This window comes from Scomber scombrus, chromosome 16, assembly GCF_963691925.1.
Source record: "Scomber scombrus chromosome 16, fScoSco1.1, whole genome shotgun sequence".
NCBI lineage: Eukaryota > Metazoa > Chordata > Actinopteri > Scombriformes > Scombridae > Scomber > Scomber scombrus.
Genome location: NC_084985.1, coordinates 21,165,195 through 21,303,875, shown reverse-complemented (window position 1 = coordinate 21,303,875; position 138,681 = coordinate 21,165,195). Strand labels below are relative to the sequence as shown.

At 41.0% G+C, this 138,681-nt stretch overlaps 8 protein-coding genes across 8 annotated transcripts; 5 read left to right on the top strand and 3 right to left on the bottom strand.

Annotated features, from left to right (window-relative positions):
- Nucleotides 1-6,777: 6,777 nt before the first annotated feature.
- Nucleotides 6,778-14,963, bottom strand: LOC133996164 (trafficking kinesin-binding protein 1-like). The gene is made up of 16 exons (XM_062435734.1): nt 14,898-14,963; nt 14,421-14,537; nt 14,056-14,156; nt 13,720-13,825; nt 13,549-13,627; nt 13,331-13,461; nt 13,163-13,237; nt 12,910-13,047; nt 12,750-12,826; nt 11,888-12,136; nt 11,480-11,754; nt 9,507-9,625; nt 8,769-8,976; nt 8,536-8,641; nt 7,681-7,806; nt 6,778-7,372 (listed from the first exon to the last, which is right to left on the bottom strand). Exons 1-16 carry the CDS (start codon nt 14,946-14,948, stop codon nt 6,778-6,780), a joined length of 2,553 nt encoding a protein of 850 aa, XP_062291718.1. The 5' UTR covers nt 14,949-14,963.
- A 12,037-nt stretch (nt 14,964-27,000) lies between these two features.
- On the top strand, nt 27,001-32,761 carry si:dkey-166k12.1 (solute carrier family 22 member 6-B). Its single transcript, XM_062435932.1, has 10 exons — nt 27,001-27,345; nt 28,535-28,638; nt 29,112-29,266; nt 30,163-30,331; nt 30,507-30,621; nt 31,210-31,316; nt 31,425-31,636; nt 31,726-31,834; nt 31,955-32,167; nt 32,530-32,761. The coding sequence occupies exons 1-10, from the start codon at nt 27,007-27,009 to the stop codon at nt 32,630-32,632; spliced, it is 1,626 nt and encodes a 541-aa protein (XP_062291916.1). The 5' UTR covers nt 27,001-27,006; the 3' UTR covers nt 32,633-32,761.
- Nucleotides 32,762-32,919: 158 nt separating this feature from the next.
- Nucleotides 32,920-42,703, bottom strand: zgc:110239 (uncharacterized protein LOC550326 homolog). The gene is made up of 11 exons (XM_062435931.1): nt 42,541-42,703; nt 41,746-41,805; nt 41,567-41,659; nt 39,807-39,979; nt 39,435-39,696; nt 39,149-39,344; nt 38,127-38,320; nt 37,949-38,040; nt 36,078-36,239; nt 34,530-34,719; nt 32,920-34,449 (listed from the first exon to the last, which is right to left on the bottom strand). The coding sequence occupies exons 1-11, from the start codon at nt 42,584-42,586 to the stop codon at nt 34,262-34,264; spliced, it is 1,656 nt and encodes a 551-aa protein (XP_062291915.1). The 5' UTR covers nt 42,587-42,703; the 3' UTR covers nt 32,920-34,261.
- A 3,633-nt stretch (nt 42,704-46,336) lies between these two features.
- Nucleotides 46,337-59,409, bottom strand: LOC133996903 (SH3 domain-binding protein 5-like). The gene is made up of 9 exons (XM_062436419.1): nt 59,121-59,409; nt 58,632-58,694; nt 55,578-55,706; nt 50,192-50,356; nt 49,896-50,026; nt 49,589-49,631; nt 48,786-49,002; nt 48,307-48,651; nt 46,337-47,649 (listed from the first exon to the last, which is right to left on the bottom strand). The coding sequence occupies exons 1-9, from the start codon at nt 59,202-59,204 to the stop codon at nt 47,474-47,476; spliced, it is 1,353 nt and encodes a 450-aa protein (XP_062292403.1). The 5' UTR covers nt 59,205-59,409; the 3' UTR covers nt 46,337-47,473.
- Nucleotides 59,410-61,719: 2,310 nt separating this feature from the next.
- On the top strand, nt 61,720-68,744 carry mturn (maturin, neural progenitor differentiation regulator homolog (Xenopus)). Its single transcript, XM_062436418.1, has 3 exons — nt 61,720-62,121; nt 65,794-65,916; nt 67,131-68,744. The coding sequence occupies exons 1-3, from the start codon at nt 61,963-61,965 to the stop codon at nt 67,236-67,238; spliced, it is 390 nt and encodes a 129-aa protein (XP_062292402.1). The 5' UTR covers nt 61,720-61,962; the 3' UTR covers nt 67,239-68,744.
- Nucleotides 68,745-69,684: 940 nt separating this feature from the next.
- LOC133996946 (E3 ubiquitin-protein ligase ZNRF2-like) lies at nt 69,685-75,017 on the top strand. The gene is made up of 4 exons (XM_062436454.1): nt 69,685-70,413; nt 72,201-72,296; nt 73,711-73,816; nt 74,126-75,017. The coding sequence occupies exons 1-4, from the start codon at nt 70,095-70,097 to the stop codon at nt 74,181-74,183; spliced, it is 579 nt and encodes a 192-aa protein (XP_062292438.1). The 5' UTR covers nt 69,685-70,094; the 3' UTR covers nt 74,184-75,017.
- A 1,229-nt stretch (nt 75,018-76,246) lies between these two features.
- Nucleotides 76,247-80,385, top strand: txnl4a (thioredoxin-like 4A). The gene is made up of 4 exons (XM_062435784.1): nt 76,247-76,387; nt 76,619-76,798; nt 79,700-79,803; nt 79,930-80,385. Exons 2-4 carry the CDS (start codon nt 76,646-76,648, stop codon nt 80,099-80,101), a joined length of 429 nt encoding a protein of 142 aa, XP_062291768.1. The 5' UTR covers nt 76,247-76,387; nt 76,619-76,645; the 3' UTR covers nt 80,102-80,385.
- Nucleotides 80,386-110,071: 29,686 nt separating this feature from the next.
- Nucleotides 110,072-127,575, top strand: fam49al (family with sequence similarity 49 member A, like). The gene is made up of 11 exons (XM_062435650.1): nt 110,072-110,301; nt 113,904-113,983; nt 117,365-117,486; nt 118,727-118,832; nt 122,030-122,166; nt 122,300-122,377; nt 122,687-122,803; nt 123,817-123,896; nt 124,258-124,384; nt 125,406-125,476; nt 125,577-127,575. The coding sequence occupies exons 2-11, from the start codon at nt 113,911-113,913 to the stop codon at nt 125,638-125,640; spliced, it is 975 nt and encodes a 324-aa protein (XP_062291634.1). The 5' UTR covers nt 110,072-110,301; nt 113,904-113,910; the 3' UTR covers nt 125,641-127,575.
- Nucleotides 127,576-138,681: the final 11,106 nt, after the last annotated feature.

Genomic DNA, 138,681 nt, shown 5'->3' with positions numbered 1-138,681 from the left:
CGATCTCATGCATATTTATTGTAGTATTATTGTAATAAGAATACATCGCAAAACAGAATTAGGATGACAACAAGTGCTGAAACTCATCATACATGGATAAGCAAACACAGTTGCGCTAAGAGTAATTTTGGTAATAGAAGGCAAAGATCTCCTGAAAAAAAGAAGATATAAAATAATCCGTTAACACTTGACTAAATATTTGATTATGTTCCACCTTTGTTCCATATTTGATCGGGGATAATGTAACACATCCCAAAATTAGTGTCATCTTCTTTTTCTGTTTGGATTCATGTTTTCTTTTTACTTTATTTACTCCACAAAATCCACCAGAATTCTAAATGCAAATGAGGGAGAAGGATTTGACAAACTGGCTGCTGACATTGTGAGCACAGTCTTTACATGCAAGAGACCGAGTGAAACTCAGTACAAAATTCTTCATAGATTACATCTATCCCCCTCGATTTGGAATGAGACGGATCACTTCCTCTTTGTGCAATAGGTCTCACGGAACAAAGGACATATTTTATATTTCAAAATGTTGGAAGTGTGCAGCCAAAACTCAAATTAACAAAGCTCCTGGGGTCTCTTTGATAAGTCTTCCCTTAAAAAATTGTCACTTCCATCTCTGAAATTTAAATTGCTGTATAGATTTTTGTTTTAAGCAGTTTTGTTTGAAATGTGTTCCACTGTTGCCTTGTGGTACATATAAATCTTTAAGATGTTATATAAAAGGATTGGGCTACACATAAAGGCACATTATGGACTTTTCCCCTCCAGATAACCTAAATATATACTTAAAGGTAGTATCTGTATTAAAAGATAAACCTAAATACTGATCTAACTCATTTTGTCAATTGCAGCATAGCTGAAGATGGATGAGCTTAAAGACTCATTGAAGTGAAAGACGTGGTTTATTTCTGTTGTATTTTTTGCTTTTAAACTAACATGTCTGAAAAAATAGGGAAATATATGTCAATGTCAAATATGTGCATTTTATGTCTCACCATGAAAGATGAAACCACAGTCTGCAGAGTGTCCCAGTGGACCTGTCACTCATGTGTTATTACTATCAAATTGATTTTCTGCATTTCTCTATTAAATGTTTAATGTTAAGAATTAAGTACGGAAATAAAAAGAAATCACTGTCACTGCTGGTGTGTCACATACAGTTGCATTGCATAATCCAGACAAACTCATGACAACATCACAGTCACACAAACACATTGAATCAACAATTTTTCTGCAGTGTCAAAGGTCAGTGTCTAACGTAAAAGGATGAAAGCAAAAATCTTACAGCAAAGAAAAAAGTGGCTGACCATGCATTATGGGTAATAATGCTGGTTTTACAGCATGATGAATGTAAAGGGGAAAAAACGTCTCATGCTGTGAGAAAGGGACAGCGAGCAGACGCAAAGGGGAGATGAAAGCCAGTGAATGCATCATTTAGGGTTTGGGCCAGAGAATGTTCAAGAATATCTTCAAAAGAACAGCAGGATGATTATGAGCTATAACTTCTGTGCTAAATATCGAAAGAGCTTGAAGCGTTTGGAGAAAAGGGATATTGATTAAATTATTAAAGCGGGCTGAAAATAAATCCTAATAATTGCTTTTGACTCTAGAGAGACAATAACAGCTTTTCGAGAGTACATGTTGGAGTTATGAAGACGTTTTTATGAGAAATTTTTGATTAAACTTCAATTGGCAAATTTTGAGCTCAGTGGATTCCTTTTATAATGATTATCTGAGAGAGTGAGCAGCAACTCCGACCACAACCGACAGTAACAAAAGGCTGGTACCTTCAACCTGCTGAAGGTATTAGCAAGGGAAAGAGGCTAAATCCACCACGGTGGTGAATTGTGATGAAGCAGCCAATTATGCTGCTCCTGGCCCCATGTGTTAAGTGAAAGATGTGTCTGTGAGAATGAGGGCTGGAGAGAGAGAGAGATCGATGAACAAAGCAGGCTCGGTGAATTATTCAGAGAAGTGGTTTTGGATGCCTTAGGGGGAAAAGAGAGGCTTTGCCGTTTGTTTATATGTGTTTGTGTGTGTGTGTGTGCCACTGGCTTGGACTGAGGTCGCACTTGAATCAGGAATATATTGATACTTGAGATGTGAGAGGGTTGTAGGAATGGACTCAAACTTTCTGCTTAAAGAGTCGAGGCCAAAAGACTTCAGAGTTAAAGGCTCTGGAAAGGTTTAATGGTTTCAGTGGGACTTTCTGTACTGTGTGTATGCACCATCAGGTGTGTGTGTGTGTGTGTGTATGTGTGTGTGTGTGTTTGGACCTCTGCTCGAAGTGGAGGCAAAGAGGGCAAAGAAGGCCAAAAGGCAAAGACATATATACAGCTACTTGCGTGGTGAGATTCTAGCTCTCATACATGCATAAGTGCTCTGGTTTTGTGTGCTAATGGGTGAAGCCACACACTTATGAAAGGAACATGAGTGTGCTCCAAGTGTGTGTCTGTAAGGAAGATCCAACAACCATTTCAAGCAGATGGTCCTGATCCATCTATGAAACTGGCCGCACATACTGCCTTTCATTCTCTGTCCTGTCCGTCTCCAAAATTGCCTTTCTTTCACTTCAAATGAGCTTTAGAGAACTCAAAGATGTGAACCATCATATCTTTAATGCTACGGACTGTACTCCATCCAAATAGAAACCTTGATCAAAAGCTCAAATGCAACACATTTTAAACCCCAACCAACCTGGCTCAGTTGTAACATAATGTATCTAAAATGTGAAATACATAACTACATGTAACAGATAAATGGTTGAAATGTCACTCCAAGTGGTAGACAAATTTAACTAAACCTACAGAAAGAAGACTATAAGAGTCTACAGTCATGTTAATGGTTCACTGAAGCTGCTAACTTCACATCATTATGCTCACAATGACAAGGCTAAGGGAACATTTACATTTACTAACATTTACTCAAGTACAGCTGAGGTTGATGGGTATAATTTTGCGATTGGTCATTAATGAAAGTATTGGACATATCAAAATTATGACCAGATGGTTGGAGCTAGATGAAAAAAAGTAGGGATCTGTAAAGTTAGACTTTATTGTCATTATACAATGTATAACGAAATTTTCGAAGGCATCTCTGCAATACATTTGGTTAAATAAGAAAGAATAAAAGAATAAATATTATATAAAAGAATGAAGAATAAATAAATAGTCACGGAGCGTCGATACAGGCGCATAGCAGCAGAATAGCAGCATAAAAATTGAAAGTGCAATTTGTAGCATATAATAAAACATACACAAAATAATTTGTGCATATAATACATGAGTCTGAGTTACTGTGATGGGTGGGAGGGGTAGGGGTTGTAAGGCCACAGCTCAGGAAAAGAAGCTGTTCCTCAGTGTAATTGTGTGGGATTTTATTGCTCTGAACCTTTTACCAGACGGCAACGGCTCAAACTGTTTGTGTCCAGGGTGAGTGGAGTCTGTGGCAGATGGACCTCCTGCACCTGGACCTCAGCTATTCATTAACAGTATAGCTATACCAAACTTCATTGAGGGTTCATCCAATTGCTGTAGAGACATTTTACTCAAGACTACAAATGTGAACCTCAAGGGATCAAGAACGTAATTGAGATTCAGCATCTGTGAACCATGAATGCCTGTACAAAATGTTGTGTACACACGGCTCAGCAGCCAGTCCTTAGCTCTGCCCGGCTCCAACTTGGATACACTGATGTCCATAAGCAGCCCAGACTACCCATGTAGCTCTGGGGACTTATTGGGCATGTCCAACCATGGCTGGATAACTCTAGTTCCTCTTTATTTCATCTTGTAGCAGATGTCAAACTATTTCACTGAATCAGTGAAAATGTTGACATGCTGGTGGTGCTAAAGTTAAAGTTAGTGGATTACCAAAGTCATGAGGAGTCATCCAAAATTACAAGGCAATTAGTTTGATAACTTTCATGATATTTTATCCATTCCAGGATCACTATATCTTATAAAAATAAACAATATCCCATTTTATTTAATATATTTGTAGATTATTAAAACTATTAAATAATATCCAGTTCAATATCAAATTTAACACATTTAGAACATTATGGGCAGTGTTGATGAACGGAAATAATTGTGTTTACCTTGTGATAAACAATATTATCCAAATGCAATTGTAATGCAACCAATATCTAGAATGAAAGTTGTCAGTGACATTTGAAACACAGTTAGATTTCATTTCTTCTAATTAGACTCATTGGTTGCCATTGTGACATTTTTTGGTTATTGCTCACCTCTCGTTCACCCCATGGCTAAGATAAGTTTAATAAGCTGCTTTCATTACATCCCTCATAGCACAAGAGATAATGGATAATGGATAGTAATGGATTATTACTGTGCCAATGTGGAATGTACCTCACATACTGACTATTGTCTGATTCGTGAGCACCATCTGCTGGAGGAGGATAAATTATGATTTGTTTGGAGCTCTTTTCATCATTGCCCCAGTCTTGAGTGAGTCATGTTTTCCTGTAGAGGGAGAAAAATAAATTTTTTATGATACCACACAGATGGTACAATTACCAATTGATTATTTGATGGCTGATTTTTTATTTGGAAAAAACCCTGATTACATGCTCACTCCAATACTTACAGTGATCTGTGGTTCTTGGTTATGAACTACACATGGTTAATCCTTTATAAGCATGTCATTACTGGCATTTCTGTGACAATGAACAGTATATACAGTGAGCACATGAGATGACATACTTTTTCATGAAAAATACTTTAAATCCAGATAAGATATCTTCAAAATAAATAAGTGCAACAATCGACAGCTCCATCACACCCTAAATCCAACACATGAAAGACATAAATCAATGGTTGAGGCACTATATTGCTTCATTTCACAGAAGAAACCAGAAGGAAAGTGTCCAAAAGCTTCCGAGCACAACGGCTGATTAGCCACAATCACTCCCCTCATACCTCTCTCCATCCTCTTTGTGAGCTGTGGCTTCAGTGTATTGATCTATCCCTCTCAGTGGGATCATCATCAACATCCCTGTATAATGGCCAATTAGGAAATGAAACCAAACCATCTTTAATACGGACATGAAATCTATTCAATGATTTGTTGAAAGGGACTTGTCAGATGTCATCACTTTAGGAGGGATTTATGATGGGGTAAGAGGGGAGAGAGTGAAAGTAGGGAGGACATATAGTTATATCACATATTTGGTGTACAATAAATGTTTAATCGTTTATAAAAAAGTGGATCTTAATCCAATAACAGAGATGAAAAGAAGGCATGGTTTAGCGCTACAGTGATACAAATAGCCAACTTGTGTGATGGCAGATTTGAGAGAGTGCACCTGTCTGGATGTGTGTGGGATTCAAGTGGATGTGTTTCAAAAAGGCAAGAGTGGGAGTACTACATCTAGCCAGCAGAGTCAGTCTCCAAAGCAGGGATCTGAGCGGACAGCAGTGTGAGATATTTGCAGCTTTCATTACATCGTTTTTGGATTTTTACCAGACAGAGATCTCAATAGTTCCCTTTTAAGATACTGTAGCCTACTTTTCAAAATGTCAGTTCACCCAAATTACATAAAATAGTTTCTTTGTGCACAGATTTTGAGATTTCTGTCTGTGATCCCAATACATTGAAGATAATTTAGTTCCAATGCTGCAATTGAACTATATTTTAAAAGTCAACAGCAATGTGTTTTCTTAGAACCAATATTCATCCACAGAACAAAGTTTTTATTTCATTTAAAGAAATAGTCTGAAAATATGGAAAATACACTTTTCTTTTTGTTCTATTTTAGAGATAGATGAGAAGATTGATACCACTCTCATATCAATGCATTACACATGGAGCTAGAGCCAAAAGGGGATTAGCCTAGTTTAGCATAAGGCTAGATTCAGAGGTAAACAGCGAGCCTGCCTCTATAAGTTAAAAATCCACCTACCAGCACATCTAAAGCTCACCCATTATCATGCTGTATCACATTGAATCTTTACACAAACAGAAATTTAAAAAATAACTACTGTATTTCTGGTTTTAGGGGGAGTTATGGGCTGTGGCTATTTCTTGGAGAACAAGGACCTGCCCAGTGACTCCCTAGAGTCTAGTTGTCACCGTGAGGTTAACAGATGCCAAATTGCACTTTTTACATTTCTGTTTGAATATAGATTAAACCAAAGGGATACAATATGTTCATGTGAGTGTAAGAGTTGATTGTGTGTGAACTGTAGACAGAGCCAGCTTGCTGATTCCAGTGAAGCTAACTGCCTCCCAGCAAAAGCTCTGTACTACAGACATGAGATTAATATCCATCTTCTCAATTTGGAAATAAAGTGCATTAGCATATTTCCCAAAATGTCAAACTTTAATTGGTAGAAAGAATTGAAAACAGTTTATGGCATGGTCTGTAGAGTATCCAAAGTAAATGGGACTTTATATCTTTAAAGGCAAGTTAACCCTAACCGTTTAAAGACAACTATCTCTCAGCATGGCTACATAGCATTAATGGTCAGTTGCAAAATGTGTTTATGTGTATTTTGGGTGAACTGATCCCTTTAAGTTATTTTGCTTATAATTCAAGCATGAGTCGCCACTTAAAAGCACTGGAGAGTGGATTGTGTCAGTGTGGACCCACAGTAGTAATTAGAAACTGTTCAGTAGTGCCGTATTGGTGTTGTACAGTATGAACAGTGTCAGTCAGTGTTTGGGCTCCAGGTGACTGTTCAACAGCCAGTCCTTGGCCCTGCCTGGCTCCTACGTGGATACCCTGATGGAGAGAAGCAGTCCAGACTACTCTGGGGGCCCTGGGGCCTTCATAGCCATGCTGGCTCCAACCATGGCTGGATAACTGCGGTTCCTTCTTATTCCATCAGGCGCAAAAGGAGAGCCGGATCTGCGCAGCCCCCCAAGAGGCCCTAGAATGGGGCCTGGACTCATTGCTCTTCCACCCTGTGCTCCAGCCACACCCAGCCGCTTCACCTTGTCCAGCAGGTTGAGGTTGTGAACGGTCACGCTAACGTCCGTCTGGCTTTCGCAGTCCCTCCCTCTCTGCCTGCCCCTCATTCCCCCCGTCACCTCTTTCAGAATGGAACGGGCCGGTTTGGAAGCCAAGAAGTTGTCATAGGAGGGGCTCTTGAAGTCGAAGCCGAGGGAGGTTGGCACTGCTGAAGCTCCCCGTCCAGTGGGGGAGTTCGGAGGAGTAGAGGGGCGCAGGGGGTCAGGGTTGGAAACTCTGTGAGGAGTGATGGACGTGCTGAATAAAACTCCTTCGCTGCTCTTTCCATGCTCCAGGCCCTGACTCTGGTGATACATTGCTGCTGAGATGCCTCTCTCCTGGAGAAGGCGCACTAAGCCCAGGGATGTGCTGGTGGTGCGTGTTGCATCTCTGCAGAAACATAGGGAACAAATGAGAGTCAAAAACATACAGACTGATCTCTGTAAAATAATATTCCTCTAATGAATCTTGAGTCTAAAAACCTTGATCCTAGTTGTGCAATCTGCTTTCTTTTGACATGTTTTAAATTATCAGCACCTTTCTGTAAACCACCTCTGAAAAATGTCAGACTTTATAGAAGACAGTCAACGTATTTGTCTCAACTGCTGCAAAGGTTTTTTCCACAGCAGCAAGAAGAAGACATATATTTAGATATTAGCAGAAGATTAAGTTGTTTTCTGGTGTGTTTGGAGTCTTGCCTGAGGTTAGTTGAGGATTCGGAGGGCCTGAGACTGAGCCTGCGGGGCGTGCAGGGTGTAGCAGCAGGAGTACCCAGCAGAGTGCTGGTCATCACACAGGAAGACGACGCCGGCATTGGGTTTAGACTTGAAAGAAAGCGAACAAAAAGCAAGAATAAAAAGTCTTTGAAACATTGAAAAAATGATACTTCTTGCTTAGTTCAACAGCTTTAATTGCTTTTTCACAATATTTCATTGTAATATTGCAAAACTGGGATGTGTTGTGCACAGGGGACACTGTTTCTTCGAACCATAAGCACATGCATGTATTATTTAGCACCCTCTCAGTGTCTGGCAGACAATATTGACTAAATGTTGTTTCTTGGACACCATCCCACCTCAACAACTGCTGTTTTGGTCTTAATCGTCCTCTGAGATTTAGTCAAATGAGCATTCAGCACACTGCAGGCTTCTCAAAGCGAAACAAATCTGAACAACATAAACATTTTAAGCTGCAGCATATGTTTAGATTGTATTTATGCTTATATGTTAATTTTAAGTGTCATTATAATCTATTGAAATGTAATAAAAGATGTTTTTTTTAAAAGCGTGGACCATTCAAAAGTGAAGAAAATGTTAATTCTTAGGGAAAACAGAGGACAGGTCTCATAAAACATCATTGTGTCATCAGTAGTTTCATAATAAGTCACATTTAAATGGCTGTTCTTAGCAGAGGAGGAATAACTTTGGAATAGTTTATTAAGATATAATTGAGGAAGATAAAAGAGAAAACTACAAGGAACTCAAGGGGACGGGCCACAAGTTGACTGTGATCATACATTTTTTAAGCAGCACCAGAAGCAGTATGTTGCTTACCTTGGTGTGACCCGCGTCAGCTCATCAGTTGGGTGGAGGATCCGACAGGTAGTGAAGGTGTAAGTAGAGCTGGTGTGAGCCATGCATTTACCTGGGTAGTATGCAGCTGCAAACACACAAAAAAAGATTAATTTATTAAAGAAGCCATGATACGCTGTAGGTGTTTCATACATGTTCAACAGTGTGGAGGTTTAAATATACTATGTGTGTAGGCATGTACAGTACGTCCTCACCCAAAGCATCAGTGTTACTAAGATGTGGCGATGGAGATGGAGAGGGAGGAGAAGGTGGAGCGAGGCTGGGCACCGGCTGCCCGGGGTTGGCGCTGCCCATGCTGGAGGTGGAGGGCACAGCTGGGGAGGCAGAGGCCGAGGAAGTGGGCAGGTTCTGGAAGTACTGCTCCCCTGGTTCATCTTCTTCAAAGCCACCCCATGGATACACCTGCAGACAACGCAGCAGAGAGATGATTCCACAGAATTATACATGCACACTATACATGTACAGCAAGTGTTACTAGTGTCACACTGAAATTACTGTAAGTAATATACACATTTATAAACAGTAGGTTAAGGGTTATATTGCAAGAAATAAGTCAAATCATACAAATGCCTCTAAATATCAATTGTACAGATTTCCTGAATCTTCTATTCAGTATGTAATTTATTCATTATTGTCTTCTACAACTGAACTAGATGAAATGTGAAATAGGAGACAAGTTTATGGAAGATGGACTGTTAATTTGATATTGATGAAAAAGGGCATCCTGAAGCACTGTACTGTACAACACTGCAGCCTGGTTACATTAACCATACTCATACGTGGGATTTTATTCCCCCTACTATAAAAAAGGACAGTGAATTCCAAGTTTAGGAGTGCTATAAAAAGTTATATAATTACTAGATTTGTATGAGGATGACCATGTTGTGGTTATTGATAGGAAATCCGACACACAAACACATAGACACACAGACCTGCTCCAGCTCCAGTTCCAGTGGTCTGTAGCCCTTTGACACAACTCCAGGCCTGGGGTCGAGGATCACACCGAGGTGAGGCTGCGCTAACTGCTGCCAGTGGTGCAGGGTGGCAGAGCCTGGTGGGAAAAAATGAATGAAACTGCTGTATACGTGTGACTACCGTTTCATTACGTTCAAACACACAAATATGCTGAAGTCAAAATTGATATTTTCAAATGTTGCAAGTACATTTATCACCAGACACTCCAGAAATAGCTTATTAGTAGTTGTTATTGACTTTTTAAAAAACATTTTCTTTTTGTTAATGGGAATGAATTGTGTCATTCGCCAACCATGATAATGTGTATAAACTGGTCTTTGACAGCAGTATAGAGACAAACTCTCAACTGTAACTAATTGTAATAACATAACCAGCATATGAGAATATATAAGATAATAAATAAGATGGCAGATATTAAACATTAACAATGGCTCTTTTATATTAAGGGGCCACAGTAAGCCATGAGAGTTTGACAGTGAGCCAACATGAACAATACAATAACCCTGAAGGTGAAGCAGCTAATTGAAAATCGTCCATCATTACAGTCATTTTATTATTGACAGCTGTGCTTTCCAAGATAGCTTTGGTGAAAAAAGACTTAATATGGGACAAATGTATAAAGTAACAAATCATACTATGACTTTAATGCTATTAAGAGTGTGTAGCTAGTGTGTAGTGTCTATTTAAAGAGCAGAATGAGAAGAAATGGAAAGAGCAGAGATACTGGACAGCAACATAAAAAACAGTAAAAGAAGAAAATATAAAATGTAAATGAAATGAGATGGAGAAGAAATTAGAATGAGAGAAGTTTTTTTTATTGGTCAGCCACATTGAATTTAAATATATGGAAAGCAAGAAGTGATAGAATGAACACAGAAAACTACAAAAAAAACAAAAAAAAAAACAGAAGAGGAAAGCCAAATATAAACAAAGAAATAAATGAAGACAGAATAATACAGATGAGAAGGTGGAAATACAAATAAGCAAAAAGGAAATGTGTGTATGAAAACAGAAACAAAAGGAGGGTGTATATACATGTATCATGGAGCTGTTTGGTAAAATAACTTTCAGTTACAAATTACTACCAGCAGAGAGCAGCACAGGCAAACAACATCAACCCTTCAGGTGAAATCAATGCTGAATCATAAAGGAGATAATAATACTCTGCTGGGACTCTCTCTGGGTTCAAACTTGAAGCGTGTTACACTTGTTACTCTGATGTGACATCATTAAAGGTGAAGATCTGTTACATCACTTAACCCCTATGTATAGCTGTCATATGTAAATCCTAATTTTAAATCTGTTTTCCCTCATCCCAGAAGGAGGTCAGAATTATTTTAATGACACTGATGAAGTCCACCAGCTGAAACGTGTTGGTCTAGCAATAAAGTTAGACAAGTGTTGCTGGAGTTTTGACCCCTTAAGACTTTTCCCCCTCCTCTGTGCACCTTGAAAGTAAGTGAAGTTATGCCAGAAACCTCAGCTCTGCTTCTACAGGATTATTTAAATATCAAGAAAATTATTTGCAAATGATTTGGATGCATGGCACAAACAGACCGCCCCTACAACCAGCCTCTGGGCTGTGTGTCTCTGTAATACGAGTGTGGAGATGCAAAGCTGCCCGACTTGTGATGGTGCATGAGAGACCAGAAAGAGTTGAAGAGCATGAGCGACAGAGGTCTGTCATCTCTCTCTTCTGCGCCCTTCATCTTCTTGCTCCCGGCGCGATCTCTGGCCCACCTCCTTCCTCTTTCCCTCTCTATCCCTGCTCTAGTCTTCCTCGCCCAGCCGCATCCCGTATCTCTTTCCATCTCGAGTGTCCTCCCTTTCCTGCTCTCCCTCCCTTTTTTTGTCCCGACCCCTCGGTGTTGATTGCCTTCCCGCTTCCTCCCCGCCTTGCAGCTTATCCCACGCTCCCGTTCACCCTCACCTTCGAGCGGTTTGACGATCTGGAGTTTGTCAGGGAGGTAGGGCCCTCGCGAGGCCCACAGATGGAGGTTCCCGAGGGACATGATGCTTTCTGAGGGGGTCAACGCACTCTCCTGGCTCAGGGCATCGTGTATACCTCCATGTCCTCCTCGCCTCCTCTCCTCCTCAAAGAAGCGCCTCTCACTCAGGTTGTTTTGTCGACGCAGAGACAGGCGTCGCAGGGCCAGTCGCAGGTCCTCAGCCCCACTCACCTTCTTCTCTCTACCCTCTGTGCTGCTGCCAGAGCAGAAACGAAACAAAAAATATATGAATTTTGAAAATTTTTTGTCAAGCTCAACCTGAGAAATACTACTCTATTACAAAATGCACTCTAATTGACTATAACTCTGTCAAGCCCTCTCCTTCTCACCTATCTTGATTGGATACTGTCTCCATCAGGATGCTCTGCGTCCGGTTGTCAAGGGCAATACTATCTGCGCTGATGTCACCTCCATATATGCTGGAGCGAGGTGTGGAGAAGCCGCTGGACTGTGGCGATGTGCGAGCTGACAGAGATTGGTTGGAGCCCGGGATGTTGGCGCTGGTTGGAGTCAGTGAACGCTGGCGGACTGTCTGATTGACGTTCTTCACTGTTTCGAAAACACGCTTACGATGGATTCTGCACGGAATCAAACACAAGGGTTTTAATTTAGTTTCATGTCATTAAAATATCATTATACAGAAGGTCTACTGTATGTGGTGTGTAACTTATTGTTACTTCTATCTATGCAAAATCTATGCAATTTTTGGAGGTTAAAATTACACATATTTAAACCTTTTTTGCATTTTTGGTTAGTTAATTAGCCTAGCTGATTTCCACATCTAAACTAACCATAAATGCTTTATTTGGCCAATGAAGTTAGCAAACTTGCACTACTTCCAGTTCATTTCTTGATTCTTAAATGGCAAATGTTGACTAGCTTACTGCTTTTGTCTCATTCTTTCTTGCCCAATGATGTTATATATAGTTGCCAATGAACCTTCACTTTCTGTTTTGTTTTTGTCTTTATTTTAGCAGTAGACAGACAGGAAACATGGGAGAGAGAGGGGGGTGTGACATGCAGTAAAGGACCTCCGACCGGGATCCGAACTGGGGTCGGCTGCGTATGGCATGCGCTCTAATCACTCGACCACCTGCGCGCCAATGAACCTTTACTTTTTGAACTTCAAATAAGACTGTTCACTACACAGTCCTTGTTTTTTTAGTGTAATATGAAGCACTTGATCCATACTTCTGTTCCTCGCACTCTGGATCGTCCAGACTCAACTCCTTCCTCATTGTTCCCTCGATCTCAGCCGCCAGAGAATCCTGCAACACACAAACTGGTGAAGGAATGGAATATTATCATGTTATACACACATGCTCTCCCAAATACGCACACGCTCCCTCACCATCGGGTAAAGTCCGAGCGGATGGTAGCGTCGGGGGGTCCCTGCTGGGTAGTTCCTGTTCCTCAGGTTCTTCAGCTCCTCCTGGGCTTCATGCAGCATCTCGATGCACTCCAAGTACTTCTCCTCCAACTCCTGGAGCTGTTGCATTACAGACATTAAACTTAACATTTAAAATCAAAGTCTAACAGTCTGGTGTCATGGCAACACTCAGAGAAAACCAGTGCTCACAGTGAATAAATGAGTCTATACTTACCTCTGCTGTAAGCTGCCTCTGGGCATCTTTAGCTGCTATCAGGTGCTGAGAGAGCTCCTCATTTTCCACTGCATACTGAACACACATGGTTTGAGTGAGCAAAATAACAGTGCATTGCAACACTTATATATGAGGCTAAACATGATAATGTGAGTAACATGAACTCACAGATTTGGCTTTCTTTTGCAGATCGACTATCTGAGAGAGGAGGTGTGTGATTTCCTCTTGCTGCCGGGACGCATCCTCAGTTTTACGAGCCAGTTCCTCCGCTATGGTAGAGATCTGGAGACTGGACAGCCCTGAAAGCAAAAGAGAAGGATGAGTTTAGTTTAGTCGGCACTTCAGTAGAAAACAGAAGGAGAAACTGAGAGTGAAACAAAACTTACTGAGTTCCTTCACACAGTCATTAACAAGCTGTTGCTCCTTTTCTTCATACGTTTCCGTCTCTGACTTTAGATGGTTGGCCTGCACGTAAACACTCATGATTAAACACCACACTCTCAGCATTTTCAGTCTCCTAAATTCTGTGTGTGTGTCTGTAGTGTGTGTGGGAATACCTCTGATCGAAGCGACAGGTTCTCTTCCTCCAGCTCTTTGAGTTTCTTCTGGAGTGTGTCGCTCACAAAGCCTCCTGAAGCTGTTTCCATTTTACTCTTCTTGCCCCTTTAAACAGATAAACAGAACAAGCCTGAAACTCACAGCCAGACAGTTTAATGTCACTCTATTATTCTTTGCAGGGTTCTAGTTAAGATGCTAAACTGCTGTGTTATTGCTCACTTTTGCTCATGCTATAGTATTTTGCATCCCCAAAATGTATGAATGGTTAACAATTACATCAACTACTTATTGATTGGAGGAATTATATAAATAAATAAATAAAGAGAGATGCTAACGTGGGGGAGCTGCTGGACTCCTCCTCGCTCTCCTCAGCTGCATTGGTGTAAAACTGCAGAAGCTCATCCTTCAGGTTCAGCTCATGGTGCAATTGGGCCACCTGTAAGAGGAGAGCTAAAGTTAACTACTCATAGTAAATGGGTGTACTCTACAAACATTGATCTTAAATCATATCTCATTCCATGTCTTGAAATCAAATCAAAAATAGCAGTGTGTGAAGTCACCACACACTTACCCAAAAAGTGCCAAATACGGAAAAATAACTCGTTAATAATATAAACCCTAACAAGATCATCATCAACAACAGTTTTATGAGTCAGTGGTTGGTTAATCTATGTGTGTGTGTGTGTGTGTGTGTGCAGACCTCCTCTGTGATTTGTGCTACTTGTTCCTCCAGATAGTCATTCTGCTCAGTCAGGGTTTGGTTCTTCTTAAGGAGTGACTGGCCAATCCTTGCAGCCAGCTCCAGATCTCTCTCTTTCTATAGGAAGAGAAGAGAAGAGTGGTTGAGCGGTGAAGTACAGCTGTGATTGAACATCGATGAGCTTAATCTATTATTGTTGGTGTTTTATTGAGGGTGGAGGTTCAATAATTGTTGGTTAGTTTAGAGACTGAACTCACTCGATATTTTTAGTGTTTTGCTGTAATGCTTTATTTAATTTACAGTATCAGGATACCCAAAAAGCAACTCTTCCAATAACAGTCATGCCATAATCTAAAATCTTTTTTTGTAATAACAGCAAACCTACAGCTTCACTTTGTGATTTAGCCTGATTAAAAATCCTCTCTAGTGCAGCCTTGAATTAAACTGATAGAACAGACAAAAATAGATCCTCCTCACCTCCTCCAACAGACGTGTGACAGCATCGATGTCATTGTAGGTCTTCGTCATCTGGCCCACTCTGTCTGCACATAGCACTGAGGGAAATATCAAACGCACAAACACAGTGAGGAGAAGGAGGTGCAGAGAGAGAGACTGAGAAAGTTTTCCTGGAAATGTTCCAACTAGCTTGTCATTACCACGTATAATTGCACACAAGCACGCACACAATGGAACATGTACAATTGCGCACACACACACACACACACACACTATCATATTATGTAACAGAAGGTTCAGAAAGTCATCCAATCAAAGGTTGTGCAAGGTTTATGTATAGGATGCAACACTTCCATCACCAATGATACGATGTTAGTGCATGACAGAGCAGAGCTAAGTTAAAGGGGGGGGGGGTTGTTTTCCACAGTGCACACAGCAGTTGCCTGTGTTACCCTGGAGCGATTGCTCTCATTGACTTCAGTGCTCAAATCAATGATGTACTGTACAAGGTTATTGAATACATTATGTTAAACCTTTGTAATCCAGTTAGTATTACAACCAGCGTTTCAAGTTTGATGATTCAATTGTTTCATTCCGGCACCTTCCTGAAAACAAAGATTAGCAACAATGCTAAAAGTATTATTCAGTCTGTCTCACACAGGCGCAACAATGAACCATGGCAGAGTTTGTATGTGAGAGGGATGAAATGTGATAACAGAGCTTATTCAAAGTCAGAAAGCTTCAGGACATTCCTCTTAATGAGGATTTAGCTTGTTAGCATTAAGCTCTACTGTAAAACCTTTAATAAGAATAGAGTTCTAGTGTTCATCATAATATCCTGAGCCACAAGGTCACATCTTTGAATGTCTTGTTTTGTCTGACTAACACTCTAAATGAAATGCTATTTTGGTGTTGCTTGAAATCCTGCAGAAACAAATATCACTTTGTAATCTAATGCACTTATTAAACAAAGTGTAAAAGAAATATATCAAGCTACAGAAGTCAGCTTGCAGTTCAGTCTGCTGTGCACAAAAACTCTAATCAAAGCACTGGATAGAAACCAATACGACGATAAAACTAATCAAATATTTAATCACATTAAACATCTCCGATTTCTATATTCTAGGCAAGTGCTTTACCTTTCTTAGCATCATCCAACTTAGCATCATGAACTCACATTCATCTCCCATTAATCTCTCCATCCTGCTCTTCCTCTCCATCTCCTCTCTGAGCTCCACATTGACGGACAAGCAGAAAAGATAACCGGTCCAAACTCCGACCCATTCACTTCCTCTCTCTCTCACTCTGCTCAGCTAATGTATAACAGGCCCGGAGACTGAATTAACCTCCGCCCACATGCCCCTGTGAACGCGTGTGAGGGAGGCGGAGAGATGAGAGCTCTACATCAGCCGAGTTGAAACGGAAGTAGAAGCCGGAGAGAGAGGATGGCGAGAGCCAGTCCGAGAATGCGGGCCGCAGTGTGAACTCCAACATCTCTCTCCTATTCACCTTTCTTTCATTCTCTCACTTCCTCTCCTCTGCTCCATACCGGGCCACTGAACATGCATCTGCCTCCAGAAACAGTTGCCATGGTGATCCTCATCCACAAACAAACTGCTGACATATGTATGGGCACGCACGCACACGCATGCACACACACACACACACACACACACACACACAGACACACACACACACACACACACACACACACACACACACACACACACACACACACACACACAGGTAGAGGCTTATCTTTGTGGCTCAATAACAGAGCACAACACACTGGAAAACAATAGTCTGACATTTTTGTAACATTCTTCCGCTTGACTCTATAGATTACACACAACATAACACAATGCTTAAACTACAACTGTAAAATGATCAATACACTCAATAACAAAAATGACTTATACTACAGCAGGTAATATTTTTAAATAAAAACAAGAGTTGAAAAAATCAAATTCAATCAAATGTTTGGACACAAAAAAAAAATCTTAGTTTTCCAGTGAATTAAATGTGCTCAGAAGAAGTGTTGTAAAAAAAAATGTTTTAACACATGAAACAAGGTGAATGTAGTGCAGTAAACAAATCTATGACATTTTAAGCATATAAACTAAAGACACCGCATCTTAGCAATACTGTCTGTAAAATGATAAACCCTAAAACTAAACTAGTTCAGTACAATTTAGAGAATATACAGTGAAACCTCAACATATAGTATCAGTCAAACAACACATACAACTCTGAATCTACCTCCTATCACAGAAAAGATAAGTTGGTTGCAGAAATAACTGAAGAAAAAGTAATTTCATCATATGTTTATAGAATAAACTCACCCAAATGACACTTACATCTGAAAAAAATGCAGAAACTCCTCGACTATGAGCAGTATGTAGGTGGGCACCACCTTGAGGAGGCAGACTATGATCTCAGGCTCCAATCTCAGTTATATCAAATGTGCTACATTTACATAGTACTTTTCTAGTCTCTCTACCACTCAAAGCGCTTTACACTGTATGTCACATCCACCCATTCACACACACACACATTCATACACTGATGGCAGAGGCTGCCATGCAAGGGGCCAACCTACTCATCAGGACATTCACACACACACACACACACACACACACACACACACACACACACACACACACACACACACACACACACACACACACACACACACACACATACACACACAGTAAAGCCTTTGAGGAATTCCAGTACACCTCGACCTGCGGACTAGAAGTGCCAGGGATAAAACTGCCTTGAACTAGCTTGTAGTGAAATACAAAACAGGCACACCTATACTTGCTTAGGCGAACAGAAAAAAATCTTATTGAATTGATTCATCGATTATTCGTTTGGCCTGTAAAATCTTTGAAAATGGTGAAAAATGTTGAGTTTGATAGATTACTATTGCAGAAGACTAAATAAACCACAAAATAAATACATTTGTGCTGGAATCTGAGAGTTTTTTCTTGTAAAATGACTCAAATGATTGAATAACTGATTATAAAAATAGTTGGCTATTAATTTTCTGTTGATTAACTAATCGATTAATTCAAAAATCATTGCAGCTCTAATTGTATCAAATGTACTATTATGTGTCTAGAAAAAAACACTACTTATGTTAATGGATTTGGAGTCAGAACAGACTTTCACGTCACTTCACTTCAGTTAGGACTTAGATTAATTTAATTTAATTTTCTACATAAAACTGTCACAGAAGAATTCCCAGCACTATATAATAAACCAACAGCAAACATCAATATTAATGGCAGCGTTTCACAGTTGTTTATACTGAATATTGCTGCTGACAGGGCTGTCCTCTCATCCACTCATTGAGCCTCTGAGACAGTGTATCAGGCAGAGTGCTGATACAGTAAGAAGAGAGCAAAAATGATCTTATTTATTCATGAACTATTTACTAATTATGGATCTAGCTGCTCCAACCAGCAGAATTATTACTTGTTTTAAAGGTGCAGTGTGTAGAATGTAATGGCATATTCATAATATAATATTTGTATGTTTTAATTAGTGTATAATCACTTGAAAATAAGAATTGTTGGGTTTTTCGTTAGCTTAAAATTAGCCTTTATATCTACATAGGGAGCGGGTCCACTTCCATGGAGCCTGCCATGTTGCGCCACCATGTTTCTACAATAGCCCAGAATGGACAAATTAAATAGTGGCTCTAGAGAGGGGGTTTCACATGTTTGTACCTTCACCACTAGATACCACTAAATCTTACACACTGGTCCTTAAATGTTGACTTGGTAGAAATATGTTTTTCTCTCATCAAGCATTTCACGAGATAATTTTTTATTATGACCCACTGAAAGACTTCAAAGACAGACGTCAATTAAGGAGAGTGGAATCAATTAAATACTATCTATTTATCCAAAGATATTTCCAAACTATTACATTTGAAAGATTAAATATCTAATTTTTCAAGAAAGTCTATTAACTCTATTAAGTATTTATTGAATTTATATATAACATTTTGTAATATGCTGTGTATGCATATTAAACTTAAGTATCAAGTCAAATGTTAATCTTTTTATTCAGAAGCCAAAGATTTTAAGGTCCACAGCTGAGAACTGATATTCTTCCTCCTGGTGTTTAGGGCGTTAGATATACCAAAATATTCAGGAGGAGCATCAGATTATTTGAGCTGTTTAATTTGGGTGACTTGGAAAGTAAATACTATTTTCCTTTGTTCTGTCCAAATTATAATGATAGAAAGAGTTAATTTAGCATAAAACCGCTCAATAAAACCATGAAATATCTGATTATACATTAAATGTTGATGTGTTTAGGTTTGCTAACTTAAGCCTGGATAAGAAAGCAAGTATTTACTAAGATTTTCCAAATATCAATCAGTATTACATAGTGCATGTTTTTGCCAATGGCTTGTGAATTTTGACAATGCAGGTGTGAAAATTACAATTATGAAAGTTCTTCTTGTTTTCTATTTTTGGTCCTTTTTAGTATTACTGTTTAAAACTGTCAACACAGCACTCTGGTTCTGGCTCATATGAAGTTATAGTGTCTCATGAGCCTAATCCTGTTGTATGCATGATACAAAATACAACTAAAAAGTTTTGGTTGGGAACATATGTTGCATGTCATCTCCTTGTTTCATGTTTAACTCTACCATCAACGTTTGTATGACACATCAAGAATATCAGCAGCACAGGAAACATACTATTCTCTCTATAATCATATCCTAGCTGTCAACTGTACACCAGGCGGACTTACAGAAGTACTTGAGTGTCTCTTCAATCTGCTCAGTGGTCAGGTCGAGCCGGGCGTCCGGCGCGATGAGGGGAGTGTGCAGCCAGTCATCTTGGTCGTAGCCGTAGACGGTGTCAGCCCGCAACCGATACACCGGCAGCTGCTCCTCCAGAAGACTGATGATCTCAAACTCTGGCAGGTCAGTACTGTTACACACATCTGAACATCAGAGAGAAGAAAAGGGGAAGAAGAGAGGAAGGTGAATATATTACAGCACAGATTACCAACAACCATTTAAACTGTATCTTGTTTAGAGTATATAAAATAATGCCAGTTAGGACATTAGGTCTTTGAAGCAGCTTCACGTTGAAATATAAAAAACTAATGGAAAGAACCAAATTATAATGCCAATTTAACACTTACTTCATAATACATTTATCACACTTTTTTAAATGCTGTACTTTGACATTTTAGTGTTTTCTTCAGTTGAAGACACATTTCTACTATTCTTGAATTTATGAACACACAGTGATGACACTCAAACATACTATATCTGAAATCTAAACTGTTTCTTCTTGATTTCCACACAGCTGACTCTCACATATACCTGTGATGGTCTCGGCGTCCCTGCAGTCGGGCGGCGCCGGTTGTGTATCAAGCTGGCTGGAATCGCCCTCGCTCACATACTGCTCCTCGTGAATGTGCTGCCTGTCGGGGTCTGGGTCCGGGTCTGGGTCCGGGTCCAGGTCTGGGGCCGGGGGTAGGGAGGGGGCCGGGGAGGCCAGCTTGGCTCACCTCTCACTGGTGGAGAGAAACAGGGGCCATGGGCCTCTGGAGCTGGAGCTCCGCTTGGTTAGCAGGTCCACCTGATGGACTGAAGACAGCAGGTACAGCAACCTGGAGAGGAGAGGAACAGAAAGAGAGAAGTAAGGAAGGATGGAGAGAGAGAAGCAGACTTTCACATAGCACAAGCTCATTCTAATCAATGCACGTCTTTCCCTACAGAGTCTTTAACTTCAAGTGCTGCTGCTGATTCTGCAGTATGCTGCCTGCCAGCAAGATGCATAAATCACAATCTATCCACTGCAGACACCGTTCTCATCTGTCGGGAAATGAACAAGAAGGCAGATGGAGGATAAGAGCAACTCCTGATAATAACATGATATCATGACAGTGTACTACTTAGCTGATACAGGTACTGGAAATACTTTTTTTTTCATCATGGAAGATCAGATGGCCGGTTAAACTAGAACAATGGCTCTAGAGTTGCAAGGACTTTAGTGTTTAAAGGCCACTTGAGCAATTAAAGGACAAACTTTTTAACCACTAGCCAACACTGTAACCCACATCTCCTGGGTCCTCAGTCACAGAAGGAGGCCTCACTCAAAGTCAGAAATGACTGGAGGGGTCTGGTAGGACTTGAGTTTGATCCTGGTCCCCTGTGTGAAGTAAATACAGCAGTGCTTATTCATAACAACATTGCAGCACTCTCCAGTGTTTCTCCTGCAGGGCTTCAGTGTGTCACTGCAGATACACAGTGTGCTACAATCACAACACAGATGTGAATCATGCACATCTGTGTTGTGTAAGATCAAACAGACAACAGATTATAAATAGAAGCAGGGAAGAGGTGTGTGCATATGCATGAGTGTTTTTGTGTGTCCTCTGCAGCCGGTCGCATGAATACACGGTCGTCCCTACTTGCAAGAAACACCTGGTGACAAAGGAGCGCATCTATCAAACCTGACGTGAATTCTTTTTATAACTAAGAAGCACATACATGACCACACTAATGGAGAAAGATGCACAGATGCTTTTGGTAAATGCACCGTTCTCTATAGCAGCACTACAACCTTGAGACGTCTTTCCCATTGCGGCAGTGATAGTTTCCTACAGGAGCGTGAGAACAGACCACACCATCACAACTCACATGTAAACTCTCATTAGTGTGTTGGACCACTGATCTGTAGGAAATCATTAGCTCCTGTGTAAAGATTTTCAAAAGGCAGTTCCAAAATTATATATAATTACATAATCTGTGGGATAAGACATGATTTCAGATTCAAAGCTGGAAATTTGGGATTATAAATCATGCATCCTCACGTCTCCCCACTAGTCATTACACAACCATACTCTTCCAATTTATAAAGTTTCCTCCTTCTCAAAAACGTAGCAAATTGATGAACTGTTGGCAGTAAAAGCTGTGATTCCATGTGTAATATATCTACAGGGACATGCATTAAATTAGGCCCCAATACTGTCAATAATATCTGGTGTTTGAGGATTTAGAGAGGAATTATTGTTGGGAGAGAGAAACCTTTATCAGAGTGTTGTTCCTGCACCTTTAATAGAAATAGTACAACAATATGTGACTAACTGTATTGAGTGCTACTACAATAGATGCTGCTGCTATATAGGCCAAATATTCATTCATGCATGTGTCATATACATTGTTACTTGAACGCTGTTGAGGGTGTGGCTTCATCTTCATCAGCATGTGGCGTCACTGTAGCGGATGCTGAACATGGTTTTCATAAATCGCGTCCTCTCACTGACACAATAAACGGCCGAGCCTGATCAGCTGATCTTATGATGCATGCCAGCGCCATTGAAATGATGTGTTAGTGAAAGCAGTGAAAGCGGATACAGAGCAGTACTCACACTCAGTGATCCAAACGGTGTTTTTGGTGCCTGTCAAATATCCAAATAGAGGGATTCTGGTGGAGGTCAGTGATCCTGCTGGGAGGAGATCGGCGGATAGAGCAGGATGTCCCCTCGGATGATCTGTGTCAGACAGACAGTGTGTGTGTGAGTGAGAGAGAGAGAGTGTGTGTGTGTGTGTGTGCAGGCCGGGCGCAGCGCAGGGATGTTTGATGCGGTCTGGATCTAACAGCGCTGGATGATCAAGGTCACCTTAGGGAGATTTCCTTGGTCGCTCCTGACCCGGTCCACTCTAGAGCTCTTCCTGCCATACAGCCATCTCCCTCCGTCTCTTCTTTTCTCCCTCTCTCCCTCTCTCTTTCTCTCTGGGCAGCCTCCCTCACCACCATCAAGCGCACAGGACCACTTCTGGCTAACCACTTTCAAAATAAAATCCTTGATAGTCATAATAAGTTTGCAACCAATCAAAGACCAGGATGATTAGTTATCTGAAGCCATGTGTATAAATATGTTGTTATGTATCTTTTTCATAGCATGTAATTGTTAGTCGTACAAGCCTATATATATATATGATGTGAAAACTTGCAGTTAAAGAAAAGATATAGACGAGTCAAAACTCTAAAACATGATGTCCAGTTTCTGTACAGGATGAGACTGTAGCCAGATAATAAATATACAGCATCAGATTAGTGGCCAGGTGCACCAACGTGGTCAGAAACTGCAGATACAACATTTACAAAGCGTTTGATTTAGCTTTTATTGATCATTATTCTCATTAATAAGAATAAAAAACAGTTGAAAAGTAGTTGCTACTAATTTAGTGTTTTATAAAGGCCAGAAGGAAAATCAAGTCCTTTATAAATGTTTTATGTTCTGTTTCTAAGCAGGAAACTCTGCCTTTGTGTTTGTGGGTTTTAAAATGAAAATAAAGTCAGTATTCTGTTTTCAGTGTTTTAATTTCTGTTTCTGAAAAACAACAGAACAACAAACTTGACAAACAAAAAAATCACATAATCTCAGCTGGTTCTCTGTCATCATTAGCTGTTGAAATGGTTGGTTCTAAAAGTTGTAATTCAGCTTGATTTGGTTGGTGTATGTGTGTGATGTTTTTTTTTTTGACATAATCTGTAATGGGTTTGCATGTAGTCCTCATAAAGACATATGTATGATGGAGATAATGAAATCATTCGCACACTTTAAGATTTCTTTGCTATTTCAATATTTTACTTTATATCATTTTTGTCTATTTAAAGGGCCCTTTTGTGCTTTTATTTTTAGAGCATCATTTTCATATCCTGGAGGATTATGTCTGACTTGACAGTTTTGTCTCTGTCATCCAGACACCCAAACCCAGCACCCAGCCCATTCTAGACCAAGCATCAGTGACGTCATGAAAACCCTCAACAGGAAGAGGACAGACTACAAGCCATGTAACAGACATAATGTGGGAAACGTATCTCAAAGTCATCCAGTAATACATTTCCTCTAATCTGGATATGCACATATTTCACCATTTTTAGTAATTTATAAAGTTATGTAAGTTGAATAATTATGCATAAAAATGTCAATCAACCCACAACATTGTATAGAAAATAGACTTCTTTTAATTGAAAGCTGACTAAACAGAAGTTAAACTGATTCCCACGACTCTGCTGTGCTTCCCTCTCATTTGACCAGCTGGACTGAGGAGAGAGGAGCCATTGTTCTCCAGAGAATAACGAGACATGACTGAGTCTGCAGTTTCCTCAGCCCAACACTCTGTACTGACAGTATTGTCACTGGATACATTATTTTACAATATGCAATATAGAGTACAGACTTAAAAACTGTTACATTTAAAGAACCATTATATTTAGTCTCAATCCAAAATCAGGGGTGATCCAGTGCTCCATGTAACTCAATACACACATCATGGTGAGTGATGTCAGGTGACATGTACAAGTCCTTTCTTAAAAGAGACCTTTAGTGATATAATCTTGTCAGTATTTATTGCATATGGCCTGCTTATTAATTGTATTGGCTACTGTTGCATGCACTTGGTCATTATCTACCACATGCCAAATATTCATTGATTTATCCTTCTTAAATATGTCTTTTGAACAGTCAGATAAAGCAAGACATTTTATTTGACAATGTCATCTTGAGCCGTGGTTAATTATAATTGGCATTTTCCAAATTGTTCTCATTTTATAGACATATAATTAACAAAAAAAATGGGAGATTAATTGATAATAAACATACTATTGTTATCTACAGCCCTTATATACAGAATTTCATTAACACAACAAATATATATAAATATATATACTGTTCTTATATTAGTACATTTTCCTTTATTTTATGAATATTGTGTTAAAGTCCCTTGAACAAAGCAGCCTTATGCAGCCCTAACTGTGTGGGTACATTGAATTGATTACCATACAGTTGTATAATTCGGTCAGTATTGAAATATCTTGCAGTATGGTATAAAATGTAGTGCAGGAAAGTGATATTTTTGATGTAACACATTAGAGGTACTGGCAAGACTGGGCAGGTGCCCAAGAGCCCTTGATCAGAAAGGGGCCCTCCGTGATTGAAGAAAAAAAAAGTTATTTTTTTCCTTTTTTTGTCGAGCTCCACAGAAATAGACACAATCTCTTGATGTTGATAATTATTGTCGCTTTCATGCGTAAAAATCAAGTCTCATGATTGACTCTTTCATGTCTCAGTTTGACGGCTGGACAAATTATGATGGTCACAATGCACTGTGGTTAGATTGTATCAACTGGTGTTCAGAAAAAATGATCACTTAGTGGAAAATGGACAACCCCAGCTGTAACCAAACGCCCAGTGGAGAAGCCAAAAGGAAGAATAAAGGAAGAGAAAGAAGCGGCTGCAATATTAAAAATGTCCTGTGAATAAAGTCATATTTGCAGTAAGGAAGCTTTCTGCATTCTCTTTGATGGCTTGAGTTTGAACTTCTGAAGGAGCTGGACATTAAGCTGATCTCTGACTTTGCAAAGGAAAAGGCAAGAAAGAAGAACTTCTGATGGTAAGAACCATTATTCTGTGTGTGTATTTAGTGTGCGAAGTTGCCTCGCTCACTTTGTGACCCTTATTTTGAAACCTGCAATCAGCTGTGCTGTGTGTGCCTCAGGATGGCTGTTGTGGTGTCTGCTTGGGCGGTTTTCAGTGAATACTAATATTACTATCGTCTTTAACCATACACTGCCTTAAAATGATTTAATCCACTGTATCCTTGTCTTGTGATTTGTGAATGAAATGGCAATATAGCACTTGGTTTATTGAAGTGTACGGGCATACCTGCTCCCATCTCAGCACAACTACTTATTCAGCTTTTGACCAACAGGTGTGTGATTTGACATGTCAGCTTGACTGGAAGCTCAAAATAATGAAGGTGAATTGTAATGGCCAGGATGGGTAACATCGGGTGGACGTGATTTGTGCTGCAAGACGGTGTGGGAGGAGTCAGTGCCCAGGGGCCCCCTGGGGGTACTAATCCAGCCTTGGGTACCATCTCAAATGTGAATATTTGGAAGTTTTCCATGAAAGTAATTACAACATCTTCAGGTTTTTGACTGTCAGTCAAGCCAAACAAGTAGTATTAACTTTGGTTTCAGGGAATAATTATCTGCATTTTTCACTGTTTTCTGACACTGAACAATTATTAAGTAAAAATGTACTTATTGATAATAAAATTTAAAAAAAAAAGTAATTAAAAAGGTTAGAAATGGTCACGGTTTTACAGTACCCCTATGAGTGCGTAATACCTTTGCTTAAGTGTTTTATGTGCAGTTTGATAAAACACAACTTTACAATAACGTCAACAATCATAAACACATTGAAGCGGCTTGGGTTGGAGGAGAGGAGCCTCTGGATTAAACCTCTCTGTATTTCAATAATCACACAGCAGATGGCAGCAGAGGGCCCCTCTGAAGTGTATCTATAGGTGTTTGTGTTGTGTGTGGGTTATGGTTACAAAAACAATAGGCTATAGCATACCATACAGCATCATGAAAAACATGCAGGCTGATCGTCGTTTTCCTTAAAAATAACAATAATCCAATTGTCTTACAGCACGTGTGGTGTGGTGTGATTCTTGCATTGGAGCGGCTTTAATGGGATTTTGTAATGATGCTATGGCCCTGCCCTTTAAGTAATGGGTACATAACACCATAGGCGCCCCCAGCTGCCATTAATTAATGTGGGTTTCTTCAGATTGCGCGCCTTGTGGAAACATCTAGAGCATCAAAACAGCTTTGAAGAGTGGCTGGATGCATGACTTTTTTTCACTTTTTCCTATTTTTGGTGAAAATAAACAATGGATAAAGAAATAGCAGATGCATTTACTTGTGCAGTGTTCATATTATGTTGGAAATCCGTCAGGTAGGTAAACAAAAACACACGATTTTGGAGCATTTAAAGCCTCATTTGGAGATAAATGCAGCTGCTTGTTAGGAGAAGTGATCGTCGGGGGGAGGACATCAGTTCATGTTTTCTACGGGTCATTTCAGTGCTTCTAATAGATGGTTCATGTTTGCAGACTGGAGCTGGACTGACCGAGCGCGCACATGGGAATTTATTTACCTTGTTTACCTCCTGAGCTCTCCACTGCAACACTGAGTTATTGTCTGCTGGGGATTTACACTCAGTTCACCGCCACCTGCTTTTCATCCAGCTGGAGAAGAACCAATCTCCAAATTGGACTATATCCCCCGAAATGAATTTCGACCAGATCCTCTCTGCCATTGGAGGATTCGGCAAATACCAGAAGATTTTGTACGTATGGATTTGTTTACCCCAGGTCCTGCTCGCCTTCCACATGATGGTGAGCATCTTTACCGGAGCCACGCCGCCGCACCACTGCCGAGAGAGCTCAAGCTCAGCAACCGGGAATCATTCCTCCTTCCCGGGTACACTGAGCCTGAACTTCAGCCTTTCGGACTCCTCATGCTTCTCCTCGGGCGTCCCGCTGCAGGGAAACCGCACTGAGCGCGATGCATGTGGCGATGGATGGGTGTACAGCAAGGAGACTTTCCAGAGTACCACAGTCACCGAGGTGCGGTAAGATGCTGATGTGCACATAATATGTGTTTAATCAGGCATCAAAAGAGTGCAACTTAGTTTAAATTAACTCTCGATACAGATGTGATCAGCAGCTGTTCCACTTTCCCATATGTTTAGTAAACATACAAATCTGGGAGAATTTCTTATAATAGATCCCAAATTAGACCAATAAATTACAAAATATTATTAAGTATTACAATCTTTACTACTGATCTTCACACGTATGCAAACTACACAATATGGTGACTGTAAGTACAAAGTATGAAACATGGCCCTCATAACATGTTAAGGGGTCTCAGGGCAAAAATGAGCTACCTGGCCCCAGTAACCCCCCTTCTTCATCTGTCTGTACATTGTGTAGCCTACAGTAATTTGATTAAACACAAATTAATTTGGGAATATGCATAATGTAAGCACAGTATCAGAGGAAAAATTGATTTTAAATCTATACACAGGGCTCTTCAAGATTAGGGAATAAAGAAGGACCAGACTTAAAGTATTCCAGCAATTTAGAATGACACCTCCGTGAAATTGGGGGATTTATGAGGAGCAGCAGTAGAGGCTGAGATATCCTGGCTTTTTAGTCCCTGAGAGTCAAGATTCATAAAAATGCTGGATCATATGTTTTCAATAATGCAACTCTTCAGTTAGACCGTCCCCGCCTGTGAAATTTCCACGTTTCACACTCCATGCCCCACATTTGTAACGCAGGACCTCTGTCAAAAGTTATAAGCCCCACTGGAGATAAAATGTTTTCTTAGATGTTCGAAAGCTCTCCTTGACCCACTGAAGACATCATAAAACTGTTCTCACAGGCAGAGTGGTAACCATGACGATTACGAACAAAATTGGTGGATTATGAGCAAAATTGGTTAGCATGTGATAATGTTATCATGTGATACTGTGCTTCAGTGGTGCATATGCCCAAATGTAGTTACACTTAATCATATTACCATAAACCAATTGCAACACATTGTAACCTGGGGCTTTTGGGAGCCCCCTTAGGGTCTAGGGAAGATGGTGATCCAGCCTTGTTGGGCCAGTATAAACTCACTTTAGAATAGAACAGACACTAGTGATTCCAGCTGCATTTGTAAATGAACATTTTAGTTTCATTCAACCATATGTATTCTCCACTGACACAACCTCCCTTCTTTGCCCTCTCTCTCCATCACCACCAGTGGGACCTGGTGTGCGACAAAGCGGGACTGAACAGTGTTGGTTCATCTATCTACATGTTCGGCCTGTTGGTGGGATCTGCAGTGTTTGGAGCCATGGCTGACAGGTACACGTTGCTTCTCTCTCTTAGCCTGGAGTCCTTTAACTTGTGACTGTAGGGACACTGTACATCATACAGTCAGATCCCTCAACATCAAAGCATGGCTGCAGGGACAGACCCAGCTGGAGTCTTTGGCATATGGTAGCCATGTGTAAGTAGGGCACTTGACACATGAAATGAAAGGGCTACTTTACCATGGTATTACTATGGTGTTAAAATAATGTGTAAATGTCTCTGAAACAGCATTTAAATATTCATGATGTACTGAAACTCCTCTAAATTCCATATCAATGAAATTCTTTAAGGTGTGTTGGCAGGATGTGGCAGTTTTGATGCACTACTGGCCTGTATAGGCTGGTCTCACCCTGTCACACTGATGTATTTATTCACTCATTTATGCACGTGCATAGAGAGCATACTCATGTCTACCTCTCTTACATGAAGCTTTGAAGAAATCTGTTTTAAATTATCTGTGCAAGGTACGGCCGACGTTTCGTGCTGCTGCTGTCCATCGCTCTTCAGACTGTGTTTGGAGTCGCCGTGGCCTTTGCGCCCAACTTTCCTGTCTACGTGATTCTTCGCTTCTTAGTTGGTGCCACAATATCTGGAGTGATCATCAATGCCTTTGTGCTGGGTACTAACAGAACACAGACACACTCAAACACACACATAATCAGACATGTCATCCCTGCAGGAGGAAAGAGTAGTTGTAGTACTATTGGCAAGAGCGTTTCGTTCTACAAATGAGGACAGATAATATTTGAGATTACGTTGTGGTCAGGGTTGTAATGGCAATATGTGAACTCAATTCTATGTAGTATTTTTTTTGTGAAAAATGCAACAAATTAAAACAAGTGTGATATGTAAGAAATCATTAGTTCTTCTTCATTAATGACACTGGTGGCCATTAAGTGAACTGCAGTCGGCATCCTGTTTGTGCACATGCTCGCATTCGGTCAGCATTAGTGAGCAGCAGTGCTAACATTAGCCAGCTAAAACCATAATATCACAATATGTTTCACATGCTTGGTGGTGGGGGCTGGTTGTTTGTTGATGTTATTAGACTAAATTTTGATGCTAGCAATGCTCTTATTGGCCAATTTCTGAGCCATTTACATACAATTTAGTCCACAAGCTTCTGTGGGCAACTGAGAAAGTTGCCCAAAATTGCACCTTTAAGTTTGTCTTGTTACTGGAGAGCACATACATACTGGTATCAATGCAAACACACTATAAGTAGACTATGTTGCAAGTTTGAATTCCTCACATATGGATTATAGAAACTAGATAACAAACAGATTTTAGCAGCAGCCACAGTCGTTCAGTATGAGTCAAGGACAACAGTGGATTAATGTAGTCATATTGTTTTTTAAGTGTAACAATGTCTCATGATGTTTTGTGCTGTTTTTCTCCCGATCCCAGAACACAAACCCTTGCCACTCTTTCCTCAACCTTAAAGCTCCAAACCACCACCTCAGTTTAACTCCTATCCCCGTGATTCCTCCTTTCCTGCACTGTTTCTCTCCATAGGCACTGAGTGGACATGCACCAAAAGGCGCATGCTGGCTGGTATCACCACCGACTACGCCTTTGGCCTGGGGTACATGCTGCTAGCAGGCATAGCGTATCTGATACGAGACTGGAGGAAGTTGCAACTGGCTATATCAGCACCGGGCTTCCTGCTTATCTTCTATATATGGTATAGATTCAAGGGGCATGAGAACATTACATCCACTGTGTAGGACATGAATACATGAATGCTCTCTTTGTTATCTTATTTCCTTCTCTGCCCTTCCGCCACCTTCTCTTGCCCCTGTCCACTCATTGGTCCTTCCCTCGCTCTCCATGTCTGTGATCTCTCTAACTCCTATCAGGGTGCTTCCTCAGTCTGCCAGGTGGTTGTTGGCCAATGACAGGAGGGAGGAGGCCATCGCACTTCTCCGCAAGGCAGCGCTTGTTAACGGACGGGTCTTACCTCCCTCTGTACAGGTGTCTCTCATACCATTATGTACTGAAATGTATCTCTCTCCTATAGAAAACGACTATTTTTGTCAAGAAATAAGGCCGGCATTATTGTATATGTAATATGATATTTTGTATTGTGTTTGACTGTCTCAATACTTTCTGACAGTCCTACCATGTCTGTTTGTCTGTCAAGTCTCTTAAACAGCTGAGCACTGTTGTTTTAGCAAATGTTGCTCAAACAAGAAGAAATAGGTCATTTGTTGGGGACTATTTTCGGCTGGGGATGAATACACAAGTATTTTCGTCAGGAAAGCACTGCAAATAGGATTAATTTAAACTACAGTCTTGATGTTTATGGTAGTGAAAGAAATCAGTGCAAGTCTATGGCACTTTGGTTATAAGGCAAGGCAAGGCAGCTTTATTTATATAGCACATTTTATACACAGGAGCAACTCAATGTGCTTTACATAAAAACTAAATATCAGATGATTTAGCAGTAAGAATTGGAATCATAAAAACATACAATTAAAAAAAAAAATAGAGAGACAATACCAACACCAGCACTGTGCTTTAAAATGTTGCTTTATGTGTGTATGTCCATGTTCACATCAGGTTGAGAAGTGTGATTTCTTCAATGGAGGGAAGCAAAGACACTCAGCAGTGGATCTTGTACGAACACCTCAGATGAGAAAGAGGGCCATCATCTTGTTCTTCATCTGGTAAATTGGTGCATACATGAACTCATGCTTTTTCAATCATATCAGTTTTCCTTTTATTCCATTTTTTCTCTGCTCTGTCCATACCCCTGTTCCTCTTTCGCATCCCAGGTTCGTGAATGTGTTGGTGTATTACGGCCTCTCGCTGGGCGTGTCCAGGTTAGGGACAAACCTCTACCTGACCCAGTTTGTGTTCGGGTTGGTGGAGATTCCGGCTCGCTCTCTGGTCCTCATCGTGCTACCCTACAGTCGACGTTTTTCGCAAAGCGGCTTTCTTGCCGTTGGAGGACTCGCCTGTTTGCTCATGCTTGCTGTCCCTGCTGGTGGGGTGGACACTGTGTTTTTGTATTTACAGAGTGTTATGACAGGCATGCATAGATTCATTTTATTCTTACCTGGACTCTGTCTCTAGATTATCCCAGCGTCCTGAGTGGGCTCGCCATGGTCGGGAAGTTTGGTATAACAGCGTCTTTTGCTGTAATATATGTGTACACTGCTGAAATATTCCCTACTGTGCTACGGTAAGATGTGTCATACAATTTAAATCACTTTTCTCAAACAAACATAACCCCAAATTGATCTTTTTTAAAATATCTTAATGTCAACTACTACAACATTTTATTTTCTTGTGTCCCACTCAGGCAAACAGGAATAGGGGTATCCAGTATGTTTGCGAGGATGGGCGGTGTGTTGGCCCCCATTATCAACATGCTTCACAACCACAGCCCCACTATACCTCTGGTCATCTTTGGTACCTCCCCACTGCTGGGTGCTGTCTTGGCTCTGGGACTGCCCGAAACTGCCGGCAGACCTCTTCCTGACACAGTGGAGGACGCAGAGAACTGGGACATGAGGTACTGCAGTACAATGTGACCTCTGTTTTTTTTTACTAAGGAATGGCTGTTTGGATGTTCTTTTTATTGAAATTAGAGGTGAATTTGCAGTTTGTGGTGGAGTAAAATGCAGAGGAAAGTTGGATAATTGTAAGCAAAGTACAAGAAATTAAGAAGGGAAACTCAAATTACTTAAAAAATACTGTGTTATTTGCACCAGGTGTTGAAATGTTACTTCAGTTATACTGTATATTCTAAGATGTGCTGTTAATGTGTCCTTGCTGCTCAGCCCTCACAACCCCAAACAGGATGGTAAATCTTACCGTCCTGATAACACAACCTGCAGCTATCTCAGGGTGTACTTTGTGTTTTGTCTATTATAGGTCACCAACCAACAAGGAGAACCCTGACATGTGTGAGGGTGTTAGAGGATCAGCCAGCAGCACAGAGGAACAGGAGCTACACCGCCTAAAAAGCCAGAGCTAACCACACGTAGTCACGGGCGGACACATTCTGTTACTCACACATTATACGACCTCGACATAACAACCTCTATGCAACTATATGATTGTGAGCTCTATGCAAAAAAAAAAAAAAAAAGCCTAAAAACAACCCTAATCCCCGACCATACGAGCACACACACCCCTGACACATGCACAAAGCAGGCATTCATATATGCTGCCTGGGCAAATCAACAGCCCCGTTTTACCTCTTTTAGATGCAGGTAAACATCCGTGTCAGTCAGGAGAAAATAGTCGCCGTTTACAATCATGTGCATTTTCCAGAAGTTTAACTTTATTCCAGTTTTGATGTTGATTTGATATATTTGACGTATGTGGGGAGACTGTGTGAATAGAGCCCCTTTGCAGACAAACAGATTGCATATTTGTACATATTTATAAACCATCAACGCAGAGTTCAAATTTCTGAAGATTCAGATTGGACAAGACTTTATCAGATGACTTTAAAGCAGCATTGCCACCTACTCTCTATTTCAGTACACACAATCATGCTGAGCAGCAAGTTTTAGGACTTCATATTTTTCAGGACTTGAAGGATTTCTTACATTTTGTTCATTTCATAAAAGCACATATTTTACAATATTTTTGTATAAAAGTGGACTGTGTCTGTAGACTGTGAAATATCTTTGCTGTGTCATAATGCTGTATTGAAAAAGCAAAAAAACTTGTCTTTATATTCTCCTTCTTAAGCCAAGAGATATGAAACTAGTCAATTGAGATTGCATGCACTAGTTACCTTTAATATGCATCATGTAGCCTTTTTCATAACTGATGTAGTGAATTTGTAGTTTTGTATGAAAACTATGGGATGTGACTGATCAGCATGTAAAGGTGTGATTTCAACTTTGTAGATGTTTGTTTTCTTCTGTTTTTAACAAATTATATCATATCAGATGTAAAAATGACTTGCTATAGTGAATTGGATCTGTGAAATCTCTAGTACATTTCACAAGGGCTGTTATTATCGTGTATTTAAATGAATGGTGCATTTAAAAAAAAAAAAAACTCCAGGCATGGTTGGTTGGCAGCATAGGTCAGGTATATGTTACTCAAGCTAAAGGAATTTATTATTTAAAATCTCTTATTTTCAGGCCAGTATGCTTTGAATGTACATGCATGTGGAGGGGATATAACTAGTAATCCACTGTATGAATTTAGAAAGCATACCTTATTGCTACCCACAGCATGGTGCTATGTCAGATTAACCAGAAATGTCACTGAATGGACGAATTGACAACTTTACAATTTCAGCTTAGTGCATTTGAATGCATCATGTGATAAAGTACAAGAACAAGTGGAAGCCTCACCAAATATACTTTGTACACCCGAAGTGAAGGCACTGTGCCGATGTGCCACCAGCAATAAACTTATTGAAATCATGTTTAAAAAGCGGACTTGTGTGTTAGTTGTGTAGCATCTCAATTCTGTCACACACCATTCAACAGCAAAATTTAACACATCATTATCAAGCATTGACACAATAATCGTATCTAAAACAGCAAACATTAAGTAATTTACACACAGGCACTCACATAGTGGCATTCACAGGAATTGAACAGCATTAACATACAGCTTTATGTTACACATATTACATCTATGCCAGTGTAACATATGTAGCATCAGTGCTGACGCCGCAGTTGTTATCCTTCATAGACATGAGGATGTAGCCGTCATTGCCCCAGTAGGTGGACCATGAGTTCTTTATTAGCCAGTATGGCTCTCCCTTTAGGTTGCCATATCCCACTGCGAGCACAGCATGGTCTAATGCATCAGTGGTATTACCTGGAAAACACGAGAAACATTCAGTGTTACAGCAAGAAAAGGGTCATGGGTCACTGAGCACAAGTGTTAAGTAAACTTACCGCAAGCAGGTTCATAGTAAACGCCGTGACTGTAGAAAACGAAAGACCGATGTGAAGCGTCAATACTGACAGCCGTCGGCCCATTTTTAAAAAGCGCCAACTTAAGAGCCTCTGCATCACCGGACGTGACGTTAGTGTAGCTCTGGATATGTGCAGTAAGCTCAGAGGTGTTCAAGTGGCAAAATCCATTCTGTTCAGAGAGAGAAAGAGAAAGTCTAAACCTTAGTCTACAGTTATCAAATATCATGTTTCTCATACCTACAAACCTCATAGATTGTCTAATCTTAACATAAAATAAATATTAAAATCAGTTATTTTGGCTGGTTGAATTTTTTAAATAACTGACTGTAAAAATCAGCTTTTCTTAAAATTTGTCAAAAGTTTGTGTGTCTGTGGTAATTGATGGCGTTAAGGTCACAGTATTACATTCATTTTTCCCAGACTAGGTGAAGACAGTTGGAGCGTGTAACTCCAGTCATGTTTTTCCAGCTGAGCCCCTCAACTAAAATGTCAGATAATGTCATGATTTATTTTGGCAATTATACCCATGTTGATCTACAGGAAATACTTCCAAAAAGAATTTGATGTATAGCAGGTATAATGGCTACCGTGTTAATTATCTTAGCCAAGTGTGTTAGCATGCTAATGTTAGCATTAAGCACAAATTACACCTCATGAGTTTGGGTTGGAGATCACCGGTAGTCCAGTTATTGGGTTTTGTTTTTATTCATTTTAGTTCATATTTTTCTTTTGGTAGTTTAAGGTTGAGGATGAGCTGGTTGCGATGGGCCGATGTGTGGGTGGTTTGGTAGCCTCCCCATCTTTTGTTACTTTTGGCTAGGATCACCACCCACTTTTGTTTGTTTTCTTTGCACTTTGAGTATGGTGTATAATTTGAAAAAGAAAAGCTTGTTGTTTTCTTGGCAACTCAGAGGTCTCGGTGCCCCCATTTAAGAGTTGCTACTTAGTGGTAAGTTGGCAACACTTGTGTGTCATGGTTGACTACTTTGTGTTGTGTTGTGGTAGTGACAGTTCACTTTTGTTGGGTCTGTGTGGGTTGCTGTTGGTATATGGCAACAACTTAATACTTGGTCTGTTTATTGTGATCCTTCTGGTTTGTGGCTGCTGCACTCCACTTTTGTGTTGGACACCTGTGTTGTTGTTGTAGATACATGCAGTAACTTTGGTTTCGTGGTGTCATTCACATCACAGTGGTAGTCATTGTGTTTAGTGGGAGTTTCTTCCAATTGTACAGCCTCTTGTTGAGTCCTGCTCATTACTAAACTCAGTGGCAGTAACTTTTATTGGCCCTTCAAACACTGCAAACACACATTACATTGCTAGTTGTAATGTGTGAATAACATCCATTGCACTCCAATATTCATTGTGTAGGAATAAAGCTCCTGAAATGAATTGACCATCAGAGAAGAAGGGAGGACCGGAGGAGCAGTGTGTGAGAGACACACACGTCTGACAACCTATCAATTTTGACTTTATGGGTTATTTTACCTCAACAGGTACGTACATCACGTCTTGAAATCATCTTACCATTCCCATATAAGCTCCATAGGTTTCTGTTGTGGCGATGCCTCCATGTTTCATGATCCACTCATAAGCCCTCCATTCCTCCCCTCCATCACAGCCGTTATTGCCAAAACCCCAGGAACAGTCCACCAGCATCTGCTGAGACAGAACCTGCAGGGAGCCAGTCTGAAAGATGAAAGCAAAAACATGAGTGCACTCGTTCGTAACCTGCCCTTCTCCGCATGAGTCACTGAAGTTCTCTGAAACCCAGTACCAACAGTTTCACCTACGATGGTTTCTTATAGCAACACTTGCTGTGGGCCTCTGAGGATCTAAAATAAACAAGGGGCTTAATCAAACGCTAGGTGACAAAAAAGATATGAAAGAAACGGGTTATGAGAGGAGTGAAAAAGTGAAACAAAAAAGCAACTAGACATACATGTAAGGCTTCTGATAGGACGATAGTGACATTTATAATGAACATTTTAAGACCAGCTGTTATCTACAGGTTGCTAGGCAGATGCTGTGAGATCACGAAGAGGTAAATTTAAAATTGGCCCCTGGGGAGTGGCTCTGTTTGTGAACCTGCCGATGGGGACAGGGATGCTGCTTCACGGAGGTCACTTCCTGCTGCTGCACCGCATGCTGGCAGATGCACAAAGACAAACTGCTGGGGCTTCACAACAGAACTGATCCCCTGCCAACCCAAACTGTACATGTAAACACTGGGAAACAATTAGTTGTGATCTTAAAAGCAAAACTGCCAAACGTTGTAATAGTTCAAACATTAAATGGTGGATTATTTCCTCTATCTCATCTCATTCAAAATAGAAGGCATTGTTTTTGACATTTTATAGACTTAAAGATCAGTCCAAATACATGTCAGTACATTGAATCAATAGCTAATGATAATACACCACCTCTACAATAGAAAACTTGCTTTCATCAATTCACAGTATCCCTACTTGTCAGAAAAAGTCCAAACCATAATTTTTTTAATAACCTTCCAAATGTTTTTCCAGTTTTTCCTGCTGTGTCAATTACCTCCTTAAAAATCTCCACTTATCAGCCTACAAATTCTACAAATTCTACAAATTAGAAAACTGCTGGTACAGGCCAAGGGACAACATGAAGATTGTGTGTGTGTGTGTGTGTGAGTGAGTGAGAGAGAGAGAGAGAGGGTCAAAGAATTTGGTCACATCAATGGGGTGCCATCAAATCCCATAATAAAGCAGCCCAATGTTTGGATCGAGTTGCTCGGCAACAAGGGTAAAGGAATGTCTCTGAGCCTTTACCTTCCATGAGATGGAGGCAGGCCGATGTTGAAATTCACTCAGATTTATTTATTCACACACACACACTGTCAAGTCTGTTCAACTTGAGTGAGAGTCACACAGTGAGTCGTCTTGTGGACCCGCCCCTACTGACTGAATACAGACGGTGTACTGAGAGCAGCGCTACTCCACAATCAAAACTTTTTTTTAAAGTCAAAAACATCCTCAGTTCACCCTGCTTACATATTTATATGCATTCCTGTTTTAAACTTTTTACTGCTTTTTTTGAATTGATATTTGCTCCGTGCTTGTCATTTCAACATTTCTACTGAATGTTTGACACCTCATGACCTTTGTTCCTATTTGAATCTGCTGCATCAAACAATTTTAAACCCTGATTGACACACTTCCCTGCTGCTTCTTCTTCAAGAAAGCCTTACAATGTTGCAGTAATACATTACCAGCAAACATTACTGCAATGCAAATGAAGCAAAACATGAACAGACGAAGCACCATGCTGAACATATGTGGCTTCAAAGAGCATACAGGAGTAGCCATGTCAATTGAAAACACTGGATCGGGGCTAGTGACTGTGAAAAAAGCTGCCATTTATGCTTTCACCTTAAGGAAGAGAGCACCCTCTACTGCTCCAGTGGTGGCAAAGCTCCAGCAGGAGCCGCATATGGCCTGGTCCTTCACTGGGGTCACAGCACCTGCAAATGCAAAGTTGAAGTAAAAACTGGATCATCTGCCAGACAGATGAACCTTTGGTAAACATTTCAGATTCTGTAATATGTACCGTAAAGCCTCCAGTCAAGTGACTCGGGCGTTTCCACTCCTTCGTACATCTTGGAAGGGAAAGGAAGGCCTCTGTTTGAAGTCTTTGCCTGTCTTCTTCCCCTCATGGTGGCCAGCTCTGACATGGTGCGATCTGACAGTGAGTTTAGAGCCAGGGAGAAGGGCAGCCCTGCTCTGTTCTTGGAGTGGACGAACCTACGGTAGCAGACAGGGAAAGAGTGTCAGTCAACTGAAATCTTTCAATTTAAACTTTATCTATAATCAATTATTTCTGAATATTCTTGCATAGCTAGTATGTCCTAAAAAGAAACAAATATGATGGTCAATGTAAAATGTCACAACTCATCATCATTTAATGTTTCTGTCACCTGTGATTTTTTTTGGGGATCAAATTTGTATTTTTTTGGTACTGCAGGTTAGACTGAATATAACAACAAATCACCAGCCTCTATATACATCTGTAATACAGGATATAGATTATTTTAACATAAGCACACAAACATGATATGCTTGTTTATCCACTCACCGGACAACAATAGAGAACATATCTTGATAATGGTATGATCATTTTTATATAGTCACAGACATTATTGCACAATCTGGGTTGTAAGAGATTAACTGAACTTTCTACAGTGCAGTACTTGGACAAGGGGTTGATTATATTTTCCTTTGCACCGTTGGTTTGAGCTATAAGGAGTTCCAGACAGAAGATGTCTAATAATGAGAGAATCCACTGGGAAATCTGAAGTTTACTGAAAGGCTTCCACCTTAACACTATCAACTTTTTTTGTGGCTGGTCAGATCTAAAAGTAGACGTCTTCATTTGTTAACATTATTAATTACTGAATTATCCTTTAGTAGTAAAACAGGTAGCACTAGCACTCTTTTTACATCAGGTAGCACATATGCAACTCTAGATCAAAAATACCTTACATCTGGAAAATCCCACATTGTATAAGGAGAGGTTCTGCCTTCATTATCATTACATAGTGGGTGGGCGTGAGATTAAAATATCTCTCTCACCTGAGATTATGAACAAAAGCATGCTCCCTCTTCTCATGCTCCCTTTCGTCGCTGTACTGACGCTGGAACTTCTCCTTGAAATGGTTGAACATGCGCTCCGAGTGGCCTGAAGCTGACGTGTGGATGAGCTCTTTCATCGGATTGGCCAAGATGTGGTGCTCAACTCCTGGACCAGGAAAACCTCCACAGGTCATACCTGTTAAAAACAATTAGACCATAGAGAAAAGTGTTTTATCTCTTTTAATTCCTCTAAAACATCTTATAAGTACAACACTACACTACAAACCTTCAGGTAGTGAGAATACTTTCGGGTCCACGCTAGTGCTGAACTCCTTGTAGTCTACCAAGTATTTGTCATAGTGGGATCCCAGCAGCGTGTTGTATCCAATCATCTCATAGTGGAGGGGTGTGGCTGGATCTTTCTTGCCAAATGCATCTTTCTCAGAATGGGTCACCCACAGTGTGTATGTGTTCTTCTTGTAACCCACTGTGGTCACATTCTGCCAGACTTCACACAGGGATCCTCCATAGTACTCCATCCTTAGAAACTGCAGCAGAGATTAAGTCTTTAAGCGATGGCCTTCTTTGTTTAGGGTGATATCACTATGCTGAAAATCTATGTAATAACAGTGTTTTGATGTTAAAATAGTACACAGACCTGGAATCCCTCAACATCAGGCAGAGATGCTTGTGGTGTGACGGTTTCATCCTTTGTTCCGTTGACCTGGAAACACTTCATCACATTCAGCTCTGTCTCAGTGGTCTCTGGAGTGATTTTATAGGAAACCCCCCACTGCTGCTCCGCTCCCATCTGGTACGTCGACACTTGGCCTGTTGATGAATTTGTTAAAGAAAAAGTTAGTAATGATATAGTAATAGTAAATATAATGATATATCTTTAAGGGCTATCATAGACTTTATTTGTGTTAATTTCCTTGAACTTGACACAGGTTGTTAAAACTACAGAAATCATTGATGAGTAGAGTTAGTAATGAAGAACGGCTACATGATTTAATAAAATGTTCTTAATCGCTGATCATTTTTTGGATGAATGATTATAAAAAAGCTGTGTTTCAGGAAGGGAACCTTTTGTGTGGCTGACTTTATTTGTACAGTTTTTTACAGATAAAATTCTTTATTTCTAATAGCATTATAAGAAGTGTGTGTTTGCAATGTTACAATATTCTTGTCTGTGTTTCACACATTTTTCACCACTGCCTGCAACAGTATTGAGGTGTTGCACAAGTTCATGTTGGTTTAGCACTTGTATGTGTATGACACACTAACTAAATAACTGACTGACTGACTACTGTTATTACTAATTACTATAGACTATTAATTTCCTTCTCTTACTGAAAGTATTTTTACTACTTAGGCTTCCTATACAACTAGTCTACCCTCCTCTAGCAAGGATGTTACTATTTTGTTAATAGACATACAGTGTTTCCCTTTCTTTCGTTATGAGAAATAAAGTAGCAAGTGAGTTGCCATCAGTGTGTGAGTGTGTGTGTGTGAATCGGTGAATGTTGACATGTAGTGTAAAAGCGCTTTGAGTGGTTGGAAGACTAGAAAGAAGCTATATAAATGCAGTCTGTAGGAGCTATTTGTTATGTTTCATTTGACCACTAGGGGAAGTATTGTTTTCTTTTGTCTACATGATTTCAGATGAACACCAGTTGTAGTAATCAGAGGTAAGATCAGTCTGAGTTTGGAGGTGGTGGGGAGCACACGGTTCTTACCGTAAACTGCAAGCCAATATATGAAATGTATGTCTTTTTCATTAGTCATCATCTGACTTCATTCTTTATGTTTGATGTGTGATGATATGTGCCAAGAACACATACTGCCTGGGGAGGTAACTGAACAAAGTTTGGATAGTCATTACATGTTCCCCTCTGTTCTCTCCCTTCTATATCCTTACACACTCATACACACCACTTGCATCTAGTATTTAGCCAAAATAGTATGTATTTATTTCAACGTTTTAATTATTATGTTATTGTTTTGTTTGGGTTACTATCTGGTTCTCCTTGCTTTAACTGTGTGTACTGTCCTGTGAGTATTTTCATGTTAATCACTTATCCTGCACTCAATCTGTATATTGCACCAAATAATGGGGAAAAAGCAAAAAATACAAAAAGGAACATACACAGGGAGGTAATAAACACCAAATTTCAGTTCACAGAAAAAAAAGGTACAAAATCACGAGCATGTAACATGACTCAACAGAATAAGTTCCCTAATGGTACTTTTTCATTCTTTTTCACTTCTCTGTTTATGCACTAAGTGATTTATGTTCCACTCTTGTCATTTTGGCTTGACACAACGGCTCTCAGTTTCACATCACTAAACCCAACATGCAGGGAGAATACAGAGTCCGGTTTCAAAGGAAGTGCCACAGATCAGCATGTTTCTTACCATGGTAGTAATCTATTCGGCTGGACTTTGTGTCTAGGTCTAACCATCCCTCAAATGGCTCCTTAATCTCAGCATAGGGCAGAGAGATCACTCCTGCAATGGAAATGTGACAGATTTATTGTAATGTGGCAGAATTATGAAGACAAAGATACCTTAAAATGTTGTGTCAAACTGCTTACCCTTGACATGATAGGTCCTCCCAAAATCTGGAAGTGAAGGGACTGCTTTTCCATCTGTGGCTGGAAACGAATATATAGAAAAGAGAGAGGTGAACTATGGTATAAAGTGATGAATGAGACTTAATAAAACAAAAACTGCTTCTTTTTTTGCATCTGTTTACTTCTGGTAAGGACAAACCGGTAAAATGAAACCCTTCTCTGAAAATAGATGTAGCTGGCTAGGAATACTGGCAGCTGTCCAATTCCAAAGAGATAAAGTCAAGCCAGATAACTGCCTGAGAAACTTATAATATAGCCAGTATGTTATAACAGAGAACTAACAATAATAGGTTACTGGGGCACACTGCTCACTACAGCTCACTGTAGTACAGTAAAGAGTACTAGAAAGGAGTAATAAGAAATGAAATGTAAGTGTTAGTCCATGAAATGGCATCTGGTGTATTTCATGCATGCCGAAATAAAGAGTAGTTTCTATAGTTTCTTCCGTGTTTATTAGCCATATTGTAGGATGTATGTGGCTCTCCTGATAAGCTAGTCGACTCTAAATTGACACATTTTTGACCGAAGTTTGGAATGAAATGTATATCATAGCACATGTCTGAGATAGAGGCAGTTCTATTGTATTTGAAGACATCAATCAACAATAATAATCGTTAATAACTGTTGTATAGTCGCTTGAACGTATTAGTTAGAAAGTAAACTGTAACGTTAGTTATCAGCAGCTGTGTAATAGCTAGCTGCTTTCATAGCAGGAAGCTAATTGGAAACAATGTGGCAATTTAAATGTTGTCTTACCTCCGACAGTCCACAAAAGAACAGCTGCAATGTACCAGCACCGCATTGTTTCTACTGGGAGTTCAGAAATACAGGTAAAAGTCAGACAGTCAGACTAAACTAAAACTAAAACACATGACTATGCAACCTTTAATTTAGGGCTCTCCAAAACACATAACGAACCCCGCACACAATCACTGAGATCCCCTCTCGACCAATCACAGGGAGGTTTGGAAGCCTGTCCTCCAATAAGATACAAAAGGCGGGCTTTAATTGTGTGTATCATGTGATTTGTGTCATATGACTTAACTTTAACCTGTTTAGATTGCAGACTACAACAATCATGACTACAATGATGGTTCCCAATCTGACCTATCAAGGGGTCGCTGGGTTAATCAAGGGGTCGCGGGATACAGAAAAAGCACATGATGGATGTTCTAATTTTGCTTTATTTCTGAGTTGTACCCCCTCAAGCCTCTAAAAGTCAACAAAACAAAATAAATCCTCTCTCTTGACCTGCTAGGTAAGTCGATTTATTGGCAGAAGATGAATCAGACTCTTTTTTGATCATTAAATAATCTTTTTAGTCAGAAAAAATGAAAAGAATAGGCTGCTTTCAGTTTCTTAAATGTGTGTTATTGCATTTCTTTCTTGATCATGATGATAAACTGAATATCTTTCAGTTTAGGGTTTTGGCTATTTTAGTCGAAGCAGCACTCACTAATTTACAAAAAAAATCACATTCTCTTATTATTACTGAGTTCTAGTGTCCATGCAGACAGTATGGTTATGTGTTGAGACTTTGAGATATGTTTTTGAGATTGTTTCAATGTAACAATGCTGCTCAAAGCTTTAAACGCTTACATAAAAAACACTTGTCTGGATAATTTTGAGTAACAGCAACACAAAGTAGATTATGACACAAAGAAAAATACACTCAGCAATTTTCTGTCAAATGTAGATTTTTTTTATTTTAAATCAGTTTGGTGTACAAATGCTGCACTCCGATTGGTTAGACTGAAAACAGGACATGATGCCATCAAAAATATAAATCTGCAGTAATAAAAAACCTTCAAAATATAAAAATCTGCCCGATAAAAATATAAATCTGCAAAAAGGGGAACTAATTAACATTTTATTTACATTTATGTCCATTTAATTCACTCTTTTAGAAAACACAAATCCTGTTTTTTTTTTCATAAACTCATTAAAAACTACTCCAAATAATCATAGTTTAAAATAAGTATTATTAGTACTATAAGACTTTCTTTGTTGTTACTCTTCATGAAAAGTGCCTGAAATAACTTGGGTTACTTATAAATCTGTGGGAGAACCCTAAATCTACAGGAGAACCCTAAGTAAATGTGTAAAAAAAATCTCCTGTAAATCTGTAATCAGCTTGTAAATGTGCAGAGATTAGAAATGTGTAGACAAATCTGTAAATAAGCATTAGGTACCGATGGCTGAAAAAATGAAGAATTTTGCTCTGAGAGCTGGAAATACAGAGAAGTCATTGGTTGGTTCTTTTAGCACCTAAATCTGTAGGTTATTCCTTAATCTGTGGGGGAACCATAATTCTGCGGGGGAATGCTTGTCTGTGGTGGGACCCTAAATCTGTAGGGCACAATAAATCATTAAAATATGCTAGTATTTTTCCCTTTCTCTCTTTTTTCAAAATTCTGGTAATACTGAAATGACCCTTAACATAGTGTGGAGGTTTTGAACTCTAGTGGCACTGTGGATTTGATCTACAGTGAGATGAATTTGGATTGTTTGTACCAGCACATGCATGGGGATCACAGCATGTAGCGTGCTGTGATACACATTTCTGCTGACTGCAGGGGGCAGAAACAGCTGGTGAAATGGAGAAAGCAGCGTGCCAATGGAGAGAGGGATTGCTGATGTAAAAAAAAAAAGAAAAAAAAGAAGTACATTTCAAAACATACAAAACAAATCTTTTGTACATTTTCTGCTAAACTTTTAAGGCAAGACAGACATGACAGAAGTGTTGTGGATGGAATCATACAAGTCTTTGAGGAAACTGAAGAGAAATATCTTCAAAGACACTTCAAGAATGCTGCTACAATACACTCACATGATAACTTATACTCACTGCAACTCACTGGAACTTACCTTTCTATATTTTTCTTAATGTCAATAAAAAACACTTTGTAGAGGCATTTGTTGTGTTGTGATTGATCCAGCTCATGGTATCATAGGTTGTACACATTGTAAAGCATGACTTGGGAAATCAAGACCTTTCCATACAGGTTAGTACCAGTACTTTGGCTCAGATCCTCTAAAACAGACTTGAGCGCCACCTGAGAGCAATAAAACTAGTTAACAATCAACAGTTATTTGATAGTATAATTATTTGATCGAACAATCTTGTGAAGATGCTGGTAAAAGACTGATGAGAGGAGACAAAACCCAAACCCGCCACTAGATGTCAGTATCTCACATCATTTGGTCACAAATCCACCCTGTAAGGCCCGAATTTAAAACTACTCTGGCATCGATTTTGAAATCATAAGATGCACAATAATTGAAAGGCAGCATGCTTTTAGAAACCTGTGAAGACAAGCATAAAATAGTTAGACCAGCAGACAGATTTAGTGAGAAAAAGAAGCTGTGCGGCACTAACTGAAGTCATAAGATAACACTGCAACAGCTGAGGAGCCAGCAGGACATTAAAACTGTCTGTGTGTGTGTGCACAATAACAGCTGAAAGAGAGAAGGTAGAGAAAAACAGTCAGAGGCAGAAATGCTGGAGTGCATTTCATAATGGTCACCTCTGTGGGACTGTTTGGAAATTGGGTGGTAACAATGAACACAGTAAAATACCCTAACATACAACTCACGTGGAAAAAGTTAATTATAAAGCTGAGTGGTGTGTTTGTGGCTTCTTTGGTTGTTTGGTTCAAGCTTCCAAAACCAGTTCAGCTATATTCAGAGCTGTTGAAAATACTAATACTAATATTTACTTTCAAATGAAAAAAAGGTCAACTCTTTAGTTACCTACATACAGTTACAACCCCCTAGGTGTCAGGATATGCTGTATACTGGGTATTAAGGATGTGACAGGCTTAGGTTGAAAAAACACACATGAATGGCATCAGAATGTTTAGTTTATGCAACACAAGTTCTTTTAGCTATGGTTAACCCTTACATACTGTTCAGGGTCAAATGTGACATTTGAGAGCCATAAAAACACCCTAAATATTGTTTTTTCTTTTAGCCTTAAATTTGTCGACTTCTCCTTTAGTGTGACCCAGAACATACAAAAATGGAAATATTTCAACTTCTTATGAACATTTGTATGCAGCTGATATACATTTTTGTTGAGTGTTTAACCCATATTTAATTAAAACATCCATAAATTACTGTTGCATTCTTCACATTTAATATAATTCATTGAACTTGTCTCGTTCCCCTGTTCCACGTAACATAAAAACTGAAGAATAAAGTATTTCTGCTCTCTGAAAGCTTCTTTAAGGATTAATCACGTTTACCTGTGACTGATGAGGCATTCGTTAATCATTTGGGAGACTAATTATGAAAGGATAATGTGGATACATCTGTATATGACTAGTATGTCAGGGTTAATTCCTCTTTTAGATTTTGAACCTACCTCTTTGCATTATAATCAATAACTGAATAAAAATATATCAGCTAGAACTCTTTTTCATCCTGATCAAAATGTGTGTCAAACATGTCCAGTTTAACTAATACTGACTTACAGTTAAAGGAAAAATACAACTATGCCAATGTCAGAAGAAGTATTAACATTTACATCTTAACACATTTACTAAAATCTGTTACGTGAAACACGAGTTTATTGCTGATTTTGTGTTAAACATTAACAACAGTAACCACAAAACATTGTTCATATACAAGAATACAGGAGTATAAATATAGAGTATCTGTACTACAGGATAGTATTTTGAACATTTCTCAAAAACACATCAGACACACACTCAAAAAAATTATTCACTCATACAAACACTAAAGCTTAAGAACACATTCACTCATTCATCCACAAATCCCAATGGAAGACCGCTTGCGTCTTAAAAGTTCAGTCCTGTCTAAAGAAAGTCTTTTTTTTCTGTTTAGTGCTCGGAGTGCTGGGTGCACTCCACTTTCCTCCTTCACATCTATTTCTCCAAATCCTACATTTCAATTTGACATCTAGGATTTAAAAGTGGAGTTAAAAAATCGAGGCAAAACAAGACGTAATCCGACATCTGACAGCTTCTTTACTCCCATTTTGATCCTGTACTCGTGCGGAGAGCCAAAAAAGAGGCTCATTGCTCACGTTAATACAAAATGTTTCTTAGTGGCGCCAGCCGTAGCATTTTAACATCAATAAAAGGTAACCACGTTAGCTTTGACACATGATTATAAAGCTGTAAACAAGCTAAACCATTGCTGAGAGGACTAAGCCTCTACACTATGAACAAGACACTTCCCAAACACTAAGAGATTTTATGGCACAAAAGAAGAAGAACACAGTCTTCCCTTAGCAGATACAGAGCTATGGATATCAGGAAACATCTTTGCAACATGAGGCAAGAAGGTTTATGGGAAATGTAGTCTATTGAGTAACACTAGCACTACTAATACCCACACAAATAATACACTGGTGTGAAATACAGATCACCAATAACCCAGTTCCTGCTCTTGTTTGTTTACAATGCATCCACAAGGATTAACAAGTCATCTGACAATGATACACTGATGTTTAAATACACTACGTATGGCACCTTTAATGTGACGCCATCTGAAGAATACTGTGACAAAATGTCAGGTTGGTTGGAGCTGTGGGTGTGCAGTTTGTTCTCTCATTGCTCCGGTGAGCACTTTAGCTTGTTCTGCTCCACATCTTCAGCCATTGAGTCCATTCTGAGGCTTGAAGTTGGGCACAGTGAGTGTTTTTAAGTATGACAGACGTCGGTTAGACACTGTTGAGCAACAGAATGGTATTGGCTGCGCTCGGAGAGGAGATTTCAGGGCCCATGAAGTCAGAGTCTTGTTCATCCCCCGAATCCCCTTCTTGTTTTTGTGCTACAGTCAAGGTCAGCTTGTTCAGACCGGCTTCTAGTGTGGCCTCCGCTCCCTCTGCTCTGTCACCTAAAACACAAAGCAATGGTGAGTTTAATGAAACCAGATACAACAATTTTTATTTACTTATCTAAAAAGCAAACTGCCAGGTCATGTCATCCACCTCTAGCATGAAATTACAACAACATTGTGATTGACTGTGGAATTGATATTTTATTACTCTGGTTGACTGTGGGAGGCCCTTCATCTCTCTTGGGATTGTTCAGAAACCACACAAGTGCAGACCAACACACTTTTATTATCTTTATAGTAAAACTTTCAGCTGACATTTTCACTGTCTTGTTATTAAAAAGCTCTCTGTGGCCTTGCTATCCTCCCGAGGGATACATTTGTCTTTTTTGCAGAAACTGGAGGGATTTTGCCTGACAAAGATCACATTGTGTGCCCTTAAATAGTTATTAAAAGCTCTTGTGTGCCCTTAAAAAAAGGTTTCATTTCCCCTTGTCTGACATTTTTTTTAATGGAATAGTTAAACAGTTTTGGAAATATTCTTATTCACTTTCTTTCCCAGACTGAGACAAAAATATCCATATCTGTGTGTATAAGCCTATTTTTAAATAACTATTCTTTATTGCTACACCATAAACACAAGAAACTATTTCAACATACAGGATGAAGCCATCACAGGTCAACAAACATGTACACACTGATGGGATGGAAACACACCTCTCTCCTGGTCACAGTCTGGAGAGGAGGCACCACTGCATTGGCTGCGAGGGCCCAGGAGAGGTGAGGCATGCCCAGATCCGCATATTGAGTCTGGGTCATGAGAGCTACAGGGGCTCACCAACTCCAGATCACCGGGACATGAGGAGGAAAGGGTGGAGGAAGAGGGAGAGGAAGGGAGGTAAGAACAAGGGGAGTAGAGCGAGGAGGAGGGGTAAGAACAGGCCATGTCGAGGGGGGTGGAGGTGGAGGAAGGTGAGGAGGGCATGTCTTGGGGTAAGGAGGTGGAGTGGGTGTCGGCATCTTCCTCTGAGCTGACCTCTTCGTCGATCGATACTGACACCACTGAAAACACACATACACACACAGATATGTACATTAAGCATGCAGACGCACAGATGTACCGACAGAAAAAAACAAAACTGGATGGAGATGGATGAAGTGGATGATTTTCACCGCCCAGATTCAGTCATACTCACTTGACAGACCATCTGACTCCATCTTAAAGTTGGAGATGTCCTCGTTGCCGCCGTCTCCCTCTGCACCAACACCCTGCTCTCTGGTTCCCATGGCAAGGGAGCGGCGCTGGGCATGGATCTCCTCTGAGATACTCTCCAGATTGCGTAGCGCTGCACGGTACTCAGCTTTAGCAACCACAAGTTTGGCCTGACGCTCGTCCACATGACGCTTCAGTTGCTGTGAGAAAATACAGCGTTTTTTATTAAAACACTATGTGGATAATTTACTTTTTGGAATACATGAAAAATGTTCCCTATGCTTAGTGAGCATGGCATTGATTTCATTGGTTATTTAGCTTGGTTAGTGTCTTAGTTTAGCATGTAAGCATTCTAACAGTTGCTCATTTGCACTTAACACACAAAGCATGGTTGAGGCTATATTTTAGATGTTTACAATGCTTAAAAATCTAATGACAGTGTTAGATAGAAGTTAATGGATTACCAGAGCTTTTACAATTCATCCTGAAGGGGACATGACTGTCTGAACAAAATTTCATGGTAATCCATCCAATAGATGTTGAGACATTTCACTCAAAACCAAATTGTTAGCATTCATCATCTGGGAATCATGAGTGTCTGTACAACATATTGGGACAAACCATGCAATAGCTGCTGAGATGGTCTGCACCAAAGTGGTTGACCAACAAGCCACAGTCCTTTCAAACAGCTTGGCCAGTATCCACCAAAAGGCAGATGTAACAGTTATGCAACTTTGTTAACATAACTTAAAATTGTCCAGAAACCTACTAATGTAATATACATACCTCAAGCTGGAGATAATACTTGGCTTTCAGTTCAAAATACGGTCTGCAGGGGGAGAAAGAAAATGAACTGTCACTTGAGAGTTTGCTGGAATAAAAACACTCCTCTGTGAGTAGTCGCATTCCTTGGCTCTTACGGAGGGAGCACACCCCAACACTGCACAACCAACACAACCAACATCTGGACTGCATCAGATGACATAAGCGTAGCCCCTCTTTCGCTCTCTTTCTCAACCACAAAGAGGCTCAAGTAGGGTGAAGCTCATGAGAGTCTTTTCTAATGGTTCAGGAAGGAAACAAAGGCACACACCTGGATTTGTTGATGGAGCGTTTGAATTTCTTCTCTAACTGCCTCATGTGGCTGATACATGAGTTGTAATTAGCTGCTGTTTTCTTGTGTTCAGCTTCACTGCGTGTTCTCGCCTGCTCGGCCTCCATCACCTGCAACAATCAAGATATACGTTTTTGAATGTATGCTCTTGTGGGTACAAGATTTGACCACATTCATCCAGTGCTGATTTCAGTTTATGCATATAAACCTCAACCACGAATGACTTGTTAGGATGCAACTTTTTTAGTTTCAGCTGTCTTGCATCATGTGCGTACCCTCTGCGTGGCATGGTTGAGCATTTCCTGCCAGGCTGAGTCAAACTGGCGGCTGTCCTCCTCCAGCAGCCTCTCCTCGGCCAGGGCAATTGTCTCCTTGGCTGCCCGCAGAATTTCCACAGCCCGCTGGAACTCTTGGGTGGCCTTTTGGGCTTCAACCTGGGCCTGGATTTCACAATAGATAAAAAACACAGTGTCCAACTTGAAAATACTATTACATCAGCTTCCATGTAGTAAATATTACATCTGAGCTTCTCAGGGTTTCATGACAAACTTGTAGATTTCACTTAATTCTGGTGTCATGAAAAGGGGACAAGAGTGGAAGAGCTGATGGAAAATGTAGTTCCTAGCAATGTGGCAGCTTTAAAGCAGTTAAAATAATCGTTTTGGTTATCAGTTTTAAAAAGAAAGTTGGACCAGTGATTGTTCTCACATGGTACAAATGCAGCAGTAGCCCTTGTGCTGCCTCTAGTGTGTGTGTATGTGTGTGTGTCTGTGTGTGTGTGTGTGTGTGTGTGTGTGTGTGTGTGTGTGTGTGTGTGTGTGTGTGTGTGTGTGTGTGTGTGTATATTTTATGACCTACATTTCCTCCGGAGGAACCATGATTGATTCCTTATGACAACCATAGATGGACAAAAAGATTTTGCATTGCACAAACACACGCGCACAGAAAGACAACCGTGCCTTGATCCACTAGACAAACAGAAGCTTTGTCACTAAGGAAATCTGACACATTGTCAGTGGGTTTGTCCTACCCACAGTCACAGTCAAAAGGAAAATTATTCCTATCATGCTGGACATATTTTGACCCACTCTCTCCACTCCAACAGGCGTGACTAAAAGGTCAATGTATTGGCTTACCACCCAGGGTTAAGCGGTTACAGAAATTCTAATCATATTCCTTTGAATGATAAAAAATAATCAAGAAAAATTGGTTAGCCAGGCGAATCCTATTTATAAATCTAATGGAGACCTTTATCTTGCAAAAAGATAAAAGCTAGGTTGATAACATATCCAGCATTTAATGTTATCAAAAATCCTCAAACAAGCATAAACCAAAAAAGATGAAATGGTTTTTTCATAAGGTCTTGTGTGTAGACAAAGTTGAAGTATATCATTTTCCTTTCGTTGTGATCCACACATTCATCATGTTAGTTTTTTGGTATGTTCTACCTCTATACAGTATATCAACTATCAATCACAAACAAAACAAACAAGACAAAATAATATCCATATTGCAGATTTCAACTTTAGGAAACACAACCAACTTAACACAGAGAAAAAAGGGTCACGCAGAACAAAACTGTGAACAGCTTTAATTTCATTACTTTATGATGTTAGAGTACTTTTTGTTCAGTGCAATATTTAATGGGACAAACTGGAATTTCCCTTAACACAGTAGGCAAGTGGTGTGTAACTCTTTCACATTTTTTTATATACCCTGTCAATCTGTCAGTATAACTCCTTGCCCTGTTTGAACTGTATTGTCTGTACAGTATGTATTGACTGCACAGGGTTACAATGCAGACAAACTTGCTGCTGGTCATGTTTGTTTTTCTATCCTTGTGAATTATGAATAGATTATTGTCTGCCATGGTTGCAGCTAAAAGAGATATGAACTATGAACTTGATCCATCCATTCATTTTAGAGCTATGTCTATAGACCATTTCACTGTTTCACCCAAATTAGTCTCAATTCAGTTTCCTATTGGAGTGCTTTCCAACACCAATAAAAGGAAATGCAATGGTCTATACAAATACAATACAATCACAAATGTGTTCTTGGCTGCACTCCAGTCAACATGTCTACAGTACAAACACCACACCTCTTAGAAAAGGTCAAAATTCTGTTTTTATAACAAGTAATTAACTGTGTGCATTAAGCATCTGAAATTTTTTAAATTTAACGCATTTAACATGTGAAAGCTAGCACCAAAATGCTCTCTGTCTATGTTAGATGTTTATAAGCACATGCTAACATTTCAGCATACAGTGGGTTTACTTAAAACTCCATTATTCAATTATTGGCCATTTGGGAGCACTGTAAACACTAAATGAATGTGTTATCACCTTATAAAGTCAACATGGTATAGACATGTAGGCAAGAATTGACTATTTACACATTCAACAGGTATGGAGCAACATAGCGTTCATTTGTAGTCATTTTTTTGGCCTCTCAGCAATTTTACTCTCTCCTTTTAGCTCCATTTTGGTCTACACCAAATCCTTAGACAAAATATCTGATTATTTAGCTGCTAAATGCTCCATTATGTTCACCAGCTAGTTGCTAACTATGTCTGTCTGCTACTTGGTGCTAAACGGGTATGCTAGTAGCATGTAGGGTTTATCAAAGCTTTTTTGCTGAAAACAGCTGCCTGTTGTGTCTGGAAACAAAGCTGATGATGGTGAAAGTGAGCTAAAACAGTAAAGTAAAATCAAACCCGAGCTGAAAGATGCTAAAAAGCTCCATAGAGCTCAGCGTGACTGCAGAGTCGGGTGATAATTCCCTGCATCACTACCAGTAACTTTCCACATCACACTTTAATATAACAGACTCGCAAAAGGTCACTGCAGTTCATTCAGCGGTCACACATTTTGTTCTCACGGCTTTTCATGGCTCTCTGTAACATGACCCTCTGCCACTGTCAACCATGTTTATGATAGAGACTCCAACACTGACGTAAGCAAGTAACAGAACTGCCCCACACAAAATGATGCTACTTTATACCTCCACTCCACTGCATTTGTTCGACAGCTTTAGTTATACAATGGATTAATAGAACAAGCTTTTAAAATACAACACATTGTTAAAGTAACCAGTGATTTCCAACCTTTTTGGCTTTTGATGGCTTACAAAAAGCAGTGTGTAGCCAGGGTCACATTTAAATGTCTATGAGTTGTTAACAGCTTGTTTATCATCTCACGACCCCTCAGATTTATCTGGTGACCCTTTGGAGGAGCCTGACCCCTAGGTTGGGAACCACTGGACTAAATTAGCTAACTGTATATAAAACAATGATAAACTGTAAACTGAAACTAGCTCCACCTCCAGCAGCTACAATAGTAACATGCTGCTCTAACACTGATGCTTCAGTATTAATAATCTAATGATGTCATATATAATAAAATATCAGTCAGAGGGACCAAACCACTACTTTTACTGTAATACTGCATACTACATCACTCATAATACTTCTGTACTTTTACTTTAGTAGTAAAGGAATAGTATAGGATCTGAATACTTCATCACTGCTTCTTGGTGTTGGTATCTGACTGTGGTTGTGGTTAGATATGCTATCCAGGGTGGTGGAGACCCCTTCAAGGAGGTGAAAAGATAGAGGGAGGGAGTAGCAAGATAACAGTGTGTGTTTTGCGGGTAATCTGTTAGTTTGACAAACTGGCAAAGATGAATCCCTCCTCTTTGTCCCTTATCATGACCCAATTCCCAGCTCAGGGAATAGAGGGGGTGCAGGAAAAACAGAAGGAGGATGATGGATATTTGATGAGGAGAAACCAGGAGTGTGGAACAGAAAAGAGACTATAACGCTATCCATCAATGGTCTTTGTCGAGGTGGAGATAAAAAGTCACACAAAAGTGCCTGTCCTTCACAGGACTTCCTGGACTGACGTGACACACTTCCTTTCACATGGAGGTTAAGTGTGTATTCATAAAGCTGTGTTGTCATTAGCTCAGCTGACCATTCTTTACTTTTGCAGGAACTGTTAAAATGGTGACAAATCTTGGTACTCTGCTGAGTAACAAGCATCAAAGAGATGAAGGACACAATTTTTCCATCATCTTTATGACACAAAACCTGCTGAGAATAAGACAGCATGCAAACACAGTCCAGCACTGTTATCAGTTAATTAACTTGATGTCACGAAGCCCACATTGTGTGGCAAACAATACAATGTTTTTGTCTGAAGCGCCATGACTTGCTGTTACCTCGTGATGTGGATGCCCTGATGCCATATCATCATGCCTATGAATGTGACTAATTTTTAATTCATGTCTCAGACAGTCATCCTGTCTGACATATTGGTCTCTCGACATTCACCATTGCATTTACAGTTACGGGAGGTGAGAGACGAAGAGGTACGGCGAGGCGACTGAAACAGAGAGAAAGGGGTGAGAGAGAGAGAGGGGTGGGTGTGGTACATGAGAAAGACAGCCAGACTGACAGGCAGTGGTGCAGAAGAGAACTGTGGGTAAAGGACAAAGGATAGGACGGTACAGGCAAATTCCTACACACAGCCCCCCCCCCCAGTCTGATGGAATGTAAGGGGGAAAACATGGGGGGTTTGGAGGCTGAGACAGGCTTATGGGTGGGGGTAGGTGCAATATACTGTGTTTGTGTGTGTGTGTGTGTGTGTGTGCGCTTGTTCTGATAGGGTCAGTGAGGGTAAGCATTTGAATCCCTTTAAAATAGGTCATGTATTAAATATTAAATATTCATCCATAAATCATGACCAGACAATTCGCCAGTTTAACCCGAGGCCTTTATCGGCTTTGCTCTATTTAAACCCCCCAATCACACACAAATACACAAAACACACACGTGCACACACAAACACACACACAGCTCTGGAGGTCTTTGATCCTTTCACGCGCACACAGGTTTCATTTAAAATTCAAAACCTCTCGGTAATCCCCAATTCTCACGTGTAACTATCATAAGCAGAAGCAACTAGCAGGTAGTGTGTCATATGGCAAGAGACAGATATGTGAGGACAAACAAACACACGCATACAAATACACAATCTATTTCAGTTTGACAACTCAGCTCTTACACACAAATGTCAGCCTTCTGATGAATGACTCATAAGCTGCTTCCTCATTGGCTGGGACGAGGGGGGCGCTGGACTCTTAAATTTCTAGTGCTATCCAGTCAGATCGAAGCTTCAAGAGGCTGGTGCCATGAGACAGTAGAGGACATGACCCACTGAAAACGGCATAGCACACTTTAGTGCACTAACCATTAGGGATGTTGCCCTACTTTGAAGCAATCTGAAGCAACAGTGTGCAGAGACTTCGAAAAAAGAAGATAAAACTGATCTGGAAAAATATGGCAGGCCTGGCATTTTCAGTGCAGCTCAGACAATTTCCTCATCCCCAAGGCTTGTGTGTGTGTATGCGTGTGTATGTGTGTGTGTGGGTGTGCATGTTGGTGTGTGTGTGACACTTGCTTAGCGAGCTGAGGTGTGACAGACTTAAAAATAGACATCACGTGACCATGCTCCCTTTAAGTAGATATAAGCTGAGCTCTTTAAACTTCTCATCGCTAATCCTCAGTAAGCCTGCCCTCACACTCTCTGTCTGTGGACCTCAGAGTCACTTCAACTGTCTTCTGTGAATGTGTGTGTGTATGTGTGTGTGTGTGTTTACCTGTCTTGCTACTTTGCGGGCTTCCCAGTACGGTTTAGAGTCATCCACGGCTCGTCCGATCCTCTTCACCTGCTCATCCAGCTTCACTGTCGCTTCCACCAGGACCGCACGAAACCGCTGGCGGCAGTCCTACACACATGGACACACACACATGTGGGCTTAGACACATATGAACCGATATACAGTCATAACACTGTGAAAGTATCGAGAAGTTAGGATGTGAACCGAAATCATGTTGGTGGAGCGGCTGTAGGAAAAGTGACGTCTGTTGGTTGGTCCACCACTTTGGTCCAGACTGAAATATATCTCAACAAGTAAAGGTTGGATTGCCAATAACTGTTCTACTGATATTCATGGTACCCAGAGGATGAAGCCTACTCCCTTTGTCGATCCCTCTATCACCATCATGAGGTTGACATGTCTGATTCTTAGTGATACAGCTCAACAACTGAGGCATGGATTGCTGTTACACTTTGTAGAGAACAAAGCTACCAAGCAGGTCAAAGTTTTTACTCATTCAGTGAAATTTCAACATCTACTGAATAGACTGACACCAAATTCTGCACAGACATTCATGAGTCCCCAGTGCTACAAGTCAAAACATCAAAATTTCACTCTCTTCAAGCCTTCAGTTCATGACCAATACCTCTAAAACCACTGCGTTCTCATCTGCTCTAGCTGTAGTTCATATTTAGTGCTAATTAGCAAACGTTAACATGGTAACAAACTAAACTGAGAGCACCACTGTGTCTAAATATATTCTCAGAGCTGCTGCATTCAAAGCACTAACAAACACTCTATGTCAAACCATTTAGACAGGAGGTGCGATTCATTTGGCCACGTGGCTGGTGTTGTCCTGCTGGTGCTGATCAGTTCTGCCTTGTGCCTCAAAAGCAAGTCTCCTAATTCAAGTCACCACTAAACCATTTGACTAAATTCAAGAGCATGTATCTCAATTTTAGTTTTTTTGCTTCAATGGCCCTTTGTGTTGTTTAGAAAACCTAAGGTACATTCTTTTGGTGGTGAAATGATAGATGATTGGGTGCAATGATTTAGCAAGACCCAACAAGTGTGTGCATTTCTTTTCATAAAACCCAAGGCAGCATCTTGACAACACACTTATTATTATTGGTAGATAAACTCTCATGTCATTTAAATGGAAGACTTTCAGAGGCAGGCCATCTGTTTATATGTATGCGCTCATGTGTATGTGTGTGTCTATATGCTGTCATTTTCAGAAAAGGGGTTTAAATGGCGGCTGCACCTGCATCCTGTTCCTTAAACTGACGGAGGAATAAAAAAAGAGGGAAAGGGAGTGAGTCCTGCAGGAAACACACTTCCTGTGACATCATTGTGTTTCCTGGTTTCCTGTTCCTGCAACGAGATAGTGACACAGCAGGGAGGGTTACTATGTACGCTACTCTCCAAGGAAGGTTGAATTGAGGTTAACTGGACGTAGTTGGAGATACTTGAAGATGTTTCATCTCTCATCCAAGGGGTGTCTTCAGGTCGAACTGAGAGGGAGGGAGTCCCATGTATTTAAGCTCTGTGGGGCCACCATCAAGGTGCTGCTGCAACATTAATGAACAGGAGCGCTAATGAACCAAATGGTATCAATAACCTTGATAACCATGACCTGGATGACTGAGAATTTTCTTTCTATGCCACTGTTTATATATTGTAGGCAGTTAATGATTGAACGGTCTCACGCCTTGCCTTCCTGTCTTAATCTCCCTCTGACACACACACACACACACACACACCCATACACAGTCTTGTATCGTTGCCAGGGCATATGAGAGGTTTAGCATTATGTTGTCCAAGTGAAGTAACTCATATCTGAGCATAGATTTAGCCACGGTGCCTCAGCTTTCCTTGAATCCTCTGAATCTACTGTACATCGCCCTTAATCAACTCCAGACTGCAGGAAAACTGCCTCCTGCCTGCCAGCGCCAATTCCACATTCCTCAGCTCCTGATTTTCATCCTGCCTTGTGGCGATTGCCTTCGAACCTTTTTGTGTTTGCGTGTGTGTCTTTGCAACAATAGAGATACAGTTTTAATTCGCTCTAATAGTTAAAAGTTCTTTCTTAGTTAAATGAAATTCTTGACACAGCTGTTTCTTGAAATATAATGTCAAAATACTGATCAAAACACCATCCTAAAAAAGCATGATCGATAAAATAAACTGTATTAGAACAAAGCGATAGTCTGGTCTTAGTTCTAGTATTGAAAGTAAACAAACCCTGTCTACTCCTTCTGTCTCTCTCCCTGTGTTGTTACATCTGTTCCAGCTCCAATCTGTGGAGTTTGGATGTAAGTGAAGGTCTAATGAGAAACAGAAGAGGCCTACTTTGAGGAAAAGTAAAATCGTGGCCCGCCTCAGGAATGCTCTTACTTTTGCTGAACAGTAGTCCTCTTGCCCTACATTTAAATACAAGCGAGCGCTGTATAGAAAACAAGAAAACCTTTGCATACCACTCAATCTTTCTGCTGTTTCTTGCTGCATTTTTACAGCCTTTTTTCCTCTTTAAAAGTATTTGGTTTGTTTTGAAAAGAGGCCTGAGCTGGGTTGCGGGGAAACGAGGAGAGCACTTGGGATTCAAAGCGCTCCAGAGTGCCATTCAAATATGATATTTAACAGTCAGATCACAGTTATGCCTCTTGTAGCACTTCGGGTTCATACAGTACACTGTTATTTAACAGGAATGGCAGCTGCTACTTCTGTTTTTTCCATATTTCCTCCAGCAGCGGCTCCTACATTTAGAAAATTTCCATCTTTGCGAGGCATTTCTAGGCAAACTTTTTTAAGGCACTGTCCTCGTTGCTAGGCAAATTGCTGAACAACACCAAACCGCATTGGAAAGCAGATGAATTATCTCACGGTGTTGACAGGATTTCTCACTTATCTGAGTGTAAAACATCTGATTTAGAGTCTGACTAAATGGTTCCTTGAGATGGGTGTTTCTGCAGCACAGACTGGACATGTTTACCCTAGCAGGAAGAGGCACTAATGATAATGGTGGCAGTGTTGGTGGATTTTGTCATGCCTTACCTCCAGTTCACTCTCCCAGCGGTTAATGTCATCTGTAGATTGGTTCAACTTCTCCAGCTCTCCCTGTTTACAGAAAACATGGCATGCATAGGGAGACAGAGAGGGGTGGAGCACAGTTAAAGCAGAGTGTGACTGAAGGCTAAACTCTGTGACTTCTGTTTATTGATTTACTGAGCCTGGAGCCCTCACTGTGGGTGTATTGAGAACATTTTAAAGTGGCAAATACTATTGAATTTAGTGACACACCTTGTAAAATTGTATTGCATGACTGGAAAGCACAGTTTACACATCCAGTTAATAATTAATATACACGTTATATTGTATAATAGTAATATTTCACATTTAACTGGCTACAAGCTTCTCCAGTAAATTAAATAAATATTATCCCACATGGTCCTTCTAATTATTCCTCACATTATGGCTTCCCATTTTCATTTCAATGTCACCTGAACCAGTGACCACATCTGGATCCATTTCAAAACATCTCACCTGGATTCTTGGATCCACTTCTTCTTCCTCCTCAGCACAGGGCGAGTCTTCCTCACAATTATTCCCGTTTTGTAAAGGATCCATTTTCAGGATATCTGATAAGATTTTGGCAACAACAAAAAAGGAGGGTGTTCACTACAAAGAAAGCACGACCCCGGGGTGCAGGACAGCAGGGAGTCCAGCAGTGATCCGCCCTCTTTAACCTTCACCACGTTGCATGCTTCAGCCTTTTAAACGCTTCACTGTATGAGAGAAGCCGGAGACTCACGCTGTCTGTGGAGGGGCGCGTCTGGACTCAGAGAGATCCTAAACACACTGTAGCGGTCCACAACCTCAGGGATCGACCTGGGGAAAAGAAGTGTTAAATGAACTGTGATGAACAGAAAGGCCACTTCTGGTTCCCACTTTCTAAATAAAATCCAAGTGTAGCGCAGCAGCAGGCGGTTTGCTTTGTGGTCGAAAGTTGGGTATACTATGGCGTGAGAATACAACTGTACTTTATAAAAACAATGTATTCAAGTTCAAGTTTTTAAAAGATTTTCTCACAAAAACTTTACTTGTTTTATATACTTTTTATTAGAAATATTTAGTATCAAACTCAAAACCTGCACGATTCATTTCTCTACGCTGTTCAACCCACATTAAAAGGTCCAATCCCTATATAAGCATATTAATGACAGATATTATACATCAGTAATTTTCATATGCAAAAGTAACATATTTTAAGTTTTTTATCTAGCCAATTGTAATTGAGAATATGCATGTAAATAAGACTGACTGTTTACAAACATTACTGATGTATACAACCCTCCCTTTAAATTAAATGAAATACATTAATAATTAATATATTTACTTGTCGTCTGATGTTAGTCTCTGTATTAAAAGACGTGTCAGAAATTTCATTAGCACATTCCAGTCTTGTATTTTCCAGTATGGATGATTAGGTGGTGACTTTTTAAGCCTACATTGGAATACTGAGTATTTAATCCAGGTAAACTACTGTCACAGTTTTGTCTTCTTTCCCCCATAATACTATATTCACGCTTTTATTTGTAAGGTGAACTCGCCCATGTGTTCCGGTCTTGATAGGGTTGCTTATTTCCAGCTTGACTCCGCTCCAACATTACATTGAGAGGTGGTTTCACTCGCCCTCTGGTGGCGGGGACTCCAGGGAGCAGAGAGGGGCTTTTAGGTCCCTGACTGGGATTGGATGCAGATAAGTAAGGGAAACTCTCAGGAGAAAAAAAAATAGAGGAACAAAGTTAATTTTACAAATCATTTATTTAGTAAAAATCCAACATATAGTAAAGTCAATTTCTATAGAACTTTAAAGATCCCCCCCAGACATGTTAAAATGTATATAAACACTCTAATAAATCAATTTGTGTCTGATATGTTTATTTCCTTGTTAAATTCCTTAAAGTGACATGTATTCCTTCCTGTTCATTACAAAGTCCAGAATATGCAAATATTTTTTACTTTTTACAGGTTTAACTGCTGGACACAAGATGTCTCCTCAATGTTGCACTGCAGGCTTCACGTTCCCATATAACACTTGTGTAAACTGAACACTGGCTCCAAACGATTGGCTCCAAACTAGTTGTTAAACTCTACATTTTTGGTGAACACAGAGAAAACTTTCCACTTTGAGCAGATGAATGTGAAAATAGTCTTCACGTGTCAAACTGCACATCATTCTGCACAATGAAGCTCAAAAATTCAACTGAAGCAACTCATTTTATGTATCTGGCTCTCCGTGATATCTGTCACCATTAATGGTCATTTTTGGCATTTAAACCTAAATCTATCACAGTGGCTACTTTCATACTATAAAGAATAATTATTCTTTTTCTTATTGCTGCTCTTCTGTTTTACTGTCCACTTGCTGCTGTAATAATGAAAATGTCCTCATTGTGGGACTGATAAAGGGATATCTTATCTTATCTTAATAAAGGTACAATGATAAAGGATTGTGAAGTGAAGATTTGATGAACACCTTTTTTATTATTATAATTTTATGTAAATATTACAGTGTGATTATTATTATAAATGTGAGTGTGAAGTTTCATTATTGACCTTGGAAATAGTAGTTTCCAGTTGGAAAAAATTCTGCAAGGTAAGTGGATTTTTTTTTTTTTTTTCAAAACTATTGTATCACCAGCTTACTGCAATGTAAAGCTCACACCTATAGGCAAATGAAGTATGTGGAAGTATGCTTTTGGCAATTTGGGTGGACTGATCCTTTAGTGAACATCTTGTTTCTAAATATATTTCATTGCAGCACTGATCTTTAGAGGATCATTGAGGCTACTAATTTATGCTGACCTATTCTTTCCATAATGCAGGTATAGCTTTAATATTATGCACCTGCAACATATTTTATAGTGAACATTTCCATATAAATTCAGCTCATGTTTCCTCCATCGTGTCAGCGGGTTTCAATGATCAAGTGATTTTGCCTACATAGTGATAAAGTTGGGAGTAGGCCCATACGGCGCCTCAGATATGGACGGCTGCCCGGCTTCACTGTTCGTCATCGCGTTTTTTCCAGCGTCCTCCTGCGTATGCATGTATGCGACCGACGGGCTGATTTCATAACGTGGGGAGGAAGAGAGGAATGGGGCTTTGAGAACAGATGAGCACCAGACCCGGTTAGACTCTTCTATGCACCAACAGTGTTATCTGTCTTCCCGGGCCATGCAAGCAGTGCTCTAAGAGGAGATGCGGTAAAGGAGGGCTGCTGATGCTGCTGTCCGATCAGCTGTTATTTGCGTCTTGAGCATCATCGCCGCGACGGCCAGAGAGATCGAGATCAGGGACACTGCAGACCGGATAACGGAGGATGGAGTTCAAGCATCTGGTGGAGGCGGCGGAGAAGTGGTGCTCCGGTAACCCGTTCGACCTCATCTTCGCCGAGGAGGACGACGAGAGGCGGCTGGACTTTTACGCAGAGCCCGGTGTCTCCTTTTACGTGCTGTGTCCCGGAGGCACCGACAGCTTCGTGAGTGAGCTTCTGTGCGGGGCCTTTAGCTCTAATGCTGTGTGTATGTGCGTGCGTGTGCGTGCGTGCATGTGCGTGTGCGTGTGTGCGCTCTTGTAGGTGTGTGGGTGCGTTGGAGGTGGGGTTGTCCCGGTTGGTCCCGGTTTTCCAGCTGATGGACAAGGGAGGGAAGGAGGAAGAGGGGAAGAGGGAGGGAGAGAGAAGTGTGTGTGTGGGGGGGGGGGATCTTTGGGCGAAAAGTGAAGTGGATGATGTCATTTTTGGGTGCACCCCCCCTCCTCCCCTCTATCATAATCATCTGCGATAACCCTCCGAAAATCAACAGCGTCAAACGAGCCAGGTTATAACAACAGGAAGGCTGCAACTTTCAAAATCAAAGCCCCACACACCATTGCATTGTCTGGAAAACAAAGCACAAAATAGATTAGAGTTTTTAGAAATGACATATTTTTAGAGATATAAATATAAAATGAATAAGGAATGTCATTTTTATTACATCATTTTTATTTATAGCTATGCATGCTACCAAAAAGCTGATGCTAAGATCTGAAACCAGACTAGTGTGCAGATAGTTGTGTGTGTGCAGGTATTTGTCCTCACAGTTAATCCACTGACTCACATGAATCACATGCAATGCTGTTCTGCAGACATTAAGTAACCGGAGACACACTTTTATTTTGAAGGTATTCCGGCCTCCTCTGTTCTGATCCTCTACAGACCATCCTGACACAGCTGAATACATATCCTATACCAGTGTGGTGCAGTGGGGATGTTATGAGCCCTAAAGCTCCTGAGGCCAGACCCGCCCTGCTCCCTCCTCCTGCTCAGTGACAGGGGCAAACGGGGTGGGGCGGGTGGAGAGCAGATGGAGATGACCCAGGAGCCAGGGCGTCTGTTCAGTCAATAACACATTGTGTCACAGTGACCGGGCTTGTGTTGTGTGTTCACAGGCCTCGCTTTGGATTGTCCAATAGACAGCTGAGCAGGGGTGTTAAAGAAGGGGCTTTCCACGGTTGTTAATGAAAAAAAGAAGAAAAATACCCCAAATCCTCAGCTTCAGATCCATAAAATGACATAAAACACATAGCCAAAGGTTAAACAAACACACACTCACAACTATCAGGAGTTGTTGTCTCTCTGCAACTACTCCCCCCCCTCTCCCCATCTTCTCTCCTTTCATCCCCTTTTACCTCCCTCTCAACTCTCAGTGATCCTCTGCTTTCAAATCTAATGCATGTCAACTGCTGCAGCCCTGCACACACACACACACACACGCACGCACGCACGCACGCACGCACGCACGCACACACACACACACACACACACACACACACACACACACACACACACACACACACACAGTGTCATGTTTCCATCACTTCAGAGGACATTGCATAACCACTACATGTTAAAGGGACTTGCTTTTTGTCTCTATAAGGGAGGCGAGTCCCCACAACATGACTATGTCTCCACAAGGTGAGGAATACCTGGAACACACACACACACACACACACACACACACACACACACACACACACACACACACACACACACACACACACACACACACACACACACACACACACACACCTAACAACTACATTCCTAACTGTTACCCAAACTTTGACATAATCATGAAGTTAGTTTAATTTTAAACTAAATTTTCACCCTAAAATTAATTATTTACATTAAGGGGACTTGCCTTTTGTCCCCATAAAGGAAGCGACTCCCCAAAACTTAACCATGTTAACAGATTTACCACTGAGTGGTCTCAGACTTTTGGACTCTAATGTAAGTCCCCACAACGTGAGGAATACCTTGACCACACACACACACACGCACACACAGTTCTCTGTTTGTTATGCACTCTCAAATCAGCTACAATAACTCTCTGTCTCTGCAGGACTCTTGAGATCTATTTACTTTAGCTCGATCAATACTGCTATCAGCAGGGTTTCTCAAATGCTCTCACTGTCTCTCTTGCTCACACACACACACACACACACACACACACACACACACACACACACACACACACACACACACATACACACACACACACACACACACACACACACACACACACATGCACATACACACACGCACAGCCTTCAGTTTATTTTGTGCACCCCACCCCCCACCCAAAAAAAAAACTGTGGGCATCCAGCACAACAACCTGTCCTTTCACTAGAGGGCACTGTATGATCAGTTCCACCATAACAACATTACAGCTGCTCATCAAAGTGCTCAGCTCTGTAATTTCCCCCTGGGTATGTCTAACTAGTTTTCAGCCACCCAGGTCATGTGCTACAACTTTTAGAAGCTGAATGACAATGAGATTTGCCGTCGTAGCCTCGTAGCTATTCGTTTCGCTGCTCCTATGAGCGGTTTTCCTGAAAGGTAGGGGTTAACCTGCGCCTTTGAGACACACCCTCATGTGAGAGTCCATCCATCAGTGTCAAACAACAATCCCTGAACAGCCAGAGGGAGATGACACCACAATAAACCCCTATCTGCTGTGGTAACACTTTTATTCCTGGCTGTTTCGTATCTTTTCACATGACTCTCATGTGATTCCTAAAACTGACACATGAGGGTGTGTCTCTATAGGACATAGGTTGAGATGCTAGCTAAACACTTTTATTCATATTATATTATCTGCTTTTGTTTCTTTTACACCTGTCTGTTATTTCCTTAAGGCCATCCTGCATACTTGGCCAGACACTAAAAGCCATTACCTAATACATAACCTAACAATGCGGCCTTTCGACTCAAATTAAACAACGCTTAAAGCAAGTGAGGTGGAACTTTCCTGGCCGACGCCTAACTGTAGTTTTTATCTAACAATTCCCGTAAACGTTTCAAGGTAGCCGACAACTTGCACTAATGAGTAGGTGACCAGAACACAAGGAAATACAAGTTATCACAATAGGTTATTACCGTTTTATTGGTCATAAAGATGCTAATATTTCTGATCCAAGCACTCACTAGACAAGTAGTGTTAAAGTTCAGGTAAGGAGCAAATAGTTAACAAATTCCTCCTGAGTAACTGTTTCATTCATGAGGTAATGATACATTCCTATTTAAACAGTACAGTGGTTGGATTGTGGGATTCAAATATTGTAAGTGATGTAAATGTAGCCATAAAAGAATCCTGCATTTCTAGTAACAATCACACCACTTGTCAAAAGTGAAATGAATAACTTTCATTATGAAGTGTCACCGTTGTTCATGTTATTCAAACTCTGTCGGCTGCATGTCCTTGTCTCTTTATCTGGTTTAATGGGTTCGTTCTAGTTTTTCCGTGCTACAATGCCCCTGACCTGACTTTACTTGTTTACTTGTTCATTCCTGCAAGCCTCACCACCACTATATGGCATGCATGGGCTGCACTGGATGGATAAAAGTGTGACAGTATCACATCACATAAATCAAGTTCACTCACAATATTACATAGAGGAATAAAGTTTACCCTCATGAAAGAGTTACCCTTGAGGGATGCTTCTTTTATATGCATATGTTTAATTAATCTCTTTTATGGTGATTGGTGTCAGTGAAATAACTCCTTTACTCCCATTATATGCTGCTATATGTATTTTGTCACTGTTTGGGAGCGATGTCTTCTTGCATTGATATTTGTCCATCTGTCTGTCTGTGTATGTGTTTGTTTAGCACGTGTGGAGCGAGAGCGAGGATTGCCTTCCCTTCTTACAGTTGGCCCAGGATTACATCTCCTCCTGTGGGAAGAAGACTCTGTTGGAGGTGCTGGAGAAGGTCTTCACATCCTTCAGGCCTGTAAGGAAACAAAAGGAGACACTCTGGGAGTCACAGTTTTCTTTCTGCCTGCTGTGTCTAGATCTATTACAAAACTAGAGAAAATAATGGATTGTAATATAGTCATTATAATAGATATTTTAAAAGGTGTAAGTTCCCTTTTAAAAATAATAAAAATTAATAAACAGCATACCTTATAAATGAAGTGATTTGATCGGCTGCATGGAAACAAAAGTGCAAAGATGATGGAAATGATCAATGTCTCCCTTTTGGTTTCTGTTTTTGCTCAAAGGAGAACACAGCGGAACAAATGATTTACAGAGCACAGTAACAGACTAAAAAGCAATTTCATTTCAGTTGGACATCAATTTTTCCAATTGAGGTGAAGTTCAAGGATGGCTCTCATGCTTTTTAAATACTTAAACGGTTTGTCACCCCTTAAAGTATACTGATAATCTAATAAAACCCTTTAATATATTAAAGTTCATCCAGTTATCCTTTAATTGAACCCAAATTTGAGTTAAAACCTTGAACTGGTCACTTCAACATACAAATCACTTACCCCAAATCCCTTAATTTACCCCTTTTATATCAGGGCTAAACCTATTACATATTCGTACACTGAATAATAATCCCTCAAAGATTAATTCATTTGCTTTTAAAAATATTTCGGACCTCTGATGTAAAGCCAACTTCAGTAATACCTTAAATTGATCATTATTGGATTTACTTATTATTTAAATGAATGTAGTAAATATAAACAAATAATTAATTATGGTAAAAGCTACCTTAAAATCCTTAAAATGTACAAAATGTAATATTCAAGGGATTTTTTGGAATATAGGTGCTCCTAAAGGGTTTCCTGGATACTCTAGATTAAAGTATTTGGTGTGTTTTAAGAGATTGTTGTTTTATAGTTTATTGGATGCTCAGTATATCAAACTGAGAGGAATCTAATGATTAATAAAAGGCTGGAAGTCATGCTTTGCCTTGTACTGAATTAATGCATGTTTGCCAATAAACACAGCATAATTAGTCTGCCTCCGCACGAGACACAAAGAATTTGTATTGTGGCTTTTTGCACACACACACACACACACACACACACACACACACACACACACACACACACACACACACACACACACACACACACACACACACACACACACACACACACACACACACACACTCGTATAACCTCTGACACAACATTCTCCCTCTCTCCCCGTCAGCTGCTGGGCCTTCCAGACCTAGAGGACGACAGTTTCGAGCATTACCACGCTGACATGGAGGGGGAACCAGGGCCCGACCACCAGCAGATGGGGGTCAGCCAGCAGTGATGAGCCCCAAGAGGAGGCCTGCAGCTGGGGCAGAGCTGCTTAGAAGTCCCTGGCCTCCCTCAACTCATCAGCCCAAACACTTAACAAGCAGTCTACACACTACACACACACACACACAATACGGCCAACTTGCTAAAAATGCACCACCATGTTCTTGAATGTCTCAGTGGCTTTGCTTCCCAAAGAGTGCGCTCTGTTGCACTTTGTTGACCCCCACCACACACAAATACACACACAAGCACCCACACACACACATACACACATGCACACACAACAGGGTTACGTGAGCAGTAGCCATGTACAATGCAAGTATCATAATCATTCACCATCTGGTTAGTTAAAGTTCCACAGCACAGCAATATTACATCGGCCTCAGCTGGCTTTGTTATGCAGAAATACAGTCAGATGTTACCGCAATATACACCTCCCCTGTGGCTTTGGAGACGAATGTGACAGATAACCTACTTTCTCTGCCAGGCTATTGACATAGAGAGCAACGCGAAAGATGAATGGGTGAAAACTGACGGTTTGAGGCTGAGTTGAGGCAACTGGAAAGACAAGCAAGGTGAGGGAGGGAGAAAGAGAGAGAGAGAGAGAGAGAGAGAGAGAGAGAGAGGGAAACTGTTGATTTTTCCACTTCACGGAGGGAAAGAAGGAGGGAATCGAAGATGTACAGTTACGATGACGTAGATCCAGGTGGGGCCGGCTCTCAAACCATACTGTTTTAAACACCCCCTCTACTACTGACACACTTTAAATAGTTGTATAGGTTACAGTCAGAAGCATTTCACACATTCGCTTCCCCATGTTGGAAATCAAAGTGTGCAGCTTTACAGTAGCATGGATCATTTGAGGTGTGTCACTTAATGTTTCTAAGGCAGTACACCTCAAAGAGTTGAAGACACTTTATGAGGACATTTTTAACCAATGTTAATATCATATGACCATCACGACAAAGGCCCATGCTGCAGCTTAAGCCCTTCCCAGTTTGGGTGTCTCATTGTCACAGGACACCCGATTTCTCTTCTGTTCTGTTGTCTTCCTGGTTGTTGGTGGTTTACACTTTGCCCTCTTTTCTCAGCACAATCTGATGAGATAGCTTCCTAAACAAAACCCCTTCTTTTTGAGGTTTCTCTTAACCACAAGTTTGATAAGTGCACACCCCAAAAAATCCCTAAGTGATATTACAGGGAAGAGAAAATATTTGTCGGCTCAGACCTTCTGGGCCTACCCTGATATTTCTAATCTCACAGTGTGTTGTTGTATGTCACATCCAGTGCACTGCAATGCTTCAAGCCCCCCCCCCCCCCCCCCCCCCCCCCGCTGCCGCCTTCAAGCACCCAAACCCCTGCAGCCAAACACATGCAAGACTGTTTCAGAGGTTTATCATTAGCTCGTTTACTTTGGCTTGTAAATGTATGTCTTTTTATTGCCTATTTGAATGTCTCTCAGTGTATCTTCTGTTTGTCCTCTGATGTGTGTGGAATTGTTCAATAAACCGTGTGAACAGAGCGTTCCACAGGCGTTTTTTTTTTGCTTGTTGTTAATGGTCTGAAGTTAATGGAACACAACATGGAGGGCTTTTCATATCACAGAGTGGACTGGTGACCTGCTGCTGTGCCAACAGCCCGCTGGTGTTACTGGGCTTGACGTCACACGCCACCTGACGCGCCCACTCAAGGCTGCGTCAAGTCAAGACTGGAAGGTAGTTAGAGACAGGAAGCGAGGAATTGGCCTTTCACAATTAAGACATGAAACTTTCTGTGCATTTGAAATATTTGCACCCATCTTTCAAATAAATGCAGCACTACACATCTGCATACATCTCCACACATTTTGTTGCATGGTGTTTTATGTGTAAGCCCTCATCAATTAGTAAGAATAAGTAATTTTTGGTAAACTGGCTCTTCCACTTTTATAATAAATGATCAGACAATGTGGACATTTCCTGAGTCAACCAGTGTTGACTTTGAACTTTTGAAGGCACTTTTAATAAGGAAATATTACTCTTCACATCTAGCAATTTTAACAATAACATTTGTAACCTTTGTAACAATTAAACTGACAAAACAGCCAAATACACTTCAGATTCTAGATGATGATAAAATAAGGGTAAACTTAATTTCTATCATGTATCTCATAAAATGCAGGTCAACATGTTTTATGCAAAGTTGAACACATTTTTTTTCTAAAAAGAATCAGCATTCGTTAAAGTTAAAGCAAACACAAATCACAAGTGCAAAGCAAGGGGAAAAGACAGCAGCTAAAGAGAAAGACAGAGATGCATAAATACGGAGTTTCAGTCTCTATTTAGCAACTTCATACAGTTTATCCACAGTTACCACTATTGGCCTAACCCGCTTTTACACTGAAGGCGTGTTGGCGTTAATCTGGTGAACTTCTGGTGCCTTGACGGTGCTGCCTCACAGGGGGGAGGAGGGCGATCCCTGCTTTTATTTTTCTTTGCAGACGGCCACGGTTGAGAACAAAAACAAACTTGAACCAGACGGGCTCTGGGTCAACACTTGAGCGTATGTCCTCTTCCGATGAGGAAGAACTGAAGACTTGTAACTGAAGAGATTTTATCTTCATTTTTTTTCCATTGTTGGAAAAAAAAGGGAAGGGCTCTGCCAAGAAAAAAACAACCATTTGGAAATTGAGTTATGCGTCAGTGAGTGCGCACTTTACGCACAGGGCGCACCATGAAACTTTAACATGTTGGACCACTTCGCCGGTGTTGTTGTTCATGCATTTCCTTTGTTGGTATCAGCTCTTCAAGACTCACTGTAACCATGTGTCGTGGCTAAAAAAACTTTACAGCGCACTCAAGCTTGTGGAGGTTAGACCTGAAACAGCATGGGGGCCAAACAGAGCAACACGGTATTTGATGGCAGAACTCGGGCTTATTCCAGCTCCGATCTCCCATCTGGTCACTCCAGCGGAGGGGAGAGGATTGCGGGGTTTAGATACACCAATGGACCCGATGGCCCCAGGATCCGTATCACGGGAGGGGGGCCAACCAGCTCTGGGCTCAGTATACCGGCCGGCGGCAGGTCGGGGTCACACCACAATCAAAATCCCGATGGCACAGATGGTGGCGATGAAGAGCCACCTGAGGGCCACAGGTTGCTAATAGGGTCCCTACCGGCTCACCTGTCCCCTCACCTGCTGGGAGGTAAGACTGTAACGCAGGAGTTGGTACACATTCATAAACGCCACGAAACACCAGGAAACGCTGCTTTCTAATTCAATTAAACTGTTGCTCAACGTCTTCCGTCATCATTCAACCATCTCTGATTTCGTTATCTGGTTCCTGAAGTACAGCTTGTCTGTGTCACTGTGTGAATAGAGAACAAACAGTGCACCATGCCACTTCATCTTTATCTCTTGTAATGTTTATAGTGTGGTCATTGTTCTCAGCACAGGGTCCTTATCATACTCGACGGCCTTTTTTTTAATCTCATGTGGCATAACTGTAATATTTCTGCTCTTCACACTGAGCCTGTGTTACTCAGTTCAGTGTCAACAATATGTGACTTCATGCAGGCGTTTGGTTATGACATTCCTACAAGCTATTATAAAATTACAGTTGCTGCATGTATTTTTCCATTTGACATGTGAGACCTGGCATATGGTAATAGCTGTCTAATGACTGAAGCCCTTTGTTTAGCACTTCTGCTTTTTTTGAAGCCACAGGTGGCTCTACACAGTCTTAAAGCGTCTTTCTTCTTTGCCTCTCCCCCTTGTCTTGCTAAACTGGCCTGTTTTTCACTCCGGCTCAGAGGGAAGAGCGCATTATGTAGGTCAGCAGATAAGAGCTTCCTTCTGGTTACACATTGCCTGACACACACACACACACACACAAACACAGAGAGAGAGAGAGAGACATACACACATAGGCACACACATACAAACTTCCTGAATTAGTAAGTTTAGCTGTATCTAAACGGTCGAGTTGTTTCCAGACTAGACCACAACAATACAGGGCACCAACTGACACAACGGGACTGTTAACAACCCCCCCCCCCTCCCACACACACACACACACACACACACACACACACACACACACACACACACACACACACACACACTCCCGTTTGACTGGAAAAACAAAAGCTCCTAACATTTTCTAATGTTTCCTGAATCCCTTGCATTTGCTGTTTGAGCTTTTTGGATATGACGCATGCTCCAGTTTCCTCATCTTTTAACAATGCAGTCAGTAAAAACACAGCTCAATATAGCCCTCACGTAATTTCCCAGATAAGGAAGTGCAATAATTATTCACCTCATCAATAATCATGCTGGTCAGTTACATGTAATAGTGACTCAGGTATGACACAGCATCCACACAGGCTTATCTTGTTTCCTCACCTCTCGTACAAACACATGACACAAATGTGAGGTTCGCTGCAGAATCGGACGTAATCACCGCCTTCATGCGTGATGTATTTGTTGTCCTTTCTTGACCCAGGTGTTATAATGTTAAACAAGAGGCTAGCTTATCTCAGGTCAAGCCATTCCTGCCCTATTAATCTCTGTGCGGCTGAGAAGATGCACAAGGTCGGGGAGCCTTGCGCATTTGGGTCAAATTATGAATTAATAAATCACTTATTTGATGATTTATTATAAATATTGAGGCCCTCAGCTTGAGTGTGTTTCCAGTTAGTTTGAAATGAGCAATTAAACACACACACGCATACACACACACAAAAAAACATGGGCAAAGAAGAAAGATGATTTGATTGCAGATTGTAGCAGATTGTTTACTAAGAGCGGGTAGGAGGTGTTGGGTCATGTCAGATTGTGTAAGATCAAGCCAGTGCAAACGGTCCCGCGCCTCTCTTGTGTATATATCAATAAAAGGTTATGAGAGAGATTCTTGCCACATCCGGGTCCTCATCTTCCTGCCTTTGTGTGTTCCCCCCCCCCCCCCCCCCCCCCCCCCCCCCCCTCTCCCAGGATTCCACTGTCCTGTTTGCTCCAAGTTCATGGCATCGGATGAAATAGAGAAGCACCTGCTCATGTGTTTCAGCAAAACACGCCTCACCTATAACAGTAAGGAAGTGTGGGGGGGAGGGGTGAAAGTACAAGAGATCCTGAAATACGGTTTTAAGTGTGGTGTTAGATTACAGTCCAAAGAGGGATTTTTCATTTATAGATGATGTCATTTGAAGGATTTTGAGAAGCCCAAAGAGATAAAAGTATTACTGTATTTCACAAGATAACAGCAACATTTCTTGAGACCCCACATTTGGGAACCACTGAAATATTACTGGTTTATTACTACTGATGTTGACACCTTTAGTTACTATTGAGTGGTTTAATATATAACAACACATCCTATTTCATAATGTAATCATATGTTTTGTATGTAAAGTCTAAGCCTGCAAAATAACTAAGCTGTCAAATACATGTATTAAAGGTACAATATGTGGCTCTGTAAAACATACACAGTATAAAGTAGCATAAAATGGATTTAAGTAGTACAAATATTTAAAAATTGCACTGACAACACATTTTACTGCTGCTTCTGTCGACCCTTCTTAAAGAAAAGCCTTTTTTTAACACAGCTGTACTTTACATTACACAATACAGCATGAAAAGAACAAAGCAAATTCAACTATGTGATGCAGCTGCATGCCCATGTTCGTGCAGACTAACTGTTTGCGAGCACCTGTGCACACGCACATCTGCATGAGCATGAACAGGAAGGTAAACACTTCTCGTCTCCAGGCAGAAGTTCAAAAACACTCACTTCTGACTGCACACACTTTTTTCACCAAGGGCTTGACGCAGTTGGATGAATGCTAACAGTAGATTGCCCCATCATCTTTAAATGTTAGGACCGTACATGTTGGGAGACATACGTGCACGCTTGCACGCACCCGCAGCAGCATGCATGTTGCTGATAAATACTGTACAGAAGCTGACCTACTGTACAGCATGTCTTAGCTTATCACAGGAGCACAGCTGTGTAAGAAATATGAAGTCATTCCTTTATCCCATCATATAACCCATGCAAATATAAAAACATTTGAATAAATATCTTCTTCTATAGAATTCATTTTAATATGTGCGTGAGAGGGTACAGGCAGTCCTAGCCACTCCCATGCCTCAGGTATTGACACTCATATCTGAATATGCAGATAAACATGTGACACAAACGAAGACATTATATAAGTTCATTTAACCAGTCTGGCTCAGTTTTCTCTCCAGTATTATTTTAAAAAATAACATCAAACTACATTCAACTAAAACACAACCTTTTCCCATTGGAGATTGCATATTTCCCCCTCTGTAAACACCAGTTATCATCAGGGCACAGATGATGTCTGGTATTCTGGTAGCAAAGGTTAAACAGATGGTTCTTCTGCAGGATCCAGTGACTGAAACTGAACATTTGACACAAGGTTTGGTGTGTGAGGCTGCATTTTGCTCAGTTTGTCTGGGTTCATATTGTCTTTCTCAGAGGACGTCCTGTCTAGGGACTCTGGGGAATGTGCCATCTGTTTAGAAGAGCTGGAGCAGGGAGACACCATTGCCAGACTGCCCTGCCTCTGTATCTACCATAAAGGGTAACTCAGAAACACAAACACACATGAAAAAAACTTTTGCTGGTGGATTTACTCAATTTTTAGGGGGAAATTCAGATTTTAAATAATGTTTCTCCATTTTTAGTGTTAATGCCAGAATGCATTTTGTAGGAGTCTATTAGACTCTAAAATGTAAGTTTGGTATCAGTCGTCTCATCTAACTCTCATCAAAAAAGCAAAGAAGTGCATGCTCCAAAATGTTGTATTTTATTCCTTGAACATAATGACTCTTTGTTTTGTGTCTGTAATCTTTCACCTTTATTTAATCACATCCTTCTCTATCTGTTTCAGGTGTATAGATGAGTGGTTTGAGGTGAATCGCTCATGTCCAGAGCATCCTTCTGACTAGGAGCCGCAAGAGTACAGTTTTCAATGTACTCTACGTCTGTCTGTGGTCGACTGTGTGACCTGACCTCATCCAAACGCTGTCTGTTCCAGCCGAGCGTCAGTGCTCATCAGGGATTGTTTATTATTCATATTGCCTCACGGGACAGCGATGGACTTTTGAGATTTTGCTCTAGGCATCGTGGGATGTTCAAAGAACCACTGGTGGAGTCAGTTTGTGTCTCCAGAAAATAAGTGAATGTTCCCTATGTCCCCTGCTGGCTGAAAAGTGGGCTCATGCAACCTGAGATCTTGCTGGACTGGACTGTTTTGCTGAACAGGGTGTGTTTTTATAGCAGAGGACTTTCATACCCAACATGGAGGAAGAATAATGTCTCTTTTCAGTAGAGATTTCCATTTGATGCCTGTTCAGAGGCTTGATCAGAACGCTGAAGGCTGATGTTGTGCAATGTGAAAAACAAACAAACAAACAGCCATACTGAATAAAATATGCCTATATCAGCTTTAAGGGATGATTACAGTGTTGATGGTAGTGGATTGTATTTTGTCTGTTTGTTGCAAAATCGGCTATCAATATTGTGTCCTAGACCAAATAGTCTAACGTGAAATAGTCAAGACTTTGTTAATCACTTGGCCATTCAGAACCACAGTAATGTGATTGTGTAGTGTAGTGGTGGAATACAAAATAGGCCGATACATGTCTAACAATGATTCATACTCTCTCTAAGGAGTGCCATAATATGCTGCTATGTCATAGACTGGAAAGTTTTCCTATAACCTTTGAACCTTTGTGTATTGTACTTTCTATTTGTACTGTAATGAATTGCACAACAATAAATGTTTTGTCTTTATGTTTCTTTATTTGATATACTGTATTAATGACTAAATATGTTAATGTCAACATTTTAATTTATATATTTATTCATATCTAATGAAATTGAGATATTTCATGAACTATAACTGTAGAGAGAAGGCAGTGATAAGAAGATAAGTAGAGAACGTGATTCTTCAGAAGTGGGCAGGGACATGGATTAAGTAGATCAAATGTTTTTCATCTTTGTTGCTATATGAGCAGCATGAGGAAATGTCAGCTTTGCATTTGCTGAAGGTGTTGCAGAGATAGTACCTTTTTATTTCCTGATAGCTTGTTTCCTCAATATAAAATTGGCTTGACTATCTCCAAGGACAACTGTTGCCATCAACAAAGTCCTCATAACCTATATCATTGTATGTTCTATTCAGTTTATTCATCAATTTAAGTTCTCTTCACTAAAGGGACTGATTTAAGTAACATTAGGTTTCATGCCCATTTTATAAAGGCATTATTTTGACTGGAGAAATGTACTAAATTACTTTAAATTTTTATTCCAATCCTATAAAAGCTTTGATTAAAGGCAGTATAGGCCTATTTTTCCACTCGAGGTTTTTGGTTTGTTTCTTCTCAGTTCAAGTTTCTTCTAAATTCACTGAAGAGTATTTTAGTGGAAAAGCATTTAAAGCATTTCTGATTTTGGATTAAATTGCATACCATATGAAAGGTGATTTTCTCTTTTAGGTTCCCTGTTTATAATCTAATCCTAAAACTAACTGGGTGTATAATGTCTTATTCCCTTACATAATCTATAAATGTACATTTTTACTTTCATTTGTCATTGTTTACATTAATATAATTGTGCTTTTTGTTTTTATTGATACAAGAATGGAATACACATTCAACACCACATTATGCATACTGTCTATACAGTTCAGAAATCAGTTACATATATGACGAAAATAAAGACTATGACATAATAAATTACATGTAGCCTAAAGATAACAAAAACGTTATTAAAATAAAAGTAAATAAATCAATTAAATGTAAAAAGGTGGAGGTTATATATGTATATATATATATTTATATATAGGTCTATGTATTTTTAGTCAGAGGTTTCATGGAACATTGTGGTTTATTCATTTATTGATTTATTATTGGTATTATTGTTTACTAGCTTGAGTTAATGTAATTCTGCAGTCTGTAAATGATACTTACATGTGACGTAAACACGTCGGGTGGTGACGCTGTACGTACAACAACGTACCACTAACGGAAAGGTACCCTCATTGGTATCAGCAGCTAACATTGGTTAGCTTTATATTCGAGTTATCTAGCTACGTTTTACACCACAAAACGTTTATTTCACCATATAACACATTCGATTCAATTTTAAGGTAAGTTTTAAGGCAAATCTTTTAAAATTCCCATCTAATTCATTCTTTTTCCTTCTAGCTATCGTCAATTCAAGCTCGCTAGCTCGCCAGCTAACGTGGTTCAACAGGCTAACTGCATTTTCACACTCACTATGAGCACAAATACCGATCTTTCTAGATGTTTCTGGACTAAACGTTACTGTCTTTGTCTCTCAAGTTATTTGAATTAAAAGTCACGTGTTATTTTTTCAGACTGGGACTACACGGCGCAGGGTCAAGATGTCGTACATGCTACCACATCTCCATAATGGCTGGCAAGTCGACCAAGCCATCCTGTCCGAAGAGGACCGAGTCCTTGTGATCCGCTTTGGACACGACTGGGACCCAACATGTATGAAAATGGACGAAGTTCTGTACAGCATAGCAGAAAAGGTTTGATTAGTCTCTGATCCACCCTCTTAACAGTGTTTGTTGTGCTATTAGCATTAGCTTCAGTGATCCTTTGACGCGTAAACAAGCTCAGTAGCATCAGCTGATTGTCTGCTGTGATACATGCATGCTGCTGTTTGGGTAAATAAACTTAACATGTGCATTACATTCTTATATTCAAACAAAGCATGATATATGTCAAAGGATCTGCAACCTTTGTGTATATTACAAAGGTTGCAGATCATCAAGTTTCTATGCAGCCCTTTATATTTTCCACTCTTGGGAATTCTGGTGTTGTTCACCCTAAAGTCATAAATAGCCTGTCTATACGTTTGCTTTTCATCCAACAACTTTTCCAATTTAATCTCTTGTTTAAATTCTCTATAAATATCACAGTGTCATACTTCTTAGCTCACTTCAGTCTCCAGTATCTGCTTATTGTGCAAGATCCATGACTTAAATCTTTAAATATAATATTCTAATGTTTGTATTATATACTAAACTAGCAAAAATAAACCACCAATGCTAACAGGCTGTGTTGCTTTCAGGTGCCCTTCTCACTCGTGCAATAAACAGTGTGGCTGATAAAGAAAGAAATAAACAATCTGGTGTTGACGGGCTGTAATATTATAAAAGTAACATTACGACACCGTACTTCAATCAGATTGTGTATATTGCATAAGCTAATTGCAGGGTCAAAAGTCCATTGGAGAAGTTGTATATTGTTAATTGCCATGATTGTCTTATATTGGGTTACATAAATGTTGGCACAGCTAATAGTTGCCCTCATTTTCTTTAAGTAATAAAGTGACAGCTTATTCTACACCAGGGGTAGGCAACCTTTTTGACATAGAGTGCCAGTTTTAATGTTCTTGTTAATGAGTGTGCCATAATCAACAATAAGTTAAAACCTTAAGTTCAATTATGATACAAAATACAAAAACATCCATATAGGCCACATGGAAGAACATTTTAAAGATATTTTTCCATTATTTACAACAAGGGTTTAGGAATTATGTATGGATCCCATTTTCAAAACACTGCTTTCAGTAACTCATTTAAAACATATTGCATTGGGAGGAAATGTCAAACTGGAGACCACAGTGCATCAAACAAAAAATGTATATTATATCAGAATGCTGCTATCCACATGAAACATCAACATTTTGATTTTGGAAGCTGACTTATGTATTTATTTATTTGAATGTGGCTTTGCTCCTCTCTCACCACGGACTGACGTGCTGTAAATTGGAGCAGGATGACACCCAGAGGTGATTTATTTAGACGGGTCCTTATTATTACAAAGATGCTGGAACTTTGTTCACTATTATAATGTAAAAAAAACTACAAAGTTAGCAGATCTTAGTAAGCGGATCTGTGCTCACAACGTGTGTCACTGCTGCAGCGGTGCACTTTTACACACCACGCTTCAACATGTGCTGCGGGTCAGTTTGGTCTGTAAATACTGAAACATCACAGCAATAGTGTCTGAAATACATCTGTTCAATACACTGAATCACCACCTGCCTGTGAAGTTTTCTGCTTTTCTTTTTATTTCTCTGTACATCGTACAGCAGTAACAGCTCATCAGTAATTCATTGCAGACAGCTGGAGCGTGCAGCTCGTGCTTGAAACCGTTGTTTACAGGACGTTATAGTTCAAGTGCAGATGCTCACATCGTTACAGTCATTGTTACAGACATCCCAACTCTCCTGCATATTGATAGCGGCTCCCTGACGCCCGCAACTAAGATCCAATCTCCCGGAATCTGGAGTGAGCGAGCAAGAGTACGCACTAGAGAGTGACTGCGCATGTGTGTGTGTTTGTGTGACTATAAATGCAGCGTGTGTGAGAGCAAAGCGTCCTTACAGCTCTGTGTTGCCACTTATTAGACCGATCGCATCGCACCCCCGCCCCAGACCGACACCAAGGGCCCCTGGTTCAGATAGGTAGCGGCGTTGCCATCAGCTACCTATCTGAACCGGGACCCTCTGTGAGAGATGTGTGTAGGACAGCGGCCCGCAGCGCTGTGGGAAATGTGGGTGGGAGGGCGCGCTGTCAGTCAACGCATAGAGCAGGTGCCATGGTTAACAGGTGATTTTAAATGCTGCCGAGAGGATACTGCTTTTGCCAGTGTGCCAATGACTATGCTGCGGCGTGCCAACCGTGGCACGCGTGCCTAAGGTTGCCGACCCCTGTTCTACACTAACAGAAAGCTTTGATGGTCATCCAGTATTAATACTTAAAATATATATATATATATATTTTAACATGCTTACTCGTAAAATTACTACAATTTGGGGACCAAAGTCTTGTTCTCAGCTGAAAAGCTTGTGGTACAACATGTGCAGGTCCTTCTTTTAGAAGCTGTAGATTTATTTAGTACTTCCTGCTTAGGTGAAGTGAAGTTGCCTCACTATTTTAATCGCTGTGCTCACTGCGCTCATTTTCACTGTATTCTGCTGATTTTACAACCGAGATTCTCATTACAGTATGTTACGTTTGCATATGTTGCTCTCTGTCAGCAATTTGTTAATGCTTTTCAGCACATGCTGGCCAAACTTATTAAGGCTGCTAAAAAGCTGACACGCACTATAATTTCCTTCAGATAAGCACACTGAAGTGATGAGAAACTGCAGGTATTTAAAAGACAAATGTGGTTTGCAGCAGCCTATGAATAGTATCTTAAGTTAAAAGTCTCACATGTAATATTTTTAAATGTAGGTTATCAGGTTAAGTGTCATGTACAGAATACAGTCACCTACATGCATGGTAATGTGAACTGTACTCGAATAATTTAGTTTAATCCAACAGCTGACCTTTAATGATGAATATGCTTAGCAGTTCACTTCCCTGTATTGTTGTAGTAATATTATATCCATATATTTATATTGATCCTGACAGGTAAAGAACTTTGCAGTCATCTACCTGGTGGACATCACAGAAGTGCCTGACTTCAACAAGATGTACGAGTTGTATGACCCCTGCACCGTCATGTTTTTCTTCAGGTGAGGCACTAATTATTTACAACATCAGTGTTAATGTTCTTTAAATGACAACAATCCAAACAATAATTGAAAGTTAGGTGTAGATAAATTACTTGATATTCGTGGGGTTTGTTTATTTAATTCCAGGAACAAGCACATCATGATTGATTTGGGCACCGGTAACAACAACAAGATCAACTGGACAATGGAGGACAAGCAGGAGATGATAGACATTGTGGAAACAGTGTACCGAGGAGCAAGAAAAGGACGAGGTCTGGTTGTGTCTCCCAAGGATTATTCCACAAAATACAGATACTGATTTATTTCCCCTTTTTTTGGAGTTTTTTCCCCCCATTTTTTTGTGACACAGCAGAGAGACTACAAGTTACAGACGTCATGGAGGATCTTTTTAAAAATGTCAATTTTTGCAGGTGAAACAGGACAATATTTTTTAGCAATGTTTTGTCTGTGTGTGTGGCTTAATTTTCAATTTCAACTCCTTCAGCATCAATTACTTTTCTTTTTTACCATTTATTTCTTGGTGCTTAAACTCACTGTAAACAGCCTCACGTTTAAATGTAATAAACACGGATGATATATTTACATGTGAAAGATTTTTGTCAGGTCATTTTGCTTGTTGCTGCCTGTCTTCAGTTCTGTGAGTGCAGTTGCTCATACAAACTTGACGTGAACTACATAAGTCATTATGTGCTCTAACATCAATAGACTACAGTTGGCCTCCTCCATACAGCGAAGAGCTAGTATAGAGTGACTGAAAATCTTACTTTTGACAGTGTGTGCATTTTTGCTATTGTTATTTATACAATTTGTCTGCATTGTATACAGTCATATACAGTCAATGTAGTGGTGGAGGCTGAATTTATAGACATGAGAGAAATTTTGTGCCCACGAGTGTTAAAAGTAACAAAAACCTTACAATTATGTTACAATGTACACATTTTTCTGGATTTTGATTCAATTGAATGGTAATTTTAAAATAGTTTAGTTTTGTACTATGAATAGTAAAGAGTAAAAGGTAGATAGCCAACTGATACCTGAATCTCGAGAAGTGTCAGAATCTTCCACCTCAATAACATTTTATTGAACTTTGTGCCAAACGGGTATAAACAGTCAAAATATCAGAGGAAAGCAGCCCAGCAGATTTAGCATATTTAGTGATTTCATTTCACCCTATTATTCAGCAGTAATTATATGTATGTGGGCCACTCGGCTACAGTGACAGGTCAATGCCTGGAGCCAGGGAGTGCATTTCCCTAAAAGCGCCACTAGATGGAGCAGGAGACATTCAGCTGGTTTAACAGCGTCGGTCTGCTGTTGACATTGTTATAATAATAAAGATTGAGACTGTCACTGTGTGATCCATCAGTACAAAGTCTATTGACCAGAGATGCTCACAATGAAGTTTGACCCTGGTGTTCAGTAGCTCTAAACATACAGTATCAAAACAAATATACAGAAAGGCAGAAAACTGATGAATAGGAATAGAAAATGACAAAAGGCAGTTGCAGTAAGGCAGATGAATAACAGCTGTCCAGAGATACTGTCTGATGTATTTGAAGATCATGTTTATATTCAAGGTTGTGGACTGGTTGGTCACAAAGTGAAGTACAATGTGCCATAGCAGAGGAATAAACTGAAGAATGTATGAATTTAAAGGGTGTGATGGCATTTGTACAGTTAGTAGATATTAGATCCACATATTGCACTGTAGGAATGTACTGCCCATATATCACATACATATCTATAATAATAGAAATTGCACAGGTTATAGGCTACATAAACTCGAGTCCAGATTGGACTGTTAATGCGGGAATAAACACTTCTTATGTCTGCTTGCTTTGGCACACAGTGCTCTGTAGCACCAGTGAGAAGTATCTGTGATGAACAGTAGACATCCACTAGAGAAGTCTGTAGGTTTTTATTATCTGTTAGTCTTTGTGGATCTCACAGCAAGGGTAGCTTTTAAAATATATGCTCTATCTTCACCATAAAGAAGCTGAATCTCCTTAGAAATTCTATGAAATTATTTAACATTTATAAGTCTTGTTGGATAAAGATTCAGCCTAAAATGTAAACATCATTATCACATTATTTGTATCTTATGTGTGGATTGAAATGATCTCTCTCCACAATATTTACAGTCTCCCTAAACATTAAGAGTCCTTTGTAAAACAGTTCTATGTAGGAGGATAAAACAGGATAATTAATCCAAACCTTCAGGACCTCCGTCCTCCGCTGTTTACTTTTGTGTTCTCAGTTTTCATCATTAGCTGCAAACCCTGCCAGTAGTTATCCATCAAAAGGAGAATGATGAAGAAACTGATAGACAAAGCTTTAGAAACAGAGACAAATGCACAGAGCAAAGAAAAGAGGAGGAAGAAAAAACAGTCAGCCATAGTGAGAATATCAGTGGATGTATCTCATTAATATCCTTTAGCTGTCAGCTCCATCTCTGACAGCTCCTTATAACCAGACATCACACACTGCACGGGAGACACAGTCCAATTTATTGAGTGATAGATGAGGTGAAAGGGGACAAATTCTGTCTCCCCCTGTCTATTTCACTGTGTGTTTGAATGAGAAACGGAGAGAGAGAGAGAGATCCTCCGTGGAGTAAATAGCATGACCTCTTCACCTCTCCTGAGTGAGACAAGTTGGGAGTCATGTGGGATAAGACCTTCAATCTCCAATGCAGTGTGTTGGTCCTTCCAGACAATTTTCTGTACTGTTTATCTCTGTTGTTAAAACCTCCCAAGGCTCGCCACCCCCACCCAGCTCCCCACTGCCCACCGTCTGCTTATAGCTCCCCCAGAGTGTCGGCCAGTGAAAAAGACTGAGGGAAGGGAAGAAGGGGATGACTGAACAACAGCTGGCCATCAAAAAAGAAACAAGGGAGAAGCAGAAGGCGTGAGGAGAGAGAGGAGGCCAACTGCTGTCTGTGGCTGCTGCAAAAATAAAACACACTGACCAGTACTTGGCTGCACTAGAGTAAAAAAAACCCACATAATCTCTAAAATATTAACTTTTCAGAAAACAGACAAAAGTTGACTGCCACTCATTTTTTTAAAAGCGTAACAATATGAAAGCTGGAGCCCCAACGTGACCTCATACCACTAATGTGTGTACTCTGGCAGGAACGAGTGTATTTACAGTTCAAAATAAACTAATTTCCTCATCTTTTTGTGTGTGTGGACCATGTTGAGGACCTATGTTCACCCCCTCCAGGCTTTCCATGTCCTTTCCATTTACATTAATCTACAAGTCTGGCATGCCTTTGTCTGTGTCTGGCCTGTCCCTGCAGGGCCCATGTACACCATTACTGTGCCATTGGACTCATATGGAGCGCTGGGCCAAAGGGCGCATCCATCGGTCCATTATAATTCACATTATCATGCATTGTTGTTCCCTATTACTGTTAATCAGCTCAGCCTCGGGGAAAAAGGAGAAGTCTGGACGAGTGAGAGTTACTGGGAAAACTCCAGTCTAGACACATATGGAATCATGGCAGGATGTACAGTATAGTGTGTGCGTCTTTGTGTGTGTTTATGTGTGCGCGGGTGTGTGTGTGTGTGTGTGTATGTGTGTAAATAGAGAAAAAAGGAGGTGGAGTTGTGTTGTTCCCCATATAGGGAAAACACAATGTACCCCTAAAGCTGTGATAATCCAGGATCTGTTTTCAACTGATAGTGTTTATATGGATCTCCACAAATAGGATGCGGGCAGACTGCGAGGCTCATCTGGGTGCCAGCGGGAAGACGCACTGGCATCCCTCCATCTTCTCTCTCTCTCTCTTTCTCTCTCTCCTTTCTTTCTCTCCTCCTCCTTTTCCAGTCTAACACTGTCCATGTGATGCCCGACATGGGGGAAGGGAGTGGGGGCAGTCGCCAAATTCTGGGACACCCCACCCCCCACCCCTGCAGCTTCCCCTACTGGCACCGATACAGACACACATGCACAAATAATGTCTTAACCTCTTCCCTTTACTCATTAACTGTGTAACTGTGGTCACTACGCCTCATGCAACTGTGCGTCATCTTCCTTGGAGGCAGCAGTTCCTGAATGTCAATCTCAAAGTCGGCCTGGATCATCATCGCAAGTAACTTGTCGAGTTTAAGTAAAACAAAGCATTGGAACACATCAATGTGTTCAACCCAAGGCTTAATTTTTTTTTATGTGAGTACTTTTAAGGGGTCTAAAGATGTCAAATGATCCAGTAATCCACAAGCAAAAAGGTTATCTATAGATCACAGCTCACAAATGACGGTCAGAGTATTTGTTGGGTATCCTGGTAGGTACAAGTAAAGAAGCACATTGAATGGGAGGGCAGCAAATTAGCATTTAGGGTGGAGCTGGAGCTAGAAATAAATTACACTGTATGTACGTTACTGGTGATGCATATTAAATCTTTTCAGGGTGCAGAGTTTGGTCCAATGGGCTTAGCCTTCGTGTCCTTTAAGCCAAACAATGTGCAGAACTTTCACTTAGTATAAAACATCCAACAAAACAAAACAAAATGTATAAATATAAATGCATACATTGTCTCTTATTCTACACACCCCTGAAACCTGCCACAAAAATGAACTCAGTGTCACTCACTTCGAACAATGCTACCCAGATACCGTCACTTGATATAGTAGTCAGAGGTTATCGGTCATCATTTTGACTGCCAAATTAGAGAATACGGGTCTTATCTAATATGAGCCTGTCAGAGGGCAGACGCCAGAAAGAAGAACAAGAAGAAGAGAGTGGCGTATGCAGCTTTGTTCAGATGCTTCCACCATCTAAATGTAACTATCTGTGTCCGTCTAAAATGCAAAGTTATTACCACATATCTCGTCCTCTTCACTTGTAGAAGCATATTTGTCTAGGTGTAAGAATACGTTTGCTAACCTTTATAACAAAAAGCATTGTAAGCAATTTTAGAAAAGCCAGAAACTGTAGTAATGCTGGTCTGCTTTCATATCCTGTTGAAGTGATACTCCAAGATTTTAAACTGCACATCCTTAAAGTTAAGAAACTTGCAGAGGGGTCAAATTTGAACCAACAGAAGAAGCATAAATATCCCAACTCTTCCAAAACACTGGATCCTACTTTTCCCCATAATGCTACCAGTAGTATCATGTCAGACCCTACCTGTTAAAAGTCCTGGTTAGGCTTTTTAAATGTCTGTCCCTTTACAAGCTACTCCACTCTCACATTCAAATGACCACTTTCTATTCTGATTCAGATACGTGCATGTTCACAATTCCTCTGTCAGCAAATCTCCATCAGTATAAATCTGTGACCTCGTTCTTGCATGTCCTTCAACTTACTCATCCCATAAACTCTTTCTCTCTCTCTCTCCTCTAGGGTTATATCACAGCCTCTTTACATAAACGACACACCAGGGAGAGCTATCAAGACTCATCTCTCTCTCTCTCGACAGTTTTCGTTCCCTAATTCCTTCAAAGGGAACGCCAATCGAGAGACACGATAGAGAGATAGGAGAGATAGTTCACTGTTATATATATTCTGAGAAGAGAGATGGTGAGCAAAGGCTTATCTCTGAACTCCCTCCGAATCAAGATCCTATTCATTAATCTGATCTATTTTTCTTCTTCTTCTTCTAAGATCGGTTCTGTTGCGTGGGCTTGGGGGTGGGTTTGAGTTTTGTCCCTGTGGGGGAATTACTCAGAGTAAATGCAGTGTTGCCTACAGGTTGGTAGAGATTAAAAAGAGCAGATGTTTCATCCTGATAATATGCCGAAACAAACACACACACACCGACTCTACACCATTAAACGACCCACTGCTTGGCTTTTTTTCGTAGATGCTGACACACTTAGCAGCCGGGTGTTTTGTTGGTTTAATTCCCATCTCGTCCCCCCCTTTGCGTCTGTCTTTTAACTCCACTTGGGGACCTGTGACTAAATGGATTTACATCTCTTCTCCTCGCATCATTCCCAATGGGGGTGTCATCCCTCCGTCTGCCACAAAAAACAGAAGTCTATTTAACTTAACTCAGATACCAGCACACAGAGAGGAGGTGTGTTTATGCAGTCTGAGGCAACACACTGCTGCTGATGTCCTGCAAACACATGCTGAACAAACACACATGGATCACACGAGGCCTGTTGCTCTACACATGCACCTCCATTCATGGCAGACGCCTCCATTCAGATTCTTCAAGCCCAATTAGCACCTGCCCCGTCCTTGCAGGCAGAGCAGGCCTCCTGCCACACAGGAGGTGAGAAATGCTCCAGCTGAACCAACAGAACCAGCATGTACACACACAGAGACACACAGAGACACACACAAACACATACACACACACACACACACACACACACACACACACACACACACACACACACACACACACACACACACACACACACACACACACACACACACACACACACACACACACACACACACACACACACACACACACACACACACACACACACACACACTCCATTTTGTCCCCTTTCAATAACTCGTACAGGAAATTGAGACTCTTCACTCTCCCACACACTCTCTGTCACACACACAGTCGTGTTTCCATCACTTCAGAGGACATAATATTGATATTTGTTCATTTTAAGGCTTACCTTAACTTTAACCATAACGTTACCATAACCTTAAAGTCTTCACCCTAACATTGAATGATTTACACAATGGGGACTTGCTTTTGGTTGCTAAAAGGGAAAAACAGATTGATTTCCCAATGGGGTGATTAATATGGGAACACTCACACACACTGACAAACAGACAATCTGCTGATTTAATCAAACATTTCAATAATTTCACTTTTCTATTGTTTCTAAGTCCTTATAGGGTGTATGACTGCACTTTAACACACTCTACTGTATGTTGTGGTTTTGGTCCTCCACACACTCTTGTAACTCTGCCTTACTTTTGTGCTCTTCTCTCAGCTCCAACCAATTTCTTTTCTTTGGCACGACGTCCTTTCCTTTTGTGACCACTGAAATTCTCTTTTCATTTATTTCAGTGAATGATGGTGAAATTTAAGGGTGAAAGAATCCCACAGATTTTACATATGAAGATCAGTTTACACGACATTGGGAGTATTACTCAGCCTTTGAAAACAGCTGTATGATGTCTTCTGTGCCTCTGGAGGAGATTTAACAAATATCAGAAAATAACTCTGGTGATGTCATTGAGGTTATCTCAGCTTGCACGGAGACTTCCTTTTTTTTTTTTTTTTTTTTTTTACAGAAAGCCTACATTATGAACTGTGGAGTTTGAAAGGCGTACGACTTTGTTCCCTTTAGGTGTCCCAGTGATCCTGAAACTGGCAGACTTAAATTGATTTAAGTATTGATTTGACTTGTCCAAATATCAAGAGCTTGATTAACAATACAGAATGAAAATTCCCTCTTAATGTGTCTTTCAGTACCCGAAGTTAATGAAAGTGCAAAATCACTGGTGCACCCTTCCTAGAAACTGGATATTGATGAGTAATTGCTGTCCATTTCCGATTTCAATGGATATGAAGGTTTTTGTGTGCTCACATCTTGTATAACTGATCCAACATGGTCGCGAGTGATGCAGCGCTTAACCTTGTGAATTGATTGTGAAGTGACGTGTAATGAGACTACATACAAGTATGCTGGAATATATTATTGTGTGGTTATGATGACAGTTACATAATTGTGGTAAATTTGGATGATGACGAGGAGGAGAAAAATAATATTGATCATCAATCAGGGATGATGATAGTCATTGTAATCATTATTTGAGGTGCGGCGATACATCCTGTTCCTGCAGTACATTCTTCTGTTTCAGGTACTTGCTGACATGCACTTTGGGGATAAGGACATCATCCACTGAGCTTTACACCATATGCTACGAGTTGTGTTACAGCGTTATGTTTAGAGCAGCCTGCTATACTAATAAACATGACTGAAGAAGACACTTGTGCAGTGTTTAAAATCATGAATGGTTGATTCACATTTATAAATTCACATGTAGGATTTTCATCATTTTTTAATGTATTTAATATCACGACTTAATAGCAGCAGTTTGCAATCCAATTAACCTTGTTTTTGTTGGTAAGTGTCTCATTGTCTAAATGGTGTGTCTTTTTAGACTTATCTGCTCTGAGAAACAAAAAATGGAATTGTGGGAGTATGACTACAGCCATAAATACCTTTTGCATGAGACTGGATATTGATTGCCACAAATTGCCATAAAATATGTCTTTCTCAGTAGAAAAAAATGTGCTTTCAAGAGCTCAAAAGCTTCAGTTGAGCCCTACTTCCCATCACAGTCCCTGTCCATCTTCATCCTTCCTCCTCCTTGTTCCTCACCTCTGCTCCTCTGCCTCTACATCATCTCTGTGCACTTCTGTTAGAGCCACTGTCCCCCTACCTGCTTACATGTGCTGGTACAGCCCCCTCTCTCTGCCTCTGTCAATGTATTTTGCCCTTATAAGGAGAGAGCGCAGGCAGACTGTACTAACCGCAGGAGATCGACAGGGGTGTTTTCAGGGGGCAGGGAGACCACAACGGCTGTAACGGCAGAGCGAGATAGGAGGAGGATGGAGGAGAGTGGATGGAGGGTTTGGGGGTGGTGGGGGATTGTTGAGCTACCACACTTCTGTCAATGACTCCAAATAAGATGACAGAAATAGACACGTTGGGAGGAGGAGGTGGGGAGAGGGAGGAGAGCCTGGGGATCGGAGAGGGGGGCGGTGGTAAGGAGAAGCAGGTGGATGTGAGCAGGGATGCTTGTGTGGCAGGTTGAGGAAATGTTACTGACAGACAGCAGCAACGTTTACCTTCCACGTCACACTGCCAAAGCCAGCTCGTTGCTGATTACATACATTAACAAAGCTCTCATTCTCTTGACTAGCACTGTACGATGCCACCTCACCACAGAGCTGCCCACACACTCATCAATATAGATGTCTAACATTTAGCCGGTGAGACTCATGGAAGGAGAGCGTGGGTTTCAATGTGGACGTCTCTGGTGTAACGTGACTGTGTTACTGGTGCGGGCCTCAGATGTTCCACCCTTTGATGAGAGGAAAATGATGCCCTTTGACTGGGTGTACCTGATAACACAGCTCAATGACATGATTAATTTTAGACTATTGAGCATGTTCACACACACTGATTATTCATTCTTATCCTGATTAAAACAATACATTTTAAGCCGTTATGTAAACACTGATTTTCATTATTAGAGTAAGGCAATAAAAACAAAGACTGCTCAGGCTCTTGATTTATTGGCACATGGAAGCAGTGTAGCAAGATTTCTTTGCTTTGGACAGATTTACTGTGGATGTCAAAGGTCACCAGGATGGAGAGGAAGGGCTGCACATGCTGGTTTTTACATTTCTGCCTGTAGATATGCAAAATGTCATGTCATGTCTAGGAAGACCTGTTCTTCCTTTTACAAATGAACAGTAGAGATAAAGCAATAACACACACATTTCCCCAATTTGATAAACTTTTTGTGGCTTTGCTGATGTAACCTTTCCTGTATGACTAGTAGATTAAGATACTCACTTTAATGTAAAAAAAAAAAAAAAAAAAAAAAGCCTGTTCCTTCTAACTGTGCTGTCAGCCAACATTTCATTAAATTGATTTCACAGAGAATCAAGTTTTCTTGATTCAAAACCAAAATGGGAGTTTCTATGTCGCCTTATTGCAGAGTGGATATAAAATGTGTAAAAATGTATAAAATCCTTCTGTGTGGAGCGTGCCCAGCTTTGATTTTCTCACCCCTGCAAGTCACTCTTTCGTGCATTTTTTCCTTGATGGTACTAGTGCACTTTACTTCCCCTCATAATTCATAAAGCATGCCTATATAGAGACGAAACTCACCTTAGGACAGGCACACACACACACACACACACACACACACCACAGGCGGCAGTTTTTGCCATTCATGCAACGGAAAGTAGGATGGGACAATTGACCTAAAAAATAATAGACACTATATAAATAATCCAAAGGGGCTGCTTGGCAATAATGCTCAGGTATTAATATTTCAGCAAAAAAAAAAGACCTCCAGATCTCTTTGGCATATAGGCTGGAGCTTAGTGGTTTGAAAGGGTGGTTTGTCCTCTTATTTCCCTCATGATGGAAAAGCTAATTGAAAATGCTCAAAATTTCAGATATGATATGATGTTAAATGAAAGCATTGTGGTTATCTGATAAACAGCTTGGAATATAGACCTCTGAGCAATTAACCAGGTTAATGAATGGCTTAGCATTCGTTACTTCATGTTTATATACTAAGGGACCATGCATGGTACGTATCCCTGGAGGCAAACTTTCCTTGGAAGCTTATGCAAATGAATGTACTCACCATCCTCCCTCAGTATCCTTTGATATGTGTTACTTATTAGGGACCGAGCCGAAAGCCAAGAGGGCGAGGACTCCAGAAGGGAGTCCTGCCCTTGCCTGGAGGCAAGGACCCTATTGAATTTGTATCGTTTTTATTATTATTCTATCGACACTTTGCGCCTCAATTTGACCCCCTAAACCTGCTCCAAAACTCACCAAATTCGGAACGCACATCAGGTCTGGCGAAAAATTCGATAAAATGGAAAAACAAACAACGTTGAACTCTCTAGCGCCACCTAGAAACACTAAAACGGCCACTATGCCTGATAGGAATATCGTAGAAAGATCAAACCAAAACTCAATTTTTTGTCTTATCAAGACAAATCACGCGCTGACACCCCTGACCTAAATCCAACAGGAAGTGCACAGTTTGCCGTTACATGTCGGATCTTCGACGATTTTTTCGGCTTTTCAAAATATATATATTATTCCTGCATACTTTACCATTCAAACGTCAAAATGTAGCCACAAGCCACAAGTGTAATTTGGTCTGGCTATGTTTATTACTTTTTGATCTGCGGCCCAACATGTGCACCCTGTTCCTCTCTCATTCAATCCCACATCTCCATTCTGTCTGTGCATGCTATGTTGTCATGCTCTGCAGTCGTTAACTACCATGGCAACGACTGTGTGTGTGTGTATGCAGCTGGCTCAGCCAGGTTCATTTGTCGTCTTAGTGTGCCACCCAGTGGAGAAAACTTGTCATGATACCTGATAAGGAAGTTTTCTGATTCTAGTTCAAGTTTATTGACTGTATTATTATGATTTTAGATATCTGTGCAGTCTGTCAACTATTTCACTGACATTGCTGTCAAAGTCTAGATCAAACACGAATTACATGAGCATGAACTACAAATATATCTACAGGTTTCACTGGAAATAAGTTCCTCTCCTGTTTGACTCATCAAAGTGGCAGTTCATTTCAGTTGCTCAGTCTAAATGTCTACACAGACAGAGAGAGAGATCGTGTGTGTAACGTGTATCTACTTATTGCAGTGTCCAATAAATGCCCGGGTCTGAATGCATCTGAATGCAACTGACGGAAACCTTTCCGCTTCGCCACGGACCGACGTGCGCAAGGGGACGAGGTCCCGCCCAACGCTGCTCGCAGCTTTGATTCATTTTGGTCTTCTTCACTGCATCTTTTGGCGTCTACCAGACTCACCCAGATCAGGTGATGATCATGTGTCTCAGTCGGGGTCCGCAATATCTGCTGTTCAATCTGGCACACACACACACACACACACACACACACACACACACACACACACACACACACACACACACACACACACACACACACACACACACACACACACAGGAAGACACTGGTGTGTGTGTGTGTGAGTCTAACCTTAACAGCATACAGAATTGAATTTCACGGTGTGGTGAGATGTGAACAATTTATCTGTTAGCTAGAGTCCAGTTGGTCAGAAGGGTTCAATACAAGGCCTCAAATCAAAAGTGATGTTTATTCACAGACAACAGGCAAAACCCACTCCCCTCTCTCTTGTTTCAGGGAGAACATCTGGTCCCGTGCTTATCTGAGTCATTGTGGGTGGTGATGCTCGCTACAACTGTGAAACTGGAGTATTTCATTGTTTGAAGGCCTTCCAGATTCTGATGCACTGAGTTAATAAATGATCTCAGTCTATGCTGGAGTATTTTCCAAAATGAATAAATTAGAATGGCAGCATTGATTGGTGTTGGTAAGATATTGAGTCAGTGGGATCACACAGGCATGTGTGTCTAAGCGGACTGGTGGAAATGCCCCGCAGAAATCTCAGTCTCACATTTTCATACTATATCCTGCAGCAGCACTAATCATTCAACAGATGGCTGCACACACACTCTTTGTGTATTTGAATTTTACATTTGAAGATTTTTCAAAAGGTTTTTCAGAGTGATGTTGGAAACGTTGCACTCAAGAGAGGAAATTTGTGATTGTCGTTCACATCAGAAAGTGGGAAGCTCACTCCATGTTTATGGTGCAGTAACTTAGTTACTTCATCCAACATGATAACAAACCGAGCTGTGTATCATTACAGTGAGTCTCACACCAGCTTCATAATAACCTCCCACTCCATGAACTTGAGTGACTCATGAAATAGTCTCTGACGTCGGGCCTCCCTGCGGACACAAACTCATCATGTGGCAAACAAACACCCAAAGTGCTCTCACTCTTCTAAGAAACAAAGTGCTCGCTGCTCTTTCTCTTTCAGCTTTCCCTTCTTTATCTTTTGCCTCCCTGCATCTTTGTGGCACTCAAGTGTGAGCTAACAGGTGGGTGTCAGTCACTGCAGTGCCACTTCCATGTTTCTGTGCGTCGCTTCCTGTGTGATGGACTACAGTTGGCACAGGTGCATTCTGGTACGCTGAGTCTACTCAGTGTTTGCATTTTCTGTCTATGAATGTGCACCTGGTGACTGCAATATACTAGAATATGTATGAATAGAAAGGCTGGAATATATTGTTCACTGTATGTTTTTTCTCACTATACAATTACGTGGACTATAAATAATTCTGCTTACATTTTCAGCTTTTAATGTCAGATCATATCTGCAGCACAGCAGAAGTGAGGTAAAAAACAGACAAACAAACAAAAAAAACAATATATCTATATATAAATGTTGTGTGCGATGTCTACAGACTGTTAAGTAATGTGGGACAAAGCTTGGTGATGTGAAAGTAGCAGTCAGAAGATCCACTTCTCGCATACAACCACAAAAACAGGAAGGCTTGTATTTATTGTTAGACATTAAATTCTTCCTCTACTCTCCATTTAGGTTTGGCAGACAGCACGGAGCTTTACGCTTTAATGCTTCAGCTTTAGTCTGTGATCTGCAGCCACTGTATGTGTTATATTCTGACATCAACACTGTATGAATTAATGAGCTAATTATTTTTAATAACAAAAAAAAGTTTATGTCATGAGTGAGAGTGTGTCACTTCAGAGTGTGAAAAGGGTACCCATAACGGACCCGCTACCACTCATCTATGCTAAGAGATGTTATTACTAGCCGCTACCATGCACAGTCATTTATATAGCAAGTCACTGTACACAGATCATAGTTCCTCATGATTAACTGAGGCCATATCACAGCTCGTCTGTGTTTAGTTTACACTCTGCTAGTGCATTGCTGACAAAGTGAGTTCAACAAGCAACGTTTTTATTCACATGAACAATAAAATGTGTCTATCTTGAATAGGTTAAAGTTTTAAAGTCACATTTTGGACTTAATTAAGGGAATGAAACACAATGCGACTTAAGTTGTTTCCACATTCAGACGATAAATGTCCATTTGTGCTCACTTGACTCAAAAGCTTCTTATTAACAATGGCCGTAAAGAAGAGTTCATGAACATGACTCCCCTCTCTGCCCCCAAATACACCCATGTAACCCAATTATAAAAGGGCATCCTGTTTTACAAACCTGATTCTGCCCTAAACTTGGCATTAATATAAACTATAGTTCTGGCATGGCAGCAGTTGGTCTTCAGGTCTTTATACTCCCTGCCTGTGTCCCACGAGTGGGCTGCCACACAGTCGGTCAAGCACTGGTCTACCAGAGTACAAGACCACCAGACAATAGACATTCTGTTCCTGCCCTTACACGCACACACACACACGCGCACACACACACACACACACACACACACACACACACACACACACACACACACACACACACACACACACACACACACACACACACACACACACACACACACAGGACTGACAATTTAGACATGGCTCATTTAACCATGCCCTTTCGGCCGGGCTGCGACCCTGAAGTAAGGGTCCCCAATGGGAGGTTTCACAAATTCTTCTGAATGACAAGAACAGAGAAGGATGGGGTAAGACAGACAGAGACAGAGACAGAGACAGAGACAGAGACAGAGACAGAGACACACACACACACACACACACACACACACACACACACACACACACACACACACACACACACACACACACACACACACACACACACACACACACACACACACACAGAGAGAGTAAGAGTAGTAAAATAGTTCTGGGGATAAATAGTGATAACATGCAATGTTTTATAAATGCCAGTTCATATACATTCACGTGTACTTTTCAGTTCGGCCCTACAGTAAATATAAACACCTTCACACTTGCGCTGCCTTTGACCACAAATAATGTGAATTTCCTTCCCCTCTGCAGCACTGTAGCAAATGATGCTCACAGTCACCCACACAGTTTGCAAAAATACCCTGCTGCACATCCTTACTCACCATGATTCACTTTCACACCGTGTGGACAGAAAAAGTCACTCTGCTGCTGAAACAATGTCAAACACAATACAAGTCTGCACCACCACACACATAAATACACAGCAGCAACACACAGCAAGAGTGTTGCCCCCTCCTCTTTTTGCCAGCAGGCTAGTGGGAGATGTTAGTCAAAGGGGGAGGGGGTGTTGTGAGGACATGCCGATTGTGTGTGTGAGTGGTGGGGGTCTTTGTAAGCGAGAGATGTAGGAGGAGAAGGGGAGAGGGAGGGGGACATAGCGTTCTATTTCTCATAGACCAACAGCTGCTGTCTTTAGTGCAGAGAGAGTGTGTGTGTGAGAGAGAGAGAGAAAGAGAGAGAGAGAGAGAGGAAGAGGGAGGGCTGTGTGGCGTGAGGCAGTGCGTGTGCTCAGTGTTTAGGTGAATCCACAGCCCTCTGGCTCACAAGGATAAAGGATCCTCTGCGAGGAAGAGAGAGAAAAGCGACACAGGGACTTTTTTTCCTCTTTTCCCCCCCCTCATCCTCTTTCTACTGCTTCATTCTCTCACAAGCTCCCGGTGTCTGCATTTTGGCTCGTTATTTGCCCTTTGTCCTTCTCTTTTGTCCCCCCTGCATCCATCTCTGTTTCACCTCGGTCCAGAGAGAAGGAAGGAAGAGCAGAGTCAGAGGCATCATCCTCCCCTCCTGCACGCCCAGCCGGTAAGCTAAGGAGACACTCTTTTCTCTTCTTTTTTTTTTTTTTTAAAATCTCACCGTCGCTCCATCCATTCTGATAGCAGGAAAGGGGTCGGATAGTCCCACCCTGCAATCTAAAAGAGAGGCTGGATTTGCCGGAGAAGGAGGCTGAGGAGGAGAGGCTGGAGGATGGATGTAGGTTAGATTCTAGCTAGACGGAGGCTGGTGGGTGACTGGTGGTTGGTCGTTGAGGGGTTTTGAGCAGGCGGAGGGATGCTGCTAGTGCTTGTGGGTAGATGGACTGGTAGGACTAGGTCAGGATCCCTAAGGGAAGGAGGGGAGCGTGTGCGTTGATTTGGCCCGTCCACATCTAACCCTGTGGGGATGGTCAACTGGGGATGGTCCACTTTCACTGCAGTGCTTAGCCAGAGCGGCACGGTCACTGCCACTGCCACAGTCTCTATCTCTCTCTCTCTCTCTCTCTCTCTCTCACACACACATACACACACACACACATCCACAAACACACACCTTAATCTGTTCCTCCTCGGTGCGTTAGGAGGAATCCATCAGTAGAACATGGAGATCATAGATGCTCAAATGTGTTAACGTGTGTATATTTTCACTGATGGATGACGGTTTGGTCACGGGACATATGTGACCCAGAACCATCAGTGCACATGCATCATATATCACATTGATGCACTGGAGTGTTCTGTGAACAATGTGGGTAAATTGCATGTCAAGCACGCCTCCTCGCCTTTTCAGGTCCATTATCGCACGCATTACATCAGGAAATGTTAGCGTCAGTAAAAGGCGCTCCTCTTTATACAGAGGTGTTTTAGGTGTGCGCGTGTATATGTGTGTGTTTGTGTGTGTGTAAGCATGCTTTTGCAAGCCGTCTCTGCAAACAGCCTGCTAAAAACAATAGCCCCGGATTGCATCTGATCAGGAGGGGTGGGTGCATGCGACTAGAGTGGAAAACAGGGAGGAGGGAAGGAGGGAAGGAGGGAAGGAGGGAAGAAAAACCTGAATGGAGGGATGAATGAATGAGTGCTAAGGCTTTTCAGAAGGCTTTGGTTTTTCCAAATGTGAAAAGATCTGGCGTAGTCCACAGGGAGGACAGGGCGTACGGGAGGTTGTCAGACAGAGGGGGAGAGAGCAGAAAGGGTGAAGCTACCGTGTGACTCTGCAGGGCTTCTTTGTGTGTGTGTGTGTGTGTGTGTGTGTGTGTGTGTGTGTGTGTGTGTGTGTGTGTGTGTGTGTGTGTGTGTGTGTGTGTGTGTGTGTGTGTGGGTGTGTGTGTGTGTGTGTGTGTGGTGTGTGCAGGAGAGAGAGAGAGAGAGAGAGAGAGAGAGAGAGAGAGAGAGAGAGAGAGAGAGAGAGAGAGAGAGAGAGAGAGAGAGAGGGAGAGAGAGAGATGTCTCAGTGGATGGAGAGATGGATGAATAGTGAGGTACAATGAGAAAAGAAGAAAAATGAAGTGCTGTGTGTATATAAGTGTGTGTGTGTGTGTGTGTGTGTGTGGGGGGCGGGGGGGGCAGACAGGAGAGATGTGTAATTGAAAGATCTGGTCCCCGTCTATCCCTCCTGTAATCTACTGACTCTGGTCATAATCCATATGAGTAGATTAACTGATGACTTACTGTCATGTTGACACACACGCGCGCACGCACACACACACACACACACACACACACACACACACACACACACACACACACACACACACACACACACACACACACACACACACACACACACACACACACACACAAATATGTAATTTGGTTTAAAATGAGGTCAGTGTGTTATATCAGATCTTTTTATAATAGCTATACTTCATTCATGTGCATACAGACACATATGTACATACAGTATATATGGACACACACATATACACATGATTGATAATGTTAATGTGTGTTTAGGTATGTACATACAGACTCATACACTCATCATATATTCATAAACATGTTTACCAAGCTATGTATACCTCTAACTGTCACATGTACACAATCATCAATAATTATACATAATACTGACTATTGTATATGTATATTTATATGTTCTTATGATCTTATAAGATATATTAAGACTACTTAATAGACACTTAAAAGACACTATATGTTAAATGTTTGTCATATTTCATTACTGTCATTTCAAACATGCTTACATACAGTAAGTGACATGTAGATTTTGTCCTACATCCAGGCAGCTGCACACTGTGCAGTCATGAATCAAAATATGCAGATTATAACCCATTTTACATGTATGAATAAACAGCAAGCTGGACTTAAACAGCTAACATGTATGTGCACAAGTATGTTAATCAGATTGTGTGCATGTGTGTGAGTGTGCATGTGTGTGTACGGGGGTTTTTCTTTTAGTCGAAGATGGAATGGTGGCTGCTATGGTATTTACTCCGCTGTTGCTAGGACACTCCCTTTGAACATTTTAACCGAGCCTTTTCATTGGCCTGCTGCGATGATGCAAGATTCCCTCACCCCAAATCTTTCCTGAGCGCCCATAGAAACATGCCCGTCTGCATTTCCTCCTCTCTCGTCGCTCCTTCTCTGTCACTTTGTCTCACACCACCACCACCACCACCACCATCACCTCCCCCTTCCTCACCTTCTCACTCTTTTCCTGATCTGTCGGTATCTCTCCTCGTTCGTTCCCTCTATTCATCTCTCTGTCATTAACTCAGAAGTTCACTTATTCATTTCTTCTCCCTGTGTTTCTTTCCTTTCCGATCCCCTCCGAATCAGCCTTCATCGCCTCGGTATGTGTCCGTCACTTCCTTCTCCCTCATCCAGTCAAAAACGCTCGCCGCAAAATGGTGTTGACAGCATGTGGCGGTGTCTTCCAGTGCTGCACAATCGTTCTGTCCTGCTGTCTTGCAGAGGATTAGTGCTCTGTGTGTCTCTCAATGTCCCATTTCCTCTGTCCATATGAGGTGCGCTATCTTATTAGGCTGCCTTAGCATGTGTCAGGATTATCAGGTTTGACAAGGCGGAAGACAGGATTGGGGGGCTGGAGGAGGAGGTGGAGGAGATAGTCTTTATATTTCTGTTGATGTGATGTCTACATTTCTCTTGTGTCAACACCGTATATTCTGTATCTTTATCTTATATAGCCAAACTGAGCTACACATTGATGTTATAACACTAATAACCCCAAGTTCACAAGTACACCACATCTCCCATGATGACATGTATTTGACACTTGAGAGTTGTGCAACCTTATGGCTCCAGAATGTCGGTTATTACATGCTGAGGGACTGGGAATAGAGGGTGGGGGTATGTAAGGTTAGAAAGAGCAAGAAAAAAAGGCGAGCATTGGGAAAAGGAAAGAGAGGATGGTTAACGTTCTTTTCATGTTTGCTGCTTCTTCTTCTTCTTTTTTTTTCTTACACTGCATCACAATTTATCACGTCTGAAGCACTGTCAACACAGTCCATCAGGTGTAATGATGTGTAATGAGCTCCTCCAGCCTCATCCGAACCCAATGTTACCGAGGTTGCAGTATAACCTCAACCGGCAGTCTATGAATAAAGCGGTCGAGTGACACGTACAATGACACGGATACTTCCAAAGTGTTGCGGTTCACGCCTGAAAAAGGTTTTGCTAAAACATTTTGACACTGAATAGATGCTAATGGGACACACTGCATCAGCATTTTAAAGGCTGAAGTGGAGCTTCAGACATATGGACGTCTGCTGCTACCTGCATTGCTCTCTGATGCCAGAATGCAATTATCTTTCTGGCATCAATTTTAGTAAACAGTTTCCACATTTAATTTGACAAAGTCTTAACCTCATTTTGTGGAGAGTGTTTGCTTTTGTAACTCAAAACCATCTTTGAACATCCTGTATGTGCCACCCGTCAATGCTTGTTGAGAAGAGAAACAATAGTGCGACAGCGGTTTATTGTTGCTCTTCTCAATTTAGAACAGCTTATCAGACAGACGTTCACTGATGTATTATGAAGCCTGAAACAAGTAGATGGATGACCATGTTGCATTCAAGGTTTTGATTAAAATACAACATCATCCATATGTTTGTCCATGTGGACCAACTGATTTTCTCAAAATGCCTGAAAATCCATGCTTTATCCAAATACTACTAATCTTGTTGACTTGCCAACCCATCTGTCCAGCAATAACATCTGTCAACCAAACATCTGTCACTTCACGTTTACTGGTGATGTTCCTTTTGTTTTCACTTGAGTTCAGAGGGTTGGATCTGGCTAGTTTGTCCCCAAGCTTGAAATAATTTAGGAATTTGAGATATGATCCCTCTGTACTCGCTAATCTCATGGTTTTTAATCCAGTAGTGTCAAGCGTCAGGAATTATTCCCTTAGAGCAGAGATGATCCTGTTAAAGGGGCACATGGTGGAGTGACAGAGGGTGCAGGGTGGTGAGGGCGGGTCCGGATATATGATACAGCATGTTCAACTATATCTACAGCGGAGGAATATTCACTGTGTGGCTCAGAGTGCTCGGGACAAAAGTGAATGCTGACTATGTACAAACCCAGTTTTATAATTCGAGGTTCCTAAAAGCATATAGCTATTAACATTCTGGGAATTATGCTCATTCATTTTCTTTCTGAGAGTTATATGAGAAGACTTATACCACTCTCACATATGTCCATTAAATATAAGGCCACAGGCAGCAGCCAGTTAGCTTAGCATAGCACAGAGACTGGAAACAGGAGGAAACAACTGGCTTAGCTTTGAAGGTTATAGAGTCTCATTACCGGCACCTCTTTAGCTCAATTATTAATGCATTATATCTTGCTTGTTTATCTCATATAACAACCAAAGTGTAAAAATTTACCACCACACTGATCATCACCATTAGGTTTCCAGGCAACCAATGGAGACTTCCGGAAGATACTGTTCCCAGCCAAGGAATAGTTTGGCACAAATCCCCTGTAAAACCACAGTCTGATGTTTTACACTCAGGATTAAACAAATGCGATGTAATATGTTTATTATACAGCTTTACAGATGCTGGAACACAGATCTCGGCTAGCTGTATCCAGTCTTTGTGCTAAGCTAAGCTAACTGTCTACTGGCAGTACCTAGGCTGTATATCAACTCCACAGTGTGGTATCAATCTTCTCATCTAACTCTTGTTCAAGTGAATGAGAGCATTTCCCATGACGGTTAACTATTGCTTTAAAACAAATGAAGAACACAGCTTTGTGAGGAAATGTCACTTGTTCTCATTGAAAGTCAAATTCCAAAACACTCATCTGTCATCTTTGTGAGTATCTGGAAACAAAGAGGAACAAAGACCCTCTTTACAGCTGAGAATACGTCTCTTCATTTGGGAAAATGTGATTTAACAGAAAACTAAATTCTCCAGTGGCAGATCATTCCACTTGTTCTAACAGAAATGAGACTTGGAGACTTCCGCACTTGATTAAAAAACTTGCCTAACAAGTTTTGAAATGATGGATTCGTTAATTAAACACATTTCTATGAGGTAACCCTGCTGAATCACTGGGAAAATAGATTTAGGAGACAGAGAGATTTAATTCTTTGTGACAAGGAGGCCAAGAACTGATAATTCTTCAATCATATTACCTAACTCTCGATGTTGGATGGCACTTGTGCAAACTAAAAAAATCCTATTAAACCCTGTTATCATCCTTGTTATGAGTGTCCTGCTGAAACTCTTTGAAACGTGTGATATCACATCCAGTAAGACACAGAGACGGTTCGTGGTGAATCCTCTCCTGCCTCTGTGGGTCTACTTCTAACCAGACATGACTCGGCTTGTCTAACTCCCTCCGGCAGCACATAGGGAGAGGTTGAATTTCTGGATGTAATCAGATTACCTCAGATCTGCTCTCTGAGGACTTCCTACAATATCGTGGTCTGCTGTCTGTCGATCAGATCAATCGCTGTCCACTAACGTCGATGAATAGCCCAAATGCCCGCCTCTGGTCACATTTAAGATCAATATCCCCAATTCAGTGGGAAGGTGAAGCCAAATTAGGCTGATGGGAGGCTGAAGAGAGCAAAGCAGAGTGCGAGGAGAGGAAGCAAGGCAGTATTGCAATTAGCGTGTAATAGTGAAAAGGCAAATTATCTACTTAGCAACGGTATCTCAATCGAGGCTCCAGCTCTCTTAATACTACTAATGTAACCGAGTGTTTGGTTACTGAAGCTCCAGGTAAATACATTTATATGAGAGGGGAACACTCTGACAATCTGAGACAAATGAACACTTCATCATCTCTGGATGTCTTTGTACATTGGTGTCCCTTTCGGTGTGTGTCTAAATATGCCAGGTCTGCCGCGGGCACACTCGGATGCTGGCAACCATGCTCGTGTTTAGTGTTTGATCAGGCTTGTGAGACTAAATGCATAGATCCTCTATATTTTTCCCTTTTCTGTGCACACACATGCTGACTAATTAGTTCAGCCTGAGTCAGTGAGGATTTATTTGCTGTACATATCATTCTTTTTGCATCAAACAACAAAGGAAGAATAGACATGTGACTCAAAAACAAATCCCTAGATGGAAATAAACCACAAAAACAGCCAAGATCTCTAACTTTCACACCAGGGAGCGTAGACATATTCCAAACTGACTTTTTTTCTTTTTCTTTTTTCAGTTTATTCTCATCTTGTTCCATCAATTATTTTTTTTCTTTTCTCTGCGTCAGCTTAAGCTCATACCTTACATAGCAGCCAATTTCCTATATTTTTCGAGCTGCTGCTGCTATCCTGCCCCTCCCAGAGGGACAGGGAATAGTGTAACACTGCATCCTCTGCCATGTGAGACACACTGCAGTACAGTGTGATGGAGCATCGCCTCTGTCAAGGACACGCAGGCTCTTCCCGCTCTGTACAGGGTGTAGGACATCTAAGCATGCAGGCAGCTGAATATAGATTCTAGGTCAGGCCAGGGTCAGAGGTCACACCATTCATTCATATTCTGCGGTCATGTGCTGCGGCCCAAGAAGTGATGGAGCCGTGCTACGGTGTGGGTCCACACTAATTACTAACTGAACAACATGCAAGAAACCACTTTATTATTAGACTGTAGACTTTTTGTTAGTTTGCCCCAACCAATCAATAGCAAGCAATGAATCCATCCTGCTAATGTAATTTTCAGTTGATATGGAAGTTGCTGCAGTTGTTGCCAGAAGCAATTAACTTAAGTATTTGACATAGAGGAAATGTGTCAATTTAAGACTTGCTACTTTTATAAGCCAACATACAACTTTATGTAGCTCCATCAATCTCATCTGCACATGTTGAGTCACTGTCACCTGTTTTCTGGCTCTGGCACAGGAAACACTTGCAAAACTGTAAAACGCTCCCTTTATTACAAATATAAAAAAGGAGGATTTGATAACTCAAGAGCTAATCTGAGCTTGAAACATTGTACTATTGTTGATATGTAATAAACATTTTACAGTGTTGTGAGTCTTTAAGAGACACAGAGACCTGCGTGTACACACAGATTGGCCAGAAAATATGTCATTATTCTTAATGCCGCCTACAAAGCTCTGATTGGCTCGAAAACAGCAGTTCAATTCTCAGATGTGGACAATGATCCAGATGTGGTGAACAGTTTCTGCTACCAGGATTTTAGGTGATACGTGCACAGTTAGATGTCAATTAAACCATTTTTCTTTTTTCCCCCCTAAAGTTTTAATACTAAATATCCTAATTTTCCACTGTGCTACAACATCCTTGGCACCTTTCTTGCTTATCATATCCTCCTTTCTCTCTCCTGCAACATTTCTTGACTGTATCTACTGTATACCAGCTACTATCCCATAAAGGTGAAAAAAAGCCAAAAAGAAAAATCTTTAAAAAGGCTGTAGTGTGGAATTGGAAAGGCAGAGAGACAGAAAGGAAGAAAATGAGAAAGGTTGAGTGATGAGGAAAATATAAGGAGGTATTCTTGTGATTAAAAAAAGGGAAGAGTGGTAGACGAACATGCAGGCAAAAAGGCAGGCCAGGACATGGACAGACACAAACACACACACACGCACACACACGCACACGCACACACACACACACACACACACAAACACACACACAGAGTGAATGGACTGAAAGAGTGAAGGAGAGTTGAAGGAGAGAAGTGAATCACAAGACAACGAGGCGCCAGGGAGAGCAGTCTAAACTGCCTTTATGTACTGTTTATAGTCGTCCTTGTCACTCACTGTCCGTTTTACACTCTTGCACACAAACGCGTGTTAATTCGATTTAATTCAAGGCAAACCAGCTCAATGCTAATCAAATTAATTCAATTCAATTTCAGGTGAGTATGCACACCATCACACTGTATGTACAGGCATCTGCGCATCACACACATACTCAATTCAAACCAACACAATAACATTTTGTTTCCAGTGTTGTTTACTTCATAACACACACACACACACGCACGCACACACACACACACACACACACAAACTGCCCTGACCCATAAAAAGCAGTGTGTAAGCAGTCCATCAGGGACAAAGAGCGGCTGTCTGTACAGATGTATATCGCTTCTCTCTTTGTTTACACATAGCAGGGGGTCAGAGAAGGACAGGGAAGGGGAAAGGGGTGTGTGACAATATTCACAGCACACATGCACCCCTACGAGTCCCCTACGTGTGCATGTAGACCCCTAAAAGGCTACAGCGCTCCCTTTGATGCCTTCTAATTGGCATCCCACATCACAAATAAAGATAACAAGAGCTCAGTGTATGTTCTCTGACAGCTGAAGCGGAGAGAGGAAGCTGCTCTTAAAACTGAAATCCAAGGCTCTAATTTTTCCAACTCTGCTTTTTTTTTTTTTTTCCAAGGTTCAAAAAGCCCCAGAGCCAAACAGTGGTATTCAAATATTAATGGCTACATTAAATATAAGGCGAATTAATCTCTGTGGTGGAGAAAAGAGAGCAGAACATTGAAACTGAATTATATTACTAAGATTTTCCTCTGTTAAGACACTCTGACAAACAGGATATACTATATATGACAAATGGAAATGCGGCGCAAACATTTAAGCGCCTAATGCATATAAACCTTCGTAATATCTACACAATGAAGAGATATCAGAGCTCGCTTTTTATCCACCTCTGAGCAAATAAGCCATGAAATCCCACAGTTGCTGCCCCAATTCTTTATTTCACTTGAAGAATTATCACACTGAAGCATGTTACACAATGAGAACTGTGCAGCTTAAACCTGCCATACCAACTCTCTCTGTCATTTTATCTCACTCTCTCACTCTATCCTCCCCTTTTTCTTTGTCAGCCTCGCAGCACAGAGTCACGATGCTCATTTGCAATCGCCCTTTCATGGGGCACCATGCGCTGCTCGGGACTCAGTCAGTGTGTGTGTGTGTGTGTGTGTGTGTGTGTGAGGGAGGGAGAAGGGGGAGGGGTGATGCTAGAGAACCTCCTCCTTCTTTTTCCATCTCTCTTTTGCTCTCTGCCACTCCATCCTTCGCTCTCATGCTCAGTCGCTCTCTCTTCCCTTTTATTTTCATTCCCTCCGCACCTCAGTGAGGGACAGCAGTATCTTTAATTGTGTGGGAGTGTGTGTGTGTGTGTGTGTGTGTGTGTGTGTGTGTGTGTGTGTGTGTGTGTGTGTGTGTGTGTGTGTGTGTGTGTGTGGACCTGAGGCAAATTGGCTGTAGCGTTCCATCAGCGGTCAATCCTTAGCCATGGTCTGGTTGGGTCTGACACTGCCACCTCCAATTTACTCCTGCTAGCTCTTTGTCAGTGTACATCTCCTCTCCTCTCTTTCCTTTTTCCTTCCTTTCTTCTCCTCTCCATCCCTCTTTCCTTTTCTTTCCTTTCATCTCCTCTCCTCCATTTCTTCTCCTCTTTGATCCTCTTTTCCTCTCCTTCATTTCTCTCCTCTTATCTTTCCTTTTCTCCTCTACCTTCTTTCCTTTTTCTCTTTCCATTTCATTCCTTTTCTCTCCTCTATTTTCCTCTCTTTTCTTCTGCTCTTCTCTTTCCTTTCTTCTCCTCCCCTCTCCTGTCGTTTCCTCTCTTCTCTTTCCTCTCTTTCCTTTCTTCTCCTCTCTGCTCCTGTCTTTTCTTGTCATCTATTTTCTTTCCTTCATCTTTCATTTCTTCTCCTCTCTTTCCCCTTTCTTTCGGATCCTCTTCTGTCCTCTCTTTCCTTTCTTCTCCTCTCCCCTCTTTTTCTGCTCTTTTCTTTACGTCTCCTCTCTTTCCATTTCAGTCCATTCCTCTCCTCTCTCTCCTTTCTTCTCCTCTCTTCTCTCTCTCTTCCCCTCCTCTCCATAGCTAATTAACATTCACATCAATTTACATTACATGATTTGTCAGCCTCAAAAAGTGATTAAACCTCTTTCCTGCAAACAAAACGGAGGATTAACAGAGTTTAGCTGAGTGTTTAGTTCACTCTACATTCCTCTTCTTTTCCCTTCCTCTCTTTAAACACACATGCAAGCTGCTGATACGACTGCAGCCGCCTGCACTCGTCTCTATCTTTAGGGAGAATGTGCCGAGAACAAAGAGGGAAAGGATAGAGGGAGGGTATAAAAGGCACGGACAGAGGAAGAGGTCAAAAGGGTTTTGCGGTGAGAAGATGAGTGAATGAACGACTGCATAAAAGAGGGATCTTGGAGTGAACAGGAGGTGGAGAGTGATCGGGCAAAAGGTTGAGAAAGAGGGGAAGAGGTAAGAATAGGAATAAACACTGGTGGTTTTTTAAAGAAGGACCTATTCAGCGAACTAACATGAGCTGAGTACATCGGACCCTCAAAAAAACAGACAGATGTCTCCCCACAATGACTTTGTGATGTCTGGCTTTCTCTCTTTCCCCCCTTCAGATCCTCTGAATCTCTCATCAGCTCTGTCTGAAATACATTTCAGCTGTGCTACATTTAAAGACAGTCCCTGCAGTTGGCTAGATCTCTTTTACTGTGTCTACTCCCCGAAGACATCCGAGTATGTCTAATATTTGATTACCATGACACTGATTCATGACAGGGCTGATCAAGAGGCAGCGCAAATATCAGTCTTCCAGCTCTGATTGATTGGTGTTGACTCTAAACTCAAAAATTAAAATGTTAACACTGTTTACATACACAGACCAAGAGACTGGTGACAGATTAAAGGAAAAACCTAAATAAATGAGTGGAGAAACAAGAAATACCAATGCTTCAATACAGGGCACAAAGGGCACACATAGTGGCTTGATGGGTATAAAAATGATGTGAATTATATGATATGACCTCCACAATCACCAGATCTAAAATTTAACATGTACTGTGTGGGATATTTTGGAGTGACAGCATTCTTTACCACCATCAAGCACCAAATGAGGGAATATATTTTAGACAAATGCCGTTTCGCCCCTTCAGCAGAGCTCAGACAGAACATCTCACGTGTGCTTTTCAATTCATTTGTAAAGAGTGCATGAAACAAACTAAATCTGTGACACTATGTGTAGAATATTAAACCTATCTTGTTGTGACCACATGTGATAAAACTTTATTTATAGCTGAGGTTAACTTTAAATATTGATCCAAGTGTTGCATCCCAAAACCAACATGAATGTGTATCAAGCGCAGACGTTTGTGTTGGGTTTGGATTAAGAAGTGCTGAGAGAGTGAACAGGTGGCATGGACCTCAAGTGGCAAACTAAAACATTCAACTAATTAGCAGAATTGAAAATAGTAATCCATCAAAATGTGTAGGGCCCTGATGCTGGGGTAAAATTAGATGTCTGCTCTCAATTTGATTTGATAAAAAACATGAATAGTTGTGACAACAGCTGCATAGTGCTGGTTTCTCATTAAAAGCATGCTTTCTCATTTTCTCTGTAGTTTTGAAAGATGATAATCAAGAATGTGAGTTTATGCTCATTTTAAAAATCTTAATCTTAATATAGGCTACACAATTTAGAAAGACAAATCTCACTCTAAAAGTGTAGTTCACCTTAAATTTGTCCATGAGTATTAATCCCCCATGTCAGGTCTTCACCTCTCTTGACCTCCTCATGGCCTGGGCAGTGCTTGACCTTTACCCCTTCACTGAGAGGACAGATCAATAAGCATTAGGTAATTTACTTGAAGAAACACAGTCAAAACATAGCTCCCTCAGAAATGTAGAAGACATGTCATTCCAGAAGAGGACGAGGTAGTTTACAACCCACACAAGTAGTACACTTTACAAGTAGTAAAGTCAATGCGTTGGTGTCCCACACAGTTAAGAGATTACAGAGTAGTCCATCCATCCATACATCCATCCATCCAATCCACCTGATTAATAACACTGAATAATACTCGACTATGTGTTGCCATGTGAATAAGAGGCTGGGTTTCCCTGGCAACTACTCTTCAAACCCCCCCCTCGCCTCTCTCCTGTCTGCACTCTCTCTTGATGAGATTCTATGATGCAAGGGCAGCAGCAGTGGTGTTAATAGTTACACCAGTCAGCGAGTAAGACAACGCCAGAGTTGTGAGAGCGGCACAATGAATGAGATAAGCTTAACAAGCTTAGTCTGTTATCGAAATCTAACAATGAGAGAGAAGAAGGCACCTTCTAGGTTCTCAGATTAGACAGATTTAGGTTTTGGAAGTGTCATACTGGTAATATTGGATTAAAGTTATACATCTTTTGTTTCTGACCATGCCCTGCATGCTTATAACTGCAGTGAATAAACTTCATACCCCAAATGGGACACTTAAAGAAGCTATAATCAATATTTTTTTATAGCACCACTGGATCCAATGACTATATACCGTCAAAGGGATTGCTAGTGACAGACCCACAGAGAATTATTACCCAACCATGCAGTTTGCCTTAGCGCTGTGGTGCTTTTCTAGCTTGTTTCAGCACTATTTTGTTTGTTTGGTTCACAGCTTTAATGTTTTGTTTCACTCTCACTGCTCTCATCAGCATTGCTTCTAGCAGAAAGCTCTTTTTAAATCTCTAAAAAACCCATCGTACACTTCCAGTTCAGACAGACAAAGTTAGCAACTAGCTAGTGATAAGAGCGGAGCATTTAGCAGCTAAAGAGGCAGATATTTTTCTCAGGAGTTGGTGGAGACCAAAACAGAGCTCAAAGGGGAGTAACTATAGGACTTGCGTTCACCTGTTGGACACAAACACGACTGCAAATGAAAGCTGCTCTGTGTCTGCTTGACATGTAAACAGGCCAATGTATGCTAACATATTCACCATTAACATGTTAATGATAGCATTGTGCTCACAGCTTGTTTCTTTTGCCCCAAAGTGGACAAAAAAAATGTTTTTTGCTATGGACTTTGTAGGTTAAATCTGGGTGGATCATGTTTCACTGCAAAGCTAGATAGGTGAAATTATATCCTCACCGAAAAGACAAACTAGTTAATCAAAGCAAACTAGTACATTAGCCTAAGTCTCATAGGATGAAAGTCTTCTTTTCTTTGCCCTTGCTGACTCAGTGCATCTTGAATCTAAAACTGACGCCTCTATATTCCCTCTCTACTTTTCCGTACAGTACATGATGTTGAATTTTAAATGAATCTCTCTTTCTCACTGTCTACTTGCTTGTCTCATTGTCAGGTGGTGGGTGCTGATGCTGTAACCACTGTGTGGAGCTGACAAGCCCTGGTTGATGCAGTGAAGTGTTCCAGAGGGATAAACACAAACGAAGGTAAGAGTGAAAAATGCGGAGGAGAAAGAAAGAAAGAGCTGAAATAGAAGGGCACAGCAGAGAAACACCATATGGTCAAGGATGGACAAGGGGATAGGGAAATAATAATAGGGTAGAGCTGAGAGAGAACAGTCGCTGCATCTGTTGTGTACAGTACAGCGGCTGAATGGGTTTGATTCACAGCCTACTGAATACCCAATGTGTGAGTGTAAGAGAGATCATTGTGTTTAGAGGCAGAGAGAAAGGGATGAAGACGGAGAAAGAGGGCTCAGATGGTATTATTGTTGAGCTAATAGAGGTTAGACTCAGCGACAAAGTTGGCAAAGACAAGCGGTGCTGCTTCTGAGCTCAGTAAATCCACACTGATGAAGCTCCCGGGCTGTAACAGGAGGAATCTTTCAGTGAGAGCTAGTAGGAGACTGGGAGGCCTCGCTTTGCTGCTTCGCTTCCAGTCTGGAGCAGGTTTGCTTTTCAGCCGCCATGTGGGAACCAAGCCGTGCCTTTATAGAGACTCGAGAAGCCCCTCGGTTTAATTTCTCTTGCCGGACTACAGATGAGAGCTGTGTGCTGTGCTGGCCCGGTTGCATAAGAGAAGCACTTTGCTCCACTTTCATGCCGGCTGACTGCAAACTGTGTGTGTGCTTGAGTGTATAAGAAACTGCAACCAGCACCCACAAAACACACTTCCTAATTTTCTGAATGCCAAGTCTGAACATTCACACATCTATTGACCTTTATACAATGTGCATTACAGCCGCCTACTGACTGGTTTAAAAGCAAACGTGTGTTTGCTCGGCCTGATCACAATTTCCATCCTGCCACTTAGATTTGTTTGCACCCAAGGGCCACCAGTGAGACTGAATGGCACCGTGACAGAGATGTGCTATGACAAGACAAGGCCAGAGGAGCCAGCAGAGTGCTACTGAGTGTTGAAATGGAGAAGTGAGGCAGGGAAGAGAGCTGGGGGGATATTTTTTGAGGAACCCATTCTGACGTCAGATACGGAAAAGGGAGAGAAAAGAGAGAAGGAGTTTTCTCTGTTTGCGTATGAATTGAAAAGGTACAGACACACACACCAGGAAGGTACAGCTAGAGGAAAGAGGTGGTAAATGTAAATAAAATGAACATATCTTATCCTCTTTATACTGAAAACCTCACCCACCAGAGAATCCCCCCTCTTCGATCAAAGCACCCGCTTTAAAAACCCACCACAAAGAGCAGAATCTAGCACACAAAGCGTATAGAAAAAACCACAGGCCTTTAAATAGATAGCTGAAAAAGAGAAGTGTGAAGTGGACAGAGATACGCAGAGAGAGAGACAGAGGGAGAAAGAGCGAGAGCAGAAGTTCGCATCAGTCTCTAAGAAAAGCAGAGAGTGGCAACTAGTGCCACTGTGGGACTCCAGCTATCGCTCTGAGCCGAGCTAACCTGGGATTAACTGACAGCAACGATTTCACAGAGCGCAGAGGAGGGAAAGAGAGGAGGCAGACAGGACCGAGAAGAAGAAACTAAAGACAAAGGAAGGATCGAAGCACTGTAGTAAAACAGGGTAAGAGGAGAAAGGTGTGAGAAGCTGCTGGTCCTGCTTTTAATTGCATCTTTGTGTTTATTAAATGGTGAAAGTGGTTGCTGTTTGAGGCTTATAATAGTAAAGATTAATGTATCAGATCACTGTTGTAAGCTGCTGACCCGGTGTGTGAGCAAGCTGCATGCTTTTTTTCATCCACATCTTCTGCTGAGATGAGCAGACGATATTACCAGGCCAACGGTATCCTGGCAACCATCAGCCAAGCGCTGCTCTCGGGATGGACCACATGCTGCTCCAGACTCGCTGTGTGTGTTAACGTGTGTGTATATATACGTGTGTGTGGCTACCTATAACAAATACACACACACACACACGCTCTCCTATTCACATGTCAGAAGGCTTTCACTGCTTTCTACAGGACTCTGATTTGAATCTCAGCTTGACTTCGCCTTTGCAATCACCTTGTCAGACTGGAGATATGAATCTGTTATTCATATATTCATATAGCAGCGTTTCAGCATGTATCTTGGAGCAGGTGGTCTAAAAGTCAGGAGGAGACAGAATGTATTTTTACACATTTGGACCGATGCTCACAGGTTACAGCAGTGACTCAGCGTACAGCTCTGCTTCTCAGCCCTCCAGTGTTATTGACGCTACTCAACAGATTTTCTAGATCCAGTAGACAAATACTACAGCAGATACTCTACTGGGAATGTCAGCAAGCTGCCTCAGCGACTGGGCAGTGCAACTCAATTCCTTCTTCCTCCCCTTCCTCCATAAACACTTCAGTGCTGCGTTGCAACACCCGTTCTTGCTGAGTAACAGTGAAAAGACCGGGCTTTTTTTGCAGGACGGTGGCATCTCGTAAACATGCTAATGCTAGCCATAAATCACTCTCGCAGGGGAAACTGATAGGCCTCCGCTGTGTGCTAACATAGCACATTAACACAGAGGGTACGGCAGAGGAAGTGAAACTTGGCAGCTGTTTACCTTCTTCTGCTGTAGTCCTTCTATGGTTGAGCGTGGGTGACAATTGAGAAGGGAGGCCTCATTTTTATTCATCTTCGGAATTTCAATTCCACTTGTTTTTAAAAAAAAATGTCCTAAATGTTTATTATGCAACACCCACACACACACACAATCCTTTCCCTGTTTAAAACAAAGACCCACTAGCATGGTCTTAAAGGAATAGTCATTTTGGAGTTATTCATTGTTGTTCAGTAATATGGGAAAATTGAAACCAGTTAGATTTGCATCAAGAGAGGAAGCAAGGAAACAGCCTGGCTCTGATCACAAAACTTGCCAGCAGCACCTTTAAATCTCACTGATTGACATTTTACATCTTGTTTGTTAAATCTGTACAAAAACCAAAGTGAAAAAATGTGAATTTATGGTTTATGGGGGATGACTATTTCTTGGCTTCTCCAGTTTATACACTTTGTATGGAAGAAATAAACAAGACTTAATGATAGAGTATAATTAGTGAGCTTCAGAGGTGCCACCATGTGGATTTTGTTATTTTTGGACAGAGCCAGGCTTGCTGTTTCAACCATGTGTCCACTCTTTATGCTAAACTAAGCTAACCACTTACCGGTTCTCAAGTGGTCTCATCTAATTCTTGGCAAGAATAATAATTCCTAAAATGTCAAGCCATTACTTTACACACATTGTTTTGTTTGTCTTATAGTGCTGCACATTAACAAACAAACACGCAGACCTGTGTATACTGCCTGTCAGAGCAACAGTATAATCTAATGAAGCTTGCATCATTGGTTTCACAAAGCGCTGGCATCTGGTCTTTGGGTATGAAGTATAAAGAGCCTTACTTGTCATAAAGTATGTATAGACTGCTGTACATGAAGAGCATTAGCAGAGAGTAGCCCGTGCATAGCAGGCTTTTATTAGGTTACTATAGTAATGTAAATGGATTAAAACCACCACTCAGCTCTACTGACTCCCAATGAGAGAGCTAAATGATTCACTACTGGATTTAGGCCCCTCTCTAATCAAATACAGCGCATGCGGTGTATCGGATGCAAATTGTGATCAGTGTCATTTATGACTGAAATGTCTGACTTTACTTGAGACGTATTGCTTAGACAGAAAAATAGAGGAGGAAAGGAAGGAGGGATAATTAGAGAAGCACAGATGGGTAAGAAAATGAAACACTCACAACCTGCTGTGTTCTCCATGTGCATTTGTGTATTTTCATTTGCGTTGCCAGGTTCTGCGTACTGTATGCATTTTGTTGTTTCCTCCCGTCCAGGTCGCCAGCCATGGGGAACCTCATTAAGGTCCTTGGCAAGGATTTAGAGAACTGTCCACATTTTTTCCTGGACTTTGAAAGTAAGTGAGCGCCGGGGTGCGTGCACGTGTCTGTGTGCTTGAAATGTGAGCGCACGTGTGTGTGTGGAGCAGAGGCATTCAGCGGGAGGTCGCTGGGTGGGGTCAGTGGAGGTATATTTGGTTGTGAGCTGCTGAGTTGTTGATGGTGTGATGAAGTGTTGTTGTGGGTGTGGTTTGTCATTATCAGGCGCTCTCTAGTCCCACTCTCAGTGCTTTCATCCAATCGGTTTTCCATCCAGTGATGATATAAATATGCAGTGTGTAGGCGTAAATAAAATGGTGCGTAGGTATTTAAAGTGACCAGAGAAAAACAAGCATTAGTAGGAATCAACAGCAATTACATTTTCAGAGAAGTGATCACATATACTGTTATATCCTTAAATAACGTCTGCCTTATTCCTCACTACATGCAAGTGTGCGCTCCATCAGAAAGTAATTGTATTGGATTATATCTGTTTCAATACTATTGATTAAAATCTCCAAAGAAAGGTTAACTGAGACTGAATAAGAATCATTTGAGACCAAAAAAGGACCTCAAAAACGAAATCTATAAAAATAAATAAATCATAACGTCACACTACACTGAATGCACCACTCGATTACATATTTTTGTGCTTTTTCACTGATGGAAATTTCTCTTTTGACATCTCTCTTTTTGAGTTTCGCTGCTCCAGTTCTAAGTGACTGTTTTAACACCGCGCTCTTGTCATGGGGGGTAACTACTGCCCACAATTAGGGCACTTTTATTTTTGGCTTATTTTTTGGGTTTCAAATGACTTTTAATCTCTCTAAATGTATTTGTTTTTTGTTTGATTCTTGGCAGATCTTGCTCAACTCCTTTTGAAATAACTATAATCCATAGTATGTAACAAAATGTAAGCCATAACTTCTTGTATTTATATGTTTTAAACAAAAATTCTGCAAATAACAACTAGACTGTAATTTGACTTCAACATTAGACCTTTAAATTGAGGAACTGCTATCATCAGTGCCACCGAATCAAGGACTTCATCACTTTAAAGCAAACAAATACAGTAAATAATAATGCACGAGTGGGATTAAAGAAGCTCTGTGTCCATGTTGCCATGCTTCACCCAGGACATACTTCCACCGCGCCATCCCAACAACTCCCTTCCATCCGGTCCCCACGCCCCACCACCTTCATCCCTCACACACACACATACACACACACACACCGCACACATACATGAACGTGCGCACAACCCCGACACCCATCCCCTCATCACCCACAGACTTCTCCCCTCTCTCTGTTCCAGGGGGCTCATGGGAAACCTCCTGAAAGTGCTGGCTTGCGCCGAACTTGAGCATGGCCCAATAGTTTTCCTTGACTTTGAACGTGAGACCATCCGCTTCTTATTTTTTTTTGAGTTATCTCTTTCTCTCTGTTGCCTTTGCTTTTATTTTCTTCATTCATCAGTTTTAGCTGATCATTATATCATCTTTACGTCCTTATTTACCCTTTTTCCTACTCCGCAGCTCTCCTCCTCCTCACCCTTTTCCTTTATCTTTTGATTTCTGCTCCGGGGACTGGCATTTGAAAGTCATTTGGCTTCCTTCTAAAGGATCCTAATTTACACACGCCATGTCTTAGGCGCAGACAGATGCACAATAGCATGGTGAGCCTGTAGCAAAATGACAACTATAATACTTTGATCTCGGCTCCTAAGCTCTAAAAACAGAGGGTAGCGGTGAATGCCAGTCCTGTGTGGGTTTCCGTTGCCTGGGGATGACGACGACTAAAAGTCTCTCGTCATCCTTCCACCTCTTCATCCCATCCCCTATTGTGTGACCTATGTCTGACCTATCTGTGTGATTGTGTGTGTGTTGCACTGAATAATGTGTGTGAGTGAGATTGAGAAAGATTGTGAAAAAGGTTTGTGAATAAAACCACCTCTGCCCCCCCCCCCCCCCCCTTTTCTCATGATAGTGAATTCTAAACTTTACACTGTGAAAATGTCCATCTTAACAAGTGACTTAATTTTGTAATCAGTGATAAAAAACTCTTTTCCAGAGTGGAAAATGAAACTAAGAGTCTACAGCCACGCTAGCAGCTACGTAGCAGTTTGTAAGCATTTAATGACAGTTCATACAATAACTGAGTCATCTCACTAAACAAATAAAAATGTCAACCCAATGGTGATGCTAGAGGAAAGGTTTGTGGATCATCAAAGTCATTAGGATTCATCCTCTGGGGAACATGAGTATTTGTAGAAAATGTCATGTCAATCCGGCCAATAGTTTTTGATGTTAATGTGGCTAAAAATCAAAATCAATATGTGTCATTGTTTTCATGAATCAATTAATTTCCTTGACAGAAGTCATCTTTGGCAAAGAAATTCCCACTAAAGATTTTAGAGCGGATTACGAGACTAATTGAAATGTTAAGATGGGGATGTTTTGCAGCGTCTCCCGACGTTTTCTGCCCTTCCTCGACCACTTTCCCTCCTTTTAACAGCTGGCTTCCTCCTCCTTTACTGACTGTATATTAACGTGAGAGTAGGAGAGCTCACTGCTGGCAAGAGACGTCAGCTGCCGAATAGCTTGAATTTCCCCTTCATTTATTATGCCTGTGATTCACTTTACTTCAAAAGCAAGTGGAGTGAGTCAGAGTCAGGCATGGAAGCTTTAGACGCGTCCCTCCCTCACCCACCCTGCGCCATCTGTGAGCTCTCCTTCTCAACCTAGAGACACAGTCACCTCCGTCACACAGCAAGTTTGGTTTAAACTCAGTGGCCCTCATTCAACTATTTACAGCTAAATGCTAATCGTTGTATTGGGGACAAATTAAGAACATGTGGCAAATTTCCATTACACACATGAAAACCTGATGTTTGGAATTATCTGTCGGCTGTGAAAAGCTTGACGTAAAAGTTCATCTTCTGGTAAAGAAATTAGCCTTGCAGCACTTCTAAAGCCCACAAATTAACTAGTTATCATTTAATTCAATCAAAAACCAAAGTATAATATTGACAGTTTGTAATTTTACAGGGAGTTAGACCTTTCAGGCACTGTGAATGCTAAGTAAAGACCTTCAGAGAGAGCTTGGTTAGCTGTTAGCCACATTTCCAGTCATGCTAAGCTAATCGTCTCCTGGCTGCAGCTGCATATTTAACATACGCATAAGCAAATGCTAGCAATATTATCATCTAACTCTGCAAGAAGGTGAATAAACATATTTCTCAAAATGCCAAACTATTCATTTAATGCTATGAGGACATGCTATCCTCATTGAGTTATTATGTAACAACTTAGTAAATAAAAGGCGTTGTTGTTCACCAGAAGAATGCAGCAGCACATTAATGACAAGTCATCACTAAAAAAACGTTAAAAAGGCTCGCTGTGATTACTATGGCAGCTGGTGTGCATGTATGTTAGCAAATATTACATGATTACTATTTCTCTGCAGGAAGGCAACGCCTCAGGGTGCAAAAATAATCAGTGGCGCTACCGCATGTAGAGAGCTGGCTGGGCACACTCCCACTCTCACTTTATACCTGAGTCACACATTGAGACTGATAGCTCCAAAAAAGGAAAACCAAACACAATGATGACAAAAGAGGACTCATCTTAAATTGCGTCCCTCAAACACTTATCCCTCCTTGTATGCATGCAGCGCGCCACATGGGCAAATAAAGCAGAACTGTGACTGGGAAGTGCCCCGCAGCAAAGCACTGAATTTACAGTACAGTGTGTGTGTGCGCGTGAAAGTAGGAAAGAGAAAGACTGAGCATGCCCAGGGGTTGTCCTCCCTGCTGCTTGTTTGTTTTAACATTTCTAACAATTAAACCTCAAGGGCAAAAAAAAAAGTCTGTATCCTTTCATAGTGTTGCAGAGTGAAATAGAAAGTGAGAAAAAGATGGATACGACTATAACATCAATCTTATGGGACAATTACACCTTTCCAAGCCTGTATAAATCTCTGCTGAATGAGAGTTCAGAGGATTACAGTCCAGGAGTCAGACAAATTGTCCAAGTGCTGCAATCTAGACTCTTTTACTGCGCCTGAAAACTGTCAAAATGTTAAACGATTAGCTGTAAGATCCTCATCCAAATGATTCCCTGAAGTGAAACTGATTTGTCGTGTGACTACACACTGTAATCAAACCTCACTGTGTGACCGAGCATGGCTCGCAGGTCTCTTGATATTATTCTATGACAGATAAATTATGTAATTCACTTACTGGCCAGATTTTGATCTTAGATGTGTGCGGCTGCAACTTGAATCCACTAACACAAATGAAATGTAATAACTTTTACTTGTAGGGATGCTTTGCTTTTATTGCTGTCATGTAGTGAGAAATTAGTTATCTCAGTTTTATCTGGCCCTTTAGGATATCATCTTCTTTCCTCACTAACCTCCTCCTCTACTTTTTCTTCTCATTTTCTTCCATTTCCCTCTGGTCCATCTCTCTCTCTGCTGACAACATCCATCTCTCCACCCATTTTTCTTTCCCTCTTCTCTGCCCCTTCCCCTAATCTTTTCATCCCTTCCTGTGCCTCACATCACACTTTCACCTCTCTCTCTCTCTCTCTCTCTCTCTCTCTCTCTCTCTCTCTCTCTCTCTCTCTCTCTCTCTCTCTCTCTCTCTCTCTCTCTCTCTCTCTCTCTCTCTCTCTCTCTCTCTCTCTCTCTCTCTCTCTCTCTCTCTCTCTCTCTCTCTCTCTCTCTCTCTCTCTCTCTCTCTCTCTCTCGTCTTCCTTGCTTCCTCCCTCCCAGATGCCCAGCCCACGGAGGCAGAGACAGCCGTGTGGAACCAGGTCAGCGCTGTGCTGGAGGAGGCTCATGGGATACTAGCCGAGCTGCAGTCTTATAATGGCGCGGGCCAGGAGATACGAGAAGTGAGCAGGAAGCACACACGAAGCAGTCGATAAGTGCAGCACATCAATAAACTGCCAGAGCCGCAGAGCAGCGATGAAACATAACACTCATGTGTGATTTTTACAGGATGAAATCCTGACATATAGTGTACAGTATGCAGTATGCTCTAAATATAGGCACAGACAGAAATGTGTGAAAGTATTTTTTCAAACAAAAACATTTGATGCAATATGTTGTTTTTGGTGGCAATGCAGGGTGGGAAATTAGCACCAGCCACCATCCAAATGCTGGTAAAATGTGAAAGTGGCTGATAGATTTCAGGCACAAAATGATGATTTACTATTGGGCATTTATTTGTCAGTGGCTGGTAGATGTTCACATTTTAAAAAGTTAATTTCCTACCCTGCAGTGTTATGGTAGAGGCATAACTATCATCTATTAGAGAACTGCTGTGCTGGACTTCATGACCAGCAGCTACAGTGTGTTCAAATTTAGCTTTTCCTCAGCGACACATGGCTGCAAAGCAGTTCCCTCTGCAGTATCAACCACCGCTGCTGACTGCTCAGCTGTTGGCGCTGTTCTGCTTGTTAACAAATAGTGCTGAATCGTTTTCCTCTCCTTACTTCCTAACCTTGAGGACTTGGAAAGTTTTCTTAAGAACAGACACTTAGCTATCCGCTGAACTATACTTCACCTGTGTTGATCTTTTTTTTCTTACACGAGCACCTGCAGAGTAGTATTTTATTGATAACTTAATTTGAATCGTCATTATCATCATGTCATTGTCATTAGATTTTGACTGCCTATCTCTTCAACATCTATTTATTAACAACTTATTAATATTTAAAACTGCAGATATGATGATTAAAATCCTTTATTAATGACTTATCAACAGTTATAACTGCATTATTACCAAAAAAGAGGGATTTTTGTGGGGTTTCTTACAACCTGGCAACCCAAAGTTTTCTCATTAATGACTACTTTTTAGTAGTAAATGCTGTTTTAACCACTGAAAAGCCATTAAATACAATTATAAACCCCTAATATGTGGCTTATAGAGAGAAAAATAGGTATTCCTTGATACAGTCTGTCCCATCTCAATATTTGCTGAACTGAAATCACTGCAGTAGTAGTAGCAAAGTTGAAAGTGAAAATGTTTTACTAAAGTGAAATATCACTCTAAGGAAGAGCGACAGGGAGCTTTCAGATCAGTTTTTGGAAAGTAACATCTGTGCATCTACCCGTGTTCCTCACCTGCAGGCCATTCAGAACCCAGGCGACCTTGCTCTTCAGGAGAAGGCCTGGAACGCAGTCTGCCCCCTGGTGGCCAAGCTGAAGAGGTTTTACGAGTTCTCCCTCCGACTGGGTGAGCATGGCTATGATGTACACTCTGTAGAGGGCTTTCAGGTGATGTAACACACTCTCTGGCAGATATGTTTGAAAGTCAAAGTCAAACAAGAGTTGAAATTATGGCTGCAAGCATCTAATGTCCAAACCTAAATCTGTTAAGTACATTTACTGTCAGCTAGTCAGTTATCAAAAAACCAAGACACATTAAGTCCCAATCTCATTAATGTGTCGTTGTTGAAGCTATTATACATTATTTTGCATTCTGACACAGCTGACATTTTTCTTTGGTCCCCATTTGTCAGATTTTCAGCCATAAATATGTTCTAAATGGCTGATTTTAAGTGTTTTTAAGCATTTGTGTTGTGTACAAGTGCTAAACACCGCATATGTGTTAAACACTGGTGTGACAGATTGCTACTGTACACTAACAGTAGCGGTTCCTCTGACCGCAGTGTAACATGTGACATAGGATATTTTAGTCACAACACATGTTTTACTGAAACTTAAATGGGTGGCAGTTTAATTTGAGGGTGATGAAAAGGACCCTCTTTTCATTACAAGCAAATATGACACACTCATCTTGTGTCAGTGCTGGTTCACAGCTTCAGTCCATGTTTCTGTGTGCCACCGTCGTGATTTTACATACAATTTCACTCCGACAGCATTCCTTAACACACACATACACACGCACACACACAAACACACAATATGATGTCCTCTCAGTCCTCTCAGCCATCTCTGCAGCATCCTGACCTAGCAGCCAGGCAGCCGTTGCCACGGAAACAGTGGTACATGGTCGTCCAGCACAGAAAGACAGAGAGAGAGAGAGAGAAGTATGAGCAGAGGAATAGAGTTCGACTGCCGCCTCTTCTCTGCCTTCCAATAATACTCCAATCTCATTGTGGACATTGTGTTCTCAGCTTACCACAAAATGAGGACCAACTAATAATTGATGATAATCATTCTACCTCTATGCAGATGACACAGACATCCTCATACTGCTCAGTACATGGAGAGACAATAACTTTCTCTGCCTTAACATGTAAAAAGCTGAAGAACTGCTCTTTAGCCCCCCAAAACTCTCGTCCACCCCCCAGATATCTCAGATACCTTGACATTAGACAGTAACCTCAGCTTCAATTAGCATATCATCAACATTTACAAGCATTGTCAACAGACACTTACAGTCATCCGTAAACTAAACCACCTGCCTGTCCAACCCCATCTTTACCTCCTTCTTCTCCTCTACCGTAGCATTATTGAGCCTGTTCTTCTCTATGGTGCCATCTGTTTTCTTCCATACGCTTACAGTCAGCAGTAAGAATGATTTCTTAAAGTTAACTCATTTAGCCAGCAAACTCATTAGTATTCCCACCCCCGACTTATCTGATTGTGCCACCTCATCTCTGAGCCGCAAAGCATTCACAATCACACATGACCCTGACCACCCACTCTACCAGCACTTCACCCGCCTTCCTTCTGAATGTAGGTATAAACTACCCATGTGCAGAAAGCCCCATTTTAGCAGGAGCTTTGTTCCTACAGCCATACTATCTATCCAGCTATCTATCTATCTATCTATCTATCTATCTATCTATCTATCTATCTATCTATCTATCTATCTATCTATCTATCTATCTATCTATCTATCTATCTATCTATCTATCTATCTATATCAGTGCTAATGTATCTATGAGGCAGAGCAGATATCTTGTCGTCTCTCTGATGGAGGGAGAGGATCGGATCCTAATTATGAGGAGAGTCTACAAACTAGAACAATCCTCCTCTTTTGCCCCTTGCACCATCTTTTCTAGTTTATGCTTTGATTGATTGATTTGACAAGTACAGTACAGTTAACAAACAGCTGCAGTGTGTCTATCCAATCTGTCAGTGTACCCTCAGGAATCAGTGCTCAGCACAGGGACTGTGCGCTCTGGTAGCCATCGTTCTGTGCTGACTGCAGGAGGGAGAGTGGGGTTTCTACCCAGGCCCTTTAGATAAAACGCTTCATCGCTGTATTTATAGAAGGACCTTATGCATTTTTAATGCAGACGAAGGGATGGTGCCTCCAGAGACATTGCTTCTGAGGCATTACTACTACATGCAACCTCTGAGGTTCAGCTCTGGTGTCTGATTTGTTAGAGGCACCAAGCCAGTAAAAAGGCATAGGTTCAATAGCAGGGGATATGTATGGTCACTGATACACACATGCTGCCACATGATGCTCAGGCAGCATGATCGGCCCCAGTGTGACCTCTGTGGAGTACCACTTCCATTTCATTGTTTTTTTTTTGTTTTATAGAGTGAAATGAACATGCTTCATTTTACAGGTGTAATGGTTAACATGTCGGTAATGTTTACCATGTCATCATCTTAATGATCTATGTATGTTAGTGTGTTAGCTTACATTTGAGAATTAGCACCAAGGCTGATGCGATGGGATTAGTTTGCAAGTATTTAGTCATAAACCAAATTGCTTATTTTGACTGGATGGTGGCTCTATTCTAATCTTTAGGGATCACCAAAGTTATTTGAACTCAACCCAAGGAGATGTTCGAAGCAAATTTGAGACATTTCAATGAAAAACATATATGTCAACCTTGTGGTGGTGCTAAAGAAAAGAGTCATTAGGATTCATCCTCTGTGGACCATGAATGTTAGTAGAAAATTTCATGGTAATCCATCCTATAGTTGTTGAGATATTTCAGTCTGGAGTCCTGAGCTGTGTCGCTAGTGTGGCTTAAAATGTAAGGAAGAAAAAACCTCTACATTTAGAGTTTCAAAGGCACATAGCTCCAAAGCCTAAGAGCTCTGAGGGTAGATTTCTGGTCACTTTAAATGTTAAATCTCAGCCAGATGATGTCTGCTTGAGGACCTGAGCTCTGTTCTCAGAGGGGATCCAAAGGTCTGTGCCTGAGGCCAAATCTCACTGTGCTTTAAAAGTGCTGGGTCCTGTTTAAAACCCTACAGGTGTCCATAGATGAAGTGACAAAACTGAAGTGAGGTGATTAAAATCCTGCTGCTTCTGATTCTGTCGCTGTTGCATTTTGTTTTTCAAGCTGTTGACATGAAAGAGACTTCAGATCCATGCCAGATTAGAGAGAATTACAGCAGTCCGAACACAGGGAGATTAAATCCTGTGCAGTATGACATGCAGATTTCAGCTTGTACAGATGAATTTCTAAAAATCTAAGTGTGCGTTATGTTTCGCAGAGAATGCCCTGCGCAGCCTGCTGGAGGCGCTGACAAGCCCGCCGTACGCTCCCATGCAGCACCTGGAGAGAGAGCAGGCCCTGGCCAAACAGTTTGCTGAGATTCTTCATTTTACACTCAGCTTTGATGAACTTAAGGTGAAAAGCATCAGTTTTGTTGTAATTACAGCCCACACAGACTGACCTTCACCATACTAAAAAATGAACGTATTCCTTGAACCGCCTTGTGAAAATACTTGACTTATGAACGACCTTCTGTCTCATCATGCAGATGACAAATCCAGCCATTCAGAATGACTTCAGCTACTACAGGAGGACTATCAGTAGGAACAGGCTGAACAACCAGCAGGTAAGCACTCTGAGACATTATTAGGCTGTTTAGTGCACACATGATCAAACTGCATGGCTTCACTTTCTCTGTTTAATCATTAATGACTCAAGTGGAGGTGTTCCTTTTCCTCCTAACAACACAAAGAGATGTACAATCAATATTTCATTTGCCGTTCAGGTTGCACAAATTGGAGGCAGGATCGGCCTCATCCCTACTCTTACACAAGTAGATGGCATGATAATTGGACTGAGCGATAAATGCTTTTTGAAAAACGATGACTTTTTTTCTTTTATACTAACGATGGAGTTATGTTGTATCGGCACACAGCTGGAAGCGGAGAACGAGGTCAACAATGAGATGGCCAACCGGATGTCCCTGTTCTATGCTGAAGCAACACCCATGCTGAAGACTCTGAGTAACGCCACTACCAAGTTTGTTTCAGAGGTAGATTCCTTATCCTGACAGAGTCTACACACCATTATGATGTGGTTATTACAAAGAGTGGGAACTACATGAGCTGAGCTGGAGTTTAGATTTATTGTCATGGAGATGAAGCGAGGAAGGGATTGGATGGACACCTAAAAAATGAATCACATTTGGAACATTTAGATCAGCATTACCCAAAGATGATGGCGCAATCATAAATCTGGTTTGTGATGAGTGAGTGGAGGATTTTAATCAAAACTGTAGCAGTTTATGTTGTACAAATCAACTTTAAAATTCATCAAAGGACATTATTTTAAGTATATTTCTCAGCGATGAGACATTCTGGTGATTATGGACTGACCAATAACATTAAGCCTCTGCCAATCACCTGACCTACATGCTTGTCAAATGTCAAAATGTCCTGAGCGAAATGACCAGACAGTACACGTAGAAGAGGACAAGTTTCAAACATAGTTTCTTATTTACAAGGTAGAGCATATAATACATTGGTTAATATAACATGAACTACAAGCAAACGGCTATGAAACTTTAATTAGATATTTGTGTTTTTACACCTTAAACAGATATTTATCCAACTTTTCTTTATTGTAAGATCCATCATGTGGTTGAGTCAAGTATTTACCTCAAGTGCCCTTGCTGGAAGGTTGCGTGAACACTTCCCTCTTCTCCTCTCCACAGTGTTTTAGTGTGGAGGCGGCAGTATCTCTCTAACTTTACACCTCAGTGCATCTTGATGGAACGGACATTTGAGAAATACTTTTGAAACTCATGCAAAATGTAGAGGACACGCTGGTCATGATTGCCTTTTAAGAAAGTTGCTTCACTCCGCTTATATGCTTTACTCCACTCTACAGATGTGCTTTGTCTCCACCTAGTGTTTAAATACTTTTGCTGCAGGTTTAAAAAAAGAAAAAGAAAAGGAAACTCGCTGTTTTGTGGTTTGTCTAAAAACTGAAATGAAAATCATGACATTTTTAGGCATCTACATCTCTTTTTTTTCCTTTCTTCAGAATAAGACTTTGCCCATAGAGGACACCACAGACTGTCTGAGCACCATGGCCTGTGTGTGCCGCGTCATGCTGGAGACTCCGTGAGTACTCTCCATACTTCCCCTTCTCTTACATATCCTTGTCTCCTTGCTTTCCTTTCTAAAGGTCAGAAACCTACATTTTAATTAACAAGCCCTTTCAAAGTGAACACAAAAGGGTCCTTCTCAAGTTGGAAACACTCATTCAGAGAATGAATAAAGAGCTGGACCCCGTCCTTCATGCCAAACTTAAACCACTTAACAAATCTTTTTCCCTGATTGATTTCTTTGTCATTTGCCGCTTTTTACTTGCCTTCTCTGCCTCCCCCTGAATCTTTATCCAACCCTGTTCTTTTTTTCTTGATTTATCAGACTTCTCCATGTTCTTTTGCTAAACTCATATTGTACATTCCTACCTTCCCAGAGAGTACCGTTGTCGGTTCACCAACACAGACACCATGCTGTTCTGCATGAGGGTGATGGTGGGCGTCATCATCCTCTATGACCACGTTCACCCTGTCGGGGCTTTTGCCAAGACCTCCAAAATCGATGTGAGTAACACAAATACACACGTTTTATACTTTTACATCTGTCTGATGTTTGACTTTCCTTAAAAGTAGGAAACTGGCCTGTTATGTTACCACTGTTAATACAGAAGAGCAGTCCAGCTCAGTCTACAAATCTCATAATCTTGGTGACTTGAATTCAGAGTGGTTCTAAACTGACATTTTGATCACCTACTACCGAGCAAGCATACAATTAATGATATCCCTTTATTAATATTATATTTCTTATGGCTGACAATAAATCATCAGTGTGGTGTGAAACAGTATTTACTCTACAGTCTGGGCCTCTGTAGAGAGTATTAGTACTTCAGTGTTTGAAATACAGTTTTTTGGAAATTGTCCACCTTGATTAGAGGAAGATTTGATGGAAAATGCTAAATCCATCAAATGATTATGTTTTTTTGGGGGTAATGTTCATAAACAGCAGAAAAAAAGGTTGCAATCCTGAGCCTTAATTATAATATGGCAGCAGCAATATTAGCTTTGATATTGATGCATATGTCTAACCAAGTGGGTCCCAAAGGTGTTCCAGGATATGTTGAGGGGCCAAAATACGATTAGATTAAGTGAAAACTGTCACACACAAGTCATGTTTTTTTCATGTTTTCTCAGTTTAAAAAAATGGAATACTTTGAGCCCTCCAAACTGGAAAAACCCCTCCAAGTCAAACAATTTAGATGGAATCATCTGGAAAGAACTGTCCACACAATAGCCATAACCTCTGATAGTGGTCATTAGAAGATTTTGTTTCATTTTAAGCAGTCACAAGCAAAAACAAGTTCAAACCACAAGTTTAAGCTTGTAAAATCATGATTTATTATGTATGACACATATTCAATCTTACATTTGTAGATGTGTTTTTGGGTCAGCATTTCGTCATTGTGTAAGTATGGGTGCATGCGTGTGCGTGTGTGTGTGGCTGCTGCACGAGCAACAGCAGGACATGAGATGGATCTGAGGCTACTGACCTTTTCTCTAACGTCTGTGTTGTCTTTGTGCCTCGCAGATGAAGGGCTGCATCAAGGTGCTGAAAGAGCAACCGTCCAACAGTGTGGAGGGACTTCTGAACGCACTGAGGTTTGTATGAACGTGCGTGACGTCCACAAACATGACGCACGACGACTCGTAAGAGCTTTCTGATTCCAGCACGTTTTCTTTTCCTCTTTTTTTCCCCCAGGTACACGACACGGCATCTAAATGATGACAGCACCTCCAAACAAATCAGGGCCCTCCTGCAATGAGAAAGAGGAGAGCGGTGGAGGGAGGGAGGGAGGAAAGAAGGAGTGCACTTGAAGGAGGAGGAAAAAAGAGGAGGAAACAAACGCCAGTGGCTGATAAACCAGTTTGTTTACAACGAACAAAGAAAGTCATCTCTAGGTTAAAGAGAAACCTGATGATAATAAGAAGAGGAAAATAATTATATATATTGTCAGCTGTCCATCATTCTGTCTCTCATTTTGTAAAGTAAGAAAAGAGAAAAAAAAAGCCAGAAAAGAAAATATAGATATATATTAAAACAAGTGAAACACAAACAGCAGATGAAAATAGGTAGGATTAAAGACTAAGAGGAAGCTATATTGAAAATTAAGGTCAGAACCGAAGCAAAGGCGAAGTGAAAAAGTACAAAAAATAAAGGGTTCATATCACAGCAGTAGTCTGACAAGTATTTTTGCACACACCTTGAAAGCGACACCATCTCCTTTTTCCCTGAAATCTGATCCCAAACTGATTCCATGAGACTTCACGTGCGCTCACCCCACCTCACACACACACACACACACTCAGTTTACCCGAAGGAGTTTTTTAGCTCTCGAGGTTGCAGATGTGGTGGTGTGGCGCGGCTCCTCCCGTCTCCTCCAGCTGCACTGATCTCCACCCACAGGTGACTTGTGAAGCAATGTGATGGACACACTCCGGAGATTTGCTTCCACTTGTTTCATTTCTTTTTTCTTTTTTTTGCTACATGAGTGCAGCTGGAAGATAGGAGCCGAAAGGAGGAGATAAAGTGACAGTCTCCTTTTTTTCCCCCCTAAATATCATCCTCATTGTCCCCATCACCTCCCTTTCCACCCATCCATCCATCTGTGGGATATGTGGTTTCTTTTTCCATGGCACAAAAATACTCCATCTACGGTGTGTGCCCTTGCGCTGTGTATGTTCCAGCACAAAACATCTCGTGAGTCGTCTGGCTTTACTTGAACTATAGCGTTCACTCTCTCTCCATGGTGCTAATGTGGTTTAGATATCACAGTACTAGCTTGTTAGATATCATTTGCCTGTGAACGACGTGAGAAGAACTTTTTTTCATCCCCCCCTTTTTTTGCACTAATACTTAAACGATGAAAGCAGCTGTCACCGTCAGATCTGCTTTTTTCCGCTGCTTCTTTGTGATTTCAACATTAGTGCAGAAACAGGGACAGGACCGAGGATTTCACACGCTTAATCGACTTGTAAAACCGCAACTGAGAAACCACAGCACACTTATTTTTCACCCAGTGCCAAAGCTGGTTGGTTTACGCTCGTATGACATCATCAAGCCAGGCCTGAGGAGGAGAAGGGTTTTTTTTTTGAGGGGATGGAGTCTTATAAAACATCACATACACACACGACACACATACACATACACACACAAAAGTCAGAAGATGGTCAAATTTACACACATGCATTAAAAGGGAGAGATCTGAGTGCTCCTGTGTAAATATGTGACGCTTTTCTTATCAGGCATCTACATGGTCCGCTTAGATCCTCAAGGGGAAAAACACAAAAAAAAACATCTGCATTCAGTCAACTAGAGTCATTAATTTTAGTACGAGGTTGATAAAGAACTAGGAACATTAAATAAATGGGAAATAAAAATGAAAATAAAAAAAGGAGATTTAAAAAAGAAGTGCTGTACTTTGGATGTCTATAGCCCTTAGTCTAACTTAATTTGATCTTATAATATATTTTCTATACAGGGGTATGTGCACAAGCATATTCTGTATAAATATATAGATGGCATGTTGTAAAAGTTCTGACAGAAATGTGTAAATAAGGTGTTTTTATTCATTTTTAATTGTTCAGTGACGCTGAAATGGGTATGTGTTGTCTCTCAGAATTACCATGCGTTTGGCTTGGACCATCGGACTTGCCGTAGTCATAGGTTTCAGAAATTCAGCTTCATTATGGCGAATGAACCAGGGGGAGGGGAGGGACGCTATGAAGTGGTGGTGGGGGGGTGGGGGGGGGGCTGTCCATTTGCTTGTTATTTTGTACATTTTGTGCAACAATAAACTTGTCATTTATTACATTCAACCACTGATGTTTGTGTGTTTATGTGGAGCTTTAGTGCTCCTTCTACACTATGCTATGAGTCAACACGGTTACTCATATAATTGTGTTAATATGGGAACAGATTTTATCATCAAATTACCTTTAAGCACCGATGATGATATGCAACACACTAGACCAGCGCTCAGTCAGGTAATGGAGCATCTCAACTGGTGCAGTTGGTTGGAGCTGCCCTGCTTATGAGTAGGACTACGAGCTTTGGAGCATGATCACCCTACAATGTCATCTGATCCTTCAACTCTTCTAACATAAATCTGAGATTAATGGGAGCCTTTAGAGGATAAGTGGAAAAGAAAATGGATGGTACATACTATAATATATCAACCCTATGCCACTTTTAGCCTGTCAAAAATAACAGCATTTAGGGTTATGGTTAGGGTTAGGGTTTAGTTTGTTAAATATTCTTCTGGCAACATGACCTCACAATGCCAGATACATAATATTTATTTAGATTTTAAGAACTCACAAAACAATTATGTGGTGAAGTGAGCTCTTGTGTGGATGGTATAGTGTGGAGGGTTGCAAAGTGTTACAATGGGGTTCCCAATATGGGTTTAGAGGCCCCACAAGGGGACATGAGGTGATTCACGCAGTAGCAAACTAACTTTTCTTTGCTCTTTGCTTGTTTTCTGACTGTTTCTGTTATACAAGTCAGACTGTATAGATTCAATGACCTCTGAATAACATTCAGATGAAGCAACATAAAAATGCAAAAGCGCTCGTTGATCTGACTGCAAGTAGATACGACTTTGTACCAAAGAGTAACGAGCAAAAAAGGAAACCACTGATGTAGAAGATGATCGCTAAAAACAAGGACACTGAAAGAAATTGAGATGGCTAACAAACTCCGACTAAGAACCTACAAAAAAAAAAACCACAGTAAATTTACACACACACACACACACACACACACACACACACACACACACACACACACACACACACACACACACACACACACACACACACACACACACACACACACACACACACACACACACACACACACACACACACACACACACACACACACACACACATCAGGAGACTGAGGAGGAACTGTCACCTTTAACAAAAAGCATTAAAAGTGCCATTCAGTGCAGCCAAGTTGTGGTTATTAAACTCAAATGCATAAAATCATAAAAGTAAGTATTAATCAGAGTACATTACATTATTAACTAGTTTGCAAAAATGTTAGTAGGCCTATGATATGTGGTTTCCCTTCTGCCTGAGATATGGTAGATTTAGATCAAAGGCTTCATACAGACCTATCAGTTTTCACCACTCTTCAGTTTCCTGTATCATTTTCACTTTGTCTTTAGATTTATTGTTTTTCTGGGTACAGCGTGTTCCCCTATTCCAAGAATTACGGATGTCATGTTCACTATCTCACCACAAGGGGGCAGCAACAGATCACTTTATGAGCGACTGCAAAGCGAACCAATTAAGATAAACAGATATGAGTAACCCTCTTCATCTGAATCAAAAACAGAATAGCCTGCTTCACCAAGAGCCAAGAAAACACACTCACGCCATAATGAAATATCCAATAATTCATTAAGGAATTCATATCTTTCTCTAAATGAGCTTGATAATTAAGCAACTTAAAGGTTTAAACATCAGTTGTTGCTTCACTGCCAGACATAGAGGCTGTTATGAGAGCATGAGTAGTTTTAACTGAACACTGGGGGAAATTATCTGCATGCGCACAGTTCAGTCAGCTGTAAGGTCCATCTAGTTGTACTGTACAGTGTGTGAATGCTGGAAGGTGTAAAGTAGGGCAGGGGGACACTGGAGAGGCTGTGAGAAGTTATATATGGAAAAGAGAGCAGCAGGCAGATACTGTACCATCTTACAGGGCAATGTGCAACCACAGCTTACATATAGAGAGGGAAGCAGCTGTGAGGAAAGACACAGGCACCCATGACTTAACTGTGATTTGGATGTAAAATTAAAAAGATAGTAGGCAAATACAGTATCTCATGGCGGAGTAGCGCGAGCGTATGTGTGTGTATGTGTGCGATACGGTCCAGGCTTTGGCTTTGTGCCCTAACTGTCATGTAATAAATAAAGAACCAATGTCTCCCTTTACTTCCCTAATGGCACACATTCAAATTCGGAGCTGTATTACTCCTGACAAGCCTCAGCTATTTACAGCCTCTAAAAAAGACAATACAAAGTACATAATAACACAAAATGAAATCAGATAAGTGGGAGAGGCAGGTGAAAACAGAGCTACATTGTGACTTTATGGACTGAGCGACTAAGTGCAGATTTATGACATTTAGTGACATTAATGACCTGTAAATTTCCACTTTCGTGCCAAAAAACTCCATGTTCTAAAGTGTTTTCTCCAGAACTATATTATTATCAGGGTGGAAATGCTTTCAAGGGACATTAAAACTCGTTAAAAAACCAGACCAGTGGAATTATTTAAGGGTTAGCACCTTTTCAATGGTCTGGGACACATAGGGCCAATTCAGTCAAGAATGAATTCGCAACAAATTTTAATAATATAACGGAGGGAGAAGTTAAATATGCAAATAAAATAAAAAAACGTCACTGCATATTTCTACATCATTAACTATTTTAACATCATTATAATGTGTGATTAGCAGCTGTGGAGGAAAGGTGAGCCAATCAGTTGTGAGCCTGGGAACAAAACACTGCAGAGCAAGCAAGGTCATCATGAGAGGAGAAATCTTCTTTTCGGTTACATTTTTTCAACAGTTGAAGAGATAGATCATATGATCCAAAAGTTCCCCCTGGAATGTTTTGCGAATTCCCCTTTCGCTCTGATGCTCTTACTCCTATCCCTCTTAAAGCCGCGCTGCAGCAGGAGCAGGAGCAGGGCTGTGCCCAAGCTAATCACCTATTGACCGTTAACTGCTCAGAGGAGGGAACGCTTTATCAGCCAAACAGTGTATGATACACGTTTAACAGTGGTTTCCCTCTGTTTGCTTCCCTTCCCGCCTTCCACTTAACTTTGACTCAACCCACACACACATAACAATAAACAGTTTCTTCTTTCCCTCTTTGTCTCCCTCTCACACACACCTACAGTAACACCATGAATACTACTGCATGGCTAACAACGCTTTATATCACCACCCATTGTCCTCGCCAGCTGAAATGTAAATCAGCCCCGGTGTTGTTACCGCTGGTTACCAACTGCTGCTCTGCTCAACCTGCACTGTACAAAATGTGCTGAGATGAGTCCGAGTGTGTGTGTGTGTGTGTGTGTGTAGCCATGTGAGGACAAGTGTTCCCTCATCATTTGAATTGACGGATTCTGTGTTAATTTATTAACCTTGTGGCGTTTTGTTCTTTGAAAGTTGGCCGTTTAGTTGCTTTAGGATAATGACTGTTGAGTGTTTGTCATTCATTCAATTTCAGTCTGTAATCACCAGACTGGTAATGCATGTGTGGAGGAGGCCTGAACACCAGAAACACTTCTATTACAATCAACTTTAATGTGAGAACAACATGTTTCGGCTTACGGCCTTTCATCGGGGTCACCCACAATAAAGTTGTTCTTTATACTACAAGTGTTGCTGGAGTTTTGAACTGTTTCCCTTTCTCCATACTGTAGAGGTGAAGCTGTGCCTGAAATCCCTACACTACGTATGCATCTCAGCCACGTGCACACATGAGAAGCATTTTAAAAAGAAACATTTCTACTGCATCGTCGTTTCTCTGAATCAGACGCTCATTCTTTCTTAATGAGCACTGCACATGGTTAAAGATTCAATTGACTGTCAATATCTATCTTTATGCAATTTATGTCACATACTTCAGCATGCAACTACTGGTTCTAGGAGAAAAAGCCAATTGCATGACTACGCTTGTTAAAGAATCAATAGAGCGCGTTGCATAACTTCAGTGCCTTGGATCAAATATCACATATGTCATGGGTTTTCTATCCACTGGGTGCTGCAGAACTGATGTTCCTCATGCATCAAGTTGACAAACTGTCATGATACTGCGGCAGATATGAGATATACATTCATGATACAGTTTAAATAGAAAAGTGTGTGTGTGTGTGTGTGTGTGTGTGTGTGTGTGTGTGTGTGTATAACTGAAAAGTACTGTACAGTAAGACAATATTTGAACTGGTTATGAGGTGTGTGAGCCCATGTTGAGTAGCACGTTGAAGCATACAACTTCACACAATAGGGCCCTTTGTTTGAAATGGGGTGAAGAGGATGTGTGTGTGTGTGTGTGTGTGTGTGTGTGTGTGTGTGTGTGTGTGCGTGCGTGTGCGTGCACCAGCTGCTATTGGTCTACATGGCATCTAATGTTACGTTGGGTTGTATAACACACAACATGAGTGAGACATGTGCTGACACACACACACACACACACACACACACACACACACACACACACACACACACACACACACACACACACACACACACACACACACACACACACACACACACACACACACACACACACACACACACACACACACACACACACACACTCTTTTACAATACCTGTAAAAAGCTAGTGGAGCTCTAACTTTTAACTGCTGCAGCAGGTTTCAGGGAGTTTTTTTTAAATGTGATGTATAAGTGACAAAATGCAACTTGAAGGAGTGGGCATGGTTAAATTTAGAACATTAATCCAGTGTGCAGGAATTTCAGCTGTAAGTACGCTGCAAAACGTATTTATTTAATGGAAACAAACAGCATAGAGCGCTGCATGAATTCACAGATGCTTCTTATTGTTTTCATCACATGACTGGCAAGCAGAGCAGCGAGAGTGTGTCAATAAAACTGTAGCTGTTGCACAACACTTAACCACATACTACAGCATGTAGACTGGAAAAGTGACGAAATTTGAGTGTATAGTGGCAGCGCAGGTTTTTTTTTTCCCACAGCGCAGTGTACGAAGGGGGAACGCAGAAGCCATTCACAGCTGCAAAAAATGTATATATTGCAGACCGTGGTGAGACAGCTTCAGAAACATCTTTCAGGAGAAAGCCAAACATAAATCTTTGGACAAACAAAGTATCCAGATTTTGTAAGTGGTAGCAGCTTCCCAAAGTTGCCCCTTTATTGACATTTGATGGTAATCAGACACAACTGGATTACCAACTGGGCAAAGTGGGCTCTGTGTTCACTGTGTGTCAGCTGGTTTGTAGTAATTTCACCGAATCTGCATCCACTGATTTTTTTTTTTGGCCACTTGGGGCCAGTGCAACAAGTTGTAAAGACAATATTGATAAAAATAAAGTTGTGTTTATTTTTGTAAATCTGTAAAACTAATCTACATTTAGTTTTTAAAGCTTTTTTACTAAAAAAAAAAAAGTTGCCCACTGTGGCCAAAAATAACCTGATCAAAGCATTGAGAGTCAACTAAAGTAAACTTAAAGTTGAGGGCTGGAAAACCAAAACAATGAGCTGCAAGACTTTAAAGCTAAAAACTGCAGAGTCAAGAGATAATTATCTGTGAGTTTGACACTACAAGCAACTACTTTCACATTACACTTAGTCATTTCTTCCACTATTTCTAAAAAATTGTTGCAGTTTTAAGGTGGATCCTGCTTTATTTTTCTTACAATCAGACCCTCTCCTAAAAAGGGACCCTTTGTCATAATCTACTTATCATTATGTCAGTATTGCACATGTATGTGTGTCAGATACAGGCTGAGGCAGTATTCCAGTATGGTAATGCACGATTAAAAAAACAGTGCTCCAGGACACCCGCAGCAGGTTAATCCAGCTATGGGTGGAAATATTTATAATTTACATAAAAACTGTCAATGTGTATGCAGATTAGTACACATTCAAATGGTTACAAAAGGGGTGTACGTGTTTAATTTTGACACATTTGTGCGTGCCTCCTTCAATCTAAATTTGAACTGCAGCTTAGTATTTTTGAACTGTCCTCAATTTGATATATTTATTATCTTTCCATCCCTATGAGGAGAGGAGCACTGAGGAACACAGCCTATCCTGCACGCTTTGCTGTCCTCCACCCTGGTAACGAAAGCGTTAAATGCTGCAGTGGGGGAGGCTCCCTGCCCCGCCCACTCTGAGGCTATTTGCATATCGGGCGCGAAGCTGTAGCTCTTTGTTGCCTGCCTGAGCTCAGCCAAAACCCCTCCCACTAAACGCCGCACTGGCGGGAAAAAGCCGGCACCAGCGCTTAAGTCACTGACAATGGAGAAACACACACACGCAAGCGCGCACACACACATACACACACACACACACACACACACACACACACACACACACACACACACACACACACACACACACACACACACACACACACACACACACACACACACACACACACACACACACACACTCCTCTTTGTCTCACATACAGTTCACTGCAGAGAGTACACTGCTCCCATGCAATAAAAATGAACACACATGGCAGTCGGGCTGCATTGTTGCTCCTTTCATTGGCTGGCACACCCATTTCCTGCCTGGGAGCCAAAGAAAAAAGGTGAAAAAAAGTGAACAGAAGATAAATAAAGAGATGAGATGAGCAGGATTTAATAGGATATGAAGGCAGCTGAGAGGGAGAGAACTGCAGTCATCTAACACACATAAACACAAAGTGTATGAGGAGTGAGACAATGCCATTTATGTAGCCCCACCAGACACAATACATCAAGTGTAAGCAGCTTTGGCTAAAATAAGCACATTACTTACAATACGTGACAATACAATGTGTGCTCTGTTTGTGTGTGTGTGTGTGTGTGTGTGTGTGTGTGTGTGTGTGTGTGTGTGTGTGTGTGTGTGTGTGTGTGTGTGTGTGTGTGTGTGTGTGTGTGTGTGTGTGTGTGAGAGAGAGAGAGAGAAAGAGAGAAAGAGAGTGGGTGAGTGTGTGCCCTCTTAAGTGTTGCCCTGGGAAAAGAGTTCACTGGGTTGCTGGAAAAACAGGAAGGCATGTCATGCTCTGGATTGGGGAGGGTAGGAGAAGAAGAAGAAAAAAAAAGTACAGAGCGGCCCCCGCATTACATAACAGGCAGGAAATATGCAGCAGCAGTGGAGAGAGAGAGAGAGAGAGAGAGAGAGAGAGAGAGAGAGAGAGAGAGAGAGAGAGAGAGAGAGAGAGAGAGAGAGAGACTATAGAGAGCCATGCATACACTGCTGCACCTATGACACTTTCCTTAAAGGCTTTTCGCATCTAATCACATCTGCTGTTCTTCTTCTCTTCATCCCTCTGTTGCTTTTTTTTTCCAGGAGCCAGACAAAATGACAAAAAAAGGAGCTCCATGAACTCATTGAACCCCCCCACCCTCAAACACACACATCAATAAATGATGGTCTGCACTTTGCTCTGGATGCATACATCACATCGCATTGAAACGTTATAAAACATCATCTCCAGGTGGGATTAGGCTGCAACACACTCATCATTCATTGTGCAGCTCTGGAGATGTGTATGTGCGTGTGCGTGTGTGTGTAATCCATAATACATATAGATACAAATGCACAGCTGTTACACTTGCGCTGAAGGAACCACAAAACACACCCACACACCGACACACACGCACCAGTGCTCAGGTGGAGACGGAGAGGCCGCAGCCGTGTGTTTCTTATTATACCGATAATATGAAACATGCAAAAGGCCCCGATGTCTCACATGTGCACACTAACAAACACAATGCTCCTTTATCTGACTGAGTCACACCTGACAGTGTTGTGTTTCTCACTCCGTTACGCAACACCAACTTCTGAATTGTCTTTGTCCTCTTCCTGATAGACTGCAAAACACTGACCCTGAACAGAGGAAACTCGCATGCGGGGAGGTTGACACAAACAAACACACACACACACACACGCACGCACACACATACAACAAGCTTTAAAAAGACTGCAAATGAGAAAATAAAGTCAGAGTGTACAAATATGAACACTCAGTTTACTCTGTCCTCAATAAAGCTCAATTAAACTCATGCACACAACAGCTGGCAGCCTGATAGATGACTTTGTTCCTCTCTCTTGCCAACAGCGACCAAAAAGAAAAGTTCTCAACATTCTTAACTAAAAAAGAAGTCCTTCGTGTTCCACATCTCTGCCCTGCGATAATCAAGACTGTGTGGTGTCTAATATTTTGCCACTGTAGAGGACCGACCTTCTATATGTCTGTAAACATGTTTACGTGCCACACGAGCAGATATTTCTCGCATATAAACCTTATTTTTGGTAGTCAAGTCAACAGTGTCTTCGACTGCAGCTGCCGCTCTATCTGATTAGCTGCTTGCATGTCTGTTGGCGTGTGTAGGTGCGTGTGAGCGTGTTTTTTGTCTCGCCAGGGCCAGATGGCAGGGAATGTTTAGTCAAATGGGATTAGAGATTAGGATTAAGTGGACTTCAAATTACCTAGACGCACAGTCACTGGATGACACACTACTACAGCAGAGCTCTAAGGCAAGTTCAACAACACGTAGTGTCTGTTCTGCTTTGTTGGGATACGAACTGTGAAAAATCAGGAAAAATCAACAAAAAAAAAGGCTTTGAGTAGCTCCAAATGTAGCAGTGTGCTAACCAAAAGTTTCCTTATTGATGAAACATGCAACATATGCAACAATCTAACTGTAATTTTAATTTGATGATTGATGATGTTTTATATATTTTACATTTTACATTTGATGACTTTTCCTTTTATGAGCCAGAATATACAAAAATAGAAATATTTCAACTTTTTAAAAACATGTACTTTTGTGCTAGCTGCTAGTGTTTGACCCATATTTATTCAAAAATTCAAAAACCACAATTCAAAAATAGTTAATTCGCATTTAGTTGAAATTGTTATGTAACATTGGAACAATGTATAGTGTGATTGTAAATGCTTTTTCCCCATTGACAAAAAACATAAAAACTGAAGATTACACTCTCTGTGCTCTATAACGTATAGAGATATGAGGGGATAGGATATTGTGAAATGCCAGAATATAAGCAGTATGTAAGGGTTAATAGTCTGCAGCCATGCTTGTAGTACTATGCATACATCAGCATGCTAACATACTCACCAAGTCAATTTACTGATTCAAAGCAGGTCTAAGCTTCACCATGTTCACCAGCTTAGTTTAACCCGTAGTAGACTAACATTTAATTACTGGCACTAATTATCATAGTACAACTGAGGCTGATGTCATTAGTTCTGCAATTATTGGACAAATGTAAGATTTTAGATCACTTCCGTTACTACTATTCATCCTATGAGGTACATGAAAGTGTGTACCAATTTTCATGGCAATCCATCCCACAGATGTTTCACGCACAACAACAAGCGTGAACCTCATGGTTGCACGAGAGGAAATGACTGAAATCCATTCATCTGGTAGATCTTGAGATATCAGACAGGAGAAGGTAAAAGTCTGCGTTGCTGATGTTACAACAGAGTTAAGGAGCATCAGATTTATGTGGAATCATCATCTGGGCACAGTGCTTATCTGTAGCACATTTAATGGTAATGAGCCCAACATTGCTATCAATTCTAAAAATGCCTATCATATAGGATACCTTCAAATCATTTGTTGTGTTTAACTTGCACTCTAAAACTTAATATTTCATTTACATTTTCTTGATTAATGACTAAAACGATTAATCATTTATCAAAACCGATGGTGACTAATTATCTGTCGACTGATCATTTCAGCACTAAATCAAACAAACATCATCACGAATCCACCACGATAAGAGATGAAGTGATATCCCTCAGGCTAATGTCAAAGTGGCGTATAGAAAAACAGATTAATCATCATCATCATCAATTTTTAACATGCGTTGAATCAGTAGAAGCGGTAAAGCCAGAACCAGAGGCCAGGAATCCATGAGCAAACAGGCCAGACACAGACAACAAGCATCTATAGGCTGCTGCAGCACGTGTTATATAAGTCAGCCTGCAGTTTCCCCCGCTATGGGCCTCATGTATAGGACAGTGTGTGCTCTGTGAACACATACAGCTAACTGAGCTACTATCGGGCAGGAATGGACTGAGAGGGAGGGAGAGAGACAGAGAGAGAGAGAGAGAGAGAGAGAGACAGAAATGGAGCGCTGAATTATTGTGCGGTTCGCTGACTGATGCAACTATACATACAAACAAACACACACAGAGCTGCTCTAAGCCTGCTCAAACAGCAACCGTCATCAAATCAAATATTCAAGTAAAGCAGAAAACTCGACTTTAAAGAGCACTTATTTGTGTGTGTGTGTGTGTGTGTGTGTGTGTGAGACTATAGTTGCAGGTTTCTCATTTCAAAGCTGGTGTGGTGCCTCTCTATGCTCACTGTCTACAGCTAATGAGTTCACTCAGTGCATGTACACGCTTGTGTGTGTGTGTGTGTGTGTGTGTGTCTGTAGATGATCCACTGCATCGCCGTTCGTAAATCACTAATTAGCCTTGTGACTGTGGACGTTGCCCTAGTTCTCCACTTCTGTGAATGTGTGTATGCGAGGTTTAAGGGGATGAAGCCTTATGTCATTGCATTGCACAAGCTTTCTTCTTCTCCTTCTTCAAATGTAATGTGATTCAGCAGTGCCTGGAGGTGTCAGGGCCAGACAAGCCGGGGCACTCGAGATAAGAACATACCACACATTACGTTGGCTAAGAAAATGTGAGGTATTTACAAGCACATCAGTTGATTGATTCTGTATTTTTCTCCTCATTAGAAGATCTCTCTCAGTGTTTCTGTAAAAGAAATTCTGGAAAAGAAAACAAAGCAATTATACGTCTGATTTTTTTTAAAGTACAACAGAAGAAAAAAGAAAAACAAATCATCCAGACAAAAAAAAGTGTTACAAAAACCAGACACCAGTTGCACAGTGACCTTAAGTTAACAGTGTGACTCCCAATATAACCCATACTGTATGGTAAGCTCCCAGTAAGCTTGAGGCCTGACCCAGTTTTGGAAATGTGGGACACATTCACTCACACACACACACACACACACACACACATTTCCAGCTATTATA

What these genes read in the sequence shown, in the direction of transcription:
- LOC133996946 (XM_062436454.1), top strand. Translation starts at nt 70,095, where the DNA reads ATGGGGGCCAAACAGAGCAACACGGTATTTGATGGCAGAACTCGGGCT. An exon ending in GTCCCCTCACCTGCTGGGAG is followed by an intron (nt 70,414 to 72,200) that starts GTAAGACTGTAA and finishes CCCCTCTCCCAG; the next exon opens with GATTCCACTGTCCTGTTTGC. An exon ending in CTCTGTATCTACCATAAAGG is followed by an intron (nt 73,817 to 74,125) that starts GTAACTCAGAAA and finishes TATCTGTTTCAG; the next exon opens with GTGTATAGATGAGTGGTTTG.
- mturn (XM_062436418.1), top strand. Translation starts at nt 61,963, where the DNA reads ATGGAGTTCAAGCATCTGGTGGAGGCGGCGGAGAAGTGGTGCTCCGGT. An exon ending in CCGGAGGCACCGACAGCTTC is followed by an intron (nt 62,122 to 65,793) that starts GTGAGTGAGCTT and finishes GTGTTTGTTTAG; the next exon opens with CACGTGTGGAGCGAGAGCGA. An exon ending in TCTTCACATCCTTCAGGCCT is followed by an intron (nt 65,917 to 67,130) that starts GTAAGGAAACAA and finishes TCTCCCCGTCAG; the next exon opens with CTGCTGGGCCTTCCAGACCT.
- fam49al (XM_062435650.1), top strand. Translation starts at nt 113,911, where the DNA reads ATGGGAAACCTCCTGAAAGTGCTGGCTTGCGCCGAACTTGAGCATGGC. An exon ending in AGTTTTCCTTGACTTTGAAC is followed by an intron (nt 113,984 to 117,364) that starts GTGAGACCATCC and finishes CCTCCCTCCCAG; the next exon opens with ATGCCCAGCCCACGGAGGCA. An exon ending in CGCGTCATGCTGGAGACTCC is followed by an intron (nt 123,897 to 124,257) that starts GTGAGTACTCTC and finishes CTACCTTCCCAG; the next exon opens with AGAGTACCGTTGTCGGTTCA.
- LOC133996903 (XM_062436419.1), bottom strand. Translation starts at nt 59,204, where the DNA reads ATGGATCCTTTACAAAACGGGAATAATTGTGAGGAAGACTCGCCCTGT. An exon ending in GCTGGGAGAGTGAACTGGAG is followed by an intron (nt 55,707 to 58,631) that starts GTAAGGCATGAC and finishes CCATGTGTGTAG; the next exon opens with GACTGCCGCCAGCGGTTTCG. An exon ending in GGAGTCAGATGGTCTGTCAA is followed by an intron (nt 48,652 to 48,785) that starts GTGAGTATGACT and finishes GTGTGTTTTCAG; the next exon opens with TGGTGTCAGTATCGATCGAC.
- txnl4a (XM_062435784.1), top strand. Translation starts at nt 76,646, where the DNA reads ATGTCGTACATGCTACCACATCTCCATAATGGCTGGCAAGTCGACCAA. An exon ending in TGTACAGCATAGCAGAAAAG is followed by an intron (nt 76,799 to 79,699) that starts GTTTGATTAGTC and finishes TGATCCTGACAG; the next exon opens with GTAAAGAACTTTGCAGTCAT. An exon ending in ACCGTCATGTTTTTCTTCAG is followed by an intron (nt 79,804 to 79,929) that starts GTGAGGCACTAA and finishes ATTTAATTCCAG; the next exon opens with GAACAAGCACATCATGATTG.
- LOC133996164 (XM_062435734.1), bottom strand. Translation starts at nt 14,948, where the DNA reads ATGACGAAGACCTACAATGACATCGATGCTGTCACACGTCTGTTGGAG. An exon ending in TGACTGTGTGAAGGAACTCA is followed by an intron (nt 13,462 to 13,548) that starts GTAAGTTTTGTT and finishes TTTTGCTTTCAG; the next exon opens with GGCTGTCCAGTCTCCAGATC. An exon ending in ACAGTATCCAATCAAGATAG is followed by an intron (nt 11,755 to 11,887) that starts GTGAGAAGGAGA and finishes CTGCTCTGGCAG; the next exon opens with CAGCACAGAGGGTAGAGAGA.
- si:dkey-166k12.1 (XM_062435932.1), top strand. Translation starts at nt 27,007, where the DNA reads ATGAATTTCGACCAGATCCTCTCTGCCATTGGAGGATTCGGCAAATAC. An exon ending in CATGCTTGCTGTCCCTGCTG is followed by an intron (nt 31,637 to 31,725) that starts GTGGGGTGGACA and finishes CTCTGTCTCTAG; the next exon opens with ATTATCCCAGCGTCCTGAGT. An exon ending in GCAGAGAACTGGGACATGAG is followed by an intron (nt 32,168 to 32,529) that starts GTACTGCAGTAC and finishes TGTCTATTATAG; the next exon opens with GTCACCAACCAACAAGGAGA.
- zgc:110239 (XM_062435931.1), bottom strand. Translation starts at nt 42,586, where the DNA reads ATGCGGTGCTGGTACATTGCAGCTGTTCTTTTGTGGACTGTCGGAG. An exon ending in CTGATGTTGAGGGATTCCAG is followed by an intron (nt 39,697 to 39,806) that starts GTCTGTGTACTA and finishes TCTCTGCTGCAG; the next exon opens with TTTCTAAGGATGGAGTACTA. An exon ending in AGGGTGCTCTCTTCCTTAAG is followed by an intron (nt 36,240 to 37,948) that starts GTGAAAGCATAA and finishes TTCATCTTTCAG; the next exon opens with ACTGGCTCCCTGCAGGTTCT.